The sequence below is a fragment of the Mobula hypostoma genome, chromosome 4, assembly GCF_963921235.1.
Source record: "Mobula hypostoma chromosome 4, sMobHyp1.1, whole genome shotgun sequence".
NCBI classification, from domain to species: domain Eukaryota; kingdom Metazoa; phylum Chordata; class Chondrichthyes; order Myliobatiformes; family Myliobatidae; genus Mobula; species Mobula hypostoma.
Window position 1 is genome coordinate 128,996,001 of NC_086100.1, and position 121,896 is coordinate 129,117,896.

Consider the following 121,896-nt stretch of genomic DNA (forward strand, 5'->3'; position numbering starts at 1 on the left):
GGAATGGCGGTTGTTAGACCAGGTACATACACAGCTTTGTGGCGTTGGTCTCGTGCTACTGCAAGGCGCTGATTTTGGTCATCCTCAAAGTCAGATGAACTTTTCTGGTCAGGGCGCGTCACGAAGCCCTGTCGACTGCGGACTCCTCAAGTTGTCGGGGCTGAAGGTCTGCATTTGATGTACGATTTCAGACTGTCTTTGAATCTTTTTTTGCGGTGACCCTGATTGAGACTGCCATGCTCAAGCTCACCGTAGAGCAGCTGCCTGGTGATTCCTGTATCACCCATGCGGATTACAAGCCTCGATGCTTGTGCTGTTGGCTCTGTCAAGGACTTCCTGGCTGGTGATTCAGTCTTGCCATCGAATCCTCATGATCGACTGCAGAGAGCGCATGTGAAACTGCTCCAGCTGTTTGATGTGCCTGCAGTACAGGGTCCAGGTTTCGCAGCCATACAGGAGAGAGGTGAGAACCACAGCCTTGTACACCCTGAGCTTGGTTGAAAGCTGAATGTTCTTGTGATCCAGAACTTTGACACGGAGTTTCCCAAGTGCCTGGCTGACTTTCTGGATCCTTGCTATGATCTCTTTGTCAAGGGATCCGTCACTGGAGATGGTGCTTCCTAGATACTTGAAGCTCTCCACATTCTTCAGGACAGTGCCGTTGATGGTGATACATGGCTGAGGAGGGTGACTGTTTGGTGCAGGTTGCAGGAGAACTTCTGTCTTACCGAGGCTGATTGTCAGGCCGAACAGCTTTGAGGCTGCGGAGAACTTGTCAACAATTGTCTTTAGGCGGTTCTCCTGGTGGGCCATGAAGGCATAGTCATCAGCAAACAGGGCTTCAGTGATGACACTCAACGTTTTGGTCTTTGTAGCAAGGCGTTTCAGGTGAAACAGCAATCTGTCTAGGCGATATCTTATGTAAATACCCAGGTCCAGGTCCTTAACAACATGCTTTCAGCATCTGGGTGAAGAAGAGGTTGAAGAGCACTGATGCTAGAACGCACCCTTGCTTCTTGCCATTTGAGATGTTGAAAGTCTCAGCTGGGGAACCATCTGAGAACACGTCTCCTGTCAGGCCATCGTGGAGCAGGCGGATGTGTGTAGTGAATTTCTGCGGGCAGCCAAGCTTTCTAAGGATGATCCAGAGCACGTTTCTGTTGACTGTGTCAAACGCCTTCATCAGATCAATGAAGACAGAGTATAATGTCATGTTCTGTTCCAGGCACTTCTCCTGTATCTGTCTCACTGCGAAGATCATGTCGACAGTGCTGCGTTCGGGACGAAAGCCACATTGCGACTCGGGAAGGTTCTCTTCTGACTCTGTTGGAATCAGTCTGTTGAGGATGATGTGGGCGAGGATTTTTCCGGCAATGGAAAGTAGTGAGATGCCTCTGTAGTTCCCGCAGTCGGTCCTTGAACCTTTATTTTTGTAGAGAGCAATTATTGTTGCGTCTCTGAGGTTAGGAGGCATCTCTTCTTCTTCCTAAATGCTAGTCAGGGTGCTGTGGAAAGCCTCAAGTGATTCCTTGCTGAGTGCCTTGTACAGTTCAGCAGGTATTCCATCATTGCTGGGCACCTTGCCACTGCTCATCTGCGTAACAGCCTTCTTGACTTCATCTATCAAGGGAGGATGATCTAGTTCCTCGTGAATAGGCTGTTAGGGGATTTGGTCCAGAGCAGACTGGTCGACCGATGAAGGGCGGTTCAGGAGCTGGCTGAAATGCTCTTTCCGTCTGTGTTGGATGCTCTCTTTGTCCTTTAACAGTGCGGTTCCACTGCCGATACCATGTTTGCCTAGAACCTTTCCCAGCGACTGTGATCGCAGCCTACTCGGGCATTAAAGTCACCGAGCAGGATTAGTTTGTCATTGGCAGAGTCTGAGCACAGAACAGAGCTAAGGTCGGCGTAGAACTGTTCAATGGTCTTGTATGGTCACGGTGGAGGCAGAAGCACTGATGACTGTTGCGTAACGCTTGTGGCTGAGGGGCAGACGTAGCCACATAAGCTTTTCGTTGATTCCCACGGGCAGGTCAGAGAGTTGTTTCACGAAGCTCGACTTGACTGCAAATCCAACTCCATGAATCCTCTCTTCATACTGCACTTTTCCTTTCCAAAAGAAAGTGTAGCCGCTGGTGGTTTCAGTCAGGGATCCTTCCTCCACAAGCCTGGTTTCACTGAGGGCTGCGATGTTGATGTTGTAGCGTGAAAGTTCCTCGGCAATAAGGGCTGTTCTTCTTTGGGGCCTTGCTGAGTTCTCTCTGTCCATGAGTGTACGGACATTCCATGATCCTACCAGAAGTTTCTTTCTTCTCCTTTGAGGGTAACCACACTGGCGGATGAACTGCCAGCCACGGCAAGCTGGCCAGTTATCTGTCTGTAGAGCAGGCAATGTTTAGGCCACCTTTTCTAGGCCCCTTCCTATCAAAGGGTGACCAGTGCTGCTCAGTCACCGTTGGTGCTGCCGGACTCCTCCGCTACCCTGGGTACAGAGAAGAATGACCACTTGTCCAAAGGCCGCCTACGTGTGGGTTTGTGACTACAATTCCCAGTGGTCACCTCCACCTGCTGCTTCGCCACTCCCCCATCGCCATAGGGCTTGTAGGAATTGAAAGTTGGGAGATGAATGTTGCACAATGTAACCAGTGCGTGAAAGATATTAAAGTGGAAAAGCCTTGCGCAGAGATGATCCCACTCTCTCAGCCTCAGAGGTCAGGATCCAGTGGCACGAAGAATCATTACGTCTGGCAACTTCCTTGGCTGCATTGGATGTCTGCGTCTTCTTAAATGCTCTGCCACGCCCTACGCACTCCACAATGCGCTGCTGCAACGCCTTCTCAGCCGTTGAACCGCTGGGGTTTCCTCCGCCTGATCCACCAAAGCAGTCTTCGCATGCTGGGATGAGCAAGTTCCTATCTCACCAAGGGTTTCAGACCCGTTGGCTACCCTCACCTGGTTTAGCCGGCCTGTCGAAACCATTGCCCGGGGTGTGGCCACTGTCACATGCAAACAGCTACGAGGAGCCACAGGTGAGAGTTGGGTGTTGGTGGGGACCAATAGATGACGAGCCACTCCAAGGAGTGTGACAAGCCCCCCATCTAGAGGTGCTACCCCTCCCACACACCCCATGCACCCTTCTAGGATATTGAAGCTCCCTATTACAACTGTGTCATCACTCTTATTATAAGCCTTTTCCAGCTCCCTTTGCAATCTCAACCCCATATCTCGGCTGCTATTTGGAGGCCTGTATACGATTCCCATAATGGGTTTTTTACCCTTAACTCCACCCACAAGATTCGACATTCTCTGACCCTATGTCACCTCTTTCTAAAGATGTAATTCCATCTCTTACCAACAGAGCCACACCACCACCTATGCCTTCCTGCCTGTCCTTTTGATACCAAGTATATCCTTTGATGTTAAGCTCCCATCCTAGAAAGAACGTGCATGTGCATCTACTGACCCTGTGTAACGTTTGAGCAGGGAATCGTGATATAGTAGTCTGCAATGTTGCTATCGAGACAACTCCAACAGAGCTCAGCAGTGAGACTATAGCAGCCCACACAATGTGTGTCAAGAAGAAGTTCTGAAAGGTTCCCTAATGGTGTTGCCTAGAAGGATCACACAATCCATAAGCGTAGAAATGACCGTTTTTTCTGGCTTATTACAAAGGATGTGTTTTAGGGTTAGTGGAAATGTTAGTCTATGGGAGTGCTCCTAATCCTGCGATTGCTGTACTATCTGGTGGCCAGCTTCCCTAACCCTCAGGATTGATTCACTGGACACCAGAGTGAAAAGGGCCCTCGCCAGGAGACTCCACCGCACAGATTCCTCAAGGACAAGTTCCCCTGGTTCTTCCGGAATGATAGTCGGCACACGTGGTAGCTTTACCCCACCAAGGAGATTCCCATGGAAGGGTCACAGCTGCTGTTGACAGAAGAGCAGCCTCAAAGAAGGGGAAGAGAGAATTGTCTATATCTCTTATAGATATTGTTTCTTTAAGTGTCGGTGTGACAGAATAACTTCAGCGTCTGGAATGAGCAATTTTTCTATCATTTTCAAATGCACAGGCACTGCTATGGAAGGGAGGCTGCTAACGATCCCTATGTCAAAGGGACCAACAACAGCGCAGTGTGACATAGTATAAATGATATTACAGGCCCTGGCTCGTTTTCATGTAACTGACACTACTCAACAAATTCTACAGCCTGGCATTGTTCTTGTACATCTAAGAGGCTGAGCAATGGTGCTGCAGAAAAGAACAAAATAACAGAGGTGGGCAAGCTTGGAGGGAAGCTCTCTCAACAGGAAGCCCTATCCAAACTATATTTTTTGTCATAAGGTGGGCATTGATGGTGGACCCAAATGCCAGACACAGACACTGAAGTACTAGGACCAGGACAAGGTGAGTTAAGCAAGCAAGGGAAGTGGGGAAGAAACGATGCTGGACAAGACACAGGCCCTGGACCAGACTAGGATACAGGGCCTGGGCTAGGACTAGACTAGGAAAGCGTGACCTGGACGAGGAACTAGGAACTTGGAACCTGGACAAGGAGTCCAAGCCAGAGACTGGACAGGGACCCAGAACCTGGGTTTTGACTTGGGCTCGGACTCCGGATCTAGGCAAGGACAAGACATGGCAAGGCAACAGGACTGGACATAGGACCCCTGGGCAGGACGCGGGACCAGAACTGGATGAGGACATGAAGCTCAGACTTGGTCTTGGGAGACAGGAACGTAGAACACAGAGCCTTGGTCTTGGGAGACAGGAATACAGAACACAGAGGCTTTGTCTTGGCAGACAGGAACGCAGAACACAGAGCCTTGGTCTTGGGAGGCAGGAAGGCAGAACACAGAGCCTTGGTCTTGAGAGACATGAATATGGAACATAGAGCCGGGACTCCTCCTTGGGGACAGGACATAGGGCCAGGGCTCATACACAGCATGCTGAACACAATGAGACAGTTCCCAACACAAGGTAGCAACAAATGGCCGGACCTACCTAGCGAAGGTGTGGACACAGAGATGGTTCCCAACACTAGGTAGCTGCAAACGGCCGGACCTACCTAGCGAAGGTGTGGACACAGAGATGGTTCCCAACTCAAGGTAGCAGCAAACGGCTGAACCTACCTAGCAAAGTCGAGGACACAAAGGGACAGTTCCAAACAACGAAAGACAGTTCCTTATCTGGACACAGCAAGGCTCCGGTCTTGCTCCAGTGGTAGAACTTGACGGCAAGAATAGGCGAGGACACAGGCGAGGCTTCAGGCGAAAGGTAGCAGGCGAGGTTTCAGCCAAGGGCTACAGAAGGAAGGGGAAGGGAAGGGAACAGTCCAGCCTCAGGGTAAGGGCAAAGACAGCCTGGCTTACCCAACATAGGCAAGGACAGGAAGGGACAGATCCAACCGCAGGGTAACAGCAAAGATGGCCTGACTTACCCCACAGAGGCGAGTACGGGACACTGACAAGACGAACCAGCACCCACACTCGAACCCAGGGCCACTTATATTCCCAGCCCCAAGATGAGCATCAGGTACCTATGATTAAGCCCAACAGAAACAAGGGACAGCCGGAAGACCCAGAGTCCGTAGTCCACGGACCGGACCGTGAGCCAAAACGCAGACTTCACAGACTGGACCATGACATTTTTAGGAGCACTTCATCAAATTAACTTTGACAGAAGGATAATTCTTGAGTAGACATTACTTCTTCATGGGAGTTCCCATAGTGATCAGCCACTTCCTGCAGCCAGACATTCACCCGGTCAGCAAGGCAAAACCCTTCTGGCAGTAGCAGGCAAAGAGACTACCACACTGAATAAAGTCCGAGGAACCAGCTGAGTGAGTGGACTAGGGGCATATAGAACACTAGATTTCCAAGCAGAAAAAATATGGTGTGGTGTATTTTGGTATGAAAAATGAAAAGTGATAAAAATCAAAACGACTGCAAAACAAAAGCGAGTGCATATAATACAGCAGAAATGAGTGGAAGGTGGAAGGTTAGAGGGTCAGGAAGCTTTTAAAAACCAACTGAAAGCAACTAAAAAAGCAATAAGGAGAGAAAAGATTAAATACGAAGGTAAATTAGCCAATGACAAATAAGAGATACCAAAGGTTTTATTTAGATATATAGAGAGTAAAGGAGAGGTATGAGTGGATATTGGATTGTGGTAAAATGATGCTGGAGAACAAACAAATGGTGGATGAACAGAGTAAGTATTTTGCATCAGACTTCAGTGTAGAAGATGCAGTATACCAGAAATTAGAGAGTGTCAAGGGCAGAGGTGTGTGTAGTTGTTATTGCTAAGGGGAAGGCACTTGGGAAGCTAAAAGGTCTAAAGATAGAAAGTCACTTGGACCAGATGAATTATACTCAAGTGTTCTGAAAGAGATAGTGAAGGCATTAAAAGTGAACTTACAAAAATCACTAAATGTTTCCAGAGAACTGGAAAATTGCAAATGTAACTCCACTCTTTGAGAAGGGAGGGAGGCAAAAGAAAGGAATTTATGGGCCAGTTACCATGACTTTTGTGGTTGGGAGATATTGGAGCCCTTTCTTAAGGATGAGATATCTTAGTTCTTGGAGGTACATGATAAAATTAGCTAATCTCAGCATTGTTTGTTTACAGGGAAATCTTACCTGACAAATCTGTTGGAATTCTATGAGGAAATAACAGGCAGGATAGACAGAGAGTCAGTGGATGTTCAGAAAACTTGGATTTTTAGAAGGTCTTTGACAGGTTCTACACACGAGGCTGCTTAACCAGATAAGAGCCCATGGTATTACAGGAGAGATACTAGTATGGATAGAAGATTAGCTGACTGGTAGGAGACAAAGTGTAGGAATAAAAGTGGCCTTTTCTGGTTGATCGCTGGTGGTGTTTTGCAGGGGTAGGTGTTGGGACCATTTCTTTTCGTGTTATATGTCAGTGATTTTGATAATGGAATTGATGCCTTTGTGGACAAGGTTGTAGAAAATATGAAGGTGGATGGAGGGGCAGGAAGCATTGAGGTAGGAAGGAGTCTGCAGAAGGACTTAGACAGATTTGGATAATGGGCAAAGAAATAGCCGATGGAATAATGTTGGGAAGTGTATGGTTATGCTCGTTGGTAGAAGGAGTAAGGGCATAGACTATTTTCTAAATGGGAAGAAAATTCAGAAAATCTAGAAGTGCAAAGGGACTTAGGAGTCCTCATGCAGGATTCCCGGAAGGTTAACTTGCAGGTTGATTTGATGGTAAGGAAGGGAAATGCGATGTTAGCATTCATTTTGAAAAGACTAGAATATATAAGCAAAGATATAATGCTGAGGCTTTATGTGGCATTAGTCAGACTACACAAGGAATATTGTGAGCAGTTTTGGGCCCCTTATCTAAAAAAAGATGTACTGTTATTGGGGGGGGGGGTCCAGAGGAGTTTCACGAAAATGATTCTGGGAATGAAAGGGTTAAAGTTTGAGGAGCATTTGATGTCCTTGGGCCCCTACTCACTGCAGTTTATAAGAATGTGGGGTGTAGATAAGGTGGACGGACACAACCTTTCATCCCAGGGTAGGAGAGTCTAAAACCAGAGGATATAGATTTATAGTGAGAGGGGGAAGATCTAAAGGGGACCTGAGGGAAACATTTTCACACAGAGGGTGGTTGATACATGGAATGAGCTCCCAGATAAAAAAAATGTATATTTATAAGACATTTAGACAGCAACAAGGATAGAAAAGTTTAACATGGATATGGACCAAATACAAGCAAATGGGATGAGTCTAGTTGGTATGGCTGAGGAGCATGTTTGTTGACCCTATAATTTAAATGGTGAAAGACTTGTAGTGCAAACACAAGAAGCTAACGTTGCTTTAGCAGTTGATATTATGGTCCTTATCATTTTGTTATCAATTTTTCAGCTTCTTTTTCTTTTAACGAATTTCAAATATTTATTTTGATATCATCTACAAATTTCAGCATGTATTTTTAAATTTCCATTTCTATAACTAACTATCTGCCCTTCATCAACAATTTCTGCTGCAACAGTGATTGCAAAAGTGATTTGCTTAACCGAGTTGTTCAGCTCGGATTATAAGTATTGGTGTAAGGCAAACAGAAGACACAGAGGAAGAACCAGGCTGAATCAGAAAGGCAAGACGAAAGGTCTCAAGCTCACGATGAACTATAGAGTTAACTTCATATTCTTGCTGCTCCTTGGAAATTATGCAGCTTTCTTTATGGGTGAGGAAAATACTCTACATTTTGTATTTCGTTGTCTTGATTAAGAATCAGCTTAATAGCACTCTGTTTTAAAAAAAATGCTGGTAATCTGCAATAACAGCAAAACATGTAACAAATACTCAACGGGTCAGTGAAATAGAGTTAGCATTTGTGGCCATGAGAAATGGAAAAATGTGAAAGTAAGTGTGTTTTAAGTAGAAATGAGGGAGAGAGTTCAAGAGAGCAAAGCAAATGCCTGCAAAAGAATGGAGACCATAAACTTAAAAGTTGTCCATAATAGACTTGACACTATTCTATTACATACATTTGCTTTGCTTTCCTATTTGTGGTTTAAACTTTGTGGATGTGAATACATAATCTATTTGATATTTTGATGCAATACTGAGACCGCCACATTTTGAGAGAGATGCTAAACCACAATAAATAGTTTCTCCAATTAACTCAATAAGCTCTGAAAATGCCATAAACATCTCAATTTGCTTCTCTTTCCAATTAGGAAGGTCCATACAACCGAGGTATGCACAAGTAGTCCGCAAAATTAATTCAATGAGCCTCATCATCAGGTGTATCTTTTAACTCTGCACTCAATCTGTTCCAAGAAAGCTAAGATCCCTGAGCGAACAACCTATATTTGCTCCTATGATTAGAACTGATATGACAGCTGATCCATAAACGGGATCAGATGTAGTGATATTCTGTACCATAAAGGATGCAGAAGGTACTTGCTGGAATGGTTACAGGAATGATGCATCTCAGAAAAAATAGTTAAATTGGAATGACTGGGCTTGTCAGTTTTGGAGCAAGAAAGATTGAGAATTCTGCTAGAAGTGCACAATATTTCAGGTACAGGACTTTCAACAAAACAGCAAAAAAATCAATTTCGTCTGGGTCTCAGACCAATTTGGGACTACAGTGAGTTGAACAAAGGAACTTACTCTGGTATGTTCAAATAATGTGACAATCAAGAGGCAACTAAAACTGGATTCATCCAGTCTGTACAGTATGTTACCAGCAGGCCAGTCTATACAAAAAAAAAGGCAAAATAAAGCAAATAGCAGACACAATTGGCCAGTGATTATGGCAATGGAAAGAAAGGTGAACTTCACAAAGTTGAAACATTCGTTGTTGAGTCATGTAGGCTACAAAGTGCACGGGCAGAAGCCAAGAAGTCTTTTCTCAAACTTAACAATCAGTCTCATTGTAACAGTACTGAAAGTCATGGAGAAGGTCATATTGCAAATACTGAACGCAGTAAACCTCTATTATGGAAAACAAATGTTTACAACATTTTATGCTTCATTTTACAGCTGCTCCTGTAAATGACAAGGTGAACTTAAAATGTCGGTGTGTGCAATATGAAAGTAAGAAGATACCCCAAAATCAGATTTCTGACATTGAAATCTTCAACGTCAACACAAATTGCAAAATTCCAGAGGTCATGTAAGAATTGTTCATGTACTTAAATACTCATTCTTATATTTCATTGGGGCAATCCTGAAAATCTGGAAAAATTATGTGAATGATATTTGTATCTACAGATCATCTGTCAAAGGTAAAAGGGACAATCAAAAGAATTCTTTAAAAATTGACATTTTAAATCAAACAACATGGCAGTTCACCAAAAAAAATCAAAAAACTAAAGAGATAAAATTTTTCCTTCTTTCTTTCAGAGCTAGATTGAATTCAGGCTCTAAAGTCTGTTTACATGGGAAGGAAAAGTGGGTGAAGGCTTTTGTTGACAAATTACTGAAATCTACAATGTAGAATACCTTTTGAAGGACTTCAATGCTGCGACAATATCAAGAGGATATGAAACAGGCTCTCTAACTATAAACTTTACCTTAATTGAAAGTTGTTAATTCTGGAAGAAGGACTGCATCTACAATATTAATAATGCTAAGCAAATGGCCTTCTAAATTAACATGTGTTTTCCTAAATTGCCTTTCTCTTCTCTATCAAGCAAAACCCTCCACCATAAACCCATAGAATGAGGATTGTAGCGGATTATTCTGTCCATTTATCCTTGATATTCGATTACTCACACTCTCGACTCTTCATCTTCCTCCCATTCCCTCAAGACTCATTCATCTGCCACCCATTCCCTCACTTCAGCTGCTTTTCAAAACCACGCAGATTTCTCCATTTCTAAACTTCTTCCTAGAGCTTCAATGAAAGTTACCATTTAATTTCGTTCTACTATATACTTTTCGGTAACACACTTTATATTAACAGCTTTCTCCCTTGTTTTGTATACGGCGCTTTTGCTAATTTCTTGAAATTGGTGTCCCCCTAGTTACTGACACTGCCAGCGCTGGAAGCAGCTTTAGCTTGCTTTTGTTATCATATACAGTAATTAATGTTTCAAATCTCCCCATCCCTGTCTGTACAGGATGTACAAGATACTCCAGTTTCTCAATAAAACAGAAATTCCACAAATATTTCATTCTGTATTTCAGTAAAGGTACTACAGCTATTGGCAATTCAGGATGGAGATGAATGAATTACTACACCTTTCCTGATCTAATGACATTATGAATTCAAGAGCAAAAGACCACAGTCCTGCTCCAGCTTTTTCCAGCCACTGCTCCTTTCTTTTCTGTCATTTTCTGTTATTTCCCTTTTCTCTGCCAGTAACAGCACAAGAATTATTAAATTAATGCACATATATAATGCTGATAAATGGCCTTCGCTTTGACAGCATGGCTTCATATAATTTTAAGCTATAAGCAATATGGAGCAACAAGAGATATGCCGAGAGGCTTGCTGTATTTTCGATATGAAAACTTATGGATGTTTCAATAAACTGCTTTTGAATCCAGTTATTGTATCCTGGACATCATTTTGGGGAGAGACGGGGAGAGTGAACACAAGAATTAACTCAATTAGTCATAGAGCTGTACAAAACAGAAAAGCACCTTTCAGCCCATCACTTCCACACCATCCTGTGAAGGAGAGGAACTGTGTAGCCAGTGCAGAGTACACCTGCGGCCGTTCCCTCGATAATAATTATACAACTTCAGATACAATTGAGGGAGAACAACCTACCAGGGGGAGCCACAGTGACTGAGCCTCTGGCGCTGAGTCTGGTGCTGTGGCTCAGAACAGCAGAGGGGTGAAGAGGACGGTAGTGTTGATAGGAGATTCCTTAGTCAGAGGAACTGGGGTGAGGTTCCGTGGGTGTGATAGAGATACCTGGATGGTATGTTGCCTCCCTGGTGCCAGGATCAGGGATGTCACAGATCGGGTCCTTGGCATTCTCAAGGTGACAAGGTGAGGAGGTCCTGAAGAGAGATTTTAGGGAGCTAGGTAGGAAGCTGGGAAACAGGACCTCCAAGGTAGTAATCTCTGGATTGCTGCCTGTGCCATATGCCAGTGAGGGTAAGAATAGGATGCTTTGGCAGGTGAAGGTGTGGCTGAAGAACTGGTGCAGGGGACAGAGGTTCAGATTTCTGGATCATTGGGATCTCTTCTGGGGAAGTTATGACCGGTACAAAAGTGTTGGGTTACACCTGAACCGCGGAGATCCAATATCCTTACGGGCAGGTTAGCTAGAGTTATTGGGGTGGGTTTAAACTAATCTGGCAGGGGGATGGGAACTGAAATTTTAGTTTTGAAGATGAGGTAGTTGGTCTACAAACAGAGCCAATGGGTAGTGAGACTCCTAGCAAGGAGAGGCTGATGATAGGGCAAAATTGCAGTCAACAGGATGAGCTGAAACATAAATTGCAGACAAAATTGAATAGGGTGAATACAGGATTGCAGTTGTTATATTTGAATTTGTGCAGTATACAGAAGGTAGATGAATTTGTAGCACAGTTACAGATTGGCATGTATGATGCTGTAGGCATCACTGGATCATGGCTGAAAGAAGATTATAGCTGGGAAGTTTATATCCAAGGATACACACTGTATCAAAAGTACAGGCAGAAAGGCAGAGAGGCGGTATTGCTCTGTTGGTAAAATTGAAATCAAATCATTAGAGTCAAAAGGTGTTGAATCATTGTGGATAGAGCTAAGGAACTGCAAGGATAAAAAGACCCTGATGGGAGTCGTATACAGAACCCAAACAGTAGTAAGGATGTGGCCTACAAATTACAATGAGAGATAGAAAATGCATGTCAAAAGGGCAATGTTATAATAGTCATGGGGGACTTCAATATGCAGGTAGATTGGGAAAATCAGATTGGTGCTGGATTCCAAGGGGGGAATTTCTAGAATGCCTACGAGATGGCTTTTTAGAGCAGCTCATGGTTGCGCTCACTAGGGGATCAGCTATTCTGGATTGGGTGTTGTGTGTTGGTTGTCCATGGTTTCCGACGATGACATAAACCTCTGCGAGAGGAGTTTTACGGTGGAAAAAGTAGTTGCACTGGGGCAGTTCCACTCTCTCGGTCTTAAAAATCTTGGTCCAAAGGTATGAAAAATCACCACAACTGGAGACTTCCTCGGCTGCAGTGGATAGCCATGATGCCTTTTGTGCTTTGTCGTGCCTTTTGCTCTCCACAAAGTGTTGCAGCACTGCCTTCTTGGCCATTGGAAATGTAGTTGATCTCATCTGCCCAGCCCATCAGAACTGGCTTCGTATGCTGGGGTAAGCATATCCCTATCTCACTGGGGTGGAGTTTCCCAGCTACCCTCACCTGGCTTAGCCCGCCGGTCGATGTAGAGCCAGGGGGCAGGTGGAAACCAAAGGTGGACAGACTACCCTGGGAAGAGCATAACAAGCCCACCACCAGAGGTGCTATCCTTCCCTAGACACACCATACACCCCAGGTGTTATGTAATGAACTGGAATTTGTTAGAGAGCTTAAGGTAAAAGAACCATTTGGGGCAAGTGATCATAATATGATTCAATTCACCCTGAGGAGAAAATAAAGTCAGATATTTCAGTATTACAGTGGAGTAAAGGAAATTACAGAGTCATGAGGAAGGAGTTGGCCACAATTGATTAGAAAAGAACACTGGCAGGGAGGACGGCAGAGCAGCAATGGCTGGAAATTCTGGAAGTAATTCAGAAGGCACAGGATATATACATCCCAAAGAGGAAGCAGTATTTTAAAGGCAAGATGACACAACCGTGGCTAACAAGGGAAATCAAAGCCAACATAAAAGCCAAAGAGAGGGCATTTAATAGAGCAAAAATTAGTGGGAAGTTAGGAGATTGGGAAGCTTTTAAAAACCAACAGAAGAAAGACAACTAAAAAAGTCATTAAGAAGGCAAAAACAGAATACAAAAGAAAGCTAGCTTATAATATTAAAGAGGATACCAAATATTTCCTTGGATACATAAAGTGTAAAAGAGAAGCGAGAGTGGATATTAGACAGCTGGAAAACAATGCTCGAGAGATAGTAATGCAGGACAGTGAAATAATGGACAAAAAGAAGTATTTTGCATCAGTCTTCACTGTGTAAGACAATAACAGTATGGGGGAAGTTCCAGGTATCAGGGGTCATGAAGTGTGTGAAGTTACCATAACTAGAGAGAAGGTTCTTGGGAACTGAAAGGTCTGAAAGTAGATAAGTCACCTGGACCAGATGGTGTACACCACAGAGTTCTGAAAGACATGGCTGAAGAGATTGTGGAGGCATTAAAGATCTTTCAAGAATCACTAGATTCTGGAGTGGTTCATAGAAACATAGAAAATAGGTGCAGGAGTAGGCCATTCGGCCCTTCAAGTCTGCACCACCATTCAGTATGGTCATGGCTGATCATCCAACTCAGAACCCTGTACCAGCCTTCCCTCCATACCCCCTGATCCCTTTAGCCACAAGGGCCATATCTAACTCCCTCTTAAATATAGCCAATGAACTGGCCTCAACTGTTTCCTGTGGCAGAGAGTTCCACAGATTCACCACTCTCTGTGTGAAGAAGTTTTTCCTAATCTCGGTCCTAAAAGGCTTCCCCTTTATCCTCAAACTGTGACCCCTTGTTCTGGACTTCCCCAAAATCGGGAACAATCTTCCTGCATCTAGCCTGTCCAATCCCTTTAGGATCTTATACGTTTCAATAAGATCCCCCCTCAATCTTCTAAATTCCTAATGAGTATAAGCCTAGTCGATCCAGTCTTTCATCATATGAAAGTCCTGTCATCCCAGGAATCAATCTGGTGAACCTTCTTTGTACTTCCTCTATGGCAAGGATGTCTTTCCTCAGATTAGGGGACCAAAACTGCACACAATACTCCAGGTGTGGTCTCACCAAGGCCTTGTACAACTGCAGTAGCACCTCCCTGCTCCTGTACTCGAATCCTCTTGCTATGAATGCCAGCATACCATTCGTCTTTTTCACCGTCTGCTGTACCTGCATGCCCACTTTCAATGACTGGTGTACAATGACACCCAGGTCTCGTTGCACCTCCCCTTTTCCTAATCGGCCACCATTCAAATAATAATCTGTTTTCCTGTTTTTGCCACCAAAGTGGATAACCTCACATTTATCCACATTAAGTTGCATCTGCCATGAATTTGCCCATTCACCTAATCCATCCAAGTCACCCTGCATCCTCTTAGCATCCTCCTCACAGCTAACACTGCTGCCCAGCTTCGTGTCATCTGCAAACTTGGAGATGCTGCATTTAATTCCCTCATCTAAATCATTAATATATATTGTAAACAACTGGGGTCCCAGCACTGAGCCTTGCGGTACCCCACTAGTCACCGCCTGCCATTCTGAAAAGGTCCCGTTTATTCCCACTCTTTGCTTCCTGTCTGCTAACCAATTCTCTATCCACATCAATACCTTACCCCCAATACCGTGTGCTTTAAGTTTGCACACTAATCTCCTGTGTGGGACCTTGTCAAAAGCCTTTTGAAAATCCAAATATACCACATCCACTGGTTCTCCCCTATCCACTCTACTAGTTACGTCCTCAAAAAATTCTATGAGATTCATCAGACATGATTTTCCTTTTACAAATCCATGCTGACTTTGTCCGATGATTTCACCGCTTTCCAAATGTGCTGTTATCACATCTTTGATAACTGACTCTAGCATTTTCCCCACCACCGACGTTAGGCTAACTGGTCTATAATTCCCCGGTTCCTCTCTCCCTCCTTTTTTAAAAAGTGGGGTTACATTAGCCACCCTCCAATCCTCAGGAACTAGTCCAGAATCTAAGGAGTTTTGAAAAATTATCACTAATGCATCTACTATTTCTTGGGCTACTTCCTTAAGCACTCTGGGATGCAGATCATCTGGCCTTGGGGATTTATCTGCCTTTAACGGTTCAGAAAGACTGGAAAAGTGCAAATGTCACTCCACTCTTCAAGAGGGAGGGAGGCAGAAGAAAGGAAACTATAGACTAGTCAGTCTGATATATCAGTATTACAGTGGAGTAAAGGAAATTACAGAGTCATGAGAGAGGAGTTGACCACAATTGATTAGAAGGTTGGAAAGATTTTGGAGTCAATTTGTAAGGATGTGGTTTCAGGGTACTTGGAGGCACATAATAAAATACAATAGACCATAGTCAGCATGGTTTCCTCAAGGGAAAATCTTGTCTGACAAATCTGCTGGAATTCTTTGAAGAAATAACAAGCACGATCGACAAGGGAGAATCAGCTGATGTTGTGTACTTGGATTTTCAGAAGACCTTTGACAAGGTACCAGACATGAGTCTGCTTAACAGGCTATGAGCCCATAGTATTACAGGAAAGATTCTAGCATGGATAAAGCAGTGGCTGACTGGCAGGAGGCAAAGAGTGGGAATAAAGGCAGCCTTTTCAGGTTGGCTGCTGGTGACGATTGATGTTCCACAGGGCTCTGTGGTGGGACCGATTCTTTTCACGGTTTAAGTTAATGATTTGGATGATGGACTTGATGGCTTTGTTGCAAAATTTGCAAATGATATGAAGATGGAGGGGCAGGTAGTTTTGTGGAAGTAGAGAGGTTACAGAAAGACTTAGGCAGATTAGGAGAATGGACAAAGAAGTGGCAGATGGAATACAGTGTATGGTCATGAACTTTGGTAAAGAATAAAAGGGTTGACTATTTACTAAATGGAGAGAAAATACAAAAATCTGAGGTGCAAAGGGACTTGGGAGTCCTTGTGCAGGATACCCTAAATGTTAATTTGCAGATTGAGTCTGCGGTGACGAAAGCGAATGCAATGTTAGCATTCATTGCAAGAGGACAAAAATATAAAAGCAAGAATGTAATGTTCAGACTTTATAAAGCACAGCTGAGGCCTCACTTGGGAGTATTGTGAGTGGTTTTGGGCACCTTATCTTAGAAAGGATGTGTTGAAACTGGAGAGGGTTCAAAGAGGTTCACAAAAATGATTCCAGGGTTGAACAGCTTGTCATAAGAAGAGTGTTTGATGGCTCTGGGCCTGCATTCACTAAAAATCAGAAGAATGAGGGATGATTTCATATCAAATGGTGAAAGGCCTTGATAAAGTGGATGTGGAAAGGATGTTTCCTATGGTGGGAGAGTCTATGACCAGAGGACACAGCCTCAGAATAGAGGGCATCCTTTTAGAATGGAGATGAGGAGTAATTTCTTTAGCCAGATAGTGGTGAATCTGTGGAATTTGTTGCCCTAGGCAGTTTTGGAGGCCAAGTCGTTATGTATATTTAGGGCAGAGGTTGATAGATTCTTGATTGGTCAGGGCATGAAGGGATATGGGGGCAAGGCAAGAGATCTTGTTGTCTCCCCAGCTCCTGAGACAACAAGCCTAGCCTTATCAATCTCTCTTCATTATCGTAATTCTCCAGCCCAGATAACATCCTGGTGAAACCCTTCTTTACCTTTCCTGATGCAATCGTGTCCTTTGTAGAGTACTCACTACTCCACCTGTATCCCTACTAAAGTACCATAATCTTACTGTTCTAATATTCTGTGCCCCAGTTACAGAAGGCAAGCATCCCATGGGCCTTCTTCACCATTTCACTTCCTATGCTGCTACTTTCAGAGATCCGCCATCTGTCCCTCAAAGCTCCCTAAAGCCCTGCCATTCATCATACATGTCCTACCATTACTTTTCCTTCTAAATATCAGCACTTCATATATAACAGCGTTTACTTCCATCAGTAATTCTTCCTGGCATGACAGCATCAGCTATTCTGATTGTATGAGAATCTACTGTTCATCAAAGCTACAACAGCCTTGTTTAAAAGAACGTGAAAGTGGCAAGTGGTGTATAACCCCACCCTTACTCTGCACCTGGTCACATTATAATTACGCAGAATGGTGGAATACACCAGCCAACTTCGATAGTTACACTATATTGGGATATATGGCGGCACTGTATTAGATATACCGGTACGCCTACTTGTTAATCATTATTAATTAAGGGGCAGTGTTGGATCTTAATTGTTGGTTAAGTGATGGATCTCCTGTTAGGGAATGAGACTGGGCAGGTGACGGAGGTATTTGTTGGGGAGCACTTCGGGTCCAGTGATCACAATACAATTAGTTTCAGGGTAATTATGGAGAAGGATAAGACTGGGCCTAGGATCGAGATTTTTGATTGGAGAAAGGCTAACTCTGAGGAGATGCGAAAGGATTTAGAAGGAGTAGATTGGGAAAATTTGTTTTATGGGAAGGATGTAACAGAGAAATGGAGGTCATTTAAAGGTGAAATTTTGAGGGTTCAGAATCTTTATGTTCCTGTTAGGTTGAAAGAAAAGGTTAAAAGTTTGAGAGAGCCATAGTTTTCAAGAGATATTAGAAACTTGGTTCAGAAAAAGAGAGGGATCTTCAAAAAGTATAGGCAGCTTGGTGTTAATGAAGTACTCGAGGAATATAAAGAATGTAAAAAGAATCTTAAGAAAGAAATTTAAAAAGCTATAAAAAGATACGAGGCTGCTTTGGCAAGTAAGGTGAAAATAAATCCAAAGGGATTCCACACTTATGTTAGTGGCAAAAGGATAGTGAGGGATAAAATTGGTCCCTTGGAGAATCAATGTGGACGGCTATGTGTGGAGCCAAAAGAGATGTGGGAGATTTTCAACAATTTCTTTTCTTCGGTATTCACTAAGGAGAAGGATATTGAATTGTGTAAGGTAAAGGAAACAAGTAGGGTAGCTATGGAAAGTATGACAATTATAGAAGAGGAAGTACTGGCACTTTTAAGGAATATAAAAGTGGATAAGTCTCCGGGTCCGGACAAGATATTCCCTAGGACCTTGAGGGAAGTTAGTGTAGAAATAGCAGGGGCTCTGACAGAAATATTTCAAATGTCATTAGAAACGGGGATGGTGTCGGAGGATTGGCGTATTGCTCATGTGGTTCCATTGTTTAAAAAGCCACACTCAGGTTGGAGGAACAACACCTTATATTCCGTCTGGGTAGCCTCCAACCTGATGGCATGAACATTGACTTCTCTAACTTCCGCTAGGCCCCACCTCCCCCTCGTACCCCAGCTGTTACTCCTTTTTATGCACACATTCTTTCTCTCACTCTCCTTTTTCTCCCTCTGTCCCTCTGAATATACCTCTTGCCCATCCTCTGGGTCACCCCCCCCCGTCTTTCTCCCTAGGCCTCCTGTCCCATGATCCTCTCGTATCCCCTTTTGCCTATCACCTGTCCAGCTCTCGGCTCTATCCCTCCCCCTCCTGTCTTCTCCTATCATTTTGCATCTCCCCCTCCCCCTCCAGCTTTCAAATCCCTTACTCACTCTTCCTTCAGTTAGTCCTGACGAAGGGTCTCGGCCTGAAACGTCGACTGTACCTCTTCCTATAGATGCTGCTTGGCCTGCTGCGTTCACCAGCAACTTTGATGTGTGTTGCTTGAATTTCCAGCATCTGCAGAATTCCTGTTGTTTACGTTTAAATTCACTACTGCAAACCCTCTTCCGGTGATGCCTACACCGAAGAAGTTTAGATCCTCTCTTCGACGGGAGTTCAGTGAAACCATCTCTCACTGCTCCCCATCTGTAATTTCTTCGGCTCTTCAACTTTTCGACCACACTTTGACTCAAACTCGTTATCACAGCCATGTATCCTTTCTTGGAACATGCCTCCATCGCCAACTTACTCCAGTTGGCTTTAGGATTCATTTCCAAGCCTCTCAATTTGGACATTCTGAGGATCCCAGGTACTCACATTTTATTGACTCTGCATCTCGCCGCTTCTCCCGTCAAGCTCTGAAGGCGACGCTCTCCGCCATGAGGAGGTACTTGGTGTCCCTATCGCAGACCCTTCCACACCTTCGGGACACTTTCTTCGCCGTCTGTAATGGTCCTACCCGTTATTTCATCCTCCGTCGGATCCACGCCTGCAATCGCCGTTTTTTTGACTTTGTCATGTTAGGCAAAGATCGTAAGATCTTACATCTACGGACTCCAGAGCCTGCCGGCCCCGACGCTAGCAGGCATGAACTTTCAATTGCGGCTCCTGCCATTGATCTCGGTGGCTCCAACACCTCAGGACATATTCAAAACCCGGACTCCAGCAACGACCGTGGACACATTCGAAGTGATTACGCAACCACCAACTGCAACTCCAGCCTTGAACTCCAGGCCGGATCTTTATGTGCTGCTGTTGTGACTCCCGTCTCCCCTTCCCCCACCACCACTCCGCAGCCCCGTCTTCCTCAGATCCCACCGTCAGCTCCTGGGCCCTCAGAGGCTCCATCTTCCTCTCACCCCAACCCTCCCCCCTCCCCCCTCTGATCCCAGCTCTCATCCGTGCCGGGTCTTTACCATCCCCTCCGACCTTCAACTGTCGGAGGCAGAACGCTCTGTTCTCAGTAAGGGCCTCACGTTTGTCCCCCTTCGCCCACACCTCAGCGAGTTCCGTGTTCGCCACGATGCAGAACTTTTCTTCCGCCGTCTCCGTCTCCGAGCCTACTTCTTCGGCAAGGACTCTTCCACCCCCACCGATGACCCCTTCTCTCGTCTTCAACCCTCCTCTTCTTCATGGACACCCCGCTCTGGTCTTCTGCCTGCTCTGGATCTCTTTATTGCTAACTGCCGACGGGACATCAACCGTTTCGACTTCACCGCACCTTGTCCCCATTCCAACCTCACTCCTTCGGAAGGCTCTGCTCTCCACTCCCTCCGCACTAATCCTAACCTTATTATTAAACCCGCTGATAAAGGGGGTGCTGTTGTAGTCTGGCGTACTGACCTCTACCTTGCCGAGGCACAGCGACAACTCGCGGATATCTCCTCTTATTTACCCCTCGATCGTGACCCCACTAAGGAGCACCAGGCCATTGTCTCCCACACTATCAACGACTTTATCCGCTCAGGGGATCTCCCATCCACTGCTACCAACCTTATAGTTCCCACACCCCGCACTTCCCGTTTCTACCTCCTACCCAAGATCCACAAACCTGCCTGTCCTGGCCGACCTATTGTCTCAGCTTGCTCCTGCCCCACCGAACTCGTTTCTGCATACCTCGACACTGTTTTATCACCCCTTGTTCAATCCCTTCCGACCTATGTTCGTGACACTTCTCACGCTCTTAAACTTTTCGATGATTTTAAGTTCCCTGGCCCCCACCGCTTTATTTTCACCATGGATGTCCAGTCCTTATATACTTCCATCCCCCATCAGGAAGGTCTCAAAGCTCTACGCTTCTTTTTGGATTCCAGACCTAATCAGTTCCCCTCTACCACCACTCTGCTCCGTCTAGCAGAATTAGTCCTTACTCTTAATAATTTCTCCTTTGGCTCCTCCCATTTCCTCCAAACTAAAGGTGTAGCTATGGGCACCCGTATGGGTCCTAGCTATGCCTGCCTTTTTGTTGGGTTTGTGGAACAATCTATGTTCCGTGCCTATTCTGGTATCTGTCCCCCACTTTTCCTTCGCTATATCGACGACTGCATTGGCGCTGCTTCCTGCACGCATGCAGAACTCGTTGACTTTATTAACTTTGCCTCCAACTTTCACCCTGCCCTCAAGTTTACCTGGTCTATTTCCGACACCTCCCTCCCCTTTCTAGATCTTTCTGTCTCTGTCTCTGGAGACAGCTTATCCACTGATATCTACTATAAGCCTACTGACTCTCACAGCTATCTGGACTATTCCTCTTCTCACCCTGTCTCTTGCAAAAACGCCATCCCCTTCTCGCAATTCCTCCGTCTCCGCCGCATCTGCTCTCAGGATGAGGCTTTTCATTCTAGGACGAGGGAGATGTCTTCATTTTTTAAAGAAAGGGGCTTCCCTTCCTCCACTATCAACTCTGCTCTTAAACGCATCTCCTCCATTTCACGTACATCTGCTCTCACTCCATCCTCCCACCACCCCACTAGGAATAGGGTTCCCCTGGTCCTCACCTACCACCCCACCAGCCTCCGGGTCCAACATATTATTCTCCGTAACTTCCGCCACCTCCAACGGGATCCCACCACTAAGCACATCTTTCCCTCCCCCCCTCTCTCTGCTTTCCGCAGGGATCGCTCCCTACACAACTCCCTTGTCCATTCGTCCCCCCCATCCCTCCCCACTGATCTCCCTCCTGGCACTTATCCGTGTAAGCGGAACAAGTGCTACACATGCCCTTACACTTCCTCCCTTACCACCATTCAGGGCCCCAAACAGTCCTTCTAGGTGAGGCATCACTTCACCTGTGAATTGACTGGGGTGATATACTGCGTCCGGTGCTCCCGATGTGGCCTTTTATATATTGGTGAGACCCGACGCAGACTGGGAGACCGCTTTGCTGAACATCTACGCTCTGTCCGCCAGAGAAAGCAGGATCTCCCAGTGGCCACACATTTTAATTCCACATCCCATTCCCATTCTGACATGTCTATCCACGGCCTCCTCTACTGTAGAGATGAAGCCACACTCAGGTTGGAGGAACAACACCTTATATTCCGTCTGGGTAGCCTCCAACCTGATGGCATGAACATTGACTTCTCTAACTTCCGCTAGGCCCCACCTCCCCCTCGTACCCCAGCTGTTACTCCTTTTTATGCACACATTCTTTCTCTCACTCTCCTTTTTCTCCCTCTGTCCCTCTGAATATACCTCTTGCCCATCCTCTGGGTCACCCCCCCCATCCGTCTTTCTCCCTAGGCCTCCTGTCCCATGATCCTCTCGTATCCCCTTTTGCCTATCATCTGTCCAGCTCTCGGCTCTATCCCTCCCCCTCCTGTCTTCTCCTATCATTTTGCATCTCCCCCTCCCCCTCTAGCTTTCAAATCCCTTACTCACTCTTCCTTCAGTTAGTCCTGACGAAGGGTCTCGGCCTGAAACGTCGACTGTACCTCTTCCTATAGATGCTGCTTGGCCTGCTGCGTTCACCAGCAACTTTGATGTGTGTTGCTTGAATTTCCAGCATCTGCAGAATTCCTGTTGTTTACGTTTAAAAAGTGTTCTAAGAGTAAACCTGGCAATTATCGGTCTGTGAGTTTGACGTCAGTGGTGGGTAAATTGATGGAAAGTATTCTTAGAGATGGTATATATAATTATCTGGCTAGACAGGGTCTGATTAGGAACGGTCAACATGGACTTGTGCGTGGAAGGTCATATTTGACAAATCTTTTTGAATTTTTTGATGAGGTTACTAAGAAAGTTGACGAGGGTAAAACGCTGGATGTTGTCTATATGTTCTTCAGTAAGGCTTTTGACAACGTTCCACATGGAGGGTTAGTTAGGAAGGTCCAATCATTAGGCATTAATATGGAAGTAGTAAAATGGATTCAGCTGTAGCTAGATGTGAGATGGCAGACAGTAGTGGTGGATAACTGTGTCAGATTGGAGGACGGTGTGTAGCGGAGCACCTCAGGGATCTGTACTGGGTCCAATGTTGTTTGTAATATATATTAATGATCTGGATGATGGGGTGGTAAATTGGATTAGTAAGTATGCAGATGATACTAAGATAGGTGGTGTTGTGGATGATGAGGTAGGTTTTCAAAACTTGCAGAGAGATTTAGGACTGTTAGAAGAGTGGGCTGAAAGATGGCAGGTGGAGTTTAATGCAGAAAAATGTGAGGTGCTATATTTTGGTAGGACTAATCAAAATAGGACATACATGGTAAATGGTAGGGCATTAAAGAATGCTGTAGAACAGAGGGATCTAGGAATAACGGTGCATAGTTCCCTGAAGATGGAATCTCATGTGGATAGGGTGGTGAAAAAAGCTTTTGGTTTGCTGGCCTTTATTAATCAGAGCATTGAGCATAGGAGTTGGGATGTAATGTTGAATTTGTATAAGGCATTGATAAGGCCAAATCTGGAGTATTGCGTACAGTTCTGGTCACCGAATTATTGGAAAGATGCCAATAAAATTGAGAGAGTACAGAGGAGGTTTACTAAAATGTTGCCTGGGTTTCACCTCCTAAGTTACAGAGAAAGGTTGAACAAGTTAGGTCTTTATTCTTTGGAGCGTAGAAGGTTGAGCAGGGACTTGATAGAGGTGTTTAAAATTATGAGGGGGATTGATAGAGTTGACATGGTTAGACTTTTTCCATTGAGAGTGGGGAAGATTCAAACAAGAGGACATGGGTTGAGAGTTAGAGGACAAAAGTTTAGGGGTAATATGAGGGGGAACTTCTTTACTCAGAGAGTGGTAGCTGTGTGGAACGAGCTTCCAGCAGAAGTGGTTGAGGCAGGTTCTATGTTGTCGTTTAAAGTTAAATTGGATAGATATATGGACAGGAAAAGAATAGAGGGTTATGGGCTGAGTGCAGGTCAGTGGGACTAGGATAGGGTAAGAGTTTGGCATGGACTAGAAGGGCCGGGATGGCCTGTTTCTGTGCTGTAATTGTTATATGGTTATATGGTTAATCAGCCAATCATCAGGCAGCAACTGCATGTATAAAAGCATGTCAACATGGTCAAGCAGTTCAGCTATTGTTCAAACCAAATCACAGAGTAGGAATAAATGTGATCTAAGTGACTCTGACCATGGAATAGTAATTGATGCCAGACGGGGTGGTTTCAGTATCTCAGAAACTGCTGATCTCCTGGGATCTTCATGGACAGAAGGCTCTAGAGTTTGCAGAGAATGATGTGAAAAACAAAAAAAAAATCAATGAACGGCAGTTCTGTGGTGAAAACACCTCGTTGATGAGAGAGGTCAGAGGAGAATGGCCAGACTGGTTCAAGCCATGAGGAAGGCAACAGTAACTCAAATAACCATGTGAGTAACCATGTGTTAGAACAGTGGCATACAGAAGAGCTTCTCTAAACGGCCAGCATGTTGAACCTTGAAGTGGATGGCCCACACCAGCAGAAGTCATGACATTAACTCTCCGTCCACTTCCAGCTGCTAACTGTGCAATGAAGTTGCCTCCAGACCTATAGGCCCAGGAGTTTTAATGCATGCAGACATTTGTTAGATGGTCACAGTATCTTCATGTTAAGGACTACTTCAATTCTGGACATGCCAAGCTCTTGAGAGGTGTTGTGCAACTTCATTGTGGTAAATGTGGTGCCAAACAGCAAATTGGGTCCGGTAGTTAATGAGGGGGAGTGGGTCTATGACCATGGGCTGAGGACTGTGGTACTGGCTCATGTAGAAGATCAAGGTTAGTGATTACAGACAGCAGGCATGGCTCTGCAAGAAAGCTAAGTTTAATTTCATACCTATGTAGGGTATGAATGCCATGAAAATTAGCTTTTTGCAGCAGTGCAGTAACACACATGACTGATATAACTAACATAAGCCTAAAGTAACAAAAATTATACATAGCCTTCATAACAAAATAAACATAATGAAATTTTCAGCAAAATTTTCAGAGATAAAGGAAATAGGACAAAGGATCAAATGATACCATTTAGCCCATCAAGTCTGCTGCACTATTCCATCATGGATGATTTATTTTCACCTTCATCCTCATTCTCCTGCCTTCTTCCCCAGTCCTTGAAGCCCTGGCTAATCAAGAAGCTATCAACCTTCACTTCATATATACCCAACGACTTGGCCTTCACAGCCTTGTGTGTCACCACCATCTAGCTAATGAAATCCCTCCTCATCTCTGTACTAAAGGGATGTTCTTCTATTCTGAGACTGTGCTCTCCAGTCCTAGATTCACCACTGTAGGAAACATCCTCTCCACATCCACTCTATATCGGCCTTTCAATATTTGATAGCGCCCAATGAGCTCTTCCCGCAATCTTCTAAAATCCAGTGAGTGCAGGCCCACAGCCATCAAATGCTCCTCATATATTAACCCTTTCATTCCCACAATCATTCTCACGAACTTCCTCTGGATCCTCTCCAATGCCTGAACATCCGTTCTGATATAAGGGCCCCAAAACTGCTCTCAATACACAAAGTGCAGCCCAACCAATGCCTTATGAAGCCTCAGCATTACATCCTTGCTCTTATATTCCAGTCCTCTCGAAATGAACGTTCATATTGCATTTGCTGTGCCAATCACCAACTCAACCTGCAAGTTAACCTTTAGGGAATTCTGCACAGGATTCCCAAGTTCCTTTACACCTCAGATTTTTCAATTTTCTCCCTACTTAGAAAGTAATCTATGTCCTTATTCCTTTTACCAAAGTGCACGACCATATACTTCCCTACAATGTATTCCATCTGTCACATCTTTGCCCATTCTCCCAATCTGTCTAAGTCTAGGCTGCCACAGTAACACAGTGATTAGCGGGACACTATTACAGCTCGGAGCGTTGGAGATTGCACTTCTATTCCACGTCATTTGTAAGGTGTCTCTTTATCCTTTCTGTGAGCGTGTGAGTTTTCACCAGGTGCTCTGCTTTTCTCCCACTCTCCACAGACGTACCGGTTGGGAGTTTAATTAGTCGCTGTAAACAGTCCTGTGATTAGGCTGGGGTTAAGTCGGTGGGTTGCTGGGCATATGGTCCCAAAGGCCGAAGAGCCTTTTCCACACTATGTAAGACTCTCTGCTTCCTCAACACTGTGTGCCCCTTCACCTATCTTCCTATTGTCCACAAACTTGGCCCTAAGCCATCAATTCCGCCATCCAAATCATTGACATATAACGTGAAAAGAAGTGGTCCCAATACTGTCCCTTTCAGAACACCACTAGTCACTGGCTGCCAACCAGAATAGGTCTCCTTTATTCCAATTCTTTGCCTCCTACCAACCAGCCAATCTTCTATTGATATTAGTATCTTTCCTATAGTAATATGGGCTCTTTATCTTGTCTAGCAGCCTCATGCAGCACTTTGTCAAATGCCTTCTGAAAATCCAAGTAAATAACATCCACAAAACTCCTTTGTCTATCCTGCCTCTGATTTCCTCAAAGAGTTCCAATAGATTTGTCAGGCATGATTTTCCTCAAGGAAACCATGCTGACTTGGACCTATTTGATCATGTGCCTCCAGTTACTCAGTAACCTCATCCTTAATAATGGACTCCAACATCTTCCCAACCACTGAAGTCAGGCTGCCTCGTCCATAATTTCCTTTCATCTGCCTCCCTCCCTTCTTAAAGAGTGGAGCGACATTTGTAATTTTCTAGTCCTCTGGAACCATTCCTCAATCTAGTGATTCTGGAAAGATCATTACTAATGTCTCCACAATCTCTTCAGCCACCTCTTTCAGAACCCTAGGGTGTAATCCATCTGGTCCAGGTGACTTATCTACCTTCAGTCCTTTCAGCTTCCCAGCACCCTCTCCTTAGTAATTGGAACTGCCCTCACTTCTGCCCCCCTGACATTCTCAAATTTCTGGCATTCTGCTATGTTTCCACAGTGAAGACTGATGCAAGTAGGTCCAGAGGGTTCTGAGAGAACATTCTGGGTGGTATTGGAGGCATTAAAAAGGTTCAAACCAGAAGTAGGGCTCTCCAGCAAATTCTGGATCAGGGCTCTTTGCTGCCATACTCAGTGAAACACTGACCCGACGTCAAGCACAAACACACACCTCATTTTTAGAATTCAGCCCTTCAGTCCATAGCTCTAACAAAATCTTGGAATGAGTGGTCCTGACATAATCCAAAATACGTATCAATGGTGAGTTAGTGGTAGATTAGCTCTGTCAATGATACCTTCCATTAATGATTGAGAGTGCATGGTTTTGGCCCAATTTTTGTGAAAAGAAGATAAATGAGCAGATATCTATATCATTGGGTAGATATCAAGAGCTGTACCTATATTGGAGTACCTTGGCCTGAGGCCTGGCTCATTCAGGAGTACAAGTCTCCAATACTATAGCTGGAGTGTAGTATGGTCCCATAGTTTACATTCTAGCCAGTGCTCTCAGCAGTTTCTTGATATAATAGAGAGGGGATGAAATCGGCAGCAGGCTGGTTTAGCTGATGGTGGGAGACATTATGGATCATTTATTCTGCACCACTCTGAACAGGGTAGTAAACGCTTCAACCTTCTCTTTCTGTCAGAGTGTATTATGACTGTATTTCTCAAAGTGTACAACCTCCCCTGTGTCTATGGAAGACTGGAATTGTACGGTCAGACCATGCACCCACCTCCCTCAGTGAACCAGGATGCATCCCAGCAAGGCTATGTTCATTCTGAGCATAATCAGCATTGCTAATGCCTACTCCCTCAGTTTTCACCCACTCATTATCCTCACTGTCTCCCAGTCATTTAACAGTTTGTTCTCTTCTGTGGCAGACTAATACAAAGCACTCCCTGGTAGTTAGTTCGTCCTCCATTTACACCTTCTACCATCTTTCCTTTTGCCACAGATCACCTTCCTTATACCTAATGAGCTTCAACTTAATACTTACCTATAATATACATGCCAATAGAAAAGATTCTCCTTTTTTTATTCATTGCTATTTTCTTATTCTGTCTTTCCTTGCCTCACTTCTCTTTCTACTTTTTATCGTCACTTATTATATGCAGATCTGTAATCCCAATGTCTTTTCCCAGGACACATGTTTACAAATTGCAACTGTGAGAATGATATATGTTATATAGTTAATATTCAGCAATAGTTGAGTAATATTGTAAATATATTGTTTGATTAAACATTCTTGTTTATTTAAAATATTTCATTACAGGTTATGTAAAAGTACATGAATGGCATACATCATCATGTCACCATATCATAAGCACATGCCTCGATCTTTTTTTAGGCATCTGTTAGTCTCGTGAGACCATGGATTTGCGCCTTGGAAGGTTTTCAGGGTGCAGGCCTGGCCAAGGTTGTATGGAAGATCGGCAGTTGCCCATGCTGCAAGTCTCCCCTCTCCACACCACCGACGTTGTCCAAGGGAAGGGCACTAGGGCTGATACAGCTTGGCACCAGTGTCGTCGCAGAGCAATGTGTGGTTAAGTGCCTTGCTCAAGGACACAACACGCCGCCTCAGCTGAGGCTTGAACTAGCGACCTTCAGATCACTAGACCGATGCCTTAACCACTGGGCCATGAACCAACACCTCAATGCCTCAATTAAAAGTAAACAAAACTAAGAGTAGACAAATTATTCCCAGCCCTGTGTTTTCCTTTTAATTATTTTTGTTTTGGAGTTACAAAACAAGTAAGTTTTAAATGAACCAGAGACAACTACCTACCTGTTGAAGTACAGCAAGATGTTCAAGTTTTGAAAAAGCACAGCAAGATGTTAATTTTTTTAATAAAAAACAGCATAGCATATGCTGCTTCAGGAAGGGGCAGAAATGGTTGAGATTTAAAAAAGGGAGAAAGTGGACTAAATTCATGGATTCATTAACCGCGAGTACTAGGTGATAATAATCATAACTAAACAAAGAGCAGAGATGCCTGGCGACATCAGAAAAATAGATGCACAATTGCACAAGAGATAACTGGATACTGTTTACAAAGCGAATTGTGATATATTTTGAAGCAAATGAAATAGCCAAGGAAAAGCAGTGCCAATTTTGCTGAGTGCATTGGTTTTAAAAACACACAGTTTGCTTTGAAGTTTGACTGCTCCAACCAAATCAGCCAAAACTAGTTTTGTTGATATTGTGAAAGTAATGCAGGGGCATTTAGAACTGAAATCATTGCTGATTGCAATATACTTTAGGTTTCAGTGGAATCAAAAGGAAGAGGAGTCAATTTCAGCACACATGGCTGAATTGAAGAAGTTGTCTGAGCATTGGCAGTTCAGTGATGGGCTTAATGATACATTGAGAGATGGTTTAGTTCATAGAATCTTCCAATAAAGCATTCAAAATGGCTCCTAACTGAAGCACTATTTTCATTTAAAAGAGCAATTGGAATTGCTGTATCAATGGAAACTGCAGACACAAATGAGTTGCAGTCAGGAATGAAAGTGAGCATGAATAAAATTGCAATATCTAAACAGAAATGGGCCTGGCTAAACAAAATGTGTTACTATTGTGGTAGGGGCTTACATACACTGGACCAATGCAGGGTTAAAGGCAAAACTTGCAGAAAATGCAAAAAAATAGGACACGTACAAAGAGCATGTTGAGCGGACAAAAATAAATGGACTGCACAAGGAAGAGAAAAAGGTAAAAAGTCAAGTTGCAGTTTCAAAAGACAACTAATCTGCATGCTGTTGATGAAAAATCTGGTAATGATGAGAGTGACACAGGAATGAGTAGCCTTGAGATTTACAATGTGAAAGCTAACTATAGATGAGCTATATGGCTTATACCAGAAGCGAACGATAAGTTAATTAAAATAGAGTTGGACACTGAATCAACTGTTTCTGTCATTCCACAAAATGAGTTTGAGTGGCATTTCAAAAATATTGAACTGAAGCCTGCAGATATCCAACTACAAACTTATACAGGAGGAAAGATAACTCCTGTGGGAATGACAGTGAAATACAACAACCAATGAGCCACATTGGGCTTCTATGTAGTAAAAAGAGAAGGGCCTTATAGTTCAGCTGTTTAGCTAGCCTTTTCAATTTCCTTCTTAAAGCCTTTCTCATCATTGTTACAATCTGGTTGTGTTCTTGTGAAATACTTTGACATGCTTTTCTCTATTACAGGCACACAGTTGAATAATTTTGCCATTTTCCATAAATTTGGAAACTTCTATTGGATCACTCTGTAACTAGAAAACCTGATAAAATTTAACTTCAGATTTTGTCCCAGGATTCTCACATGGAGATATTTCATTCTTTTAGTCAGCAATAAATCTTCAATGAGGATTATGCAAAATGACAGGTGTCTAGGTTCAGAGAACTGTTATTTCCTGATGGTAACTGCTCAAAAGCCTTTCTGTAGATTACTTTTGGGTATCTAGCTATTTGCAAAGACTCCACACCTGGCAGAGTCAGAATGAAAGGACACAGGGTGTCATCTTACAACATTTAAACAATAAATATAACGAGAAGCAACTTAAAACTACACACAAAGCAAAAACAAATATGTGGGTGGTTAACTCTGCCTCAAGAAACAACTACTGAAGAGCCACTCACTTCCTGTGAGCTCTGGTTTTAACTTGTGGTGGAGGGAGAAAAGAACTCATAATAGTTGGCCGTAAACTTGATATATGGTTCTTTATCTCCTACAGTATCACCTTGGCACAATCTTGTTCTAACAAAAGCCAGCATGATGAAATGTTGGACTTTTTCAGCCTAGTCAGTGGGAAAAGGAGAAAGAACTATTAAAGATTAGTGAGAAATTCCTTTTATTTTTTCTTTGTGGGACCAAGAGAAGCAGAGAGCCCTACTTGAAAGGTCTGGTCTTTTTGTCCAGGCTTCTCTCCCCCATCTTACCAATGAGTTAAAAAGCTCTCCTACCTCCTATTCTTCCCAGATAACTAGCTCGGATGACTTCCTCTGTATTTATTTTATTTCTTTTTTCGATTATGTCATGCAGCTGCCACCACTTCCTGATGAATTTGGGCAACGAACTGTCTTGTTACAAATTAAAACTACACACTGTCCAGAGTTGATAAGGTTAGCTGTGCTGTTGGAATTGGTGCTATAAACAATTGTTAGTAGTAATAACATTCATAAACTTCCCAATAGCCTTGTGAATAAAGGCATTTCTAATGTCGCTTAAACCTGTTACTAAATGTGTTCCAGTTTTTAAAATGGCTCCCTTCCCCTCCTGTCTTCTATCATTTCGGATCTACCCCCCCCCGCCACTTTCAAATCTCTTACTAGCCCTTCTTTTCGTTAGTCCTGACAAAGGGTCTCGGCCTGAAACGTCGACTGTACCTCTTCCTACAGATGCTGCCTTCACCAGCAACTTTTATGTGTGTTGCTTTAAAATGTGTGAGGTTGTTGATCTGGGCTAGGCAGTACTCAGGCATTAAGTACAATGATGAGTGTTTGTTTAAATCTATTTATCTTTTTCTCTGAACTTTATGATCTGACTGTCCACAAGGTTTAAGATCAACACAGCAAGCAATACCCATGACTCAATCATGGGGACTCATCTGCTTATAAATATTTAGAACAGAATCATTGTTGGAGTGAAGTACATTCAGCAACATTTCAAAATGTTGGAAAACCCCAGAACTTTTCCTATGTAAATGTTTTTTTTTCACAATGACACTCTAAACATCAAACAGGATGATATTCTCTTGAAATAGCAACAACTAACCACTGGTCCAAGAGTGAGAAATAACAAAGTAATCAAATTACAACAAGCAACATTAAGGTGATTCAATCAAGTATCACAACATGATCTTTGCATTATAAAATGGGGTATTTCTCTAGCAACTTTCAAGGGAACCATCGACAGAATTGATCACCTGTACAGCTGGAAACAGACTTCTGAATGATCAAAATCAGATTTATTATCACTGAACCCAGTTGGCTAGCCCTCAAGAGTTAGTGATTGAAATACGAGAATATTTCTGCAAACAAAGGAGCACTTCCATGTTCATCAGATAAGAAATCAGCAAAAAAAAGGACAAAAATATTTGCAGGAAGAACTGGTACTTAAATACATTATCCACCTGGTACCCTCTTATCAACGTATCCCACTGGAGTAATATCTATGCAGACAAACCTCACACAAAGTAGTCCTCACTCAAATCTGTGATTCACCATACCTCAAGCACAAGCTCACATGCGTGGCGCTGTTGCACTCAATGTCAAAGTCAAGGTCAGCTCACTTTCAGAAACATAGCCACAAAGCTCTGCAGGTATTTTCTGCCGATACACTCTATGTCTTAAATCACAGCTGCTTAACAAAGGCAAAGGAAGTCCTTTGCCTTTATGGTATGGGATCTATGTGCTTTGGTTAATATGGCTTTACCATTCAGAGCTGGAAACTGTATTTGCAGCCTTTCCAGACTAGGCACTCAGAACAGCATCTAAACAGAGCCAGCATTTAAGAATAAACAGAGGCTACACTGTAACATTCTAAAAGGAGTGTCCCTGGACAGGAGGAGATACCTCCTTCACCAGCCTCAACAGCCAGTGTAGGGTTCCCTGCCTTCTCGATTATACAGTATCTGCCAAAACATACACACCCACCCCTTTCCTCTCCCCAACCCATCCATAAAGGATTCATCCAGCTCTTGTCAACACTCCATAGTAGCTGGAAAATTCCTCCTTGCACTGAGGTGCAACTCTCTTAAGGCTGCCTCGTGAAGTCAGAGCCATGACGATAGATGACGGAAGAATGACAGTTAGACTAGCAACCTCTTCGGTCCTTGCAACAGAGCAACATTTCATGAGCAAGGTGATACAATTGTGTTCAAGCAGGCAGCAAGTACTCACTGAAATCGCTAATTCTGTTTTAAAACTAATAAGTACTATTAAAATGTATTAATTCTATTAAAAGCTCATTAGTTTCATCATTACTCTTCTTCTTTCTTTTAAACTGTTAAGTTTCTTAACTTGGTTTATTTTTAGCTTTCCACATATCCCTATTGTGAGAATTTATAAAATTTTTCAACTACTGAGGTATACAAATTTGCATTTGTAATATCCCATGCATTTTTGGAGGACTGCCTATTTTCTTAGCAACCCACTTAATATACCTTCAGTTTTGACCTTAATAAAACTTGTGTTTTTTTGATTATGCATTTTTTTCAGTTCTTATTACTATTTTATGCCATTTCACCATCACTTATTGACGGTTTTGTCAGACTCATGTTCCCCTGACCTTGAGCACCCGATGATCAAACGCCATCTGTTCTATTCACCAAGGGAGTCCTCTTCCATAATCCTGACCACAGTTTACATACCACCAGAGGTCAACTATAATCAAGCACTTTAGACACTGCATGATGCCTTCTCCATACAAGAAGCAGTCCATCCTGACACATTTCAAATCATAGTTGGAGATTTCAACCAGGCTTGTTTGAAGAACACCATGCCCATTTACCATCTGTGAATGAAAGACCTAGGCCAGGATGGTTGAACCCAAGTGCTGGAGTGCTGGAGTATCCGAGGTCGGAATTGAGACAGGAAGCGAGACTGAAATGAGAACAGAACACTAAACTAGATGCTAGGCAATAATCCAAGTAGAGCGGATGATTAATCACTGAACTTCCATTCAGGTGCTCTGGTGCGGTTGGGTTCGTATCATAACAGCCCCCACCCCCTTACAAACAACTTCTGGCAGCTCTGGCTGCTCAGACAGACTGTGATGATAGTCATGGATGAGAGCTGGATCCAAGATGTTCTTTTCAGGAATCCAGCACCGTTCCTCGGGTCCGAATCCTTCCCAGTCCACGAGGAACTGACAACCACCCCGTGAATGCAAATTTCTTCTAATGGTGAAGACCTTTTCCCCATTGACAAACCCGGGTGGCGACAGGACTGATGGTGATGGGGCTAAAGGACTGGAGATACCAGGACTTAATTTGGAGATATGGAACGTGGGGTTGATCTAGAGGATCTTGGGGAGCTGCAAGGTGTAAGATTTACTTTATTTGAAAACCTTGAAGGGTCCAACAAACTTGGGCTCCAGTTTCCTAGACTCCACCTGGAGAGACAAATTCTGAGTAGACAGCCAGACATGTTGGCCAGACTGCAAAGCTGGTTGCTATCTTCTCTTGCAGATAGGCTTTACTTCAGCCTGCTGGGTAGAGGCCAACAAAATCTCCCTTGTCCTCGTCCATTTCTCCTTGCCGCGTCGGACAAGATCTTTGGCTGCAGAACCCACATCTTCGGCCTCCTGCTGAGGGAAGAGTGGCAGGGAAGACCCAAGCAGAGGCATCTTGTGCACCGAATGCTGTAAAGTGTTGTGGGCAACCTCTGCCCACATCAGTTGGTGGTCACACCACTCGTCTGGTCTTTCTGAGGCCAGGCATCTTAGGATTTATGCCAAATCTTGGTTCACCTGCTCTGTCTGGCCATTGAAACTGTGGGTGAAACCCAGAGGAACGATTCGCTGTTGCCTCAATCAACTTACAGATTCCCTCCAAAATCGTGATATGAATTGGGGACCACAATCTGGACACACTTGAAAACCATGGATCCCGAAGATCTGGTGCAGAATAATTTCAGCTGACTCCACCGCAGATGGTAGTCTTGATGCATCTGCAGGCCTTTGAAAACAATCAATAATTACCATGGTAATGGTCTTCTCCTTGGAAGGAGGAAGACCCATAACAAAGTCCATAGACATGTGCGCCCATGGTCTGACCAAAACAGGCAGGGGGTGAAGGAGGCCTTGAAGTTGGGTATGGGGCTCCTTGATCTAGTTGCACATCTCGCATGCCTGTACGGTCGGACCTCTCTCACCATTCCATGCCACCAGTATCTTCTCTTGTGATGACCTCAGGGGTCCTGGGTGAGCAGTCGTTCCTGATGAGTGTCCCCATTGAAGAACCTGAGACTGGACAGAACATGGGACGAACTGCCAACCCAAAGGACTGTTCTTAGGGATCTCCCCTTGTGCCTGGGCCTTGTGAACAAGAGTGTTGATTCCCCAATGAGCTGGCACTCTCACCTTGGCTTGGGGCAAAATGGTGATAGGCTGCTCCTCTCATTCAGGTTCATCGAGCAAATTGGGACAAGGCATCTGGTTTCTGTATTTTTTGGCCCGGTCGATAGGTCAGGATGAAATTAAAGCAGTTAAAGAAAAAAGACTACTTAGCTTGCCTGAAATTCAGTCTCTTAGCCTCCTGAAGATAAGCCGGGTCCTTGTGGTCTGTCCAAACAATAAAAGAGTTCTTGGCCTCCATCAGGCCAGTGATGTCAGTTCTCCAAAGCCATCTTGACAGTGAGCAGCTCTCTATTCCTATAGTTCACCTCTGCCGGGGATAGCCACCTGAAAAATAATGCACACGAGTGCAGTTTACTGTCCAAACATGTCCGTTGAGACAACATTTCTCCCCTACCAACATCTGAGTCGTCCACCCCCACACCATGAACCGCTGTTTGAGATCTGCAAAAGTCACCACTTCGGTAGTCCAAACAAAAGGACCTGTGGATTTCTTAGTTAGAGCTGTCAGCAGAGCCGCCACTGGGCTGAAGTTTCTTATGAACTTCTGGTTACGGTTGGCAAATCCCAGGAATCATTGGTTGTGGCCAGTATCTGATTGCCTGGGTCTTAGTAGGCTCCACCTTGAGATTGCCATTAGAGATTATAAAACCCAAAAATTAAATGGTGGTCACATGAAATTCAGACTTACCCAGCTTGTGATATAAAGTCCATGATCTAAAAGCTTCTTTAAAATATCCCCGAAGTGAGCAGTGTGCTCCTCCGTGGGTTTCAAGAAGATTAGGATATCATCCAAACAGAGGAAGGCATACTTACGGAGAGTATCCCTGAGCACGTCCTTCATAATGGCCTGGAAAACCGCTGGAGACTTGGCGAAGCCGAAGGGCATGTCCGGGTACTTGTAATGCTCCATCAGTGTGTTGAATGTAGCTTTCCACTCATTGCCCTCTTGTATGCGATCAAATTGTACACGCTCTGCAGGTCTAGCTTCGAGACTACTCTTGCCCCTTGGAGAAACTCAAAGGCGGTATTCATGAGCAGAAGGCGGTAATGATTTTTGGCCATTGTGCGATTCAATCCTCTGTAATCAATGCTTGGCCGCAGGCTCCCACCCTTTTTCTGTACGAAGAAGAAACCCACACTGGCTGGTGTGGTGGAGGGTTGAATGAATCCCTTTGCAAGAGCCTCCTTTATATACTCCTCCATAGCACTTCTCTCTGTGGGACTGAGAGTGCATATAATCGATCCCATAGAAGACAAGTACCAGCTGGTAGATGTGTAGCACAATCGTAGAGTCGGTGCAGTGGAACAGTCGAGGCCTTCCCCTTCTTGAAGGTCTCTTCCAAATCCTTGTAGACAGAAGGGATTTTCACTGCTTTGGTTGTTGTAATCCATTCTGAACCTTTCTTCGCTGTTTCTCAGGTGGCAGGTGTGATTCGACAGACTTCAGGGTCTCGTCCATAGGTTCACTAGAGTCTTTCATTGAAACGGAAACCAAATCAGAGTCCTAATCCTCATCCATATCCTCTGGCAATGGCAACGAGGTGCCAAGGGTCTGCGTCTAAGAGTCTTTACTTTAGTTGAGACCTGGTGGCTGGATCCCTTAGGCTCAGCTGCTAGAGTTCCAGACTGCTCGGGCACCTCCTTGGTTTGCTCCTGAACTAGAGATCCCCTCTCTCCGGTTCCGGTGCACCCTCAACTCGACAGCATCGGGACTCGCACTGTCCTGTTGGCCGGAGCCAGCCTGTCTGTCCTTGAGGGCGGGAATGGGTCTCCAAAAGGCTTCCGGTTATCCTGAACTGGTCTGCCCCTCATTGGTTGTTGGTCTCGAGAGAACCTGGGGGCCGGATCACCAGGTCGAAAACATACCCCCTTGCAATGACTAGACCAAGCAATGACCTTCCCTTCCTTCCAGTTCACAGAATGGTTATGCTGAGACTCCCAAGGGTACCCGAGATCAGGGTTATGAGAGGCGAATTGGGGATATAGAAACTAGTGTCCACCACATGATCTTCAATCCTCATCCGCAAAGCCAACATCTGCCCGGACCCTAGCAGACAGCCATCCAGGACAGTTGTGGGCATGGACTGGCTCAACTCCAGCAGCGATATGTTTAGCCAACAGGCAGTCCTCAGGTCCAGGAGATTAGCGGCTGTCCCAGAGTCCACAAAAGCATTCACCTCTCTTCGGTTCATACTCCAGGAGATTTCTGCCTTCAGTGTGAGACCAGAATCCGTGGGATTGGGATTAATGGCTGTTACCATCACAGTCCTCCCAACACTGGACGGTCTTAGCATTTCTCCCAATGGCTGCAGCTTCGGACATTCAGCCTGCAGCTTCCCTGCCGTAATAGCAGCCACCACAACTCCAACGCCGGAACCTCTCATCAGCAGAGATGCTTGTGCGGCTGATTTGCATGGGCTTGACAGGATCCTGAGCAGGAGACGGACTGGTCATTGTCCAAGGTCGGAGAGTGGAACAGCGATGTGTTGAGGCCGGGCTCAGGCTAGGCCTACTCGACAGGATCCTGAGCAGGAGACGGACTGGTCATTGTCCAAGGTCGGAGAGTGGAACTGTGACGTGTTGAGGCCAGGCTCAGGCTAGGCCTACTCGACAGGATCCTGAGCAAGAGACGGGCTGGTCGTTGTCCGAGGTCGGGGAGTGGAACAGCGATGTGTTGAGGCCGGGCTTGGGCTAGGCCTAATCGACAGGATCCTGAGCAGGAGACGGGCTGGTTGTTGTCTGAGGTCGGGGAGTGGAACAGCGATGCATTGAGGCCGGGCTCAGGCTAGGCCTACTCGACAGGATCCTGAGCAGGAGATGGGCTGGTCGTTGTCCAAGGTCAGGGAGTGGAACTGCGATGCATTGAGGCTGGGCTTGGGCTAGGCCTACTCGACAGGATCCTGAGCAGGAGACGGGCTGGTCGTTGTCCGAGGTCGGGGAGTGGAACAGCGATGTGTTGAGGCCGGGCTTGGGCTAGGCCTCATCGACAGGATCCTGAGCAGGAGATGGGCTGGTTGTTGTCTGAGGTCGGGGAGTGGAACAGCGATGCATTGAGGCCGGGCTCAGGCTAGGCCTCATCGACAGGATCCTGAGCAGGAGATGGGCTGGTCGTTGTCCAAGGTCAGGGAGTGGAACTGCGATGCATTGAGGCTGGGCTCGGGCTAGGCCTACTCGACAGGATCCTGAGCAGGAGACGGGCTGGTTGTTGTCTGAGGTCGGGGAGTGGAACAGCGATGTGTTGAGGCCGGGCTCAGGCTAGGCCTACTCGACAGGATCCTGAGCAGGAGATGGGCTGGTCGTTGTCCAAGGTCAGGGAGTGGAACTGCGATGCATTGAGGCTGGGCTTGGGCTAGGCCTACTCGACAGGATCCTGAGCAGGAGACGGGCTGGTCGTTGTCCGAGGTCGGGGAGTGGAACAGCGATGTGTTGAGGCCGGGCTTGGGCTAGGCCTCATCGACAGGATCCTGAGCAGGAGATGGGCTGGTTGTTGTCTGAGGTCGGGGAGTGGAACAGCGATGCATTGAGGCCGGGCTCAGGCTAGGCCTCATCGACAGGATCCTGAGCAGGAGATGGGCTGGTCGTTGTCCAAGGTCAGGGAGTGGAACTGCGATGCATTGAGGCTGGGCTCGGGCTAGGCCTACTCGACAGGATCCTGAGCAGGAGACGGGCTGGTTGTTGTCCGAGGTCAGGGAGTGGAACAGCGATGTGTTGAGGCCGGGCTTGGGCTAGGCCTCATCGACAGGATCCTGAGCAGGAGATGGGCTGGTCGTTGTCCAAGGTCAGGGAGTGGAACTGCGATGCATTGAGGCTGGGCTTGGGCTAGGCCTCCTCAACCTCCTGAAATAGTCCCACCCTCACTCCACCAGCTGATTATCAAGGCGGATGGACTGCTTGATTGGAACCTCTAAGTCCTCTTCCGGCTCTCTCAAGGTGAGGGCATCCTTCAGATTGTCTCGTATTCCATGGCAGTATAGAGTGACCAAGACATCCCCTTTCCAGCCACTCTCTTGGGCCAAAGTCCAAAACTCGATGGTGTAGTTGGCCACTGACCGTCTGCCCTGGTGCACCCTCATCAGGTTCGGCTTGCTCCAGCAGGGTGATGGAGCACTTCCCTCATGTCAGCCATGAATTCCTCTGGAATCTCCAGCCTACGTTCCCAATGAGCAGTGGCCCAGGCCAGAACTTTCCCGGTCCGGAGAGAGATAATGAAGGCCACCCTCCCATGCTCTGATTGCATCCAGGATGGCTGGAGTTGGAACACCAATGACCATTGAATGAGGAAGCCGTGGCAAGAACCCTGGTCACCATCGAATCTCTCCAGGGTTGGAAGATATACTGGCTCCACAGAGCAACCAACAGCCTCACCCTGAGTGACTCTGGCTTCCCCCCTTGCGAAAGGTGGCACACGGCGACCTGGAGGTCGTGTATCTCCAGGCCCTGTCTCGAAATCCTCTCACCATCTCTGGCCACAGCGGACAGGAGACTCTCATGCCAGCAGGGTCCATGTCTGGCTCATTCATACTGTGACGAGAGACCGAGGTGAGGATGGTCGGACCCAAGTCCTGAATCCAGACATGATGCAAGACTGAAATGAGTACAGAATACTAAACCAGACACTCAAGTAGAGCTGATGATTGAGCACCGAACCCCCGTTTAGGTGCTCCTTAAGTATTCAAATCCTGGCACCAAAGCATGGCTGCCAATTAGCGAGACGGTCCTGAATCCTTGAAGGGACTGTGCTAACTATCCATATTCCAGAAAGTTAGAGCGTCTAAACCCCGGAAGCTGGTGCGGTTGGTTGTATATTGTAACATCTTCAGCATATAATCTGCAACAATAAGGACTACCTCCCCGACCATGCCCAGACTGCATTTCAGTAAATCTGATGACTTGTCTGACCTTCTCCTACCTGCATACAGGCAGGGGCTGAAGAGTAGAGCGCCAGAGATTTGGACAACAAGTAGGAGGCTGCGCGATACAGAGAAGCACCTACGGGATTGCTTTGAGTCTGTGGACTGGGCCGTGTTCAAGGACTCATCTGCGGATCTGAATGAATACGCCATGGTTGTAACAGACTTTATTAAAAGAGTTGTAGACAAGCACGTACCACAAAGTCATTCAGAGTCTTCCCCAGTCAAAAGCCCTGGAAGAAATACAAGATCTGCAGTCTGCTGAGGGCCAGATCAGAAGCATTCAAGTCTGGTAACTAAGAAAGTTACGAGAGGTCCAGCACGATCTCCGGAAATCCATCCCTCGGGTAAAGTGGTAATTCCAGACTAAACTTGAATCAGTGATGGATGCTTGACATTTGTAGCAGGGCTTGAATACTATCACCTCTTATAAAATTAAATCAAGCAACATATGTGACAGCAGGGGTTTGTTTCCTGATGAGCTCAATGCCTTCTATGCGCACTTTGATTGTCAAAACATGGAGGAGCCATTACAAACTCCCGCTGGCTTTGATGATCCCTGATTCCAGTCTCTGAAGCCATCTTGTGAGCAGCCTTCAGGAGGGTGAAGCCATGAAGAGCATCCAGCACAGATGGGATACCTGACCAAATACTAAAGACCTATGCTGATCAACTGGCTGGAGAGTTCACTGAAATCCTTAACCTCTTGCTTTGACAGTCTGAGGCACCCACCTGCTTCAAGCAGGCTTCAATTATACCAGTGCCCAAGAAGAGCGTAGTGTTGTTCAATAGCACTTACATCCACGGTGATGAAGTGCTTAAGAGGCTGATGATGAAACATATCAACTCCTGCCTGAGAAGTGACTTAAATCTGCTCCAATTTGCCTACTGTAGAAACAGGTCCAAGGCAGACGCCATCTCGCTACCTCCTCACTCAACCCTGGAACATCTGGACGGAAAAGATGCATACATCAGGATGCTGTTTATTGACTACAGCTCACCATTCAATGCCATCATCACTTCAAAACTAACCAATAAGCTCCTAGACCTTGGCCTCAATACTTCCTTCAGTGACTGGATCCTCGACTTCTTCACTTGCAGACCCCAGTCAGTTCAGATTGTCAACAACATCTCCTCCACGATCTCCATCAGCACAGGTGCACCACGGCCTGTGTGTTTAGCCCCCCCTCAACTCATTGTACACTTATGACTGTGTGGCTAAGCACAGATCCAATGCCATATTGTTTGCTGACGACACCAGTGTCATAGGCTGAATCAAAAGTGGTGATGAATCAGCATACAGGAGGGAAATTGAAAATCTGGCTGAGCAGTGCTACAACAACAACCTCTCACTCAATGTCAGCAAGACCGGGGGCTGATTATTGACTTCAGGAGAAGGAAAACAGAGGGCCATGAGCCAGTCCTCACTGGAGGATCAGCAACTTTAAAGTCCTTGGTGTTATTATTTCAGATGGCCTGTCCTGGACCCTGCATATATGTGAATTACAAAGAAAGCACAGCAGCACTTCTATTTCCTTAGGAGTTTGTGGAGATTTGGCATGACATCTAAAACTTTGACAAACTTGTATAGATGTGCAGTGGAGAGAACATTGGCTGCATCAGAGCCTGTTATGGAAACACCAATGCCCTTGAACAGTAAATCCCGGATATGTTCCAGTCCATCACAGGTAAAGCCCTCCGCACCATTGAGCACATCTACATGGAATATTGCCACAGGAAAGCAGCACCCGTCATCAAAAACCCCACCACCGGGACATACTCTTTTCTCACTGTTGCTGTCAGCAAGAAGGTACAGGAGCCTTAGGGCTCACTCCACCAGGTTCAGGAACAGTTACTACCTTTCAACAATCAACTTCTTGGACCAACTCACTCAACTTCACCTGTCCCATCATTGAAATGTTCCACAACCTTTTAAAGACTTTTCATCTCATCTTCTCAATATTTATTGCCTATTTATTTATTTATTATTATTTCTTTCTTTTTGTATTTGCGTAGTTTGTTGTCTTTTGCACACTGCTCGAACATTCAAGTCGGTGTGGTCTTTCATTGATACTATTAGAATTACTATTCTATAGAATTATTGAGTATGCCCACAAGAAAATGAATCTCAGGGTTGTATATGGTGACATATATGTACTTTGATAATAAATTCAGTTTGAACTTCGGACTTTCATATTTCATCCCACCAGTGGGACTCTATTGCTCCCTGCACTGCATAGAACCACACCAGCATTTTCCTACTCAGGAAAAAAAACTCTTTGTAAGATATAGAATTGTGGTTAAGTAAGTGTCTGAATTAATTTCAGATGCACCCTTTTGTCTTTTAAAATCTCCCTATTCAAAAGCAAGAGAGCTCGCATCTGGTTTCTGTACTGAAACTACTTCTTAAAATAGAACTGAAAATGATCTGGAGCTCTTTGAAGAAACAAATCACAAAACAGGCAAAATGGGTTGGTCTTTCATTTTTCTGAAGCTCACAAATCAGTCTAGGTGAGCACCAAGGGCACAAGAGGAGGATCGAGGAAGCTGACACTCCAGCTATGAAGAACAAGCAAATGCTGAGACCTTTTGCAGCAATTCTCCTTTTCACTGTTCTTGTAACAGGTGTGATGTTTAATTATTACACTCTTCATTATGCAATGTGTCACGTAAACATTTCCTCTTTTGTTTATCAATAGAGACTTAGGAAATGTAAAAACATAGAAAGCTGCTGAAGAATGAGAATTTTCTTCCTGATAATGAGAGATATGACTGATTGTACGTGGAGACATTGATAGAGTAGATGTTGATTAAGTTTGGTATGGATAGATTTGTAGGCAGTGATATTGTATTTATATGGTCATTCAATCTCTTTGCACATGGATAGGATTGCCTCAACATTTGGTGGTCCCATTGATTTAGCGATACTGTGTGTCATACTGTGTATTCCCCTTGGTCACGATGTGATCATCTTAGTCAAATTTTCATTGTTTTTCATTTGTTACTTATATTGTTCTGACCATACTTGAGTCTCTGTTACAGAGTGTTTAATTTTTAATCACTATAAGTTAGCTAAAGATTAGCACTTGTAGCAGTCTGTCACATGTACGTCTATTGAGTGAGAGTGTCACCTCTTCACCAGAGACACCTCAGTGGGTTCTTTATCTCCATTTGGTTATGTATACTGAGTGTCAGAACATGTTCTAAAACAAGCCAAATGATTTATCCTAATTCCATATCCGAGCTACTACTGGGTCATAAACCAAGTGATTAAGGATTAATTATAACTCATAGTTTTATTGAAGTTTTATTTTTTTAAGTATCAAAGTTAATGAAAGTTGAGAGTTGGAACATTGCGAGACCATTGTGAAATATAAAACTATGAGAGTACTCCAGGAGCAACAAAAAAGGATTAGACTTTAACAGTTCATTTAGATTGTAAAAGATTAAATGACGTTACTATGGGTCCCTATCAGACTGAAACTGGAAAAATTGTATTGGATAACAAAGTAAACCCAGATGGAATAAATAAATATTTTGTGTCTGTAGTCACAAAATAATTCTCAGAAAACTATGTGGAAATATAGAGTAATTGAGAATGAGTAAGGAGAAAAAGAACTTAACAAACTATCTTTTGTGGTGTATTTGCTATTTCAGAATTTAATCAATAAAGTATTGTAAAATAAAAAGATAATTAAATCCCACAGTATTGAAGGTAGTATTCTGGTTAATAGATAGAGAATTCATAAATAGGTTATTTTCGGGTAAAGTGACAATGCAAGGTTCAGTGCTCGGGCAGCAGCTGTTGATAATCTACCACATTATGGCTGTAATGTAACATATTTAAATTTGCACTACATTGCTAAGAGGCAATATTGGTTGTGAGAAGGGTGCAGAGAGACATCAGGGAGTTAGAGACAGATTACAAAAATAGATGAAGCATGATTGTGGCACAATGTGATTTCATCCACTTAGATAGAAAAAATATAGAAAGCCAGTGTTATCTTCAAAAAGTTGAAGATTGAATGGTTTTGCTGCTTTGAGGAACTTGGGTGCCTTCTTACATGAATTACTAAAAATTCAGGAACAGCTACTTCCCCTCTGCCATTTGATTTCTCAATGGACGTTGAACCCATGAACACCACCTCACTTTTTATTATTTCTGTTTTTGCACTACTGTTTTAATTTAACTATTTAATATACACTGAATAAGTATATATATATTTACTGTAATTTATTTTTCTATATTTTCATGTATTGCATTATACTGCTGCCACTAAGTTAACAAATTTCACAACATGTGCCAGTGATATTAAACCTGATTCTGATTCTGAAAAGTTAATGTGCAGGTAAAACAAGCAATGAGGTTGGCTTTTATTGCAAAAAGACAGAAGCACAGGACCTAAAGATCTTTTAATGCAACTATGTAGACTTATTGAGACTGAACCTAGAATATCTTGTACATATCCCCTTATGTAAGGCAGTATACATTTGCCATTCAGAAAATGCAACAAGGTTCACCAGACTGATGCCAGTTTGAAGGGTTTGTTACACACAGAGAGATTTTGGAGACTGAGGCTCTATTAAGATAGACTTATTAGAGGGCTCTATTGCATTGGACCTATTAGAGAGTGTGATGATTTTCCATATCTCATTGAACTATGTGAAATCCTTATGAGCTTGACAGGGTGGAATTAGGGATTATGTATCCTTTGACTAGAGTATCTATAACCAAGAGTTACATTCAAAAGAAGTTTGGCCATTCAGGAGAGATAAGAAAGGAACTCTTCACCCATGTTTGGAATTATCCATCTAAGGAATCTGTAGAAGTTCAGTCACAGAATATGTTCGAGACAGAGATCACTAGATATCAAGGGAATCAAGAGAGATGGGGAAGGGAGGTTGAGGTAAAACTTCAGCTATGATCTTAATGCCTGGCAAGGGCACAAATGAACAAAAGGCCTACTTTTGCTTCAATTTCTTATGTTCTAATGTATTACAAGTTTGAGGACAAGAGTAAAGATAAAACAATTTCTACTTAAGATAATATGCTAAATGACTGTGGTCATGGATTATATAATCCACAAGCCTTTCACCACATGTGACAATGACTTAAGTGAAACCTTTATTTTCAGAATAAATGTAGTTATATGATTTTGCAGAATAATGCCCGGATATTATCTTGGAACAGCTTAGACAACTTCAGCTCTTGATATGAAAGCTTGTTTCTAATTAGGCATTGCTGATGAGGTTTGGACATTCAGGGATTGTGCTCACAGTCACTTAAAACTCAGATCGCTTGCTTTTCCTTTCCAATCCTCTTCTTGAGCCTGACCTCCAATTCCACACCAGTATCCTTTCATCAAAGGACATTTGTGCTTTATACTCCTCTCTTACAGTGATAGATTTAAAGCAGATAGAAAGCAGAGCTATCTTATCTTCACTTTCTGATACTATAGATTTGCCTGTGCTAGGAAGCCAATTAACAGATATTTCGGTGAACACCCAGACTTGCTCTACAGAAGGCACTACTTGCTCACTTATAATAATATTGCTACTGTCTGCTGTTTTATAGCCAATGCTGAAAGCCATCTTCTAGTTAAATCAAAATGTAAGTGCCTGACTGTGACATCCAAAACAGTTGTTACCAAATTGCCTACTGGTGAACGTGTGGAGCAGCTTATGAGAGATATAAGAATTATGTAAGTAAATGCATTTTAATTTGATGATCACACTGCCTTATGCTAATTTTTGCTACTAATTGGAAAGTGGTTGCAGATAATTTCGTTACTGTGGGTCACTGAATTAGTTTATCGGACGGAATCAGATCACATCCCCACACCTAACAATCGTTTTATTTCCAAAATGAACATGGAAGCTTGAAAACTATAAAAGCTAAGATTCATTTCTAAGTGCAAGAACTCCATTGTTAACTTCCAGTAGGAAGAGAAGCATTAGTTAAGGTCCATTTATTAAAGTTGGTGCCTTTTTCACATAACTGTTGCTGCATTAAGCTAAAAACTGTATGTAGTGGTATCTGTAGTGAAGATATCTCACAATGAATAGTTAGTTGTTGTTGCTGGGCAAAGAGCAGTCTATGAGCAATTCACAGGCTGAGTAGTGACTATAAGAAATACTGGGCTCATGGAAATGAATAGACACCATCAACCCACATGTGGAAGTCTTATCTATCCCCAAAGGCACTAACGTAATGTGATTCCTATTTATTTCTTGACAACTATTTTATCTAAATTTCTCGGAATCGTTTCTAGATATTGAGATAATTAATTCATGTGCTGACATAAAAGCTTGCTGTGTATCCTTTTCTGGAACAACCTTCTGTCATCCAAAACTGATTAATGTTCAACTTGATGTAATCATGCATCAGTTAAGTTTGCAACTGATGCATGATTAACTGATGCAATAGGTACGCTATTGTTATTGTTGTTGCTACGTAGCTGATTATTTTAGTTATTGACTGTTTCCTTTAATTAACAACATTACCCTAACCACATCAGCAATGATCTGTGCAGAATGATGGCAGGGCATTTAATTGCCTATCTCCAGCACTCCTAAAATGACTGCCAATTGTTCTTTTATTACAGCGTTCCTATGAGGAGCAGAGTGAACATGTCAGATCCAACTTCCCCTATTCGGACGAAGTTCGTCTACAAGATTTCTGATTTGTATGAAATTTATTTTTGTCTCTCTTTTTGCAATATATATTTAGAACGGGTTTCAGAATACACCCTACACCTGGCATCTGGTGTTTGTACTTCAATATATAGCACGCATGGTGTAACTAGGCCTGCTCAAGGCATCGCAGGTTACTCAGAAATGAATGAATAGCGAGGGCAGCACAGTGGAGTAATTAGTAGAGTTGCTGCTGCGTTCTGCGTTTATTCCTCACCTCCAGTGCTATTTTGTGGAGTTTGTACTTTCTCCTTGTAGCCAAGTGGAATCCAGGTTGGGAGACCATAAGACGTTGGAGCGGAATAAGACCATCTGGCCCATCGAGTCTGCTCCACCATTCAATCATGGTGATCCTTTTTTTCATCTCCTCATCAACCCCTGTTCCCAGCCTTCACCCCGTAACCTTTGATGCCATGTCCAATCAATAACCTATCAATCCCTGTCTTAAATACACCCAACGACCTGGCCTCCACAGCTGTATATGGCAACAAATTCCACAAATTCGGCAGCCTTTGGCTAAAGAAATTTCTCCGCATCTCTGTTTTGAAAGGGCACCCCTCCATCCTGAGGTTGTGCCCTTTTGTCCTCGACTCCCCCACTATGGAAAACATCTCTTCCACATCGACTCTGTCTAGGCCTTTCAACATTCGAAAGGTTTCAATGAGATCCCCCGTCATCCTTCTGAATTCCAGTGAGTACAGAGCCATCAAAAGTTCCTCATATGATAACGCTTTCATTTCTGGAATCTTCCTTGTGAACCCCCTCTGGACCCTCTTCAATGCCAGCACATCTTTTCTAAGATGAGGGGCCCACAACTGTTCACAATACTCAAGGTGAAGCCTCACCAGTGCCTTATAACGCCTCAGCATCACATCCTTATTCTTGTATTCTAGACCTCTTGAAATGAATGCTAACATGGCATTTCCCTTCCTCACCACCAACTCGACCTGCAAGTTAACCCTTAGGGTGTTCTGCACAAGGACTCCCAATTCCTGGATTTTCTCCACGTTTAGAAAATAGTCTGCACATTTATTTCTACTATCAAAGTACATACCCATGCATTTTTCAACATTGTATTTCATTTGCCACTTTCTTACCCATTCTCCTAATCTATCTAAGTCCTTCTGCATCCTACCTGTTTCCTCAACACTACCTGCCCATCCACTAATCTTCATATCATCTGCAAACTTGGCAACAATGCCATCTATTCCATCATCCAAATCATTTATGTACAGCATAAAGAGAAGTGCTCCCAACACTGACCACCGACACCACTTGTTACTGGCAGCCAACCAGAAAAGGATCCTTTTATTCCCACTTGCTGCCTCCTACCAATCAGCCAATGTTCTAACCATATTAGTAACTTGCCTGTAATATCATGGGCTCTTAACTTGGTGAGCAACCTCATGTGTGGCACCTTGTCAAAGGCCTTCTGAAAGTCCAAATATACAACATCCACTGCATCCTCTTTATCTTTCCTACTTGTAATCTCCTCAAAGAATTCCAACAGATTTGTCAGGCAGGATTTTCCCTGAAGGAAACCATGCTGACTTTGTACTTACTACCTTTGCGGTCCTATATCCACTCTTATTTCTCTTTTATTTTTAACATACTTGAAAAAACTTCTAATATCCACTTTGATATTATTTGCTAGCTTGCTTTCATATTTCATCTTTTTCCTTCTAATGATTTTTTTAGTTGCTCTCTGCAGGTTTTTAAAAACTTCCCAATCCTCTACCTTCCTACTAATTTTTACCATGGTTGTGCTATTTTATCATTCAAGTATTTCTTCATTTTTGGAATACACATGTCCTGCACCTTCCTCATTTTTCCCAGAAACGCACACCATTGCTGCTTTGCTGACATCCCTGCCAACAGCTCCTTCCAATTTACTTTGACCAACTCCTCTGTCATACCACTGTAATTTCCCTTAATCCACTGAAATACTGCCATGTCAGACTTTACTTTCTCCTGATCAAAGTAATCACTGGTTCCTAAGGGTTCTTTTACTTTAAGCTCCCTCATCACCTCTGGTTCATTACATAACACCCAATCTAGTATAGCTGATCCCCTAGTAGCTCAACGACAAACTGCTCTAGAAGGCTATCTCATAGGCATTGAACAAACTCATTCTCTTGAGATCCATTACCAACCTGATTTTCCCAATTGACTTGCATGTTAAAATCTCCCATGACTACCATAACGTTACCCTTTTGACTCGCCTTTTCTATTTCCTGTTGTAACCTGTGGTCCACCTTCCAGCCACTGTTGGGTGGCCATCAACGTCCTTTTACCCTTGCTGTTTCTTAACTCAACCCACAAGGATTCAACATCTTCTGATCCTATGTCACATCTTTCTACTGATTTGATGCCATTCTTTACCAGTAGAGCCACACCACCACCCCCGCTCCGACTATCTTCCAATCTCTCCAGTGTAACGTGTAACCTTGGACATTCAGCTCCCAACTACAACTATCCTTCAGCCACGATTCAGTGATGGCCACAACAACATACCTGGCAATCTGTAATAGTGTAACAAGGACAATAGACCACTGTAAATTGGCCTTAATATACAGATGAGTGGTAAAAGTTAATAGTAAATGGGGAGAGAATAAAATGGTTTGAGCAAACACATACAAAATGCTGAAGGAACTCAGCGTGTCAGGCAGCATCAATGGAGGAGAATAAACAGTTGACATTTTGGGCCCGATGAAGGGTTTCATTCTGATTTGTCGACTGTTCAGTTCCCTCCAGAGATGCTGCCTGATTGCCTGAGCTCCTCCAGAATTTGGTGTGTGTTGCACAACATTTCCAGCATCTACAGAATCTTTTGTGTCTACAAAACTGCTTTGATTAGGATTAGTGTTCAAAATAGGTTGCTTGTTGGTTGCTGTAGACTTTGTGGGTCAGAGGGCTTGTTTCTGAGCCCGTTCTCTCTTTGACTCTGTAACTGTATGATTGCTTTAGTCACACACTTTGGTGGAAAGGAAACCTAGTGTATGTTTTCAGAGCTACAATAGCGTTTCACAACGCCAGAGGAACTCCCTTCTCCAGTAAGTAAATGGGTAAACCAGTCAAAACACCCAAATGGGATATTAGGAGAACGCTTTCATTCTGAGGATCATTAAGATTTGTGATCTGTAGTAAGAAAGAGGAGGAATAAATTCTCAGGCTTCCAGCCAGGTACAGGTATTGATTATTTCTAGATGTTTTGACGACAAACTCTGCCGTCTTCTGGAATGATACCTGGATAAGTCTAGTCCAGTGATATTTATACCCCTGTAGTCCATCCCTCTTCCTTCAGTTAGTCCTGACGAAGGGTCTCGGCCTGAAACGTCGACTGTACCTCTTCCTAGAGATGCTGCCTGGCCTGCTGCGTTCACCAGCAACTTTTATGTGTGTTGTTTGTCCATCCCTCTTAATTGGTTAGTCCTCATCCAAACAGGTTTCCGCTCTCCCACCTTCTTTACATTCGAATTTCAGGATCAATGAGCTCAGGAGATGTATCCGTTTGGGTTACCCTGAGAAAGTGGCGGTAGCAGAACATTGCATTCGCAATGGCCATAGAATTAACTTCGATGGTACAAAACTACCGTGCCACACCAATGGCTTTTGGGACCGCCCAGTAAAGGAAGCTGTTGAAAGAAAACTAGATGAAAATAACTTTAACAAGGATGAAGGACTCACTCTAAGCAAGAGCTGGAATTCGATTCCAATCAGGAGGGATGGACTACTGGGGTGTAAGTACCATAGGACTAGACATACCCAGGCATCATCCCTGAAGAAGATGGAAAAGTTTGTAATTGCAACATTGGTTATAAACAATACCTGTACCCAGCTGGAAGCCCAACAAGATGTTATCCATCATATGTGCCAGGTAAGCACTAAAACCTTTTTCATGAAAAAGGAGCTTTCAAGAGACAATAAAATGTGTATTTAAAGAGGGCTAATTTGGGGGTAAAGCTGGATGTAGAATTAACAGGATACCTATGTTGAAGCACTACAAACAACACTGTCTGAATGGTCTCTAACGTTCCAAAGCTTTGTTTAATGGCATAATGACAAGGGAGGAAGAAGACAAGAATTAATTGCCAATGTGTGGTTGACACTTAAACAAGAATTGTCCTCTAAACTGTTCATGTTCCCAAGACCCTGACATAACTTTGATGGAAGTTTAATGTAAGTTCCCTTTAAACAGATAAATGGAGCTACAGTCTCCCAGCTCCTGTGACTCAGTGCAATGCTGACCTCTGCTGTAAAGTTTGCACATTCGCTTGTGACATGTTTTTTATTCCCGCGAATGCTCTGTTTTCCTCCTACTTCACAAATGCATGTGGGTCAGTAGATTGTCAAACTCCTGTAAAGTATGTACTAGAATCTTGGGGTGGGGGTGGATGCTGGGAATCCAGGGAGAACCAGCTATAAGGAAAACTAGTGGGGAATGTGGACCAGCATAAGAGGCCACATAAATCCAGATTGTAAGAAAAGAATGAAACTGCCCATTTACTAGTAACCAGCTGACTACACAACCAGTCATGGGAAGGGATAGTAGAGCACCCAGGGGAACCTACACAGTTGCAGGAACATGCAACCTCTACACAGAAAAAGGGTGAGATATCACAATTGAACTCAAGTAGCTGAAACCGGGAGGCAGCAACTGTACCTGCTAAACTATCCTCAACTACAACTCTTCACATTTACATCTTAGCACGGGATAACAAGAGATAACTTCAAAAAAAATATTATAACTTTTCAGTTCAGAATTTGACATATTGCCACAAAAGACTATCGAAGGAGAAAAGAAATTATAAGTAGTCTTGAGGCCTGTTTGCTAACAGCACTATGATTGGAAGAGTATCAAGATTAATTTTTTAACTTTTACAACAGGGCTGGTTGTATTATTGATTAGAGATAAGTAGAACATGCTAAATCAATAGGAAAAGTAATTAACAAATCAGAGGAATTGTTTTGACATGTTCCTGTCAGAACGAAGGGCAAAAGTGACACAAACAGAGACCCCTGGTTGACGAAGGATATCGATGCTCCAGTCAGGAAAAAGGACAATTAAGAGGCCCACATGCCAGCTGTTTATTTCCCTCCATAGATGCTGCCTGACATGCTGAGTTCCTTCAGCATTTTGTGTGTGTTGCAGCTGGGGTCAAGCAAATCCCTAAAGGAGTACAGAGATGTAGGAGTGTAATGTAATTTTCCTTTAAACCTATAAGGATGCAGACGTACACTGAATAGGGATATAGGAAGGGCAAAGAGAGCCTTGGCAGATAAGATAAAGGAAATTCATAACAGATTCTTTAACTATAACAAAGCAGTAACCGAAAAGAGAGTAAGATCCCCTTAAATATCAGTGTTCATCTATGGTGGAGCCATGAGATATGGACAATGTCTTAAGTCAATAGTTCCTGTCTGTATTTACCATGGAGAAGGTCGAGCAAGCTAGGGATTTCAGGGAAGAGAGCCAGAATGTCCTGAAACATATTGCTACCATGAAGGAGAAGGTGTTAGCAGATTTAAAGGTGAATAAATCTCTGGGGCCCGACCAAGTGGACATTTTAGGAATACAGGAATTTGCTAAGGCCCTGGCAGAGGTAGATATATCAGCATTGGGCTACAGCTGATTTTTTACCCAAAAAAAAGGCTGTAAGGACAACCCAATGAACTACAGGTGAAAAGCCAAACATCAGCAGTGGTAAAGTTACTGGAAGGAATTCCAACATACAGGACTAGCTGCGTGGGTAAAAGAGAGGACTGATTTGAAATAGGTAATATAGTTTGTGCATGGGACAGTGTGTCTCAATTTGATTAAGTTTATTGAAAAGGAAACCAAGGGAATTGACAAAAGCAGGGCAGTAGAAGTTGTCTACGTGGACTTTCACAAGGCTTTCACAGAGGCCCTGTGTGGTAGGCTGGTCTGGCAGGTTAGATCACATGGAATCCAGGGTGAGCTAGCCAACTGGATACAGAATTTGCTTGTTGGTAGTAATCCAAAGACGGAAGTGGAAATTGTTTTTTTTAGTTTGGAGACCAGTGAGCAGTGGTGTGCCGCAAAGATTGGCGCTGGGTTCCCTATTGCTGGCGGTTATATTATCAATTTGGATGACAGTGTTGTTGGAATAGTAAGCAAGTCTGTGGATGACACCAGAATTGGTGGCATGGTGAACAGTGAAGAAAGTTACCTAAAATCACAACAAAATCAAGATAAACTGGGAAAATAGGCCAAGGACTGGCAGATGAAAGTGATGCATTTTGGGAAGTTTAACCAGAGTAGAACATACAGGCCAGAGGACTGGGTAGCGTAAGAGAATAAAGAGGCCGAGGGGGACAAATACATACCTCCCTGAAAGCGGTGACACAGATAAATGAGGTTGTGAAGGAGGCATTTGGGCATACTTACCTTCATCAGTCAGGACTTGGGATGTCACGTTAGAGCTGTAGAAAACTTTGAAACTGTACAGTGTGCAAATCTGGTACGTAGCTATAGACAAAATGTCATTACATTGAAGATTCACAGGGATATAACTGGGATTGGATCATGAGAAGAGAGTGGATAGGCTGGGGTTGTTTTCTCTGGCGTGTAGGAGGCCGAGGGTGACCTTTACAAGATCACGAGGGGCAAAGATAAAATGAATGCTCCGAGCTCTTTTCCCAGGGTGAGGGGAGTCTAAAAGTAGAGGGAAAAGATTTAGTGTGAAATGACAAAGATTTAAAGGAGGCCTGAGGATGACATTTTCCACACAGATGGCTGTGGGAATATTGAACAAGTTGCCAGAGGAAATGACAAAGGTGGGCACAATAACATTTGAAAGAAAGACAGGTACATGAATAGAAAAGGGTTAGAGGGATATGGGCAACTGAGGCTAGCTCAGGTAGGCAACATGTTTGGCCTGGACAAATTGGGGAGAAAAGAGCCTGCTTCAATGCAGTAGAACTTTATAACTCCCTGAGAACACACTGTGATTTTCAGAAGACAGCATTTCAAGTGCAATGGAAATTACATCTCTAATCAAATATTTTGTTACAGCTGCAAGAACTGCAACCAAGAACGAACCTTGCCTGGAGAACCCGAGTGCAAGCCCCCACCTCCTTCTGCAGATACCTGTTACAGCCGTCCCAGCACATGCCTGCACCAAACAATCGACATGGGAAATGGCATAAAAATGGACGCTATTCAGAATCCTGAGTGTCTCAACTATAAACCAAAACACTGGATCCCAAAGCCTACACTGACTCCTATTGAAACTACACGAGATTTTGATTCCATGTCAGATGCTCCTTAGGTTGTTCTTCAAAGAACTGCATTTAATTCTTCAGAGAATGTCATTAGTACATTTTCTACTTTGACATTGTCACTTTTGCTTTTTGTCATCCCTAAACAGATCATAAAATGCTTCATAGCTTCAAAGCATGTTTTGTGCAAATCCTTTTCTTTACATTACAGCATCGTGTGCAATATGCCAATTTGCTTCTCTCTTTTGGGGACAAACAAAATTAAGCCAATGGATAAATCTGGCAGACTACCACTTAATAAGTTTTGTACAAAAAGGAATTGCAGAAGTATATGAATATCTAGCACTGAATTCTGTGGTCAGCATGCAGCAATAACAATAACTATTCTAGGAAATCAAAGGCAGATGATGTCTTTAGCAGTCTGACCACATTCAATAATTCTTGTAGGCAACAAAAAAGTGGTGCACTTTTTGAGAAATATTTCAAACTAAACACAGAGCAAAGCTACATTATTACATAAGCATAGTATAGGTGAAGTTTAATAAACATTTTTAAAATATTTCTTTCATTATTCTGGATTGCTAATATTTTCAAATACTTCACTGACAAAATCAAAATCCACAAACATAAAATTAATTCTTCATGATTAAAGAATTACTTTAGTAATAATGAAGTTTAATATCTCATTAAAGATTGGTTATAAACTTTAGTAAAAACATTTTTGCGGTATTTTGCAGTGAGAATAAAACATAAATCTTTGGTTATGAATCAATTGGTATGATCTACATTCAGATGGAGCAGAATTGAACAGTGAAGGAAGTGAAAGAGGATGTAATAATGTACAGCAACTCTCCTTTGCTCATGTCGCATTATACAAATGCAGGAGTGCTGAAAATACCCCCAAACTCATTTCATATAAAGCAAAATCTGTCATCCTCATTGTAATAATAATGCCCTGGTTGTGAGTGGAACAGTGGAAAGAGCCTAGCCAGGAATGGTGAATGGCGAAGAAAGAGACAGGCTGAGGGAAGAGGGAGGAAGAGAAATATATATATATATTGGGCATGGAGAGGTTTGTGGAGGGGAATAAGGGTGTTGGTGGATGGGAACTCATTGGATCATTATTGCAAAATGAAGCTGAGGGCTTGAAGACCTTCCAAGTGGGGAATATAGCTGGTTAAAGACTGGGCAGCCATAGTGAAGTGGGAGTGGGAGCTGATGCCACTGCTCTGCCACTAGGAGATGTGCCGGGGCTAAGGGAGTGAAACATCAGTGAGTGGTGATCCCTGGCTGATGACCTTGCAGTTGACCTAAGGGCACTGTTGGGGGTGCAGTAGGCAGCAATGCCAAGCAGGAAACATCTTCCTGTAAACATCAATGAAACTTCTGGGTATCCAGTGACTACTGTGAAAGGGCAGTTGGAGACCAGGGAAGAGCGGAAGGCATCCAGGAAAGACTGGATGACTGCAGGAAGGTCTGCACTGAGGGTGGGTGGCTACTCACCCAACCCACTAGTTTCTTGTAGCGGAGACACCTATCAATGACTACAAAGACAAACAAGAGAAGACAACCTGAAGGACATCCAAGAGGGATGAAAAATGGCCCAAAAGGATGGATTACATGGGAGTGACCAGAACTAATACAGAAGACGAGATAAAGATCCTTCAGAAATCTCTCTTTGACATTTTAGATGTGTCCTCCACCCCGAAGACCGGCACAACATAGTCATTCAAAGCCTCTGCCTTTTCCTCATTACCCAATATCAATTCCCCTTTCTCGTCCACCAAGGGACCTACATTCACTTTAGCCACCCTTTTCTGCTTTATATAATTATAAAAACTTTTACTATCAGTTTTTATATTTTGTGCTAGTCTATTTTCACAATCTATCTTCCCCATCTTTATTACTCACTTTGTGGTTCTTTGTTGCTTTTTGAAGTCTTCCCAATCTTCCAGTTTCCCACTAGTCTTGGTGACTTTGTATGCAGGGTTGATGCCTTCTTTTATTTCCTTAGCTCTCCCCACCTTTACTGTCTTTGCTTTTAACTGGAATATACTTTTGTTGAGCACCGTGAAAAATCTCTTTGAAAGTCTTCCACTGTTCCTCAGCCGTCCCACCATGTAGCCTGTGTTCCCAGTCTACACTAGCCAAATCCTCCCTCATCCATTGTAGTCTCCATTGCTTAGGCATAATACACTGGTTTTAGATCAAACTATTGCACCCTCAATTTGCATGAGAAACTCAGCCATACTGTGATCACTCTTTCCAAGAGGATCCCTAACTACAAGATCATTAATTTTACCTGTCTCGTTGCACAGGACCAGATCTTAAATAGCACATTCCCTTGTAGGTTCAGTAACACGCTGTTCAAGAAAGCCATCATGGATGCATTCTATGAAGTCCTCCTCAAGACTGCCTCGACCAACTTGATTATCCCAATCTATGTGCACGTTACCGTCCCCCATGATAAATGCTGTTGCATTCTTAAATGCGTCAGATATTTCTGTTTACTGCTTGTGCCACTGTAATGCTACTATTCAGTGACAGATAGACAACACTCACCAATGATTTTTTTCCCTTTACTATTACTAATCGCTACCCAGATTATTCAACATTCTGCTCCTTAGATCTTATATCGTCTCTATCGCCCTGATCTCATCCTCAATTAAGAGTGCTACCCCACCTCCCTTACCTTCCTGCCTATCCTTCCATATTACCTGATATCCTTGGATATTTAACTCCCAGTTCTCTCCACAGAGTGATGGGAAAGAGTGACAAAGAGCTGTGGTGGTGCTCATCCCCAAAGAGCAGAACTACAGTTCAGGACCATTGCACTGCTGAACGTCGAGGGGAAAATCTTCTCCTCTGTTGTGGCTAAGAGGATGACCATCTACCTCATGGGCAATGGATACATTGACACCCACTGCCAGAAAGCAGGCGTTCGAGACTTCCAGGGATGCATGGCGCATGCGTCGTTGATATAGGACCAGATCAAATGAGCCAAGAGTGAGGAAGGATGTTGTGTGGCTGGATCTTGCGAATGCCCATCGATCTGCGCCTCACCAGCTCATCAACTTTGCAATGGAGTTCTTTTACATTCCCCACTGCATTACAGGCCTGGTTTCCATTTACTTCAGTGACCTCCCGATGGGTTTCTCTTTTTGAGACTTTACAAGGGGGTGGCAGCAGTTCGAAGTAGGCATAGCAATGGGGTGTTCCATCTCTCCTACCCTGTCTGTGGCAGTCTTCGAGATCATCCTTATTGGAGCAAGGCTGATGATTGGAGGATAAAGCTGCAGTCAGGACAGAGGCTCCTTCCACTGAGGAGCTACATGGATGATGTCACAAGCACTCTGCCGCCGGCTGCATGCACAAAAAGGCTGCCGAAGAGGCTGGATGTGCTAGTGACATGGGCAAGAGTGAAGATATAAGCTCTTCAAGTCGCAAAGCCTATCCCTCAGAAAAGGGGTCAGAAGCAACTACATCACCTTTGCTGTGGGGGGTGAGGGGGGGGTGGTGCAAGGAAATCCTATTGTTGGCCAGGCAGCCCATCCAAAGCCTTGGGAGGCAGTACATCGCAGAACACTCTGACAAGAAAATGGGAAAAGCAGCACAGAAACAGCTTGCAGAGTGCCTGGCCAGAACTGACCAGAGCCATCTACTGGGAAAGTATGAAGTGTGATGCTACCAGTTCATACTGTACCAAAGAGTGATGCGGCCCCTGAAAATGTGTAAAATTCCCTCATCAACAGCCAGCAGAATGGATGAGATAGCCATGTCATATATTCGGAAACGGCTGGGGCTGCCTCGTGTTTCTCGGACACTGGCCTCTTTGGGAAGAACATTTTGCAGCTGCCACTGAGATCCATCAGCCTGGGGTACAAGCAGGAGAAAACCCGACTGACCGGTGTGTTGAGGGAGTCCAGTGACCCACTGGTGAGGAGTGCCAATGCCTCAATCCATACTGGCCATAAGTGGAGAGCTCAAGCTGAAGTAGACCAGGCCATCAGCAGGCTACAGCACCAAGAGGTTGTCAGCAGAGTCCAGGCTGGACTTGGCTGTAAGAAGGCAACACATTTATGGTCCAAGGCCTCAAAGAAAGAGAGGAAAGCCATGGTGGTGGAGGAGCTGACAAGGACAGAGCAGGAGCACAACAGGGTGAAGGGCCGTGGCACAAGGCCTGCAGGGAAGATGGACAACATGGGAGCCCACCATAAACAGCTGGTCTGACCTGTGGAAGTTCCCACATGCCAGACTCTGCTTCATCAGGATATTTTGCCCTGCCCCCTAAATCTTCTCCAGTAGTTTGGGGGTAAGGATAGCTGCCCCCCCCCCCCCCGGTGTGATACCACTAATGCCAACCTCTAACACATTCTGGCAGGATGCAAGACTGCTCTGTCTCAAGGGCTCTACAGATGGTGGCACAATCAGGTCCTAGAGAAGCTGACAGAGATCCTGGGGACCTGCAGGTGGGTGCGAGAAGCAGCCTTTCCCTAGAAGGACGACAACTCATCCCACTTGTTAAGGCTGGTAAGAGCACTGAATGCAGCCGCCCAAGAGCTCTTTCAAGCCTCCTCTCCACATCAAGGAGTGGAACATGAGGGCAGATCTCGACAGACAGCTACAGTTCCTCACGGAAATCACCACCCCATCTCTCCACCCAAAGTACTCTGGTCCATGGTTGCCAACAGAGTTCTCCTTATTGAGTTAACCATCCCATGGGAGGCTGCGCAAGAGCAGAAGAAGCTGAAGTACTCAGACATGGCAGCTGAGCGTAAGGAAGCAGGCTGGAGGACCACCATATACCCTGCGGAGGTTGGATGACTGGGCTTTGTCGGTGCATCGACAACAAGGTTGCTCCATGATATGGCAGTGACTGGAGCGAGCCTCAGGAGGGCCACCAGGGATTTGCCTGAAGAGGCAGAAATGGGCAGCTTTTGGCCATGGCTAAGGAGGAAGGACAGAAACTGGGAGACCGCCAAACCACACTGCAGCTGCAGGGGGTCGCTGCTCTGCGTCCGGGAGATGTGCCAGGGCTAAGCAAGTGAAACATCAAAGAGCCGTGGTCCCTGGTTGACAACCCTGCAGCTGGCCCAAGGGCACTGTTGGAGGTGCGGCAGGCGGCAATGCCAAGCAGGAAACATCTTGCTGTAAATCTCATTAATCTGGTTGAAACTGGATTGCTAAATATATGATTTAAATATGTTCTTCAAGACAGAATCGGGTTTAATATCACTGTCTTACATGACCTGAAATGTGCTGTTTTGTGGCAGCAGTACAGTCAAAGAAATAAAATTGCTATAAATTATGGAATAAATATAGTGCAAACAAAAAAGGGATAATGAGGTGTTGTTCACAGAAATCTGAAGGCAGAGGGGAGGACACTCATTCTCAGACCATTACTGTGTAGATTTTGGAGAGCTGGCATGTCTCCTGGCAACCTTCTGATTCATCCGTTTAATCAGCATAACGGTCAGTCCAACCGCGCGATCTTAGTTACAGAAAACCGTGAGTCACCATTTACAATCATTGCTTCAGCTAGATCACCAGCCACGCTGTTCCTTTCCCGCAGACGCACACACCTACCACTAGCCACTCTGCAGTACCAAATCAGTCCCCAGAATCCAAAGGCCCAATACCGTCCACAACACCATTTTTAAATGGATTAAATGTCTCTGATAACAGTTCAGATTTAAGTAAAAAAACCAAAAAACCCACTGACAATAATAAAAATGTCACTTAAAACATCTTAAAAAGTCTAGGAGTAAATTGCCATCATTGCAATGAGGCAAAATGTAATAAACAGATCACTTATTGCACCCAGATTTTAACTCACAGTCAGAAATCCTATTGAGCTGAATGGGGTTGTCCAACTTAAGTGAGGCTTAGCTGCTGTAAACTGAAAGGGTGAGAGACAAATTGCACCTGACTCCCTGCTTGCATACCAGCTCCCAGTGGCAGAGTGAGATAGACAATAGACAATAGGTGCAGGAGTAGGCCACTCAGCCCTTCGAGCCAGCACCGCCATTCACTGTGATCATGGCTGATCATCCACAATCAGTACCCTGTTCCTGCCTTCTCCCCATATCCCTTCACTCTGCTATCTTTATCTAACTCTTTCTTGAAAGAATCCAAAGAATTGGCCTCCACTGTCTTCTGAGGCAGAGCATTCCACAGATCCACAGCCCGCTGTGTGAAAAAGTTTTTCCTCAACTCCATTCTAAATGGTCTACCCCTTATTCTTAAACTGTGGCCTCTGGTTCTGGACTCCCCCAACATCGGGAATATGTTTCCTACCTCTAGCGTGTCCAATCCCTTAATGATCTTATATGTTTCAATCAGATCCCCTCTCATCCTTCTAAATTCCAGTGTATAAAAGCCCAATCGCTCCAATCTTTCAACATATGACATTCCTGCCATCCCTAGAATTAACCCAGTGAACCTACGCTGCACTCCCTCAGTAGCAAGAGGGAGAAGGATCTCTTTGCTCCTATACTCAGCTCCCCTTGTTATGAAGGCCAACATGCCATTAGCTTTCTTCACTGTACCTGTATGCTTACTTTCAGTGACTAATGAACAAGGACACCCAGATCTCGTTGTACTTCCCCCTTTCCTAACTTGACACCATCCAGATAGTAATCTGCCTTCTTGGTCTCGACACCAAAGTGGATAACCTCACACTTATCCACGTTAAACTACATCTGCTATGCATCTGCCCACTCACCCAACCTGTTCAAGTCACCCTGCATTCTCATAACATCCTCCTCACATTTCACACTGTCACCCAGCTTTGTGTCATCTGCAAATTTGCTAATGCTACTTTTAATCCCTTCGTCTAAATCATTAATGTATATTGTAAATAGCTGTGGTCCCAGCACCGAGCCTTGCGGTACCCCACTAGTCACTGCCTGCCATTCTGAAAAGGACCCGTTAATCCCTACTCTTTGTTTCCTGTCTACCAACCAATTTTCTATCCATGTCTGTACCCTACCCCCCATACCATGTGCTCTAATTTTGCCCACTAACCTCCTATGTGGAACCTTATCAAAGGCTTTCTGAAAGTCCAGGTACACTACATCCACTGGCTTTCTCATGTCCATTTTCATAGTTATATCCTCAAAAAAATTCCAGAAGATTAGTCAAGCATGATTTCCCCTTCGTAAATCCATGCTGACTCGGACCTATCCTGCTACTGCTATCCAAATATGCCGCTATTTCATCTTTTATAATTGACTCCAGCATCTTCCATCTTCCACTGATGCCAGACTAACTGGTCTATAATTGCCTGTTTTCTCTCTCCCTCCTTTCTTAAAAAGTGGGATAACATTAGTTACCCTCCAATCCCCAGGAACTGATCCTGAATCTATAGAACATTGGAAAACGATTACCAATGCATCCACGATTTCTAGAGCCACCTCCTTAAGTACCCTGGGATGCAGACCATCAGGCCCTGGGGATTTATCAGCCTTCAGTCCCATCAGTTTACCCAACACCATTTTCTGCCTAATGTGAATTTCCTTCAGTTCCTCTGTTACTCTAGGTCCTCTATTATATCTGTGAGATTGTTTGTGTCTTCCCTAGTGAAGACAGATCCAAAGTACCTGTTCAGCTCGTCTGCTATTTCCTTGTTCCGCATAATAATTTCACCCGCTTCTGTCTTCAAGGACCCAACTTTGGTCTTAACTAATTTTTTCCTCTTCACATACCTAAAGAAGCTTTTACTATCCTCCTTTATATTCTTGGCTAGCTTACCTTCATACCTCATCTTTTCCCCCCGTATTGCCTTTTTAGTTATCTTCTGTTGCTCCTTAAAAGTCTCTCAATCCTCTGGCTTCCTGCTCATCCTTTCTATGTTATACTTCCTCCTTTTTATTTTTATACTGTCCATTGCTTCCCTTGTCAGCCACGGCCTCTCCTTACTCCCCTTAGAATCTTTCTTCCTCTTTGGACCGAACTGATCCTGCACCTTCCGCATTATTCCCAGAAATACTTGCCACTGAAATGCATGCATGCAGATGATGCATGCGAGGGCTTCTCACCTCCAACTTGGGCATTGTGATGAAGGGGTGACGTCTGAGAAACTACAGGACTGAGAAAAATCCAATCTGATTGCCTTTTACAGGGAGAATGTTGAGGCTTTGGGGAGGGAGCAGAAGAGGTTTGCCAGGATGCTGCCTGGATTAGACAGCATGTGCTGTCATGAGAGGTTGGACAAACTTGAGTTGCTTTCTCTGGAGCGGTGGGCTGCGAGGAGGTCCGATAGAGGTTTACAAGATTGAGAGGCTTACAGAGAAAAGAGAGTATCGTTTTCCCATTGTTGAAATGTCTAAAAACCAGAAGGTGAGAGGGGATCATTTCAAAGGAGGTGCAAGGGAGCGACACAGAGAATGGCCGGTGCCTGGAATGCACTGCCCGAGGTGGGGTGGTAGAGGCAGATACATTAGAGAAGCTTAAAAGACACTTTGATAGATACATGAAGGTGAGGAAATGGACATTGTGTAGGCAGAGGGGATTGGTTTAGTTGACCATTTGATAACTAATTTAAAAACACGAACACAAGGAATTCTGCTGATGCTGGAAATTCAAGCAACACACACACAAAGTTGCTGGTGAACGCAGCAAGGCAGGCAGCATCTCTAGGAAGAGGTACCGTCAACGTTAATGGGATGTGAAATTAAAATGTGTTTTAATTCCACATCCCATTCCCCATTCTGATATGTCTGTCCACGGCCTCCTCTACTGTAAAGATGAAGCAACACTCAGGTTGGAGGAACAACACCTTATATTCCGTCTGGGTAGCCTCCAACCTGATGGCATGAACATCGACTTCTCTAACTTCCGCTAATGCCCCACCTCCCCCTCTTACCCCATCCGTTATTTATTTATATACACACATTCTTTCTCTCTCTCTCCTTTTTCTCCCTCTGTCCCTCTGACTATACCCCTTGCCCATCCTCTGGACTTTTTCCCCCCTTGCCCCTTTTCTTTCTCCCTGGGCCTCCTGTCCCACGATCCTCTCATGTCCCTTTTGCCTATCACCTGTCCAGCTCTTGGCTCCATCCCTCCCCCTCCTGTCTTCTCCTATCATTTTGGATCTCACCCTTCCCCTCCCACTTTCAAATCTCTTACTAGCTCTTCCTTCAGTTAGTCCTGACGAAGGATCTCGGCCTGAAACGTCGACTGTACCTCTTCCAATAGATGCTGCCTGGCCTGCTGCATTCACCAGCAACTTTGATGTGTGTTGATAACTAATTTATTTGGTTCAGCACAACACTGTGGGCCGAAGGGCCTGTTCTTGTGACAAAATGTTCTATGTTCACATTCAGGGTCAGGAGCTCTCCACCTGGGATGGCAGAGGCAGAAACCACATTTAAAAGGAGCATAAATGTTCACTTTAAGCAGCAGAAACTATAGATTACAGACCAAGAACTGGTAGTGGCTTTAGCCCAAATAGTTCATTTTGGTCGATGACCTCCTTCAATGCTCCAGATGAAGGATGTCCTAAATACTTTAGACACAGGAGATTGCAGATGCTGGGTCTGAGGCATTTCTCTTGTAGTAGCACTTCCAGAGATTATGCTTAGGAGGTTTATTTATGTAAAGTAACATCTCCAACAAGTCCAAAACCTCAGTCACTCTTTTGCCAAGATATTAAAGTCATAGACATTCACAAGGGCCTAGATCCTCCTTTCAGTGTTCAAACAGGTAATAATTATTTGACAGAGAAATTAAATCTATATAATGAAGGCACTTCCACATTTTCTAACGATTTATTAGTAAGATTTACATTATACATCAATAGCAATGAGTAGACACAAGTTTTGTGGCAATAGCTTGATCCAGCTGCATAAGTGCTGCATAATTAAAAGCTAATCTTTTAATTTGAAGGATAATCTGTAATGATTAAGAGAACCCTTTTTACATATTAATCTCTTAAACAATAATTGTAACAATGCAGTATTTGTACTATTAAAGCTTTGAAATGCTTCCAGAGAAACTAACAAAGGGTTCCATGAACACTGCCAATTATGAAGACTGATATTATCAATGATTTCACATACACAGAACAATTTCCCTCAATGATCAAACCACCCACTTATGCAGTGATCCTCATACCAACTCCAAACAGAAATACTATCCAGTAGCCCTCCAGATGCAAATGATTCCAACATTTTTTTTAAAAGTCAAATAACAAAAAAAGTCATGATCACAAGAGATTCTGCAGAGCTGGAAATTCAGAGCAACACACACAAAATGTGCCTTGGTCCATTGCTGGTATAGAAAAGAACTCTCAAAAATGAACATTAATTAGGCTCCATAACCTGACATGTGTAATGAAGTCCCCACCTTCCTACAGAGTGCTGTGAAAAATAACTTTAATTACTTATTTATAAATTGGATTTGGGCATTGAAGACAAGGCCGAATAACTCCAATTTCCTCCAGAGCTGAAAAGGCTTGCTTGGCCACTGCTGGATCAGGTAAGAGTTAACACAGCCCAATCAGATAAAGATGACAAATTTCCTTCCATAAAATAACAATAATAAAGCAGATTAATACAAATTAATGTTTATTGCCACCATCCTCAATTTTGTTTTTAAGTAATGATTGGGATTTGGATTCACTGTTCTAGTAACACGTAGCAGGTCCCCACTTCATTTCATAACTCAGTTGTCTTAAATGGTATCTGGAGCAAGCTTTTAGTTACCCATTTTATTTCACAGAAATACAATAACAAAAGATACAATGCTTTTTTCCATATTAGTTATTGGATTCAGCTTAAACTTATTTGCAATAAACAATGCTGCAAAAATCTGATAAATATTTTCAGGAACTCTGAAAGCAGATAAATTTGAACATGCTTTGCAAGCTGTAATTCACTGAAGTACGTGTATTACAATGGTACTTGGACAAGCAATTAACAGGACAAAGCTTCAATACTGTCTATGGAACTTATTACTTCAGAAGGAGTTTTAATTATCTTCACCACCGCAGATGCTTAGAAGGACATTTCTGTAATCACCTGAAGTGTCACTCTACAAAAGAAAAGGAATTGTTAATCATTATCCACGTAAACTGAGATGCTATGTTCAGAAATGAATCCATTCAGTCTGGGTTGAGGAGAAATTCTCCTCTGACAATAATCAAAAATAGTCTTTGTTAGACTAGACCATTACAAAAGGCAGCTACATATCATCCTATAAAATGGAGTACCATGGCACTGCAGATCCAGAGAAGTAATTGTAAAGATACAAGAACAGTTGGCAAGGTGTCTGGTAAACATCATAGAACAGCTTAGGGTTGCCTATAATCTGAGCAAATAGTCAATGGTCAACTTAGTTAGATATGTTTGTGATCAATACATACTACAATAGATTAGTAGCCAGCTCAGTCGGCGGAAAAAAAGTCTAAGCACATCATTTTCTTTGTTAAGTGGAGAAGTTGCCAGAGACATTCAACAATTCTATGACTTAAAGTATGACTATGACTATTCTCCTCCCACTGTTGTAAAACAACGGACCTTGGACAAACAGAATGGACTCATTCATCTAGTTTCTCCAAATCAGACAAAAGTTTATTTTGGATATCCTTAAATTTTTACACCAATGGCTTCCTGCAACTCATTACAGACACATGGATGAAAAATTTATTTTGCTTTTTAATCCAATCTTCTCAGGTCTTTTTGCACTGTAATACCTCATTTGTTCTTTGTACATCTGCCACCTCCTCTCTCATAACTTTAATAAAGTTATTACATAACTTCACACGCAAAATTGTTCTATTTATCCACTGTAGCATCATTTACCCACAACCTGCAGTCAGCAATGAGGGGAAAAAAACTTGTTTCACACTTTTCCTCAACTAAGATGCCAGTAGTATGTACCAATTAGCTTATTTTCACATTGCAATTTGCCTTTTAATAGGTGGAGACATTGAAATGCAATACATATAGTGTTCAAAGATCTATCATGAAAATTATGATTGCTACTCTGCTTCCATTCAAGGAGCTCACAATAAATGTTAAACCTAACAGAGAACCTGACACATTGGGTCAAAGAAATGAATCTCCCAACATGCCAATTCTGAAATACAACTGTTGATGTGAGTCTATTCATGTTATTGGGCCAGATTTTCCGAAGGTGCACTGGCAGTTACCACTGGTACTTATAGCCATCATCAATTGGATGTTTGAAAAGCCATTATATATATCAACTCACATGTCAGTGTATGGCCCCAGTACTAGTAATCAAGATGGTATCAGCATGATTTGCTGTACCTATATGACAGAAAGGCAGGGGGCACAACCACATTAGGAAATGTCTTGCCAGGGCTCCCAATTACCATCTCCTCCCTATTCCAGTTGCAGGGACGGTGTCAGCCACTTACAGCCGAAAAAAGGCCTCGTATTGTGAAGGACTGCACCCATAACCTGTGTCGGGAGGTTGCTCCCAGAATGGTATTATATCCGGACTAAATAATGGCACGACTAGCAAACATGGCCAGCTCAGCAGTCGTGGGAAGATCCAGCTCCATCTTTCTAATCTCATCGTGGATTATGTAAAATTTATCTTGTTTCCAAATCTGATCACCTATGTGAGGCCCTCCATTGGTCAGAGTCAACTCAGCATGTTGTGTCCTAGCTGTCATATGCAAGCCAGGGCAGTTCGATATGGAAAGCCAGCTGTTGTCCCTACAGCAGGCTCCCTTCTCCACACAACCGACGAATCCAAACGGTAGGCAGAGACCAATACAGTTTAGCACCAGCAGAACAGGCCAGTCATCACTGAACTGAACAGAGGACTACCTTAGGGATCACGGCATTCCAATTGATGTACAAGTCAATTCAAGCTGGCTGTTCTACTGATAATGTCCAATTTAATATTTTTCCCTTCAGAGTGTCCTAGTGTTTTTCACATTCAAATCAAGTACTGTAATTATGCAGGAAAACTGCTTCAACTTCCATAGTATTCCATATAGAAGAGTGAATCACCCCTTTCTCCTGTCCTCCAGTTTTTGATAATGATGTAACTAATCCATTGTTCTTCGGGATGCACTTTCATTCAGACATCGTTAAACTGTCATTTTGTTTTAAGTAAGCCACTACCTGACAATTCTGCTTTCAACATCACGTCCATCTACACTGACTTCGTTATTTATGTATACCAGTCCCATTTGCCTACATTAGGGCCATATCCTTTACCTGTCTTAATGCCTCAAAAGTAGTAATTGCATTCAATTCCAGCACCTCCTCTGCCAGCATATCCCAGATAACCACTCTAATGTACAAAAAAATTACCCTTAAGATCTTCTATATAATTTCTTACCTGTCATTTTTTAAAACATATTTGCACTTCTCCACCTTATTTATTTACAGACACATCACCGACTGGTTTATTTTCTTTATTGCCAGATAGCATATTTTGTTCTATGGTCATACCTTGATCATACTGTGGAGTGATCGCCCATAGTTTTCATAAAATACCTTACGAATATCCAACAAGTCAACTTCACTCCTTGAAATCATAACCCTGATAAGTGTATCATCATCCGTGCCACTCCCCTAGTTAAACAAGGAAATATGCAAAAATATTTAGTTACTTCAACAATCTCAGGTCCGACAATATGATAATGATTTACCAAATAAATTGTTCCTATAGATCAAATTAACCAGTTAAGACAAGGCTTTTAAGTAATTAAGAAAGCTGCTAAAGTATGGAGGACAACAAAGACTGCCTGAGAATAATGGAGTCATGTGGCTATTGAACAGAAGAGATCCCTTCTCATGTTCGAACCAGGTTGGACATTCCAGGGGTGATAACATGTGAAGTTCAGAATTCTCAAGGGAACCCAAAAAAAAAATCATAGATCTAATACATCACTACCTGAATTTTCAGACAGTTTGCAAACATTACTAATCCACATTCATTTGAGTTCCACTTCATCAAAACAGCATCAATGGCATCCTTAAGACTACAATGCACAGTGATCTAGGACAACATCAGCAGATCAGTTGTCACTACCTTGAGATTAGAAACAGCAAGGTAACACTGCCCTCTGCAGGAAAACAGTGTATGCACAGTTTACAAATTACTGATCACAAGGCATGCTGAGATTATTGTCACATGCGCAAGTGCAGTTGAGATACCGATACAATGAAAATTTTTCTTACAGCAGCATCACAGACACGTAGATTCAGACAACACACAGGACATAAATGATCTCTAATTCACTGACACCAAAAACCTTGCTACTGAATACACTTTTCCTCAGGAAGAGAGGCAGAGATGAGTACTTGGTTCCTCGTGCGCTCCTGAAGGAACCCAAGGGATTGCTCATCTTACCCCTGTCCCACAGCTTCAACTCATATAGCGATTTGGATAAATAGAAACCTCCGAGGAGCACAGTCCTCATGACCTCATGTGTGCCCTCAGGGTGCAGGCTGCCCCCAGCACATCCTCCGAATGTGTTGGTCATTGACACAAACTCCACATTTCACTGCATGTTTCCATGTTTCAATGTACATGCAACATTAAAGCTGATCTTTAAATCTTTAATGACTAGAGCAAGTCTCTCTTCCTCCAGCAGAGAGTATCAGTGGTTTAAACAGGAGTAAGATTACCAAGATGTACTACAATATAGAGTGAATTTTAGAAAGTATATTAATTAAAAAATAATCCTGGAATTTAGATCAACAGTTTCTTCCTTGAAACACATTTTAGTTATCACTATTCTTTTTATTAACTACACATTAACTTCAAATACAGCTTTTGCTTTGCCCTGTTTTGGTATATTCAAAAGATAAAGATACCAATATCAAGAACTGGATACCAATAAACTTTGTAAACTGTTTTCTTGATAATGTTATTTTATTATATTCCCCTCCGAAGTAACTTTTCTTGTGGTTTACACTTAGCACAAAGGACTGGGTATATACATTGTCATTTTTATATTGAGAAAATAACTGGTTATAATAATTAATCTAATAAATGCAAGCATCTTATTCAACAAACCTTCATGGCATTATAAAGTGTTTCAGCAAAATATCCAGGAACACTTCTTATACACTTCACTGAAATAGAACACAAACATAAATTATGTATAGATTATTAATTTTGTTGTTCAAACAAAGTTAACTCATTTAAAACCTTACACTTACTGTGTACAGAGGGAATTAATCAATTAGAGCAATTATCAACAATAGCCTTCTGATCCTATTGGCAATTAGATGAAGTGTCAATTCATTTATGGTGAAACAAGAATTAAAATGGAGATAGGGAGGCACAAGAGGAACAGAAATGTATATTGATTTAAGAACGCTGGAAAGCGTTCTGTATTTCATAGAAACATAGAAACATGGAAGATAGGTGCAGGAGTAGGCCATTCGGCCCTTCGAGCCTGCACCGCCATTTATTATGATCATGGCTGATCATCCAACTCAGAACCCCGCCCCAGCCTTCCCTCCATACCCCCTGACCCCCGTAGCCACAAGGGCCATATCTAACTCCCTCTTAAATATAGCCAATGAACTGGCCTCAACAGTTTCCTGTGGCAGAGAATTCCACAGATTCACCACTCTCTGTGTGAAGAAGTTTTTCCTAATCTCGATCCTAAAAGGCTTCCCCTCGATCCTCAAACTGTGACCCCTCGTTCTGGACTTCCCCAACATCGGGAACAATCTTCCAGCATCTAGCCTGTCCAATCCCTTTAGGATCTTATACGTTTCAATCAGATCTCCCCTCAATCTTCTAAATTCCAACGAGTACAAGCCCAATTCATCCAGTCTTTCTTCATATGAAAGTCCTGCCATCCCAGGAATCAATCTGGTGAACCTTCTTTGTACTCCCTCTATGGCAAAGATGTCTTTCCTCAGATTAGGGGACCAAAACTGCACACAATACTCCAGGTGTGGTCTCACCAAGGCCTTGTACAACTGCAGTAGTACCTTCCTGCTCCTGTACTCGAATCCTCTCGCTATAAATGCCAGCATACCATTCGCCTTTTTCACCGCCTGCTGTACCTGCATGCCCACTTTCAATGACTGGTGTATAATGACACCCAGGTCTCGTTGCACTTCCCCTTTTCCTAATCGGCCACCATTCAGATAATAATCTGTTTTCCTATTTTTGCCACCAAAGTGGATAACTTCACATTTATCCACATTAAATTGCATCTGCCATGAATTTGCCCACTCACCCAACCTATCCAAGTCACCCTGCATCCTCTTAGCATCCTCCTCACTGCTAACACTGCCACCCAGCTTCGTGTCATCTGCAAACTTGGAGATGCTGCATTTAATTCCCTCATCCAAGTCATTAATATATATTGTAAACAACTGGGGTCCCAGCACTGAGCCTTGCGGTACCCCACTAGTCACCGCCTGCCATTCTGAAAAGGTCCCGTTTATTCCCACTCTTTGCTTCCTGTCTGCTAACCAATTCTCCACCCACACCAATACCTTACCTCCAATACCGTGTGCTTTAAGTTTGCACGCTAATCTCCTGTGTGGGACCTTGTCAAAAGCCTTTTGAAAATCCAAATATACCACATCCACTGGTTCTCCCCTATCCACTCTACTAGTTACATCCTCAAAAAATTCTATGAGATTCGTCAGACATGATTTTCCTTTCACAAATCCATGCTGACTTTGTCCGATCATTTCACCACTTTCCAAATGTGCTGTTATCACATCCTTGATAACTGACTCCAGCAGTTTCCCCACCACCGACGTTAGGCTAACCGGTCTATAGTTCCCCGGTTTCTCTCTCCCTCCTTTTTTAAAAAGTGGGGTTACATTAGCCACCCTCCAATCCTCAGGAACTAGTCCAGAATCTAACGAGTTTTGAAAAATTATCACTAATGCATCCACTATTTCTTGGGCTACTTCCTTAAGCACTCTAGGATGCAGACCATCTGACCCTGGGGATTTATCTGCCTTCAATCCCTTCAATTTACCTAACACCACTTCCCTACTAACATGTATTTCACTCAGTTCCTCCATCTCACTGGACCCTCTGTCCCTTACTATTTCTGGAAGATTATTTATGTCCTCCTTAGTGAAGACAGAACCAAAGTAATTATTCAATTGGTCTGCCATGTCCTTGCTCCCCATAATCAATTCACCTGTTTCTGTCTGCAGGGGACCTACATTTGTCTTTACCAGTCTTTTCCTTTTTACATATCTATAAAAGCTTTTACAGTCCGTTTTTATGTTCCCCGCCAGTTTTCTCTCATAATCTTTTTTCCCCTTCCTAATTAAGCCCTTTGTCCTCCTCTGCTGAACTCTGAATTTCTCCCAGTCCTCAGGTGAGCCACTTTCTCTGGCTAATTTGTATGCTTCTTCTTTGGAATTGATACTATCCCTAATTTCTCTTGTCAGCCACGGGTGCACTACCTTCCTTGATTTATTCTTTTGCCAAACTGGGATGAACAATTGTTGTAGTTCATCCATCATTGATTTCAGAATCAATGGAGTTGAATGGCCTGGTTTTGAGTTTAAAATTTTGGACTACAGCATGAGAACATCAGCTCTTGCTTCTTACCAACTGCTAGCAAGGCACTTCTTAGATTTCCCGATGTCTCAGAAGCAATGCTTTCTTCTATTTGGTATCCTGAGATTTTCATATACTCTTTAAAAACTGAAAGTGACCACATATAAAAAGAAATATAATTACCAACAATGAGTAAGAAAGCACATGTAGATACTTAAAATGTGAAACTTCACAATGATTTTTATTTAATACAACTGGTAAAATTAAATTATTGTGCATTTCATTTCACTAGAAACTCTATTGATCCAAGCAATATTACTCTACAATCCAGATTCATTTCTACACTACAGCTTTTGCAAAGAGCTAGAAACATACATTTTTTCTGTAAAAGAAATGCAATCAAATTGAACAAATTCAAGGTTACTTTCTGACTAATTCTTTTATGAGAATGACACCTTAAATTTAACTTAGCACACAAGAAACTTTCTTAGCAACTGATCGTCTGAGGTAAAATTCAGCCCAGGAACTCGTAAACAATTTTTACCAGACACAAGTCACATCAAGGACCAAAACAGTTCTTATAAAAACATTCCAGCAGTACAGACTGATAGACACGGAACACAAGAGACTACAGACTGATAGACACGGAGCACGAGAGACTACAGACTGATAGACACGGAACACGAGAGACTACAGACTGATAGACACGGAGCACGAGAGACTACAGACTGATAGACACGGAGCACGAGAGACTACAGACTGATAGACACGGAACACGAGAGACTACACACTGATAGACACGGAACACAAGAGACTACAGACTGATAGACACGGCGCACGAGAGACTACAGACTGATAGACACGGAACACGAGAGACTACACACTGATAGACACGGAACACGAGAGACTACACACTGATAGACACGGAACACGAGAGACTACAGACTGATAGACACGGAACACGAGAGACTACACACTGATAGACACGGAACACGAGAGACTACACACTGATAGACACGGAACACAAGAGACTACAGACTGATAGACACGGAACACAAGAGACTACAGACTGATAGACACGGAACACAAGATACTATACACTGATAGACACGGAACACAAGAGGCTACAGACTGATAGACATGGAACACGAGAGACTACAGACTGACAGACACAGAACACGAGAGACGACAGATGCTGGAAACTAAGGGAAAACAGAATGAACAGCTAGAGGAATTCAGCAGGTCACATAGTATCTGCAGAGGCAAAGGAATGGCCAAGGCTTCAGGTCCAGATCCTGTATCATTGCTTAAGAGGGCTTACATCATTTTGCTGAACAAGTTTTTTTATATTGCTTTACATTTTACAGTAGCTATTTAACACCTCTGAAACCCATGACCTCCACCAGCAAGGGAAAGGACACCAAGTGATTGGAATTCTACCACATGCATATTCACACATCATCCTCACACCGCTGTTCCTTCTTCATCACCGGCTCCGGATTCTGGGAAACCCTACCCAAACAGCAATGTGGGAATATCTTCAATACAATGAAAAAAAAAACAGGTCAAAAAAACAGTTTTGCACACTTTCTCAGAGGCAATCAGGAGAGAGTAATAAATAAATCCAAATAAATGCTGGTGTTACCTGCGCCAGCCACATTCAGTAACTGAAGCAAGCAATTTTGGATCCAAATATTGAAACACCATGCAGTTAAAATACTTGCTTTGTGCAAACCATGCAGGCATCATTGTTCAAACTTCACACCCAGCTTTTGTTGAGTTATTAAATGCAACAATAATAATTCAACAAAAATTGCATCTGTGCACTAAATAAACTTGATACTGTCGTAACGGAGGACAAAGCCGGCTTACATGCTCAAAACCCGAACAGTTCTGACTAAAGTCAAGTCCAGTATGACTTGTAATCATATCAAATGTAATCTAACTTTCCTTGCTCATTTCAAACTCTACAAAGCCTTTGAGTTCTACGAGTTTTGTGTTCTACGAGTCTGTGGTGGCCAGTGCTATCATCTTTGCTGTTGTGTGCTGGGGCAGCAGGCTGAGGGTAGCAGACACTAACAGAATCAACAAACTCATTCGTAAGGCCAGTGATGTTGTGGGGATGGAACTGGACTCTCACGGTGGTGTCTGAAAAGAGGATGCTGTCTAAGTTGCATGCCATCTTGGTCAATGTCTCCCATCCACTACATAATGTACTGGGTGGGCACAGGAGTACATTCAGCCGGAGACTCATTCCACCGAGATGCAGCACAGAGCGTCACAGGAAGTCATTCCTGCCTGTGGCCATCAAACTGTACAACTCCTCCCTTGGAGGGTCAGACACCCTGAGCCGATAGGCTGGAACTGGACTTATTTCATAATTTCCTGGCATAATTTACATATTACTATTTAACTATTTATGGTTTTATTACTAATTATTATTTATGGTGCAACTGTAATGAAAACCAATTTCCCCCGGGATCATAAAGTATGACTATGTGGTTGATCACTCAGTGCTCCTTCTACACTGCTTGTCTATCATCCAGCTAAGTAGGATAACTGTTGTTTATATTTTTGTCAATACAGTCAAAACCAGAAAACACCAACAGTAGCTTTTCATGTCTTCACATGTATCTCTAGTAAGTCCAAAAATCCATCCTAGACTTTAACTTCACATCAGAATATTGATGTTTAACATACAAAAAATAATTGGTTTCCATGCACCCTGATGACTCCTAACGTTATCTACGTTCTCTCTCTTAAACCTATTCACTGCCTCCAAGCAGTCAGGTCATTTTTCCATGAGCAGAAATGTCCTGAAACTAAACAAAAGGGGAGATAGCAACTAACCAAGTCTTCTGTGTCCATCCCTTGCCATCAAGAAAATCACTCTCCCTGACACCTGTCTGAAACTCAACGAGCTCCCACATACAGTGCAAGTCTAGTTTCTTATCTTGTCATTTTGAACACCTACTTACAATGCCTTAACACTGCCTGGCATTATCCAAGTTACTTACTGCTGAACCCTCATCCACATTTAGATATGTTTATTTATATTTAGATAAACTGCCAAAGGGAGTAGTAGAGACAGGTGCTCTCACTACATTTAAAAACATTTCGCCAAGCACTTGAACCAACTAGGCATAACGGGTTATGAACTAGGTGTCGGCAAAGGGGACCAGCATAGATTTGGATTTATTGCCCATCATGCACATGGTGAGCTGAAAGGTCTATTTCCTGTGTTGTGATTCTACAGCTCCATGCAATCTGTAACACCTTCCACTTTAACCAAGCTTTCTGTCATCTGACCCAATATCAATTATGTAGCTTCATTGATAAGCATCATTATTTATTCCTATGAAGCACCTTGCTGTGTTACAGTTACCAAATAAATGGAAATTGTTGTTAGGCCCTACCACATTCCTGCTGTATGATCGATATTACTCAGGTGACATGTTACCAAATAAATGAGTTCACCTTGACACAACATTTGACATGGGTGAATGACATCCAAGGAAGCTCAAGTATTCCAAAGTAATTCATTAATAATCTGCACTGTTCTTTTCAGAAATTGAACTAAACATTTTCTTACTTATGCATTGTGTGCATCAACTTTCAAGCTAGTTCCTTTAACAACTGTTGCCTTGCACTATGTTTTAAAGGTTACTTTCAGACGGACAGGCATAACATGATTAGGAATAGTCAGCATGCCTTTGTGAAAGGCAGGTCGTGCCTCACGAGCCTGATTGAATTTTTTGAGGATGTGATTAAATACATTGATGAAGGTAGAGCAGTAGATGTAGTGTATATGGATTTCAGCAAGGCACTTGATAAGGTACCTCATGCAGGGCTTATTGAGAAAGTAAGGAGGCATGGGATCCAAGGGGACATTGCTTTGTGGATCCAGAACTGGTGTGCGCACAGAAGGACAAAAAGTAAAGAGTGGTTGTAGACGGGTCATATTGTGCATGGAGGTCGAACACCAGTGGTGTGCCTCAGGGATCTGTTCTGGGACCCCTACTCTTCGTGATTTTTTATAAATGACTTGGATGAGGAAGTGGAAGGATGGGTTTGTAAATGTGCTGATGACACAAAGGATGGAGGTGGTGTGGATAGTGTGGAGGGCTGGCAGAGGTTACAGCGGGACATTGATAGGATGTAAAATTGGGCTGAGAAGTGGCAAATGGAGTTCAACCCCGATAAGTCTGAGGTTGACTGTGGTTAAGAAAGCATACAGTGCATTGGCCTTCATCAATCGTGGGATTGAGTTCAGAAGCTGAGAGGTAATATTGCAGCTATATAGGACCCTGGTCAGACCCTACTTGGAGTACTGTGCTCAGTTCTGGTTGCCTCACTACAGGAAGGATGTGGAGACTATAGAAAGGGTGCAGAGGAGATTTACAAGGATGATGCCTGGATTGGAGAACATGCCTTATGAGAATAGATTGAGTGAACTCGGCCTTTTATCCTTGGAGCTACAGAGGATGAGAGGTGACCTGATAGAGGTGTATAAGATGATGAGGGGCATTGATCGTTTGGATAGTCAGAGGCTTTTTCCCAGGGCGGAAATGGCTAGCATGAGAGGGCACAGTTTTAAAGGTGCTTGGAAGTAGGTACAGAGGAGATGTCAGGAGTAAGTTGTTTTTTTTTTTACGCAGAGAGTGTTGAGTACATGGAATGGGCTGCCGGCGACGGTGGTGGAGGTGGATATGATAGGGTCTTTTAAGAGACTCCTGGACAGGTACATGGAGCTCAGAAAAATAGAGGGCTATGGGTAACCCTAGGTAATTTCTAAGGTAAGGACATGTTCGGCACAGCTTTGTGGACCAAAGGGCCTGTATTGTGTTGTAGGTTTTCTATGTTTCTATATGGGCTTAATATTTCCTTCATTTGTGCAAACTTGGCTTTTTGACTGAGGACTCCTCTAATTTGCAATGTGACACTTCCATTAGGCGAAATGGGTGAGATTCAGAACACATGGATCTTCAGAAGCAGTTCATTGGCTAGGAATATTTTGGAATATTCAAAGATGGGCACTCCATAAATTCGTGACCTTAACTATATCGTCTCCCACTAATATGTGAAAAATATTTTCTCCAGTTTGATTAGTGTTCTCCCAACTCAGCTTAAATACTGCATGCAGAGTTCTGATGATGAATGTGGGGGAAGGAACAGAGAAATAAAGTAGAAAAAGACTAGAAATGTCCAAATCCTAGAATGTACAAGTTTGAAATTTCCACCCAAATACTCATACAATCAGAGAGCACTACAGGACAGAAGCAGGCCCTTCAGCCCGTCTAGTCCATGCTAAACTTGTTATTCTACCTAGTCCCATCAACACACACCTGAATGATAGCCCTCCAGGTCATTGATATAGATGACAAATAACATACTCTATTAAAGTCACAAAAACTTGAAGTGTCACATGACATAATGCCACACTATAATGAGTAAACATCAGTAATGAAAGCAAAGCCAGCAATGCAAACCTTGCCGAAGATGATGAACACTCTTACTGCCTATGATGGACAGGAACATTGACTCATCAGTACCACACTTCAGTTCTCCAGCTTGAAACAGTTCCTGTTGTATAGAGATGATACAAATTATCGATCCACAGCACACAGGAGGAGAAGATTCAACTCTTTCAACAGTATTCCACTTTACACTCATCTCCACACTTCCCTCCTTTCCTGCCCCTGGCCCTGAAAGTTTGTTCATACAAGTAAAACGTGATTATGTCAGATTCTGAGACCTGGATCAACAACCTGGAAAAGAAATACAAATCCAACAAAATTCCTGGGGAATTCAAATCATCAGAGTAACACTCAAGATATTGGATTATCAAAAGACTCAACTAATTTAATAACTGACCTTTAAACAGAAATTGGGAATATATAAATCTAGACCATTCTCAAGTAAAGTATCTACAAACGTCCTGCTTAGCCTTGACAGAGCTTTTTCATTATAGAGTGTCACCAACAAATTCCTGAGGGTCACCATTAAATAGAAACTTCACTGAACCAGCTGTGCAAGTGCTGTGATTATAGAAGCATGCTACTTAATATTTCATGCTGACTGACTCACGGAGGCACAAATCAGCAGAGCTCAGGAAAAACTCTGTATCTGGCTGGATAAGCGTACCTCACAAAAGTCAATAGCATTCAGAACAAATTAATTTGCTTAGTTGACCCCCACCATAAAGTAAAAGCGCCCCTCTTCACCACTGGCAGCACATATACTAGTTGCAGATGGGTTTGTCTTCGAAATATCATTAGAAAACACAAGAATCAGGAGTAGCATTCTCTCCCAAGCTCAAAAGTCAGGTGATCCAATATGGACTTCTTGACAAGTTGATGCATTCAATAAAAAAGAATGACCCATTCATTAATATTTAATTCCCTATTTCATTTTATGATCCAAAGCATTTTTGACAGCTTGTTCCCAATTTATGTTTCCTCTGCCTCAATCTGGTAACCTAACACTCATTTCCAGATGGAATTGAGGATTATTATCAATAGTCAAAAGCAGTGAGCAGAAGTTTTGCATTAATTCATACTAACTGCCTCTTATCTACTTTTCCTCTTTCAGAGGTTTTCCATCTACAGAAGCCCTTCCAAAAACATAGAAGTTGAGGTAATTGGATTGTTCTTTCTAACTTTAACCTGCTGCTACTGTATTCTACAGAGCACCCACATGCAAATCACATACACTCACACATCAACAATTGGCCACTCTGCCAGTTAACTTACTTCAGAAATTTTATAAGTAATGTTCTTCCCCTCCATTTCCTCCAAAAGGTGGAACAAGTATAGTTTAAAATTAAAGTTTTACAAACATTTTCTCTGAAGTATGGCGAGAGAATGGGGCCAAATTACATTCAGACATTATTTTTGTATGGAACTTTGTATAGACCTTGGCCTCAATACCTCCTTGTGCAATTGGATCCTCAATTTCCTCACTTGCAGACCCCAGTCAGTTTGGATTGGCGACAACATCTCCACAAACTCCAGCATCACAGGTGCACCACACGGCTGTGTGCTGAGCTCCCTGCTCTACTCTCCTTACACTTATGACTGTCTGGCTAAGAATAGCTCCAATGCCATTTTCAAGTTTGCTGATGACACCGGTGTCATAGGCTGAATCAAAGGTGGTGACGAATCAGCATGTAGGAGGGCGACTGAAAATCTGGCTGAGTGATGCCACAACAACTTCTTACTCAATGTCACCAAGACCAAGGAGCTGATTACTGACTTCAGGATGAAGAAAACAGGTCCTCACCAAAGGATCAGAGGTGGAGAGGGTCAGCAACATTAAACTCCTTGGTTATTATTTCGGAAGACCTGTCCTGGGGACAGCACGCAAGTGCAATTATGAAGAAAGCACAGCAGCATCTCTACTTCTGTAGGAGCTTACGAAGATTCAGCATGACATCTAAAACTTTGACAAACATCTACAGAAGCAACACACACAAAATGCTGGAAGAACTCAGCAGGTCAGGTAGCATCTATGGAAAAGAGTAAACAGTCGATGTTTTTAGACTCAGACCCTTCTTCAGAACTGAGAAAGAAGGGGGAAGATGCCCAAATAAAAAGGTTGGGGGAGGAGAAAGAAGATAGCTGGAAGGTGATAGGTGAAGCCAGGTGGGTGGGAAAGGTCAAGGGCTGGAGAAGGATGAATCTGATGGGAGAGGAGAGTGGACCATAGGAGAAAGGGGAGGAGGAGGGGACCCAGGGCAAGAATAGGGAGGCGAGAAGGTCAGAGTGGGGAATAAAGGAAAGTGGGGGGAGGGCAGAAAATTTGTTCACTGGAAGGAGAAATCAATATTCATGCCATCAGGTTAGTGGGGTGGTTGGGGGTTGGGGAATGGGGATATGTTTACTGGTAAACTTTTATAGGTGTGTAGTGGAGAGCATATTGACTGGTGGCATCACAGCCTGGTATGGAAAATCCCACAAAAAGTAATGGATAGGGCCCAGTCCATCACAGGTAAAGTGTTCCCCACCATTGAGCACATCTACATGAAGCGTTGTCACAGGAAAGCAGCATCCATCGTCAGGGATCCCACCACCAGGACATGCTCTCTTCTCATTCCTATCATCAGGAAGGTAGTACAGGAGTTCAGGACCCACAACAACAGGTTCAGGAACAGTTATTACCCCCCTCCCAAACATCAGGCTCTTAACTCAAAGGGGATAACTTCACTTGTCCCATCATTGAAATGTTCCCACAACCTATAAGCTCACTTTTTCCATCTCATGTTTTCAATATTTATTGCTTACTTATTATTATTTATTTATTTTTGTATTTTACTCAGTTTCTCATCTTTTGCTCACTGGTTGAACACCCAAGTTGATGCAGTCTTTCATTGATTCTGTTATAGTTATTATTCTATTATCGATTTATTGAGTATGCCCACAAGAAAATGAATCTCAGGATTGTATATGGTGACATATATGAACTTAGATAATAAAATTTACTTTGAAATTTGTCTTCAGTAGTGATGCTCTGGTTGAGTTCAGTCAGCAACTGAGACAAAGGCTGTTGTACAGCAACAACAAATAACGTAAAGTTTAAAGAAACCATTTAAGGTTTATAAACAATTTTTCTTTCAAGAAAAATAAACTATAAAATGCTTTCACTCACCTGTGCATCTATTTTAACTGCTCCTTCATTATATGTTGTGCTCTCGTCTCTGTTGGCCTAATAAAGATGAAGAAATATCAATTTTAGTGTGTTGTCTCTCCCTCCCCCCAACAGTTGATCACATAACCATGGGTTATATTCATACAACTGACTGACAATGTTTTGTTATCACTAATGGCGCAGAAGAGGAGGAACACATTAACCAAAAATTGCTATGTGCATTTCACAGTGAACCCCATGAGTTGCAACTCTCACTCGGATTGGTGAGGCTGCAAATTAATATTGTAGTACCATTTAATGTTGCACCATCCCATCTCAACACCAGCACTTAACAGTCTGTCACACTGTTCATCAGCATTCAGGATTGGATGAGCTCCACTTAAATATTGGGAAAGCCAGACTCATTCTGTTCGTTACCACCATTAACTGATCTCCTGGAATTTTTTTTATCCCTTTCCCTGAGCATCTTCTGAGAACTAATTAGAGTCAGCATTCTAGACTAAACCTAAATGTCATACCATCTCTATCATATGTCTTACATCAATCCTTTCTGCTTTAAATCCCTCAATCACTCCTTTGTTCAACGACTACTAAAATCCTCCCAGGGTCGGTTTTCTATCACACCCAAACCTACACACTCCATTTTGCAATGCACACTAAGGTCAATCACAAGCTCTTTATTTCTACTGGCTACCAGTACAGCAACAACTTAATTTGAAAGATCCGGTTTTACTACTCCCTGTGTATGTTCTTGCAGCCCAGCCCCCAATTCAACTTCCTATCATTCAAGGGAGGCATTCATTTGCCCAGGTCTTAACCCCGGCAATTTTCCCCCTCCAATCAATAATGTTTCTCTCTCCTCCTCACCTCTTTAGGACACTACTTAATACCCACCTGCGTTCCCAAGCCCAGACCCAATATTTGCTTTTGTATCTGGTATCAGACTTTATTTGATAATGCTCCCGTTAAGTACCCTGGGCTTTATCGCATTAACATTCAAGTTGATACAATGTATGAACAAAACCAATAGTAAATCTGCAATACTATTTCCATAGATGTGACACTTTAAAACTTACAATAAATCCAATGGTTTGGCATTTTAAACATTGATAAACATTTAATTTTCTATATTTCTACCTGTAGTAGAATCACCAAAATCCTTTGGAAATGTCCAGAAGTATCACTGACAATAGATTCCTCCAAATCTTTGCCATATTCTAAAAGGTGTTAAAAGAGATGGTTAAGAACAAAAACTATTCTTGTGGTTCACAAGTTAAAACAACAAAAGAGACAGTGATGTCTGGAGTTCATTACTAATAGCAACTACCTAGACCTCACAGAACAAATTAACTGTCTTTGCCAAAATATATCAGCATGAATACCCCCTGTAACTAATAAAATGGCCACTGGGTGTATGTTTCATGGTCTTCTGCTGCAGTAGCCCATCCACTTTAAGGTTCAATATGTTGTGCATTCAGAGATGCTCTTCTGCACACCATTGTTGTAACTTGAGGTTGTTTGGATTACAGTCATCTTCCTGTCAGCTTGAAACAGTCAGAGAGGAATCACCAAACCTCTTTCATTAACAAGGCATTTTTGCCGACAGAACTGTTGCTCACTGGATGTTTTTGTTTTTTGCTTTTTGCATCATTCCCCGTAAAGTTTAAAGACTGTTGTGTATGACAATCCCAGGAGAACAAGAGTTTAAGACACTCAAACCACTTCGTCTGGCACCAACAATCATTCCACAGTCAAAGCCACTGAGATCACATTACTTCCCCATTCTCATGTTTGGTCTGAACAACAACTGAACCTCTTGACCATGTCAGCATGCTTTTATGCACTGAGTCACTGACACATGATTAGCTGATTAGATATTTGCATTAATGAGCAGCTGTAGAGGTGTACCTAATAAAGTGGCCACTGAGTGTATTTCATTTGGTATGTCAATTAATAACATGGATCATAGTACAATGCAAGGATGAAAAGCAGGTTTATATCATTCCACCAAGTGCTGATGCTAACTTTTGAAACAATCTTTTAAAGCTGGAGTATGAGAAGACTCTTAAGTGAAAGGAGGTGCAGAACCTAAAATTTAAAAGTCACCTAACAGCACTCAAGGTACCATCTCATGTTCAAACAATTTCAATACCCTTAAGTTCATCTAGCAACAAGTAGAGTAGCCCAGCACATTAATTTTGCAGCTCAAAGACCTTCCATCAGAATTTCAAGTAAGTGACTGAAAATATTACTTTGTTTACTCCCTCCACAGATGCTGCCTAACCTATTAAAAATTTCCAACTATTCCAGGCTTTTATTTCAGATACTTTGCTTTCCAAACAAATCATGTCTCACCTGCTTTTGAACCAGTGTTATTACATACTAAATGAGGTACTAGATCATACCTTCATTATAAGCCTGAATAATTGCTTTCAGTTCCTGATTAGTTCTTGAGGCAAGAATTTCTATCAAGCATTTTTCATCAGTTCCAGCACCCTGCAAAGATACAAATCAAATATCCGTCAACAAGTTTAGAAAGGAACAATATATCACTTATATGCTTCAGAAGCTTCAATCTGAAGTCAACCTTGACTCGCAAACAGTAAAACAGAAGTGGACTTGGCACTTGTAAAAATGTAACGAGTTGGATTGTACAATCCCATCTGATTCACTATCGTTATCCTCAAGGGAGAAAACCTCCCACCCCTTCTTGAACTTGCCCGTGTGATTTCAGACAGGGAGCAGTTCATGACCCTGGGCCACACCTCTGTGGGTCAGCACAGTAGTGTAGTGGTCAACACAACACTTTATAACTCAGGCCACCCGGGTTCAATTTCCAACACTGCCTGTAAGGAGGTCTTCACCACATGGGTTTCCTCCAGGTGCTCCAATTTCCTCCCACAGTCCAAAGACGTACTGGTTCGCAGGTTAATTGGTCATTGTAAATTGTCCTGTGATTAGGCTAGCATTAAATTAGTGGGTTTCTGGTGGCGCGGCTCAAAGGCCCAGAAGGATCTACTCCACGCTGTACTTCAATAATAAAAAATAAATAAACCTCTATCAGATCTCCCCTCAGCCTCCGGTGCTCCAGAGAAAACAACCCAAGTTGTTCCAGCCTCTCGTGATAGCACATGCCCTCTAAGCCAGGCAGCATCCATACACACTTTTCCACTGTCACACTTGATTGGTCCTATTCCCTCACGTCTTATCCTCTTGCTCTTCACATACTTGTAGAATGCCTTGGGGTTTTCCTTAATCCTGTCCACCAAGGCCTTCTCATGACCCCTTCTGGCCCTCCTAATTTCATTCTTAAGCTCCTTCCTGCTAGCCTTATAATCTTCTAGATCTCTAACATTATCTAGTTTTTTGAACCTTTCATAAGCTCTTTTCTCCTTGACTAAATTTACAACAGCCTTTGTACACCATAGTTCCTGTACCCTACCATCCTTTCCCTGTCTCATTGGAACATACCTATGCAGATCCCCATGAAAATACCCCCTGAACATTTGCCATATTTCTTCCATATGTTTCCCTGAGAACATCTGTTTCCAATTTATGCTTCCATGTTCCTGCCTGATAGCCTCATATTTTCCTTTACTCCAATTAAACATTTCCCTAACTTGTCTATTCCTATCCCTCTCCAATGCTATGGTAAAGGAGATAGAATTTTGATCACTATTTCCAAAATGCTCTCCCACTGAGAGACCGGACATCTGACCAGATTCATTTCCCAATAGTAGAACAAGTACAGCCTCTCCTCTTATAGGCTTATCTACATATTGTGTCAAGAAACTTTCCTGAACACACTTAACGAACTCTATCCCATCTTAACCCCTTACTCTAGGGACATGCCAATTGATATTTGGGAAATTAAAATCTCCCACAACAACCCTGTTATTATTACTCCTTTCCAGAATCTGTCTCCCTATCTGCTCCTTGATGTCCCTGTTACTATTGAGTGGTCTATAAAAAACACCAGTAGAGTATTGACCCCTTCCTATTCCTAACTTCCACCCACAGAGACTCCATAGACAACCCCTCCATGACTTCCACTTCCTCCTTTTCTGCAGCCGTGACACTATCTCTGATCAACAGTGCCACGCCTCCACCTCTTTTGCCTCCCTCCCTATCCTTTCTGAAACATCTAAAGCCTGGCACTTGAAGTAGCCATTCCTGCCCCTGAACCATCCAAGTCTCTGTGATGGCCACAACATCATAGCTCCAAGTGCTGATCCACGCTCTAAGCTCATCCACTTTATTCATAATACTCCTCGCATTAAAATAGACACATCTCTAACCATCGGTCTGAGTACGTCCCTTCTCTATCATCTGCCTATCCTCCCTCTCGCACTGTCTCCAAGCTTTCTCTATTTGTGAGCCAACCTCCCTTTCTTCTGTCAAGTCAGTCCGATTCTCACTCCCCAGAAATTCTAGTTTAAACTCTCCCCAACAGCCTTTACAAACCTCCCCACCAGGGTATTGGTCCCCCTCAGATTCAAGTGCAACCCATTCTTTTTATACAGGTCACACCTGCCCCAAAGAGGTCCCAATGATCCAGAAATCTGAATCATTTATCACGCATTTATCCTCCACCTCATTCTATTCCCCTACTCACTGTCACGTGGTACAGGCAGTAACTCCAAGCTGACTACCTTTGTGGCCCTGCTTCTCAACTTCCTTCCTAACTCCTCGTTTTCAGGACCTCCTCCCTTTTCCTACCTATGTTGTTGGTACCAATATGTTAATTATCGTTTGTTATAAGGCATAGCCAAAAGGTGCTCAGCAGAATTTGGAGTTCCCTCTGAGATCGCACTTTCATGTGTGGGAGTAGGCCAAGGGGGATTCTGGTGACCATCTGCTCCCAGGGAACCTCCATTAGAGGAGTGATCACCAAAAAGTAAATTTGTTTTTTTGCTTTGTGTGGCCTTTCCAGGTGAGTAGCAGATACCAGGGCTCTGCACCCCCTCCCGTTCTATACACTACGATCTGGGCTGCTATTGAGTGGATCAGTTTCTTTCTCCGTGATTTGAAAGCTTTCCATCAGCAACTAGAAACATACAGTCATCAATAATCAGATTTGACAGGTAAAGAGTGCCAGAGACATTTATGACATGAGGGACACACCAGATTTGACCGCTAAGTGTGTCAGAGGCAGCTATGATACGAGGGACGCACCAAATCTGACCAGTGTGTCAGGGATGCACCATATTTGTACGGTATTGTGTCAAGGACACCAAAGATCGTCAGGAACACACTGGTACCAGTATAATGAGTAAGTAAGAGTGAGATTTGTGGAAACTGAGCTCATGAATTTAATCTCTACAGGACATTGTAGTGAACAAAAGAAAGAGAAAGTATGGTAAAGTAGGGCGAGGAAGAGACACTGGAAATAAGGGACATAAGCACGGTATATGTTTTAATAATTATGGGAAGGGATCAGTGGAAGAAATACATGTAACACGCTGTAAGGTTTTATGGCTAAGGCTAATGTAATGGCTTCTATGTAATGTCTCACTGTTAATGTAATGGTTTCTCTGTAGCAGCAATGTTTGGGTTACGGCTGAAGATAACGGGACTTTGGAATGTATGTTATCCAATGGAAGAAATGTTGTTCTTTCTTGTGTGTGGGGGAGTCGGGTTTTCTGCTGTCTTTCATCAGGGAGCAATGGAGAGAGGTTGTGAATGGAGAGTCGGAAGACCACTGGACGGAGTGGACTGAGGATCCGAGGGCCGGCTACACTTGGAGGTTGATGGGAACAAATGAACGAACAGTGAGCTCCAACGATGCCCAATAGACTTTTTTCTTAAAATGGGCCCTTTTACTTTTTATTTTCTTTACTAACCCTCTATCCAGATTAAATTATTAAAGTTCCATCATTTAATTGCATATGGTGTACTGGCTGATATTTTGCGGTGCAGATTTGTAATCAGGCAACACGTCACACAGCATCCACACAAACAAGATTTTTCAGTTTGGCTGGGCCAGAAGTTGTTTTCCCCTAGATGAACACGTGCTGGCCGAGCCTGAGGGTCACAATTTTGGGGGCTGCGTTTGGGATTGATTCCATGGGATGCTGCGTGATTGCCCTGAGCATTGAACCAGTGGGTTGTGTATTTAAGTCTGTGCTGGTATGGATGCCGGTGGGGTGAGGCAGTGGTGTGCCTCTGTGGGGTTACCGGTAACTAATGTGTGCGTGTTGAGTGGGGTGGATAGTACCCTGGATGAATTGTTAATTCGATTTCTGAGTACGGTTTTTGAGCTATTAGCAACGTTGAAATTGTAGCGCAGAGTTTTGATAAAATAGCAGGCTCAGACCTTGTTTTAGTTCAGACTAGCGCTAACATAACGGCCATGGGACTGCCAGCGTCTATCGGTGCACCAGGTGAGGCGGGGCCATGGCCTGTCCATACGGTCAGGGAGGAGGAGAAGGTAGCCAAGCGGACCGAGTCACAAGCTGAGATGCCCGCAGTTGGAGGCGGAGACTTCAAAGACAGAGTTCTATCCCTTCTGAGGAGGCTTATGGGGGCCTGCAAGGAGAAAGCTGGTGGGGAGCTTTCTGGGGACATTGTCCGTGCACCCGGTGTTTCAAGCTGCTTTTGAGGAAATGAGTGGCTGCATTGGGTCAGATACCAAATTTAAAAGAGGGACTGTGTGGTTCACCCAGTCGAAGCCAATGCTGGTATGGCCCGGGGAAGTAGAGAGACTGATGGGGACCCCAACTTTTCCAGAGTGCATGAAGGCGAGGCCCTCTTAGTGGATGCTCCGGAAGACTTCGAGGGGGATGCCCCTGGCACACCTGTTCCCGGTGACGGTAATGTCCAGTGTCCCTGTGACACAAGCTGGGGAGAAACTATAGGAAAAAGGGGGAAAGTTGACAGTGAAGATAGAGGCGGTTACCACTTGGCCAAGACCCCAGACTGTGAGCGCTCTGTGCATACGCTGCCTTTCACCAACTCCCCATTGACTGAGGAAGAGACTCCCAGCCCTTCTCCCATTGAGTTAGATGAGGAAGTGCGGAGGTCTCAGAGAATTAGGAGACCCCCAGATAGGCTGGCCTATGTAGCCCCAGGGGAACAGATTGTGACCCCTACTGTGTTGGGGAGCTATGTCACTGCCTTTTACACCAGAATTGGGCTTTGTGTTTTGCAGGAAGGGTTGGCGAATTATCTCAACATCATGAGGACATGACTAAATTCAGTGGGGGGTGAGAGTGTAACACGCTGTAAGGTTTTACTGCTAAGGCTAATGTAATGGCTTCTATGTAATGTTTCACTGCTAATGTAATGGCTTCTCTGTAGCAGCAATATTTGGGTTATGACTAGAGATAACGGGACTTCGGAATGTATGTTATGTAATGGGAGAAATGTTGTTCTTTCTTGTGTGTGTGGGAGCCGGGTTTTCCGTGGCCTTTCGTCGGGGAACAATGGAGAGAGAGGATGCGAATGGAGAGTCGGAAGACCACCGGACGGAGTGGACTGAGGAGCGAGGGTCCGAGGGCCGGCTACACTTGGAGGTCGACGGGAACAAATGAACAAACAGTGAGCTCCAACGATGCGCAATAAACTTTTTCCTTAAAATGGGCCCTTTTACTTTTTATTTTCTTTACTAACCCTCTATCCAGATTAAGATTAATAAAGTTCTATCATTTAATTGCATGTGGTGTACTGTCTGATATTTTGCGGTGTGGATTTGTAACCAGGCAACACGTCACACAGCATTCCCACAAACGAGATTTTTCAGTTTAGCAGGGCCAGAAGTTGTCTTCCCCTAGATGAACACATGTTGGCCGAGCCTGAGGGTTACATATGGATGGGGAACTAAGGGGTGTACATCGACCTTGGATAGCAGGAGAATTAAGGGCTATGCTAGAAGAACTGCCCGACACAGAGGCAGGTTTGGAAAAAGCAATTCAGAAACTTAAATTATTATTTTGTGTCACAAACCTAGTATTATGGATTTGGGGACCTTAGAGAGGGCATGATTAGGCCTTAAATTCAAATTTTATGAGGTTAAATTTCAGGGCTTTCTAGAGCACCACAACAGTGCCAGGCTAGGACCTGCCACCACACCAATTGAAGATTTCTATAAAAATATGTACAATGGATTACATGCTGCCTTTCCTCAAAAAAAAAGGCTAATTGGTTTAAGATTATGGAGGCACAACATACAGGCGAATCTGTAGAATATATACAGAAGATAGTATAGAAAATGGAACAACATTCAGTACTGCCAAAAGAGCAGGTTATGGGACCTACAATTAGTGTTATTGCAAATGGTCTTCGGCCCGAATCACATTCTGTCCCTCCCAAACAGAGGACAGCCTAATAATGTCCCAAAATAGACCTGGTGGAGATTAGCATAGGATTTACATCAAACCTTTCTACTTTCTCCGGATGTGCCTGTAAACTTATGTGGAAGAGATTTATCAAGCAGAATGGGAGCTACTATGACCTACACTCCTGAGGGACTTAATGTGTGCACACCGGCGAGCCACTGTGGACGATACTATTTCAGTAGCAGTCAACCTATTTTGTGGAAGTGGCAGTTACTCACTACCCACACATCAAGGAGTCTGGAACATTTTTACGAGAGTGCCTAGATTCTGTTTAGACCTACAGCTCAATAAGATTTGGTAAAGTCAGGCAGTGCAGTAGTTACAGGGGACAGAAAGGAGATTCTGTGGCTGCAAAGAGACACCAGGGTGGTTGGTGTATTGCCTCCCGGGTGCTAGGGTCCAGGATGTATCAGAGCAGCTGCAGGATATTCTTGGGGGGAGAACAGCCAGAGATTGTGGTGCATGTTGGCACCAATGACATAGGCAAGGAAGGTGAAGAGAAGTCCAGAGTGAATTCTGCCATTGAATGTAGGTTTACTGTAAGGCATGTTTCGTAGCTTTCCAAAACAAAGCTCACGCTTCTGGCTGAATGCAGTCAGGAGCAAACTACAGTCTCGTCTACCGTAGTTTTCAATGATGCATCAGCCAGGCACCAGCTGAGCCACGCATACACAGTGAGCGTAGAGTTAGGAAAGAGACTGAAGAGAAGGACGTCCAAGGTTGTAATCTCTGGATTACTCCTGGTATCATGGGCTAGTGCAGGTAGAAATGGGGTGATAGCACGGTTGATGCAGGGGGCAGGATTTCAAGTTCTTGGATCTTTGGAACCTTTTCTGGGGAAGGGGTGACTGGTACAAGAGGAACAGACTGCATCTGAACTGGAGGGGAATTAATATCCTGGCCAGGAGGTTTGCTAATGCTACTCAGAAGAGTTTAAACTAGTTTTGCAGTGGGCTAGGAACTGAAGCCCCAGATCAAAGGGAAGGATCGGACCAGAAGGTAGATGTTAGGTAAAGTTTTGAAAGGCAAAATCAAAATAACAGGCATGATGGGTCGGATAGAATGAAGTGTGTATATTTTAATGCTATGAGTATCATGGATAAGAATGATTAACTTAAGAGCATGGAGCAGTACATAGAACTATGATGTTGCAGCCATTATTGAAATTAGGTTGAGAGAGGGACAGGAATAAGTGATTAATGTACCAAGTTTTTGAAGTTTTAGAAAAGAAAGGGGAGGAAGTAAGGGGGTGGGGGCATAGAAAGAGTTGCATTACTAATCAAGGACAATACCACAACTGCACTCAGGAGAGATATAATAGAGAGGTCAGACTGAGTCCATTTGGGTTGAACACAGGAATAGGAAGGGTGCAATCACTGTGATGGGATTGTACTATAGAACAACACCTCCCTCCCCCATAGCCACCGGGACATTGTAATTAGATTAAGGAAATGTGTAAAAATAATAGGGTTTAATAGGGTTGTTGTCTTGGGGATTTCAACTTCCCTAATATAAACTGGGCCCTTCTTAGTACAAGGGCTTCAGATAAGACAGAATTTGTTAAGTGCATCCAGGAAAGTTTTATAAATCAATATGTGGACGGCCCAACAAGAGAGGGGGCTGTACTGGACCTGGTGTTGGGTAATGAGCCTGGCCAGGTTACTGGCCTTTCAATGGGTGAACAGTTAGGAAATAGTGACCACAACGCCTTAACTTCTTTGAGGATAGCTATAGATAAAGACAAGTATGGCCCTCGCAGGAGAGTTTTAAACTGGAGTAGGGCAAATTATGAGGGCATTAGGCAGGAACCAAGCAGCGTTAATTGGGAACACCTTTTCTCTGGCAAGTCCACATCAGACATGTGATCAACTGCACAGAGTACAGGAAAGGTAATTTCCTGTTGGAAGGAAGGATGAGGATGGAAAGATAAGAGAAGTTTGGATTTCCAGAGAGATGATGAATTTAGTCAAGAAGAAAAAGGAAAAGTATGCAAAGCTGCTGAAGTTAGGATCAAACAACATGAGAATAAAGAAGCCAGAACAGAACTAAAGAAGGGAATTAGGAAAGCCAGGATTGGTCATGAAAAGTCCTTGCCAAGTTGGATTAAGGTGAATCCTAAGGTATTCTATACACATATCAAGAGCAAGAGGATAATTAGGCAGAGGATAGGACCAGTCAAGGATAAAGCGGGAAACATTTGCTTGGGTGCAGAGAATGCGTTTCAGGTCATTATTTACCAAGGAAAAGGATAAGGAGGACCAGGAGATCAGTGCTGAGTGTATAAATACGTTAGGGCATTTCGAGGTCAGGGAGGAAGTATTGGGCCTCCTAATGAGTATTAAGATAGATAAGTCTCCACTGCCTGTTGAGGTTTACCCCAGGTTACTGAAAGAAGCAAGAGACGAGATTACTGGGCCATTGACCAGTATCTTTGTGTCCTCTCCAGCCACAGTCGAGGTCCCAGAGGACTGACGAGTGGCTAATGTTATTCCTCTATTTAAGAAGGGAAGAAGGAAAAATCTTGGGAACCATAGACTGGCAAGTCTCACGTCAGTTGTAAGGAAATTGTTGGAGAAAATTCTTAGGGGTAGGATATATGAGCATTTGGAAACTCATGGCCTAATTAGGGAGAGCCAGCATAGCTTTGTGCGTGGCAAGTCATGCCTTACCAACTTGATTGACTTTTTTTCCCCACAAGGTGACGAGAAAGATTGATGAGGGTAGGACAGTGGATGTTGTCTACATGGATTTTAGTAAGGCACTTGACAAAGTCCCTCATGGGAGGTTCATCCAGAAGATTAAGATGCATGGGATCTGCAGCGAATTGCCTGTTCAGATTCAGAACTGGCTTGCGCATAGGAGACAGAGATAGTGGTTGAAGGAACTTATTCAAGCTGGAGGTCTGTATTTGGTGGTGTTCCACAGGGATCTGTACTGGGACCTCTGCTGGTTTTGATGTATATAAATAACCTGGATGAAAATGTAAATGGATGGGTTAGTAAATCTGCGTATGTTGCGGAAATTTGCAAGATTGCTGAAGTTGTGGATAGTGCAGAAGACCGGCAAAGAATACAGCACAATTTAGATCTGTTGCAGATGGCAGATGGAGTTTAACCCAGGTAAATGTGAGGTAGTACACTTTGTTGGAGCAAATGCAAGGAGATGGTACACTGTTAAGGACAAGATCCTGAACAGTGTTGCTGAGCAGAGAGATCTTGGGATCCAAGTTCTTGGCTCCTTGAAAGTGGCTACACTGATCAATAAGGTGGTTAAGGCGGCTTATGGAATGCTTGCTTTTATTAATCAAGCATTGAGTTCAAAAGTCAGTAAGTTATGTTGCAACGTTATAAGACTTTGGTTACGACACATCTGGAGTGGTGCATACAATTCTGCTGGCCCCTCTATAATGTTGAGGCTTTGGAGAGGGTGCAGAAGTGGTTTAATCAGGAGGCTGCTTGGCTTAGAGGGCAGGTCCTATCACAACAGGCTAGATAAACTTGCGTTGTTTTCTCTGGAGTGTCGCAGACTGAGGAGAGATCTAAAGGAGGTTTACAAGATTATGAGAGGCATAAATAGTGTGGACAGAGAATATCTATTTCCCAGGGTTTAAATGTCTAATACCAGAGGATATGCATTGAAGCATTAAATGTTTTTACTCAAGAGTCATGGATGCCTGGAATGCACTGCCTGGTAAGGTGGTACAGGTAAATACGTAAGAGGCTTTTAAGAGACATTTGTATAGTCACATGGATGTAAGGAAGATGGACATGGTATAGGTAACATTAATTAGTGTTTGGGTGTTTTTGATTTGCTTTTTAACTAGTTCAGCACAACATTGTGGGTCAAATGCCCTGTTCCTGTGCTGTACTGTTTTAAGTGGCACTGTTATCTTCACCGTATAGCTTATTATGACTCAGCTGGAAATGACCATTTTATACAGCTGAAATTGGGCTCTGCTATCGGTACGGCAATTGTTCTATACACTTCTGAAATATACGTAGGTGATTCCAGTATTGCAGAGGCAGTGAGATTTCCCCACAAGATTCAGTGGACAATACAAGATCAGGAGACCAGGGAACTCCACCCAGCTCAAGCAGTTTCCAGAGGTAAGGCAGCAAAGGACTTTGGACCAATGGTCACGGGTCCATGAGGACTGCCATGACAGAAGGTCCTGGAGATGATTGGATGGAGTCTGTAGTAACAATGTGTTCTTTTATCTCTCCCTGATGCACTAGGATCAAAGGCAACCTTTGAACAGGAAGTTGTAGGAGGGGTTGTTGTTCAGTGCTGATGTGAAACCTTTACTATTCAAAGTCCCACTGCAACTTTGGGCCCTCTAACCAAGATACTCACAGCCAAGCCACATAAAGTGACCATCAAACCAACTGCTCCACTGCCCCACAGGGCATAGTACCCTCTCTTCCCAGAGGCTGAAGAGGGGTTTATAGATCATACAAATCAAACATGGTATACCCTTAGATTAGCGCAACCTGTGAATCAAGTTTGAGAACAATGTATGATAGGTATTTTACAAGATCCAGGCAAACTAGTGAAGATGGAAGGATCTCATACACTACCCTCTGATGGACTGTTCATGCACTTACAGATGGATTTTACAGAATTACCTCCATGTGAAGGATATAAATATGTATTGCTCATTATTGTTGTTTTTTCACAATGGTTTGCAGCATTTCCTTATAGAAAGAGTGATGTAGTTATAGTAGCTAAATGTTTATTGAAGGCAATCATCCAGAGCTTGGGGATCCTTTGGAAGCTGCCTAGCAGGAACGGTCCCCATTTTACTGGGAAGGTAATGTAAGTATGTCTGGCCTTACAGATTGACCATTTCCATTGCAGCTACCATCCGCTGTCAGCAGGCTTAGTAGAAAGGAAGAATGGAATGATTAAAAAACAAGCTTAGTAAAATGTGTGAGCAATTGAAAGCTAACGAGGTGAGCAAAGTCTTTTACTAATCAAAATGCTAAACATATAAGCTACAAAAACAGAATGATAGAGACAGTGAAAAGTCCAATGAGCAAACCTTTGCATTAAGCAAACCAGTGAACAATGTAGTTCAATCGATATGCACTGTTTGAAGTTTCAAAGCCAACTACAACACAATGGTAAAGCACTGCCACAACTTCAAGTCCTGCAAGTGATACTACTGCTTGTGCTCCACCCTGGGAAATACCTACTTCTGAAGCTCTGCCCAAGGAATTAAAGCTCACATTGAACAGTCTCCTTATACAGTGCCACCATTCCAACACAGAAGAGTTACAGCATCTGGGACAGCAACACTATCCGAACTCCAAGGAATTACAGGATGGACATGACATGGACTCTACAGTGGCCCCTAGTGACTGATGTGAGAATGACAGTGATGAAACAAAAATATTGGCAGCCATGTCAGATGAAACTATTGCTAGTGACTGATCTATCAGCTGTTGTTCAAACACTCAACAAACTGAAGGACAAGAAGTGCTCAGCCGACCCCGTGACTCCTAATGAAGAACAACTCAAAATGTTTTAAACTTTAAATTGAATTAAATTGCACTTGAATTAAGAATCCCTGATACAGTGAACAATTCACTCTGCGTGTTAACGAGAAACACAATAGCAGTCTTAATTTAAGGGCACAGAGACTGGTAGCATCCTGTTGATTATTATTCTGCCAAAGATTTAACTCTATCCCCTGATAGCCCCTGAATGGGGGAGGGGGGTTTCAAATTGGTGTTTCTGGAACCGAAGTGCAGGCAGCAGGTAACACATCACTGCAACCAGAAGGGCAAGGGCCCCTGTCTGGGGACCAGTAAAGATACACATATGGAAATAACTAATCTTAGTCCACCTCGTCCGCTGAATGACACTCAATGGCTATGTGGTTACCAAGCCTACCTCAAGTTGCCAGGCTCGTCCCCAGAGCACAAGGAGAAGTGGAGAGAGCCGTGCTCCTGGAAGAGCTGCAGTTATCTTGTCTACGTAGTGCCCCACATGCAACACTTGGTGTGTCTACCTCAGCACCCTCTGGTCCAGTGGCACCAGAGGTCCATAACGGAGGCCGAGAGAGTCCGGATGATTCCCTTTCTGGACCATGGGATTGCTAGACATCCCAGGAACTGAATAATACGGAAAACATAGCAAATAAAACCGCATACCCCTTTGAAGCATTAACCAAGTTGTCAGCAGAACTGATGGCTGTTCATACAGCAGCATTACAGTAGAACAGAGTGGCAGTAAATTTTATTCTATTGGGCAAGAATGTTGTACTTGCATATTTGATGAATCACAAATATTATTAACTTGGCAAATGACATCAGTGAAGCTACCAAGGAGATTAAGTAGGGAATCAATGTCACAACTATGACACTCTGGGAGGTAGATGTTGACCATTTGGAACGTTGGGAGAATGGTGAGCAACTATTCTGTCTTATGGTATAATTATTGGTATTATGATAATGGCTGTTATTCTTTTACAATTTTTGTGTGAAATAACAGGACAAAGGAGAAGATATCAAGGAAAAGAATAGGAGCACGATAAAGTGAATGGATGAAAAGGGCATTTTGGATAGAGCTTTGAAACCACATCATTGCTTTATATACAAATATATGTACATTTCAATCATGTATTTGGTGAAAAGTCATGTTATCATGAGTGAGAAAGGAGGGACTGTGGAAATGTACTGTTAGTAATAAAATGGCGTTTTGTCTGTAACAAAATGGAACCTGTATTGTACTAGAGTGCTTTGCTTATAGTGTCCATGCAATATTATGCCATTTGAACCAGAGTCCTTTGACAAACTACAGTGCCAGCAGATTTGACTACTAGTAGAATGCCAGGTACACTGATTAAGCAGACATATGGAATGTCCTGGAACTAACGTTGTACTTGGCTATAAAGAATACATGTTGTGTTTTTTTTTCGAAGCTATCACAGGCTCTTGTACGGTCTAGTCTTTTCTTGCTGCAAGTTAAATAAACACACTTACGATGATTCACTCTGAGTTAATTGGTGCTTGATGTAAAACGTAGTGGAACAGTGCTCGACGAGGTCTGAAAACTGTAAGATTCACTCCCTAACAAATGAAGCAGTCCATACCCATTTGCAATAGGACTTGGGCAACATTCAAGCATGGGTTGATAAACGTAAAGTCACATACCACAAGTGTACTAGGCAATAGCCATCTCCAACGAGGGCAAGCCCAAACATCAACCAATTTTCATACACCTATTTTAATAAATAAAACCAAATACTTTTTTAAAATTTGCATCTGCGCTTCCCCAGACTAAATGGGCAGTGATGGTGCGCCATCTTATTGAACTGCTCCAGTTCTCCTGGCGAATGACGTCAAATAATGCAGCTGAGTAAAGCCAGTTCCAAGACTCAGACTCAAGGACAATGAAAGAATGGGAAAATCTGAAAGCAAGGATGGTTCAAAAGTTCAAAGTAAATTTATTATTAAAGTATGTATAGGTCACCAGGATGAATACATGTCTCTACCAATGTGCTCCTTCCCTCCGCTAGTCTGCAGGTCACCCTTGGGCAAGGTGTAGCACCTGCCTAGCAACCCCCCCCACCAAAAAACCAGGGTTACATGAAGCCATGGGAGCAGTTGGTGGACGGTTGTAGAAGCAGCTGGTGCATTTCACAGGTCCTGGTTATGCAACCACTGACACCAGGCAGATAATCTTTGAAGAGCAATAAGGGCTGGGGTCATCCATCTTGGAAAGACACTGCCCACAAGATAGCAATAGCAAACCACCTCTGTAGAAAAATTTGCCAAGAACAATCACGGTCATGGAAAGACCATGATCACCCACGTCATACAACATGGCACATAATGAATGAATAATTGAAATGTCACCTACAGACAGAACTGCACCAACAGTGCAGATAGCTAAGACGAAACATCCATGGTCAACGTCTACCAACGGAGGGCCACTATATCTTACCATATAACACCCTAAGATTCATTTTTTCACTGGCAGAGTAGAACAAAGAAATACAATAGAACCAATAAAGCCTACAAGCAGACCAAGACTGGCAAACAACCAATGTGCAAAGAAAAATTGTGCAAATACCAAAATAAATAAATAACATTGAGAACACAAGTTGTAGAGTCCATGAAAGTGCATCCATGGGTTGTAGAATCAGGTCAGAATTGAGGTGAGTGAAGTTCAGGGGCCTGAAAATTGAACCTGGTAGTGTGAGACCCAAAGCTTCCGTACCTCCTTCTCGATGGCAGCATTAAGCTGGGCACGAATGAAGGTCCTTAATGGGAGACTTCTGGTAGAACTCATGGAGTGAAGTCGTGTTCTTGACTCGCTCCATTACCTCTGAGCTTTATCCTATGATCAGCTACATTTAAGTTAACGATTTTTACAATACCTTGCAGCAGATTGCTATTATATATTTGGATGCGCTTAAGGTCCGCTATGTCTAAGAACGGAAAAGACGGCAAACCTCTGGTTAGACCGAAAGTTACCGTCCCCCTCCAATTGAACCAGCGGTAACTATGCAAACTATATCGGAGCTGATTTGTGTGGAAATTTCAACTACTATATCGGATCAGATTCGTACGGAAATTTCAACTAAACTGCAGAAAATTATCGATGAAATTGATAAAATGAAAACATCTATTACCGAACATCAGACTGCTATATCTAATCTCCAAAAATCCACACAACAAAATGAACTCAAGATGGGGAAAATTGAAGAAACAATTACTGTAATGAAGAAAAAACTTGACTTTCTGACCTTTAAAAATTCTGACTTGGAATGCAGAATGCGACGACAGAACATCCGAATTATTGGTATTCGTGAAGCTGCTGAATCTAGTGACCCTATAAAGTTTTTCTCCCAACTTTTAAAAGATTCATTTCTCACCTTATTTCTTGATCAACCACCACTATTGGATCGGGCTCACAGAGTCCCATTATATTCGCCTAAGTCAGATAAACCTCGGCATGTTATTTTACGATTTCATTATTTTCAAGACAAGGAGAAGTTGCTTCGCTTTGTTCGCCCTAAGGGTTACATTGATTTCTCGGATCTTCGCTTTCGCCTGGTGGAAGATTTCAGTAAACAGGTTCGCGATCAACGTGTCCGTTACAGATCTGTGATGTCGAAATTCTACAATATGGATTTAAAACCAGTATTGCTTTATCCCGCACGTTTGAAGATTCGATTGTCTGATGGGTCTTCCCATTTTTTCGACTCTCCATCGGAAGCCCAGAGTTACCTAGATCAACTCTCGCACTATTAAATCATCTCTGTTTGATCAGACGCAGTTAATTTGTTGGGTTTAATTTTTTTTTGCTTTATATGAGGGCAGAAAAGTTTTTTTTTTCCATTTAATTAATATGGTTGCCAAACTTTTTTTTTAACTGCGTCATTTCTTTCTTTTGCCTTGAACATCTTAATTACATTATTAAATTATCTCTGACTGATCGGAGGCAGTTAATCTGTTGGGTTTAATTTTTTTTGCTTTATATGAGGGCAGAAAAGTTTTTTTTTCGGTCTAATTAATTTGGTTGCCAAACTTTTTTTTAAACTGCATCATTTCTTTCTTCTTCCCTGGGGATTCTGGATGGCTATTCCCTCAGCGTCATTTTACGTATATCCCTAGAGGCCTTAAACTTCGTAGTTTTCAAAGGTACTTTTTGTAGTTTTCATGGTTAGTCTATGTTAATATTTCATTTTCTTGTTTAAGTATACGGTCTGTTATAGGTTAATGGTTTTCTTTATATGTACCTTTTTTTTGTATTATATTGTTTTCGTTTTAATCGGTGCACTTTTTTTTATTCCTTTACTGTTTTATAACTTTAGCTGATCTTTTTATATACACACTTTTTTTTAGTGAGCATCTATCAGAAGTCATGGGGGTAGTTCTAGTGCTCGCTTCTTTCTGACTGGTCTATCTTAGATTTAGCTTTGGGGGTACGGGGTGGGGGGGCAGGGGGGCTTCACTTTTTAGTTTTTCTTCCTTCTTGGGCTACTTACATTACCAAAGTATTGGTCACGTTCTCTTTCCCGTTATCTCTTGTTTATTCTGTTCCCTTTCCGGGTTCATGGATCGAACCTATTGTCAATCCTCCTTTATTTGAGGGTTGACTTTAGGGATTATGGAGTCTATTATTAATTTGGTGTCTTGGAATACTAATGGTCTTAATCATCCAATTAAAAGGAAAAAAGTCTTTAACGTATTCCAGAGACTTAAAGCACATATTCTATTTTTACAAGAGACCCATGTGCGGAGGGGGGACAGACTACGTTTTTTAAAGTTCTGGAAGGATCAACACTTCCATTCGAATTCCAACACTAAAATTTGAGGAGTTTCTATTTTTATAGATCCCTCAATCACTTTTGTACAACACGATATTATTTCTGATCCGAATGGTAGATTTCTATTGGTTAGTGGTTTACTTTTTAATAAAAAGGTAGTTTTGGTTAACGTTTATGCCCCTAACACGGACTGTCCGGAATTTTACAAATCATTATTTAATTTGTTCCTGAATTTGAATGAGTTTTCTCTAATCTGGGGCGGGGACCTTAATACTTGTTTATCCCCATTATTGGACCGTTCGGCTCCTTTACGGACCCTACCCAATAAATCTGCAACCTTGATTAATTCATTTCTCTCAGATTCCGGATCGACGGACATCTGGCGTTTTTTGCATCCTCGGGAAAAAGATTTTTCTTTTTTTTCCACATGTTCATCGTTCCTATTCAAGAATTGATTTTTTTTTTATTGACTCTCGTCTTATTTCTTCAGTGGTTAAGTGTGAATATGATTCTATATCCATTTCGAATCATGCTCCACTTAAGCTTTCTATTAAAATTCAGGCCAAACACAAAATAATAGACAATGGCGTTTTAATTCGCTGTTGCTTCAGGACTCGGATTTTGTTAACTTTATGAATGAACAGATTGATCTCTTTTTTACAATCAACTGCACAGAGGATATATCCATGAACACCCTTTGGGATACTTTTAAAGCTTATATTCGTGGTCAGATCATCTCTTATTCTGCTGCTTTGAGGAAGAGGTTGAAGGAGGAGGAGCTGGCTATTGTGGACAAGATTAAGGAAATTGATAAGAAATATGCTACAGCTCCCTCTGAGAAGTTGTATAAACAAAGAACCGAACTTCAAATGGAACACAGTTTATTACTTTCGTCCTCTATTGCAAATCAATTAATGAAAACAAGAAGCGAATTTTATATACATAGTGACAAAGTCGGTAAACCGTTGGCTAATCAGTTGAAGTCTAATTATACCAAATTTCAAATTAATCAGATTTATAATCAAAAAGATCAACTGATATTTGATCAAGCTGAGATTAATCAATCCTTTTTTGACTTTTATTCCTCCTTATATCAATCAGAGTCTCCACCAGACTCTAAACATATGCATGACTTTTTAGATAACCTGGATTTCCCTCAGATTTTACATGATATATCTTCTATGTTAGATTCTTTCTTTACTACTGACGAGATTAAGAATGTTATCTTTTCTATGAACCCGGGGAAAGCTCCTGGTCCTGATGGGTTTATCGCGGAATTTTATAAATTTTTTGCAACCTCATTAATCCCTTGGTTATTTAGGGTTCTGGAGACCTCATTAAAACTTGGTAAACTTCCCGAATCCTTCTATAGAGCATCGATCTCTTTAATATTAAAGAAGGATAAAGATCCTGCTCAATGTGCATTTTATAGACCAATATCCTTATTAAATGTTGACTCTAAAATTTTTTCTAAATTATTAGCAAACAGATTAGAAAAAGCACTTCCTTATATTATTTCGGAAGACCAAATGGGTTTTCTTAAAGGTCGTTACTCTTTTTATAATATTCGTACACTGTTAAACATTGTCTATACCCCGTCACAAAATGATCCTGAATGTGTCATTTCCTTAGACGCTGAAAAAGCTTTTGACAGAGTTGAATGGCCTTACTTATTTAAGGTGCTTGAAATGTTTAATTTCAGCCTGAAATTTATATCCTGGATCAAATTGTTATATCATTCTCCTATGGCCTCAGTTCGTACTAACTCTTTAAATTCACCTTTTTTCCCTCTTTTTCGAGGTACTAGAGAAGGTTGTCCTCTTAGTCCTTTATTATTTGATATTGCATTAGAACCTCTTGCAATTGCTATTCGAGAATCTCCAAATATTATTGGCATAACTCGTGGTTCAAAGTCTCATAAAGTATCGCTTTATGCTGATGACTTGCTTTTATATATTTCTAATCCTCAAAAATCTATTCCTGCTGCTTTAGATTTATTAGCACAATTTAGTCTTTTTTCAGGTTATAAGTTAAATCTCAGTAAGAGTGAACTTTTCCCGATTAATAAGCAAGTTCCCTTATATCAGAACCTCCTGTTTAAATTGGTTAATAACCATTTTTCATATCTTGGGATTAAAATTACCTGTAAACATATGGATTTATTTAAGACTAATTTCCTACCCTTAATTGATCACATTACTCAACTTTCATTTAAATAGTCTCCATTTTATTTAACTTTGATTGGTCGTATTAATGCTGTTAAGATGTTTATTCTGCCAAAATTTTTATATGTATTTCAAGCACTACCGATTTTTGTTCCAAAATCCTTTTTTGACAAAGTTGACTCTAAAATTTTTTCTTTTATTTGGCAAAATAAAAACCCAAGATTGGGTAGAATACACCTACAGAAAGCTAAGAGAGATGGAGGCTTGGCATTACCTAACTCTAGATTTTATTTTTGGGCAATTAATATTCGACACATGAAATTTTGGTTACTTGACCAAGATACACTAACCATTCCTAAATCGGTAGTATTGGAATTACAATCTGCTCAAGGTTATGCACTTGGCTCCATTTTAGGTTCTTCTCTTCCTTTCGATTTGAAACGCTACAAACAGGTTTGTAACCCGATAGTTAAATATACCTTACGTATTTGGTTTCAATTCCAAAAATTTTTCGATCTTAATCAATTTGGGCTTGCGATTCCTATTTTAGGTAACATATTCTTTCCCCCCTCTTCCTTGGACCGTGCCTTTCGAATTTGGAAGACTAATGGTATATCATGGTTTTTGGATTTATTTTTAGATGGCTCCCTTATGTCTTTTGAACAACTATCTAACAAATATAACTTACCAAGAATATATTTTTTAGATATCTCCAAGTTAGAAATTTCCTAAGTACTATACTCTCTTCCTTTCTGACGTTACCTCCTACATATATTTTAGATACTATAAATAACCTTAACCCATGTCAGAAAGGTGTAACGGCTATTATTTATAATACTATCATGAAACTTAGGAAAGCTCCATTCGATAAGATTAGGTCAGATTGGGAAAAGGAATTGGGCTTTATTATTTTGGCGGATGACTGGGCGCATATTTTACAACTAGTCAATACTTCCTCTATCTGTTCCAAACATTCCCTAATTCAATTTAAAGTTGTTCATAGAGCACATATGTCTAAAGATAAATTAGCTCATTTTTATTCTCATATTAACCCTCTTTGTGACAGATGTCATGAGGAGATAGCCTCTTTAACTCATATGTTTTGGTCCTGTCCTACTTTGGAAACATTTTGGAAAGACATTTTTAATATTATTTCAAAGGTAGTGAATATAGATATTTCTCCCCATCCTATTACCGCTATCTTTGGATTACCTAAAATTTCCAGTAATCTTTCCCCTTCAGCCCGTAGAATGATTGCATTTCTTACTTTGATGGCAAAAAGATGTATTTTACAACATTGGAAAGAGATTAATGCCCCAACTACGTTCTTTTGGTTTTCTCAGACGATACTATGTTTAAATTTGGAGAAAATTAGAGGTAATCTTTATGATACTTCAGTTAAATTTGAACAGACTTGGAGAACTTTTATTCAACATTTTCATTTAATGTAATTTTTTTCCTCTTTGCCCATATTTACATTCCCTTCTTGCTTTTTTAACGGTTTTTAATGGAGGTCGGGTTTGAGGACATGATTGTTTTAAGTTGTTTAAGTCTACTTGTTGCCTAGTTAGCCCATTGCTTTGCTTTGCTTTTTAGATTAGTTGCACGGCGGGGGTTTTTTTGGGGTTTTTTTCTTCTCTTTACTGATATGTATGGAAAATTAGTATACTATTATATTACCTTGTTATTTTATATCTAAATTGCACTGTTTGTACAAACTTTTTTTGTGTATTAATATCTCTTGCAAATCTATATTGCAACAGTGTGTTAGTGTCTACAGGGTTTACTTTTTGTGTACTAATTTAATAAAAAGATTTAAAAAGAAAAGAAAGAAAGTCCTTAATGACAGATGCTGCTTTCTTGTGGCAGTGCTCCTTAAAGATGTGTTCAATGGTGGAGAGGGCTTTGCCTGTGATGGACTGGGGTGCATCGACCACTTTTTGTAGGCCTCTCCATTCTTGGGCATTAGTGTTTCCATACCAAGCTGTGATGTAACCAGTCGGGATACTCTCCACTGTATCTACAGAAGTTTGTCGAAGTTTTAAATGACATGCAAAACGTGCAAAAACTTCCAAGGTAGTAGAAGTGCTGCTGTGACTGCTCTGTAATGACACTTGCATGCTGGTCCTGGGACAGACTCTCCGATAACACCAACACCAAGGAAGTTTAAGTTACTGACTCTCTCTGCCTCAAATCCCCTAATTAGGCCCGGTTCATGGACCTCTGGTTTCTTCATCTTGTAGTCAATAACCAGCTCTTTGGTTTCTGCTACATTGAATGGGAGGTTGCTCATCAGATTCAACCAGATTTTCAATCTCCTACCTATATGCCCCTTTGTCACCACCTTTGATTTGGTCAACAACAGTAGCATCATCAGCAAAGTTAAATATGGCATTGGAGCTGTACTTAGCTACACAGTCACAAGTATAAAGTGAGTAGAGCAGTGGGCTAAGCACACAGCCTTTTGAGCACCTCTGCTGATGGAGATTGCAGAGGAGATGGAGTCTGCAAGTGAGGAAACCCAGGATCCAGCTGTAGAAGTAAGTATGGAGGCCTAGATCTTGGAGCTCAGTAATTATTTTAGGGATGATAGTATTGAATGCCGAGCCGTAGTCAATGAAGAACATCCTGATGTATGCACCTTCACTGTCCAGATGTTCCAGAGCCGAGTGAAGAGCCAATAAAATGGCATCTGCTATTAACCTGCTGTGATCGTAAGCAAACAGGAGTGGATCTAAGTCACTGGTCAGGTAGGAGTTGATATGCTTCATGACCAACCACTCAAAGCACTTTACCACAGGGATGATAGTCATTAAGGAAAGTTACTATGCTCTCCTTAAAGCAGGTGGGTACCTCAGAGTGCCAACGCAAAAGGGTATAGTTGTCAGTAAACACTCTAGCCAGTTGATTCACACAGATCTTCAGTACATGGCCAGGTACACCGTCTGGACCAAATGTTTTCCATGGGTTCACTGCCCTGCAGGATGCTTGCACATCCGTCTCAGAGACTGAAACCACAGGGCCACCGGGGGCTGTAGGAGTTTGTAAAGTAACCTCCATGTTCTGTCAAAGTGAACATAAAAGGCATTGAGCTCAATTGGATCAAAACCTCGTCACACGTGTTGCATGGTTTTGCTTTGTAGGTAGTGATAATATTCAAGCCCTGCCACAGCTGTCGAGCATTCTTCCGAGATTAAAGTTTGGTCGAGAATTGCCACTTTGCATGTGGCTTTCTGAGAGTCACACGTGGCCCTCTCGTAATTTTGCAGCTCATCAGTCCTGAATGCCACTGGCCCAGCCCTAATCAGATTGTAGATCACTTGGTTCATCCAAGGCTTCTGGTTGGGGAGGACTGAATGATTTTTGTGTGGACAAATTCACCCACAAGTGTTTTTATAAAGTCCATGACAACTGTGGCTATTCATTCCTTGAATGTGACCAAGTTCATCAAATCGAGGCAATTCTGTAGCAGCTGCTCTGCCTTCTACGACTGCCTCTTTGATGTCCTTCTCTACCACCTTGCTCTTTAGCCTCAGGTAGGAGGAGGACATCTGCATACATACTGCCAAAACATTCAACGCTTTTGTTAACTCTAGGCTAAACCACAATACCACCCTCCCAGTTGACCTCCGATCTTCCACACTCTGCAGTCCTCCCAAAGGACATCCAAAATCACCTTGTATATCCCAATTTACTTCTGTCCACGTGATCAGTGCCACACTCTAGATCCTTGCCCGTCATTGCCTCACTTTTAAAAGTTTTGTCCTCCCAGTTAAATCTTTTTATGACCTTAATCCCTTACTAACACCCAATTGCAGGGCTTGGGAGTATGAAGTACTTTGAGAGGTTGGTCGTACCTGTCTCAGGAAGGACCTGGACCCACTGCAATGTGCCAATTGCCACAACAGGTCTACAGCAGATGCAATCCCAGTGGCTCGCCATGCAGCCTTGGATCACACGGACATGCAAAAGATCGAAGTAAGTTGCAGGAAACTTGAAAAATTAGTCAGCTCCATCATGGGTACTCGCCTCCATAGTACCCAAAATATCTTCAAGCGTTGCCTTCAGAAGGCAGTATCCATCATTAAGGATCCCTACCAACCGGGACATGCCCTTTTCACACTGCTACCATCAGGACGGAGATACAGAAGCCTGAAGGCACATACTCAGTGATTCAGGAACAGCTTCCCCTGTCATCCGATTTCTAAATGGACAATGAACCCATGAACACTACCTCAATACTTTTTTTATTTCTGTTACTTCGCGCTGCTTATTTTAACTTAACTATTTAATATATATATTTGTATCTTTTTTCCTCTATAATTATTTATCTTGTATTTCAATGTACTGCTGCCATAAAATTAACAAATTTCATGGCATATGCCAGTGATATTAAATCTGATTCAGATTCTAATTCTGATGAATACATAGTTCCCTGAAAGTAGCATTACAAGTAGACAAGGTGGTGATGGTGGCATTTGCCATGCTAGCCTTCATTAGTCAGAGCAGTGAGTACGTAAGTTTGGACATTATATTGTAGTTGTACAAGACATTGGTTCATTGTGTTTAATTTTGGTCATCCCGCTACAGGAAAGGAACCAAAGGGAATAACTTTGCTTAACTACACTAGCCCCATCATTGAAATATTCCCACAACCTATGGACTCAGCATCTCACGTTCTCGATATTTATTGCTTATTTAATTATTATTATTTCTTTCTCTTTGTACGAGCACAGCTTGTGTCTTTTGCCCAATGGTTGAACCCCCAGGTTGGTGTGGTCTTTCAGTGATTCAATTATGGATTTGCTGAGTATGCCTACAAGAGACTGAATCTCAGGGTTGTACACGGGAACATATATGTACTCTGATAATAGATTGACTTCGAAACTGAAAAGACTGCAGAAAAGATTTACAGGGAGGTTCTTAGGACCCAAGATAATGGGTTATAGAGAGTATGGGAGGACTAGGACTTTATTGGTTGGGGCTCAGAAGACCAAGGGATTTCCTGCACTGCCAATGCCTCGAGATTTTAACCATACCTCTGAAATACTGATTAGTGTTATATGAACATATAAAGTCATAAGAGGCCTTGATTGTATGAATGTCCAGACTTTTTCCGAGGGTTGCAAAACCAAGAACTAAAGGGCATGAGTTTAAGATGGGGGGGAGGGGGGGGAGATTTATCAGTAACTTCTTCTATGCACGAAGTTGTATATACTGGATATGGAAGAAGCTGCCACAGGAAGTGGTTGAGGCATGCACAGTGACATCTGAAAGATATCTGTATACTACATCTGCATGAAGTGCTTTGAGCTGTAGCTCCTTAGGGACCGTGTTAAGGAACTGGAGCTGCAGCTCAGTGACCCTTGGCCCAGACGGGAGACTGAGGTGATAGACAGGAGCTACAGAGAGGTAATCAATCCCAATTTGCAGAAAGCAGGTATCTGGGTGATTGCCTGGAGAGGGAAAGGGAATAGGCAGTCAGTGCAGAGTACCCAGTGGCCGTCCCCCTCAGCCATTAGTACGTCACTTTAGATACTAGTGGGGAGGGGGGTTGGGGAAAAATTATCTGCCCAGGGGAAGCCACAGCAACCAGGTCTCCGGCACTGAGTACAGTTCAGGAGGGAAAGGGGGAGAAGAGGACTGCAGTAGTGATAGAGGATTCCATAGTTAGAGGAACCAGACTGGAGATTCTGTGGACATGATTGATAGAGACAGCCGGATGGTATGTTACAACCCAGATGTCACAGTCAGGGATGTCTTTGATTGGGTCCACAGCATTCTAAATGGGGAAGGTGAGCAGCTGGAAGCAGTGGTATATATGGCTACCAATGACATGGGTAGGAAAATGGAGGGAGTCCTGAGGAGCGAATGTAGGGAATTGGGTAGCAAAGAATACGAGTAATTTACTGCCCATTACACCACTGGTGTTTAGGGCAGCAATGAAGGTCCTCCATCTCTGATAGTGTTCAGGGCTTCCTTCATCATGTCAATAGCTTTGTCTTGGTTTTTATTACTGTCAGCCATGCAAGTCCTGTGTGGAGACTCAGTAAAACCATCACATTCAGATGCAGAAGGATTCTTCATTGCTGTTTCTACAACAATTTTGCTTTACCAGTCAGGGTTGTTAACCCCGAGCTGAACCCCCAAACCTAGAGGACTAGCGGACAATTCAGTCTGGCCTCTACTCTTTGACCTTTTTGGCATGGGTGACCCTACCAAGAGCCAAAGCACAGAGCCCAACTCCAGCCAACATAGCTATCTGGATCATCAAGGCATGCAAGCCTCTAAACCCTACAATTAGTTTATGGTCCTTTCGGAGGAATAGGAATAAAGGGGACTTTTTCTAGTTGGCTGCCAGTGACTAGTGGTGTTCCACAGGGATTGTTGTTGGGATAACTTGTTCTCGCATTACTTGAATGATCTTGATGATGGAGTTAACCACTTAATTGCCAGGTTTGTGGACAACACATAGAGAGCTGAATGGGTAGGTAGCGATGAGGAAGCAGGGAGTCCACAGAAGGATTTGGGGAGATCGAGAGAATGGGCAAAAAAAGTGGCAGATAGAATATAGTGTAGGAAAGTGTATGCTCATGCACTTTGGTAGAAGGAATAATGGCATAGACTATTTTCTAAACAGGGAGAAAACTCAAAAATCAGAGGTACAGAGAGATTTTGGAGTACTCATGCAGGATTCCACAAATGTTAACTTGCAGGTTGAGTCGGTGGCAAAGATGGCAAATGCAATGTTAGCATTCATTTGAAGAGAGCTGGAATATTAAAGAAAGGATGTAATGCTGAGACTTTATTGGTCATTGGTCAGATCACACTTGGAGTATTGTGAACAGTTCTGGGTCCTTTATCTTAGGAAAGGTGTGCTGGCGTGAGAAAATCTATAGATGGCTGGAACATCCAAAGCAACATACACAGAATGCTGCAAGAACTCAGCAGGCCAAGCAGCATCTACGGAAAAGACTAAACAGTCAACGCTTTGGGTTGAGACCCATCATCAGCACTCTGATGAGCTGGCATTGGAGAAGATCCCGAGGAGTTTCATGTGAATGATGCCAGAAATAAAAAGGTTAACATATGAGAAGCATTTGATGGCTCTGAGCCCATCACCGGAGTTTAGAAGAATGAGAGGTGGCTCACACTGAAACTTATGGGATATTGAAAGGCCTAGTTAAAATGGAAGTGAAGATGCTTCCTATAATGGAGGAGTCTAGGACCAGAGGACAAACTCAGAATACAGGGTCGTCCATTTAGAACAGAGATGAGGAGAAATTTCTTTAGCCAGAAGGTGGTTAGTCTGTGGAATTCATTGCTCCAGATGGTTGTGGAGGCTAAGTCAATGGTTTTTTTTTTAAAGTGGAAGTTGATAGATTTTTGATTAGTCAGGACAAATGTTACGGGGGCAAGGCAGAAGAATGAGTTTGAGAGGGATAATAAATCAGCCATGATGGAATGGCACAGCAGGCTTGATGGGCCTAACGGCCTATGTTTTATGGTCTTTATGGCATATTACATGAATAGGAAAGATTTAGAGGAATATGAATCAAATGCAAACAAATGGGACATACTTAGATAGGTGTGGGTGAGTTAGGCTGAAGACCTTGCTTCCATGCCTACTGATGATCTACCATCTTAGAATCCCCTAAAACATGGATGTCCAGAAACTGCATTGCACCACATTTTTGTAGGTTGATATAAAAGATTACAATGAAATACGACGTACTGCAAATGGAACTGTGAAATTGTCTTTGTTCTCCACAGTGAAATACAGTAAAACAAAGACAAGTCCAGACAAGCGCAGTGACATTTAAAAATACATAGTGCATGTTTAGACAACACTTCTGGCACACGTTTCTCACAGAGCTATTCATCACTAGCAGGTACGCAAAGCAACACATCCACAGGTCCTGGCTCCACGTGGATCCCCACGAGGCACACATCACCTCTTCCTGTCACACACCCTCCCACTGTGACAATGATCACATGACAACAGGTCTTTGCATCTATCCCAACTGTACCAACCCCTCCAAACTCGGCATGAACCCTTGCAGCCAATCTTCACACCAAACTCTGTAGGCTCTGTGTCCAATCTCTTCACCTTCTTGGTGAAAATCTTGGCTCATCAGTTTCTTTTCTACTTCCCCACCTTTACCTTTCCTCTCCAAGCATACAACCATCAAACGTGATCCAGCCCTTTGGGTACTCAAAAAGGTATTGCCTACTGCAAAGCCTGTCTGGCTGTATACATTACACTAGGCTTCATTTACATTGAAAATCCCCTGTGGTGGGTCTTTGGAGACAATGCACGTTAGCACATTCTGAATGAGCATATTAATTATCCTCAATATACACCCATTCCTCAACTCGGGCACCATGATTCTCTTCACTGGCAGCCACTCACCCTGCAACCTCTGGAATTCCTTGCCTAAAGCCCCTCCTCCTTCAGAGCTTGAACTTCTAGCTCTTGATAAAATGCTATTCCCTTTTCCCAGTTCCTTCATCTCCAACCCATCTGTTACCAGGATGAGGTTGTACTTTCCAGAACATCAGAGATGTCCTCCTTCTAAGAAAGGAGATTCTCTTCCTCTACCGTTGACGCTGCCATAACCCACATCTCCTCTGTTTTCTGGACATCTACACTCACCTCATCTTCCAGCACCTTAACAGGGATAGAGTTCTACTTGTCCTCACCTGCCACCCAGGAGCTCCACCTCGAACACAGCACTCTCTGCAACATCCGCAATCTTCAATGAGATCCTACCACCAAACACCTCTTTACCTTCTCCCCCAACACTCCATAGGGATTGTTCCCTCCGTGATTCCCTTATCCATTCGTCCCTCCCTCCTGGAACATATCTCTGCATGCGACAGAAATGCAACGCTTGTCCATTCACTTCCTTCCTCGTCTCCACTCACAGCCCCAAGCAGTTCTTCCAGGTAAGGAAACACCTCACCTGAGAGTCCATTGGGGTTCTCTATTGTATCCAATGCCTCTGATGTGGCCTCCTCTACACTGGTGAGACCCAATGTTAATTGGGAGACCACTTTGTCAAGCACCTTTGCTGTATCTGCAAAAAACAAAAAAGCAGCATTTCCCAGCATCCAACTATTCCAATTCCTATCCCCATTACCATTCCAAATGCCAGTACATGACGTCCTCTTCTGCACGATGAAGCCACTCTCAGAGTGGAGGAACATCACCTCATATCCCGTCTAGGTAGCCTGCAGCCCAATCGCAGGAACATTGGTTTCCATTTCCAGGTTTTTCCCCCCCTTTTCCTCTCCCCATTTCCTCTTCTCCTATTCCTCACCCTGGCCTCTCACCTCTTCTACCTACCTGCCTGTCACTCCACCCGCTACCACTCCTCCTTCCCATTCTCCCATAGTCCACTCTCCTCTCCTATAAGATTCCTTCTCTCCAGCCTTTGACCTTCCTCACCCAGCTGGCTTCACCAATCATCATCTAGCTTATCCTCCTTCCCCTCCCCCACCTCTTTATGCCAGCATCTTCCCCCTTCAATGTGGGTTGTTTTTAATTGTGCTATATAAATAAACTTGACTTGACTTGCTCTCCATTCCTTTTGCAGGGTCTCAGCCCAAAACGGTAACTGTTTATTCATTTCATTAACATACACTGCTGTTCCTTCAGAATTCTGTGTGTGTTGCTCTGGAATTCCAGTATCTGCAGAATCTCTTGTGTTGTGTATTTCTAATACCATCATTGGCTGTGAATCAAATTTTTGTCTAGCTACATTTCTAGAAAACACTAGTTGCAAACTGCACGTCTTTGCTACTGCAAGTTCAGTTTCAAATGAATGACTTCTGGTCAAGATGGTGCTGGGCCACGGTCTCCATCAATGTCATGGTTCAGACTTAGTTGAACTTAGCTGTATAGTAGTGATTTTGAAGACAGAGAGGGGAGCTAGGGGTTAGTTTATAGTTTAGGGACAGGGATATAGAGAAGTTAAAGATCAGGCCAGAATCTAGGCCTCCACCCTGCACTCAAGTGCCAGCAATGTGAATGTGCGACAAAGGATATCCATGGACGAACGTGAGCCAGCAAGCTCTGTGGATGAAAGTTAGCGAGGACAGGGGCTGGTACCCACCCCCCAGATCAGCAGGTCCCAGGAGTAGAGGACTGTGCAGCCAGGAGGCATGAGTGAACCCCTAGGTTGGAGAGTCCAGAGTCCAAGACACGGAGTCTGGGGTTACATCATTGAGTTCTAGATTCAATACTGGAAACTGCAGCCCAAAAGTTCAAAGCAAGTCAGGAAGTCGAGGCCAAATGTCTGCTAGTTCACTGGGCAAGTCAAAGTCCTGCTGTCTGCAAGTCATCAAGTCCATTGGCAATGAGAGAGTGGAGGTGGGAGGTATTGGGGTTGAAGGACTGAGGGTGCTGTTGTCCTGCTGAACATCGTGGGCATGCTGGGTCCCCACCAGAATGAGTGGCTGCACTTGTGTGCTGGCCCCAGCACATCCTTGGGGAGTGTTGACTGTTAATACAAACGATGTATTTCACAATACGTTTTAATGTACACATGATAAATAAATGAATCTGAACCAAACAAGTACCCTTTTTATGCTGGGGAACTTGATTCTAACTTCTACTGGGTTAATAGTGAAAAACTGTCTTTAGTGGTTAACAGTTTTGTGGTTCAGCTGAAATCCTGGGCTCAGGCTCTGTTCCCACCCTGCCACGTGGACTGCACAGCTGTGCATGCTGAATCACAACAGTAACGGCAACTTTAAACCCCCCCCCACCTTAAAACATCAAAGATATTATTGAGATGGTCGCTTGACGACTGACAGATTAGCATAAAATCCATGCACTTCTGTGCACATCCAGAAACTCCATCAAGGGGCAGTAAAAGGAATATTGTTCCCTTAATTCTAAAAATTAGAACCATGTGTAGTCAATATACACTTTTAGAATCACATAATATACGGCTGCTGGACTAAATCCAGTTAACCCAGTTTCACATTATAAGGGGACTAGTGAGCCCGAGGTCTAGGGAATTGGAGTTTAGACAAAGGAAAATGAAGAACAGGATGTGCACTTGCTGCTAATCTGGGCACAGCAACGATACACAAGTCGAGGTGAGAAAACACGAACAAAGCATATACTAGAAGGCCAAGTGAAGCTTGGCAACACTACTGTGAATGAACAGTGAAATTCTGTTTCTACTGGTAGACAAACAGAGACCAAGAACTCTCACAGATAACGTTATGAGGGATTACAGAAAGAAGCTTCTTGAAATAAAAGTAATTAAACTAGGAGACACTTGCCATTGTAGAAAAATCAGACAATGTTACGGAATAGAGTTAAGTATAAAGCAAAATGGCCACCTCATGCACCGTATTTTTTTTTAAAACCAGGACCTAGATAGGCATGTAACAATTAGAAGAACATGGCCTGTGGAAAGCACCCAGAACGACGACCCCAGAGCCATCAAGTGGTTCTGGTCAAACACCAGCACACCACCTTTGTGCGTCTTCATTTCAGAGCTAACACTCTCACTGAGGCCATGAGGTGATCTGGAGCTGGGTCAGCACCAGACTGCTGAGACTGAACACAACTAGCAACTGAGATAACGTGTCACTGGGAGGACAAAAATCTGCCTTCACCTGGTTTCTCCTGGACAAATGACCACCTATGAGAAGCAATAATGTAAGAATGAAATCAGCAGCAGCATTCCTAGATTACTGAATGGCATCCTTTAGGAAATGTGTTCTGCTGGAATTTTAAAATCATTAAAAACTGAATCAACAAGTTTACGTCCGTCCATCTCCCTCTCCAATACAATATACGCTCAGAATGTAACAAGTTCATCATGCAAAGAAAAAGAGACAAACCTTCCAGTTACCTTAATTGCATTGTGCAGTTCAGAGATGTCATACTGGAGAGGGGTCTTCATCAGCCCAACAATCACTTTTTCAAACTTCCCACCCAATTCAGATTTTAGATCGGCAATGAGATCCTACGGTACACAAGGTTGTTAGGCAGTGTATTCTTTAAAATAAAGCCCCTTTCAAAATCCAAAAGTAAATACAGTTAAATGGTCTCCGTTTCAATCTAATACTATCCAACAGTAACAAAATAAAAATCCCAAAATCAGTTTCAGAATGGATACAAGTCATGTTTTAAAGTGATTAACATAAAAACTCAGAACAATTAAGTTATAATATTAGATTACTATTAATAAGACAAATCATTAGACCCAACTGCTTTCAAGCTAATCACTAACACTATGCATTTATAAAGAAAGGAACAAAAAAAATATGCTGCAAATTCTTATTTAAGAACATTGCAGCTTCTTTTTCCCAGCTTATAACTTACTAGCATATTTACATTACAAAACTTCCTCTCCACAACCTGTCATTCACCAACATTGATTAAACGAGAGAATTTACAAGGATTAGACACAAGTTTCAGACATTTTCTCTGTCAGAATTTAACCCTTATTGCACCCAACTCGTAATGATGGAAGTTGTGTTGCCCAAGAACTCAGTGCTCAAGGACAGCTATAATCACAACGAAGGAGGACGATTACCTCCCACAACTGGTCTATCACACGATAGCAGGATGGCAAAAGAAAAACTAGATGGACACTAGTGTTTCTTTTTGTCCAACAAATCCTATTTTCTCATTAAATCCACTTAACTGGGTTGAACAGAACAATGAAACATGCACATAAATATTTTCCTACCCTGCCAAAAAGAGTTTTGTACTGAAAGGAGATTTTTAGACGCTGATTGCTGCTCCTGGTAGTTAAGATGTTAATAATGGCACTTTCATCTGTACCTAAAAGATAGAAGAAAACCAGAAGCCTTACAGTCATGTACATTAGGTAAAATACAAGAGGACTGAAAATCTCAAATATTTCTATTATTTTTGAACATTGAGAAAGTTAATGGGTTATCCAGCCTATCCCCTCAATTGCTGAAACCCTGTTATCATTTTGTTAAATATCCTCCTGATTTCTCCAAGGAAAATAAAATGTTTTTAAGTTCAATGCACAAAAGTAAATGCATTACAACCTGGTGCATTTAGAGCATTTATGAAAATGTTTGTGTAGCATATAGTAAAAATTAAAGACAAACATTGCCCAGTTTCTCCATGTATATAATTCTTGATCCACTCACTAAAAAACAAAGATTGATAAAGTCCTTCACTAGGATACCACATCCTTATATGGAGCATTGTCAGAGCATTACATCTTTTCCCACTGAGGTTTTATTTGGGAGCAGGATTTAGTTTGTGATATATTATAGCCTGAGTATGTAAGAAGACAAGCCTAAACCTTGTAAATTTGATATACATTCAAGGCTGATGTTTCAGTCCAGCATAAAGGGAGTGGTGCATTGACAAAGTGCCATCAATTAAATGCAAGGAACAAATGCAAAATACAGGGTATATATTCAGCAGATCCAGCAAATGCTCAGAGGATCAGGCAATTTATATTGATAAATAAAGAGAATTGAAATTTCTGGTTGGAGACCTTAGGAAAGGGAGAAGTTAAAAGCTATAAATAGTTATCTATGAAGCAAAGAAAACAAAAAGGAAAGTCAGTGGGAAGGGAGAGTTATTTGCCAATACTGAGCATTTTGCCTTTTGAGGAAAAGTTGGATCGGGAAGATTGTATCTACTAGAGTTCAGACACAAGAGAGGAGCTTGACCAAAAGACCAAGATGAGTCCTTCAGGCTGATGTGGAAAAGATGTTTATTCCTTATGAAAAAAATATAAGGATGAACTAGGGATCATAATTTGGAAATAAGAGCTCACCAGTTTAAACGAGAAATAAGAATGTTCTTTTCCTCTTGTAGGTTGTGAAATTTTAGAGCTCTTGTTTAAAAGGGAGAGAAAGCAAAGAGTTTGAATATTTTTTGGGCAGAAGATGGATTCTTGTTAAAACGGGTAAAAGATTACTGGGAGTAGGCAGGAATGCAGAGTTTTGATAACAAACAGATTAACCAAGCTAGTGTTGGATAGTGGTTTATATATGTTGTGAAGGCTGTGACATTCATAGGCAGTGGAAAGGGGCTGTTCCTTGAGCTTAATTCAAACAGAACTCAAGGCAGAAGCCAGAACAGTAGTGGAACAAAGAATTAGAAGTGACAAGGAACTAGAAACAGAGAGCCAGCTTGGTAGACTGGAGAAGTTCCACAAAGCAATCATCAACCTCTGCCAAAGTAGAGAAGGATATCGATCATCAGCACAGAATGTGATATACTCAACTGGAAGTACAAGTAGTTTACTTGGACAAGTATCAGGGTCTCTATACAGAAGAGAAGGAGATAGAGTTCGAGCAATGCTTTGCCTGCAAGTAAATGGGGAAGTACTACGACAAGGCAAGTGGATGGTGGTGACAATGAGAGATTAAACCAGAGCACCCAGAGGAGAACAGTCCTTTCAGAACGCTCACAATGGAGGGAAGGAGAGAATGGGTGTACTGGAAGCATCCCGTTGCCACGGCAGAAATTACTAAATTGGAAAGCTGGATTACGAAATTGAAGGACAATGGGTATTTAATCCTTGTTCTGGGTAGGAATGTGGGGGGGGGGGGCGGGTGGTGAGAACAGATATCCAGGTACAAACCCAGAACGGCATTTTGGAAACACTGCTGAGGAACCTGGTTTGGGCAGAACAGATGCAATGGAGACGAAAGTAGAAGTTAATAATCCTCCACCTAAACAGAACAAATTATTTTCCTCATTAAAATTTAGGGCACTTCAAAATTATTTCCCATGCATGCTTGAAGGCCAATCAACTTCAAAGTATTATTTGCCATGTAAATTATGTGACATTTCCAGGATGCGATGTTATCACAGGCAACCCACTTCTTATCCCAACAAGGATATCAAGAAGGTGAGAAGTGTGCGCATCATCAGCCTAGGTTGCAATATTTTGACAAGTGTTTTGAATGCCAAGATACAAAAGGTAACATGCAGCATCAGTTCTGAAGATCAACCAAGCAGGCATTACTTTTGTTCTCTACCAAGAAGGCAACTCTCTGCAGACAAACAGATATTTGAGCACTTACAAATTTCTTCTTTATGTGCATCATGCCCCAGCAACCACAACTATAATGGCTAAAGGAGTATTAAGCTGCATTTCCTGCAGCAAGTGGGTCACCTCTGTATTTCAACCATCCGCAAGGCACAAATCAGGAACAGATTCAAGTTTATTTATCTCCCGTATATCGAGAGAGTGAAATGTGCTGTTGGTGTTTACAAACAACACACCTGAGAGTGTGCTGGGGGCAGCCCGCAAGTGGCTACACATTCTTGTATCAACACAGCACCTCCACAATGCTCGGCAGAACCACACAGGACACAACCAACAGCAGCAGCAAAACAAGGGCCTCTCCTCCCTCTCACCCAAACACGTACACGATGCTCCACTCCGTGTCTGCATCAGTGCAGCTTCAACAGTACTAAATAAACTTAACACCATGTGGGATCTCCTGACTGGCATCCCACCCACAGCCCCAAGCATCCAGTCACATCACCACCACCTGCAAAATGCAATACACTTATTTACAGGTTTTCCTTGAGAACATATCCCATTACTGGAACCCCTACCATCAGGCATAACAAGACTGCATGGGCTTGAGAATACTATCACCCATAGATTTCACTTTAAAGCTAGGGCTTTACTCTTTGGAGAGAAGGAGGATGAGAGGAGACATGATAGAGGTGTACAAGATAATAAGAGGAATAGATAGAGAGGATAGCCAGCGCCTCTTCCCCAGGGCACCATTGCTCAATACAAGAGGACATGGCTTTAACGTAAGGGGTGGGAAGTTCAAGGGGGATATTAGAGGAAGGTTTTTTACTCAGAGAGTGGTTGGTGCGTGGAATGCACTGCCTGAGTCAGTGGTGGAGGCAGATACACTAGTGAAGTTTAAGAGACTACTAGACAGGTATATGGAGGAATCTAAGGTGGGGCTTATATGGGAGGCAGGGCTTGAGGGTCGGCACAACATTGTGGGCCGAAGGGCCTGTACTGTGCTGTACTATTCTATGTTCTATGTACCTTGATTCTGTACGATGACCATGCTTTCATCACTAATACTAAATCCTACAGCTCCCCACACAACAGAATACCTTCTCTGGACATGCTACAGTAGTTCAAGGTGGTTACTCAACTACCACCTTTTCAAGGGTAACTAGTAATGGGCAATAACATCTTCTCTCCAGTGGTATCCACATTGCAATTCAATTTTAAATATTCTCAGCACATGAACAACGACAAGGCTACAGAAAATGATTGTCCGAAGTTACGCATTTCAAGTAGTTACCCAGTCCTTTCATTGCTTTTCGAAGCAGCTCTGCATCATGGTTTGCATCAAAGTTTGGGTAGTCTTTAATAACTCCGCGTGAAGCCTGCATAGTGTCATGGAAAAAATATCCATTATCAGTAATTACTTTTTGAAAAATTACAACCGTGAATATAAAATTTGCTAGAATTGTTCTTCAATTCTAAAGATGCATGCAGCTTGTTACACGTTGTAAGTTAACCTCCACCACAGTGACAGAACAATGACATGGGAATGAGTGGCACTACAGAACAAGGCCATTAGCTGAATCAGTTTGCAACAGTAATCAATACCAAGTGTAACTTTAAAACATCTTTCTTGCTCTGATGAATTTCTGCTTCAGAAACTCAAACTCACCATCATCATTCCCAATTTGTCCACAATCTGCTTCCTCATCATTCTGCTCAATCACAAAAGTGGTGTATCTTTCTATATTACTGATTTGTTTAATATATACAACTTTTGATGCACATACAAATATCAGATCACATTGAAACCAAAATCAAGTTTGAGCTATTTAACTGTTTTTTTAAAAAGAGGGGAGAATAAAATATTTCCTAATTAAGGCAAGAAAATATATATACCAAAAAATGTAAAATAAAAAACACTAAATGGCCCAGCTTGTGGAAAGAGAAATAGTTAATATTTCAGATCTAAGAATGGGAAAAGGGAAAACATTAGTTTTATATTACAGAGAAGATGGGCAGTGGGGCGGGAGACACGGAACGATTTATGATAGGGTGAGGCCAGAGTTGACCCTGGAGGTAAGTGGTGGACAGGGGATTAACAGCAGCAGATATACAAAATAAAGGGGTGTAAAATGTTTAAAAAACGCGGGCAGTTGTACATTCCTTGAGGACCGGGGTGTGCCAACACACAGAGGAAAGATCAAGCTAATATCACAGGCGGATGAGTGCAGTTCTGATACTGGGCAAAATAAATTACAGATTGTAATATTTTCCATACAAGTACTGAAGGGTGCAACATGCCCAGATGGAATTTGAAGTACTGTCCTCAGGTTTACATTTGCTTCACTTTAAAAGTGAGGAACACCGTATACGGATAAATCAGCGGGAGCGGGGTTTAGAATTACCGAACTAAGATTTAGAATTAAGTGTGTTTTAAAACGTTGGTGGGTTATTGGTGGTAGAAAGGCTGGGGCACCAAGAAATCTATTTAATAAAACCAGAATGCTTTGAACCTCGCCGTTTCCGAAGTTTGTTTTTATGCCTTCGAGTATTTGGAATTGGTTCAGCATTTTTATAAAAAAAGAAATGCAGTTTAACAAAGTACTTACTGGAAAATTGAAAGTCCGACTTTGCCTCACATGACAGAGTTGGCAATCTGATTTTACGAAAAGTAAACCGATAGCAGCGGTTTTGGTAAGTTACCGACGTTAGAAGTACAATTAAAAGTTACTAAATGTAATGATATCGTAAATTACACCGTACAAAAACTTAACTCTTGATACTTTTTTAACTTTAAAGAGTGGCTTACCTTCCCCAGCGATGCCATTTTTTTTCCAGTCTGGTTAAAACAGAACAAGCACAATTTTGTGAAGTAATCATAAAAGTTTGTAAAATCTCATTTAAATTTCTTGTGTGTCACCATTTAAATAGGATGATTAAAATATGCAATCAAATTTTAATCTAGATACCTTTCAATTTACTTCTTAAAACTACACAGAAATATTTTCCGCTACCCCGCCCCGAAAAGTATCCAACATACTTATACAGTACTGGAAATCTGCGTCGTTGCCTCCTATAGTAAAAATTGCTCTCGATTCTACACAAACGCCGTTCAGTAGAGAAAACCACTAGGCGGATCTTGAGCTTCCCAGTGTCTAAAGCGACCGCACCCCATGTTGAATGCCGGGAATTGCAGTTCAACTCTGTTTGAGTTGTAACACATATAAAGTTGACTCAGAGATTCCGCTCTCAAGAACCAGTTGGTGAGATCCGTCGGAAATTGGGGGAACGGTTTCGTCGAGCATTTCCGCACCATCAGTCGCAAGTGGGACTTTCCGGTGGCCAAACATTTCAATTTTACTTCCATTTCCGATTCCCGTTGCCACGTCTTCTCATAGCAAGATCAGACATCCCACCCCGCAAAAACTCATTTTAGGGAGGTAGCACCCCCACCCCCCCGTCGACTTCCAAGGGTGTACGTAATACTTTGTTTAGTGATTTTGTCTAATCTGTAAACCAAGTCGGGTATATGCAGAAAATGTGACATTAAAATATGTACTTATATTATCATGTTTGTTCTATTACAACTTTAAGCAAGCCTACAGGGAGTTTGGCCTCATCACGTAGGACATCAACAGAGTAGCTCCTTAGCAGCCAGACAGCTAGTTAAAATTACGCTAGCTATACTAATGAACGAATGACACCTGTTAAACTCACCTCAACATGTCTTTTACATTTTAACCCACCATGGACAATAGAAAAGTCACTGTTGCAAACAGTGCAGCGAGCAACACTGTCATTATTTTTGAGGTCGACTGTAAAGCCCGCCCACAGAGAAAACTGATAGGTCTGCTTAGCAGGGGTCCCCAACCTTTTTTGCCCCGCGGACCAGTTTAATATTGACAATATTCTTGCAGACCGGGGGCAGGGGTTGTTAATCACTACTGGAATATAGGTGATAAGTCACTTATAAGTGGCTAATACACTCAATTTCGTTTCTAAAAGGGTTTATCTAACGAATTTAATATTAATCACAGTGCATATTTTCCTTGCATGAATATAATGATAAGTCAATAGCATCATAACATTTTAAGTAACGTTTGGATATTAAACATACAGCACATATTTTCCCTTTTCCTTCTTGGTGGAAGTGCTCCCAGATCTGGAACATGCTGTAGTAACCAATTCATAAGGGAGAATGAGGCAGTCATAGATGAAAGCTACAGGAAGGTAGTCACACCTAGGCTGCCAGAAGCAGGTCGTTGGGTGACAGTCAGAGGGGGGAAAGCGAAGGTGAGCAGACCTGTAGCCATTCCCCTGAATAATAAGTTTACCGTCCTGGATACTGTTGGCGGGGATGACCGACCAGGTGTGAGCCACGGTGGCAGGGCCTCCGGCACTGAGTCTGACCCGGTGGTGCAGAAGAGTGGGACGGAGAAGAGGAGAGCTGTCGTCATTGGAGACTCTATAGTCAGGGGAGCAGACAGGAGATTTTGTGGACGTGAGAAGGACACCCGCATGGTTTGTTGCCTCCCGGGTGCCAGGGTCCGGGATGTCTCTGACCGGGTGCATGACATCTGATACGAAAGGGAAAGCAACCAGAAGTTGTGATAAATGTTGGCACCAATGACATAGGCAGGAAGAGGGATGAGGTCCTGAAGTGTGAGTTTTGGGAACCAGGCAGAAGGCTGAAGAACAGGACCTCAAGGGTGGCATTCCCAGGATTGCTGCCAGTGCTACGTGACAGAGATGGTAAGAATTGGAGGAGATGGCAGTTGAATGAGTGGCTGAGGAGTTGGTTCAGGGAGCAGGGTTTTAGATTTTTGGATCATTGGGATCTCTTCTGGGGAAGGTGGGACCTGGACAGATTGGATGGGTTGCACCTGAACTGGAGGGGGAGCAATAGGTTTGCTAACGTGGTTCGGGAGGGTTTAAACTAATTTGCGAGGGGGATGGGACCCAGAGTGATAGAGCAGTGGAAGAAGTGCATGGAGTAAAGACAGATCTAACATATAGAGAGGCTTCGAGGAAAGAGAAGCAGAATAAAGGGTGTAAAGGTAGAAGGGCTAAAGTGCGTGTGCTTCAATGCAAGAAGCATCAGGAGCAAAGGTGATGAACTGAGAGCTTGGATACATACATGGAGTTATGATGTTGTGGCCATTACAGAGACTTGGCTGGCACCAGGGCAGGAATGGATTCTCAATATTCCTGGATTTCAGTGCTTTAAAAGGGATAGAGAGGGAGGGGAAAGGGGAGGAGGGGTGGCATTACTGGTCAGGGATACTATTACAGAAAAGGTGGATAATGTAGCAGGATCCTCTTTTGAGTCAGTATGGGTGGAAGTTAGGAACAGGAAGGGAGCAGTTACTCTACTGGGGGTATTCTATAGGCCCCCGACAGCAGCAGAGATACTGAGGAGCAGATTGGGAGACAGATTTTGGAAAGGTGCAAAAATAACAGGGTTGTTATCATGGTGACTTTAACTTCCCTAACGTTGATTGGCACCTGATTAGTTCCAAGAGTTTAGACAGGGCGGAGTTTGCTAAGTGTGTCCAGGATGGATTCCTGTCACAGTATGTTGACAGGCCGACTAGGGGGAATGCCATACTAGATCTAGTATTAGGTAACGAACCGGGTCAGGTCACAGATCTCTCTCAGTGGTTGAGCATCTGGGGGACAGTGACCACCGCTCCCTGGCCTTTAGCATTATCATGGAAAAGGATAGAATCAGAGAGGAAAGGAAAATTTTTAATTGGGGAAGGGCAAATTATGAGGCTATAAGGCTAGAACTTGCAGGTGTGAATTGGGAGGATGTTTTTGCAGGGAAATGTGCTATGGACGTGTGGTCGATGTTTAGGGATCTCTTGCAGGATGTTAGCGGTAAATTTGTCCAAGTGAGGAAGATAAAGAATGGTAGGGTGAAGGAACCATGGGTGACAAGTGAGGTGGAAAATCTAGTCAGGTGGAAGAAGGCTGCATACATGAGGTTTAGGAAACAAGGATCAGATGGGTCTATTGAGGAATATAGGGTAGCAAGAAAGGAGCTTAAGAAGGGGCTGAGAAGAGCAAGAAGGGGGCATGAGAAGGCCTTGGTGAGTAGGGTAAAGGAAAACCCCAAGGCATTTTTCAATTATGTGAAGAACAAAAGGATGACAGGAGTGAAAGTAGGACCGATTAGAGATAAAGGTGGGAAGATGTGCCTGGAGGCTGTGGAAGTGAGCGAGGTCCTCAATGA

The 121,896-nt window shown here is 42.8% G+C and overlaps 2 protein-coding genes across 4 annotated transcripts; one reads left to right on the forward strand and one right to left on the reverse strand.

The window, feature by feature from the left end:
• Positions 1 to 42,278: 42,278 nt before the first annotated feature.
• Positions 42,279 to 54,282, forward strand: LOC134344924 (immunoglobulin J chain-like). The gene is made up of 4 exons (XM_063045058.1): positions 42,279 to 42,415; positions 45,366 to 45,492; positions 46,396 to 46,476; positions 53,520 to 54,282. Exons 1-4 carry the CDS (start codon positions 42,352 to 42,354, stop codon positions 53,773 to 53,775), a joined length of 528 nt encoding a protein of 175 aa, XP_062901128.1. The 5' UTR covers positions 42,279 to 42,351; the 3' UTR covers positions 53,776 to 54,282.
• Positions 54,283 to 63,458: 9,176 nt separating this feature from the next.
• LOC134345603 (annexin A5-like) lies at positions 63,459 to 119,463 on the reverse strand. Of its 3 annotated transcripts, none has more exons than XM_063046519.1 (13): positions 119,379 to 119,463; positions 118,471 to 118,500; positions 116,956 to 117,040; positions 113,361 to 113,455; positions 112,518 to 112,631; positions 82,264 to 82,354; positions 80,996 to 81,075; positions 79,859 to 79,915; positions 76,702 to 76,795; positions 71,264 to 71,359; positions 68,735 to 68,793; positions 67,162 to 67,284; positions 63,459 to 64,759 (listed from the first exon to the last, which is right to left on the reverse strand). In XM_063046519.1, exons 2-13 carry the CDS (start codon positions 118,486 to 118,488, stop codon positions 64,697 to 64,699), a joined length of 975 nt encoding a protein of 324 aa, XP_062902589.1. In that variant the 5' UTR covers positions 118,489 to 118,500; positions 119,379 to 119,463; the 3' UTR covers positions 63,459 to 64,696. The 3 variants fall into 3 exon arrangements, with proteins under 3 accessions (XP_062902589.1, XP_062902588.1, XP_062902586.1); XM_063046518.1 differs by lacking the exon at positions 119,379 to 119,463 and adding an exon at positions 118,631 to 118,908; XM_063046516.1 differs by lacking the exon at positions 119,379 to 119,463 and adding an exon at positions 118,702 to 118,907.
• Positions 119,464 to 121,896: the final 2,433 nt, after the last annotated feature.

Excerpts from the sequence above, each read along its gene's own strand:
- LOC134344924 (XM_063045058.1), top strand. The coding sequence starts at position 42,352 with ATGAAGAACAAGCAAATGCTGAGACCTTTTGCAGCAATTCTCCTTTTC. Across the intron at positions 42,416-45,365 it reads TTTCACTGTTCTTGTAACAG|CCAATGCTGAAAGCCATCTT; the intron begins GTGTGATGTTTA and ends GCTGTTTTATAG. Across the intron at positions 46,477-53,519 it reads GTCTACAAGATTTCTGATTT|CTGCAAGAACTGCAACCAAG; the intron begins GTATGAAATTTA and ends ATTTTGTTACAG.
- LOC134345603 (XM_063046519.1), bottom strand. Across the intron at positions 82,355-112,517 it reads AACTGCACAATGCAATTAAG|GGTGCTGGAACTGATGAAAA; the intron begins GTAACTGGAAGG and ends GTATCTTTGCAG. Across the intron at positions 81,076-82,263 it reads TATTCAGGCTTATAATGAAG|AATATGGCAAAGATTTGGAG; the intron begins GTATGATCTAGT and ends AACACCTTTTAG.